This window comes from Mesoplodon bidens (assembly GCF_964165515.1).
Source record: "Mesoplodon bidens genome assembly, contig: HAP1_SCAFFOLD_451, whole genome shotgun sequence".
Lineage (NCBI taxonomy): Eukaryota > Metazoa > Chordata > Mammalia > Artiodactyla > Ziphiidae > Mesoplodon > Mesoplodon bidens.
Genome location: NW_027671878.1, coordinates 122,164 through 266,342, shown reverse-complemented (window position 1 = coordinate 266,342; position 144,179 = coordinate 122,164). Strand labels below are relative to the sequence as shown.

The following is a 144,179-nucleotide window of genomic DNA, read 5'->3' as shown; positions in this document are numbered from 1 at the left end:
ACTGCTATGGTTGACACTATTGCAGGAGAAGCTCTTTCCCCCGCTGATTGGAAGTCTATTGCACGAGCTTGTTTAAATGGTGGAGATTATTTAATATGGAAGTTTGATTTTTATGAATGGGCTGCTGAACAAGCAGAAAAGAATGCTACCCATGATATTCCAGTGGATTATCATATGCTGATTGGGGAAGGACCATATATTTCTTTACAACATCAACTAACTTATACCTTTGTTGCTTATCCTCAAATAAATCATTTGGCATTACAAGCCTGGAGGAAATTACCTTCTACACACAAAACTGAGGATCTTTCAAAAATGAGACAGGGACCTGATGAACCATATGCTGATTTTGTAGATAGATTGTTACAGGCTGTGGGGAGACTCATTGTGGATGGACTCACTGGTACAATTGTAGTTAAGCAACTTGCTTTTGAAAACGCTAATAATGCAGGTCAGGCTGCGATTCGACCTTGGAGAAAACGGGGAACACTGGAGGATTATATTCGCCTTTGTGCAGACATTGGGCCTGCTTATATACAGGGTGCTGCTATGGCTGCAGCATTAACTAAAGTGGGGTTTAAAAACAATCAAAAGAGAACAAAGACTAGTTTTCAATGCGGAAAGGCAGGTCATTTTGCTGGAGAATGTGGATCTTTTCATTGTAACCCTGCTCCTTCCTTCCCTACTCAAAAACCTCCAGATGGTCCGAAAATCCCTGGTTTATGCCCTAAATGCAACAGGGGAAAACGTTGGGCACGAGATTGTCGCTCAGTGGCCCACAGGGATGGGACACCACTGTCGCGAAACTCCTCCCGGGGCCTTCCCCGGCCCCAACAAATAATAGGGGCAACGTCTGCGTATCCTCCTCAAACTATCAATCAGACATTAACCAAAAACAAAAACATACAATATCTTCGCTCTCCAGAGCAACAGCAGGAAGCACAGGACTGGACCTCAGTACCTCCGCTCGATATGTATTAACTCCTGCAATGGGTCCTCAGGCCCTCTCTATGGGCATCTATGGACCTTTACCCAAGGGTTTGATTGGACTGTTATTGGGAAGAAGTAGTGTCGCCATGAAAGGTTTAACTATTATGCCAGGACTCATAGACTCTGAGTACGAAGGAGAAATAAAAATCATGGCACAAACTATTAAAAATATAATAACGATTTCTCCTGGTGATAAAATTCCACAGTTGCTACTTTTGCCCTTTGTACCTCATGGACAAATTTTACAACATCAAAAGAGAGAAACAAAGGCTTTTGGATCATCTAGTGCTGCCTACTGGATTCAGAAGATAGGGAAAGAACGTCCAGAAATGAAATGAACCATGAATGGAAAGGTTTTTTCAGGTTTTTTAGACACTGGAGCTGATGTCTCTGTTATGACGCAGATGCACTGGCCTAAACATTGGCCCGTTAGTCCTATTATTACAGAACTTCAAGGAATAGGACAGAGTTCTCCTATGCAAAGTAGTCAGTTATTATTATGGCAAGATAGTGAGGGCCATTCAGGATACTTCCAGCCTTATGTTTTGCCTGGGCTGCCTTTAAACCTCTTGGGCCAAGATATATGAAAAGAAATGGGAGTATTACTTTATAGTCCAAATTCTCACGTCTCTAATATGGTGTTGGATCCAGGATTTCTTCCCACAAAAGGGCTGGGAACAAATCAAAAAGGAACTGTCTATCCTATTGATGTGAAAATAAAAAGTGATAGACAAGGTTTGGGTTTTTCTTAGGGGCCTTGGATTCTCCTCCACTCACTGCTGGTCCAATTACTTGGCTGAGTGATGACCCTGTATGGGTGGACCAATGACCCCTCACAAAGGAGAAATTAGAAGCTGCAGAACAATTAGTACTGGAACAATTCGGGCATTTAGAAATTTCCAGTAGTCCTTGGAATACTCCTATTTTTATTATCAAGAAAAAGTCTGGAAAATAGAGGTTATTACAGGGTCTAAGAGCTGTTAATAAAACTATGCTAATAATGGGAGCTCTTCAACTAGGCCTACCCTCTCCAACAGCCATACCACACAGTTATCATCTTTTAGTTATAGATTTAAAGATTGTTTTTTCACTATTCCTTTGCTTCCTGAAGATAGAAAACATTTTGCTTTTAGCTTGCCTTCCTTAAATTTTAAGGAGCCCATGAGGAGATGTCAATGGAAAGTATTGCCTCAGGGCATGGCAAATAGTCCTACATTATGCCAAATATATGTGGCTCAGGCCTTAACTCCTGTGAGAAAAAGGTTTCCAACGTTATATCTCATACATTATATGGATGATATACTTTTAGCCACTGACAATATTTCTTGATTAGAGACTGCTTCTCAATTTTTACAACAATCCTTACAATCATTTGGCTTGGTCATTGCCTCAGAAAAAATTCAAAGACAATCTCCATTTTTCTATTTGGGAAAATATATTGATAACTCTACCATTAGGCCTCAAAAACTGCAAATTCGAGTTGATAATTTAAAAACATGAAATGATTTTCAAAAATTACTTGGAGATATTAATTGGCTAAGGCCTTCCTTAGAACTTCCTACTGCTCAGTTAGAGCCTTTACTTGATATTCGTAAAGGTGACTCAGATCCTTCTACTTCACGCTCTATGACTCCAGAGGATTCCAAGCTTCCCAAATAGTTAATAGAGCTATCAGCTCTGCACAGTTAACTCGAATACATACTCACCTGCCCATGTCTTTAGTTGTTTGTCCAACACCTCATGTGCCTACTGCCATCTTATGGCAAACTGGTGGAATTATTGAATGGATTCATATGAAAACTCCATCCTCTAAAGTTATTAACCCTTATTATGAACTTATTATTAAGTTAATAATGCAAGGTAGAACTAGATGCTTACAACTTATAGGTCTAGAACCTTCTCAAATTATTATCCCTTATTCAGTTAGTCAACAAAATTGGCTTTTTCAACATAGTAATGAATGGGGTCTTGTTCTTGCAGGATTTTCAGGTACCTTGGAATGCCATTAGCCTGCTGATAAATTGATCCAATTCAGCAAACTTAACTCTTATATCTTTCCTTCTATAATTAGGCAACAGCCCATTCCCATGTCCCTTTGGTTTTTACAGACAGTTCTTCTTCAGGAGTGGCTACTGTAATCATTGACGACGGAACAAAACTCATTAAACAAACTTCCTTGACTTCAGCTCAACGTGTTGAACTGTATGCTGTCATTATGGCTTTTAAACATTTGCCTTCTATATCTTTTCATTTGTTTTCTGATAGTAAATATCTTATTAGCTTATTATTTCTTCTGGAGACTGCGACCAGAGGATATACTAATGACCCTGAATTATCATCGTCTTTTCGTTTGCTTCAACAGCTTATTCGTTCCCACGATGGTCCTGTTGCAGCTCTGCATATCCGTGCTCATTCTAACTTGTCTGGTCCATTGTCTAAAATGAATGGGACTGCAGATGTTTTAACTCGATCTAAACGTGATCTTTATCCTGTGCATTTTCCTCCCAAAAATAAAGTTAAAGTTACTCTTCCTCCTCAATCTCTTTTCCCTAAAGCAGGACATATCCCAATTTACCGTCCTCCTCCTTTCCGTTCGTCATGCTGTCAAGAATGGCTAAGGTATTGCATTCATTATCTTCATACTGTTGATACTCATGGTCCATGTCCTGGACACCCTCATATTATGGTAAGTTATGATCAAACTGCTTCACAAGCAGCACAACAATCGCATGCTTTACACCATCAGTCGGCAGCTACATTACGCAAACAATTTTCCCTTACTCGTGAAGCTGCCCTGACAAATTGTTAAGCAATGCCCACAGTGCTTACCTCACCTTCCTGTTCCACATTATGGTGTTAATCCTCGTGGATTATTACCTAGTCATTTATGGCAAATGGATGTTACTCATATCCCGTCTTTTGGGAAATTACAGTTTGTTCATGTCACTATTGATACTTATTCTGGTTTCCTCTGTGCTACAGCACAGACCCGAGAAGCTACTAAACATGTCATCACTCATTTATTACACTGTTTTGCTTTCATGAACCTTCCCAAAATTATTAAAACAGACAATGGGCGCACTTACACTAGTGTTGCTTTGCAACATTTTGTAATTCATTACAAATTACCAATATTACAGGCATTCCATGTAACCCTCAAGGACAAGGTATTATACAACGTGCAAATAGATCTTTAAAGCTAACTATTGAAAAAATAAAAATGGGGGAATTATATAGAACAACACTACATAACCTTATAAATCATGCTCTGTTTATTTTAAATTTTCTCACTGTTGACAGGGGAAAGGTTGGTGGCTGAGCCAAGATTGGCCTTTCAGTCTCTGGAGGTCCTCGGGAAAGATCCGCTAACCAGCACTTGGCGTGGTCCTGATCCTGTGTTGATTTGGGGACGTGGTCACGTGTGTATATTTCCCAGATCAGCTCCTGGACCTCTCTGGCTTCCTGAGCGCTTGCTTAGTCAAGCAAATAGATGGCTCGCCACAGCTCACAACTAGTTCAGAAGATGAAGAAGCTCTGCATCTCTCCCGAAAATTTGACAGTGTTGATTCAGCAAAAGAAGAAGAAGAGGAGACCACTTGCCAGGACGACTCAAAGGAGTGATGTTCCAACTTGGGGACAAATTAAACAATTGGTTTCACGAGCTCTAGAGTTAGTGAAACAACAGAATAATCCTGTTACACCTGTGACTTTATTTTTGGCTATGTTGGCAACCATTTCATGTGTTCCCTCTGTTAATGCAGCAACTTACTGGGCCTATGTACCTGATCCTCCACTATTAAAACCCATATCTTGGTCTGAAGCAGAGTTTCCTGTATTTTACAATGATACTGTTTATGGGCCTCTTATTGGGAATATAAAACAAATCAATATGTCTGTAAATTATACTAACTGGTTTAGTACCTATCCTGTCTGTCTTAGCCCATTGAATCTGGAAACTGGATGTGTAAAGGCTATTAGTTATGAGCATACAGATGTTTATGAGGGAACGGATCAATCAATTAGTTTGTCAGGCTCTCCAGGCATCCTTCGTTTTACAGGAACCAACATTACTCTTACATGCCCGGCTACCAGCCGACGAGAGGATCTTAAGGATACCATCATTTGCTATAAAAATGGGCAACCTGTTAATATTAGAGGTCAAATCTCATACGCCTCACCACTTAGGGATTCCGCTATTACTATAGCCAAGGTTACAGGTGAAGATTCAGGAAATTATTTGTGTATGAAGCGTTTACTTGGAGGACAAGGGATACTTATGGCTGGACATATGGTTACTATTCTTAAGAGAAAATCAAAAAATCAATTTCCTCCTTTTATGACCATTAACTTTCCTGGATCCAATTTTGAATGTTGCAATGCATCTTGGAATAATAACCAAATATGGTGTACTATAGATTATACCAAGGGGTAAATTCTTATCTCTTGTATTCCCGTCATAGATAGGTTTATCGCATTTCAAAAGAACTGGGGTATATGGAAACTAGCTCTAACTTATTCCAATACACCTGTTATAACTTGTGTTGCTCCTCCATATACACTTTTGATTGGTTCTATTAGCATTGGTAATTCTTCCAAAGGAGGATATAATATTAGCTGTGTTCATTGTATTTTTACAGTTGTATGTTCCCTTCTGCAGGAACACAATCTGTGCTTATACTAAAGTAACCCATATATGTTATGGTGCCTGTACATCTGAGAGAACCTTGGTAGGAAGATACTGGAGTACAGGCATGGGTGGAACTCTCTAAAGCCTTGCAGAGAAGGAGACGCTTTATTGGGTGGCTAATAGTAAGTTTACTTGCCTTGGCTGCTCTGTCTGCTACCGCGGCTACTGCCTGTCTTGCTCTTTCACAGAGTATTAATCATGCTCACTTTGCTAATCAATTATCTCAAAATACCAGTCTTGCTTTATCTTTACAAAGTCACATAGATTTACAGATGAATAACAAGTTAGATGAATTTAAAAACGCAATTTGGGGGATTGGAGATCAGATGGCAGCATTAAAATTGAGGATGCGTTTAGCTTGTCATGAAAAGTATACATGGATTTGTGTTACTCCTTACAAGTACAATGACTGTATTTGGGAATGGGAAAAAGTAAAAATGCATCTGCTGAGTGTTTGGTCAGATAATAATATTAGTCTTGACCTTAAGAAATTAAATGCTGAAATTCAGGATATGCAAAATGCACATCTTGATGATATTTGGCAAGAAGATGTAATTAAAACTTTACTGGACCATTTAAAGTGGTTAAACCCTCAGTCGTGGATTACTGGAGGGTTGTCAGGATTTATTACCCTGGCCATAATTTGCCTATTTTTGATAATAATCTTCTCATGTCTGTTTCGTATCCTCATGCACTACGCTTCATGGAATTATTTTGCAGCAAAAATTAAAAAATAAAAAAGGGGGAACTGAGGGAAACAGTCAGCCTTGAGATCAGGCTATGGACATGCCAGGCATGCCGCCGCTGCTCGAAGGGACTGTCCCTACTTGTTCCCTTCCTTGTTCCATTCCATGGGAGATAAATCACCAGGGCCCAGAAATCAGAAAGAATGTAAAATGAGACAAGCAAAGCTGTCTCCCCCTTGCACATGCAGGTTATTTTGGATGATTCTGGGCTTATGGGTTTTCTCCCAGGGAAGTTAACCTTGAGCCAAGACAGTCTATAGATAATGTAAACCACCATCTGGCAACCTTCCATTTCTAGTCTATATAATCTGCAACCGTAGCATAATAAAACTTGCCTTGCAACCATCAGTTGTCTTGGTCCTTCTGACCCCATTCGTCGGTGCTACTTCAGTTCCTTACCCCGTCCCTTCTGACCCTGGGCGGTGAAATCCTCTTTCTCCGGCTGGTCCGCGGCACATATGAATATATGTTTTTGTCTTGCTGTACTGCACATATGCTGTCTAGTAACAGATATTTTGTCTGCTAGTAGTGTTGTAGATTATGTCTTTCCAAAGCGCTGAGGCAGTGCACCTATTCTGTAGTTGCAGCTGATGCCTGAATGTATCCTAGCTGACAAATTATTGATTAATAAGAACTTGAATTTCTTTTTTTTTTTTTTAATAAATTATTTATTTATTTATTTATTTATTTATGGCTGTGTTGGGTCTTCGTTTCTGTGCGAGGGCTTTCTCTAGTTGCGGCGAGCGGGGGCCACTCTTCATCGCGGTGCGCAGGCCTCTCACTGTCGCGGCCTCTCCTGTTGCGGAGCGCAGGCTCCAGATGCGCAGGCTCAGTAGTTGTGGCGCACGGGCTTAGTTGCTCCGCGGCATGTGGGATCTTCCCAGACCAGGGCTCGAACCCGTGTCCCCTGCATTGGCAGGCAGATTCTTAACCACTGCGCCACCAGGGAAGCCCCAGAACTTGAATTTCTAAAGATTAGTACTGTTAACCAAAATCTGAGCAAGGAGTCTCAAATGTAATTCTTAGCCAGAATTACATGTTAATGAACCATTTAACAGTGTAAATCGAGGAACATCAGTGTAAGGATTTCTTTTCATTTATTTTTTACCTGTTTGAAATATCAGTTAAAGGTTGGCAGCTTGGTTGCAGACGAACGGTCGTTTGAAGTTCACCAAACTACTTAATGTGGAATAGGATAACAGACTTCCAACGCCCTCAAGGCTGTGACCTTGCAGCCATTTTACACAGCACATCATCATCCTATAGGGATGAACCTTTCCCTGGCCCGAAAAGTAGCCGCTCTGTTGAAGCTTTGCTTATTGGAACAGGCTTTTGTTTCCAGGTTACATGTCTGTGGAAGACTTAATTCTGAATAGAAATATAGATATTACTGGAAACTAATTGTTTTTCTATTATACTCTGCTTTATCAAAAAAGTAAAACATTTAAATTGTGCTACAAAAATTCAGATGTTGTCTTGCAATCTTTAAACAATAAATGAATGATTTGCCCTTAAAAAAAAGAATTAAGCAGTTAAGCTGTTGGTCCCACATCAGACAAATCATCCTTATACCTCCTGTCAATATTGTTAACAGAGACTGTTACTTTATGAATCCTTATGATCCCGTGATTCTTTCTTTCACGTTTCAGGGCACAGCAGGTGAGAGAGTGGATTTGTTAAACTGGGTGGGTTTATCCTTCTTTTATGCGTTCATTCAATTTTATGTTCATTTACTTACTATACACATATGGCAATAGAAGCTGCTAAAGCAATCATTGCTATTCTGCAAAACAACAAGGCACAGAAGCAGATGTCTTATTTCCGAGATTTCTCCCCCCAGGATTATTGTGATTAAAGATACCTTCCCGCAGTTTCCTGGAGAGGACAAGGGGCTACTCGCTGGAGGTTTTTTAATGACTTGGAGAAAGGCTCAAATATGCCCCCATTATGGTAATCCACCCCAGGGGCAAACCACACAAGAATATTATGAATTTATTTTATTTTTCTATCCTTGCAAAGGTAATACTCAGCTCATTAGAATATGAAAACTATACTGTCAAATTTCAGAATTACATGGATGAAGAAAATCACCAAAGTGGCATCATATCATGTGTGTTATAGTTGTATTGACTATATTAACTATGTTGTGTTAACAATGTATTGTATAACTATATATTGAAAAGGCAAAATGCTGTACCTTATTTCAGAGAAAATAATTATGTTGGCAAACCCCAAACTGTACATTGTAGACGGGTCCTAGGAAAAGAAGATTTAATTCATAGTGGACAAGAGGTTAGCTTCTGTTTTCAGCCATGTGCTATTTCAAGAATTAAACATCATGAATAATACAGGATATAAGAGGAATAGTCTAAAGACGGAAAAGCACATTTTGATTAGGAAAGAGAATTTAAGGCTTAAGTCTTTATTTTTTTTTAAGGAAAACTGCCTTATTACTATGAGATAAGAAAATTGTTTCCTTCTTTTCTTCCTTGCTTTCTTCTTCTTCTTCTTTTCTTTAACCTTTTTTACTTTGGATATTTGGATATTTGACCTCTAAGCTGAGATGACTGGAAATGCCTCCTCTGGGCACTAAATGCTGACACCTCCTGATAAGAGGGAAGCTGCAAAGTAGAAGAATTGACGGTCAGTATGTTGATGTTGGTCTCAAGCACACTGATGTACATTTGTGTATTGGGGAAGGGGAGTGAAGCTTGAGAGTGGGCCAGTGGGGAGGGGTAAATATTTTGTGATGCTGTCTACCTATGGGCTTATAAAGTTTACAGCTGCATTAGGAGGACAAGCACTACCATTCGCATGAAAAGTAGGGCAGACGTCAGTTGCAAAAGCTTCTAGCCATACACATAGGGAAATACATAAATGATACACCTTATTGCATTCACCCATTCACCCTCCCCTGTTCACGCTAATTGGAAATTTCTATCCATTTCAGAGAAGTAACACAACTATCAATCATTTTCCCTGGCACGAATCTTCCAGGAGGAAGAAAATGGAACACGCCTAGCAGCAGAGCTCACACACTAGCCCATGTGTCTTAGATTTAATATCTGATCACTAGCTGGATTGAAGCCAAGAGGTGGTTCACAAAGTTGCTGCATATTAGAATCACCTGGGGAACTCTGAGACCTCCCCGTGCCCAGGCTCCTCCCTAGACCTACTGAATCAAAATCTCTGGGGCTGGGACCCAGACACCAAAGTTTCTCTTAAAAGCTCTTTAGGGAAAGGGATATGGGAACAGATGTATATGTATAACTGATTCAGTTTGTTATAAAGCAGAAACTAATTAAAAAATATTTAATACTAAAAAAAAAAAGAGCTCTTTAGGTAATTCATACGAGCAGCAAAGCTTGAGAACCAGCCCAATAACGGGAACAAACGTATTTCACACAGATAAAGTGGGGCAATTCATATGTTAAAAGAACATGAATATATATATATATTTTTTTTTTCTTTTTTTCTCTTTATTCTGTTTGTGTTTCAAATAGGCTTTTTTTTTCCTTCTGCAAAAAGCGTTATTGTTTCCATTTGGTCCAAGGCTTGGGAGAGTGCTCCAGGGCGGTTACAAAGCTGCCTAGTGGCTGCAGAGCTGGGCTTCGGGCAGAAGCTCTGACGCCAGAGGGGCTCCTCAGAGGCCGCTGGACTTCAGAGACTCCTGTTTGTGCTCGAGCGTGAGCCTTTCGAAAAGATACTCGCCCAGCACAGCCTGCGGACCAGCCAGCCTGCGGAGGTTGGTCAGGTGGTTGCCCATCTTCTTGATGAGTTTCAGCTGCTCCTCCAGGAAGCGGCTCTCCACGAAAAGATACTCGCCCAGCACAGCCTGCGGACCAGCCAGCCTGCGGAGGTTGGTCAGGTGGTTGCCCATCTTCTTGATGAGTTTCAGCTGCTCCTCCAGGAAGCGGCTCTCCAGGAAGTCACAGAGGTGAGAGTCTGCGCGGGCAGGACCCAGGGCACGCAGATCCGATAGTGCCTGGTTCAGGTTCTTCTCCCTAAGAATGGCGGCTTGCACAGTGTCCTGGGTTTTACCCCACTCATCTTGAGAAGGCTTCCGCGCATCCTGGAAGAGGGCGCGGCCGCAGCACTTGTTTTGCATTTTCAAGAGTCGCTGGGCGCCCTCACACTTCTCTTCAGCCAGTTGGCGAAAAATGTGGCCCCCATTGTCCAGAGTCCCACTGTTGCTGTGGAAATAGAAGCTTAGAGAGAGGTAAGTGTCCACAGATGCATGTTGAACAGGCGGTGGATGGCGGCCTCCACCTCGATGGAATAATTCTGACGAACCTGGGAACTCGTGGTTGATCAGTGATAAGGAGCTAAGCTCCAAAAACGGTGTTGGCCTGTCCTGGAGGCTGAGGATAGCTGAGTGGCTGATTCCAAAGGTTGCGACAGGAAGAAATGTTGGAGTGTGGTCGGGGGCTGGAGCAAGGAGCGTCCCTGGGTCTGTTCATTCCAAACACTGTTGAAGCCAAAGACAGATCTGCAGGACTGCCGAGTGCACTGCCTCAAATAGGCTTTGATATAAATGAACAAGAAGTCCAAGCAAGGACAAAACTTACCCTTCCCCCCACCAAAATAGCTGGTGATACTAGAATCTAGATCTGGGAAGGGCTTCTTCCATTACTTTAACATTCCAAGCCACTAGAGCAGTGGTTCTCAAAGTATGGTCACCTTGTAACCAAGCAGTACCCTATGGGGCCTTCCTAGGACAGACCCATCCTCCATAGCCTCTGCTGTAGTTCCTCTCTGAAGTCCTCAGATAATAGTATCTCAGGCATATTTCTTGAGTTTTCAGATGCTAAAAACCACCACCCAGTGGAAGAAGTTAACTCTTCGATGATCATGAGCACACAGCCCCCAGACCTTCTGGCACCTAAGGATGGATAATGTTACCTGCCCTGTGGCCTCAACATCAGCCAGTCAGATGATTGTGCACGAGCTGATCACATTCCCTGGGACGTCCCTCCCTCACGTGGCCTTTAAAAATGCTTTGCTGAAATCCTTTGGAGATTTCAGGGTTTTTGGAACACGGGCCACCCCTCTCCTTGCTCGATCCTGCAATAAACCTTTCTCTGCCCCAGACTCCAACCTTTCGGTTTGTTTGGCCTCACTGTGCTTCAGACACACGAACGTGCATTCGGTAACAACCTGACCAGCTTTACCAGCGTCCCCTGATAATGTGTCAGATATTCAAGTTTTAGGGCCCTGTCCCAGCCCTATGGAATGAGCAACTCTAGTGGGGCTCAGTGATCTCTGTTATAACTGGCCCTCCAGATGATTTTTTTTTTCTTTTTTTTTTTGCGGTACGCGGGCCTCTCACCGTTGTGTCCTCTCCCGCTGCGGAGCACAGGCTCGGGACGCGCAGGCCCAGCCGCTCCGCGGCATATGGGATCCTCCCAGACCGGGGCACGAACCCGTATCCCCTGCATCGGCAGGCGGACTCCCAACCACTGCGCCACCAGGGAGGCCCCAGATGATTTTTATTCACCTTAAAGTTTGAAAATATCTGCATTGTCAGCTGCCAAAGCGTCCACCAGCGGGTGAAGGGGAGAGACGCCTGGAAAAGATAGGGAGTAGCCAAGGCAAGTAGAGCAGCATTTGCCGTGGTAGTAATGGAGAATGCCTTTTCTCCACTGGTTGGCACAGACAAGTATCTGGGGGCAGTGGCAGGGTTATTTAGGATGCTTTACATTTCAATGTAGAGTGACCTCTGTCCTGGTTTGCCAGGGACTTCCCCTGTGTGAGCGCTTAAAATCTCATCCTGGCAAACCCCTTAGCCCTGGATTTGAAGAACTTAGGAAATCACATGAAATTTAGGGGAAACATGATCTAGGTTTTGGGCAAGTCACAAGTGCTAATTAAAGCTAAGCAAGTATGGACAACATCTAGCCTTCTTTACCCCTTTGCAGGAAGGTAAATCTGATTGGGTGAAAGAACTTATTGTTAAGAAATCTTTGTAGAAACATCCCCTTCTGCTTAGTCCGCTGGTTCTCACTTCTGGCTAGACAATGGCATCGTCTGAGGAGATTTAAAATGATTTTATTGGTTTAGGATGACCAACTGTTGGTGTGAGGGTTTTTAAAAAGTGCTTCAGATGATTCTAATGTGCAGCCAAATTTAGGTGCCACTGCTTAAGCTTTTGAACCGCTGCTACATATTTTCACCTCATCTTCCTATGAGACTATCCAACTGTAGTTGGTTTGTTTTTTTTTTCTTTTTCTTTTTTTAACTGTCTTATTATAAGATTTACTGTCTAAAATAAGATTGAATGTACAGAAAATCCTGCTAGTCCATCTGGTATAGCTGGATCCTTAGAATAATATCGTTAAGATATATACCATTTAAGTGTTGTGATTGGCCTTTTAAAAATGAACATATGCATTGAATTATTACCATCTGTTTTGAAGCTGTCATGTTGGGTAGCTATACCTCTAATCTGCTGCCATTGCTAAATATCTGGACACCTCTTATTAGGAATTGCTTTTAAACATCTTTCGGGGTTAAAACCAAGATTGCTGTATTATTTGTACTGGGACCACAAAAACCTCACAAAGATCCCCCGCTGTACTTTCTACCCCCATGTCTAACCCTTGGCAACTTCTAATCTGTTCTCCATCTCCACAGTTTTGTTATTTTAAGAATAATATGTAAATATCATCATGAATTACTTCATCTTCGGAGATTGGCTTTTAAAAATTTTTCCCTCGGCATCATTCCCTTGAAGTTCATTTCAATTTTTGCATATATTAATAATTTGTTCCTTTTTGTTGCTTGGTAGTATTCTATCATAAGATTTTATCACAATTTGTTTCAACATTCATCCATTGAAAGACATTTGGGTAGTGGCCAGTTTTGGGCTGTTATAAATAAAACTGCTATGAACATTTATGTGTAAGTTTCTGTGGGAACTTAATGAAGTTTTTGTTTCTTTTGGATAAATGCTCAAGAGTACAATTACTGTGTTGTAGGGTGAATCTACTTTTAGGATTAAAAGAGACTGTCAAGCTGTTTCTCCGAGTGGCTAAACCATTTTATTTTCCCACCAGTGATGTGAGATCCTTTTTCTATGTACTCACCAGCATTTGATGTTGTCACTATACTTTAATTTTCGTTATTCTCTGATATCTCATTATGGTCTGAATTTGCATTTCCCTAATGGCTAATGATGTTGAGCATCTTTTCATGTGCTTCTTTGCCATGTGTATATTCTCTTCCATGAAATGTCTGTTCCTGTCTTCTGCCTATTTTCTAGTTGGGTTTTTTTAAGTTGTTTGGAGAGTTCTTTGTATATTATAGATACAAGTCATTTGTCTCATGTGGGATTTTCAAATATGTTTTCCCACTGTGTAATTTGAGTTTTCATCCACTTAAAATGATCTTCTATGAAGCATTTTTAACTCATTTGGATGAGATCCAATTTATCAATGTTTGCTTTTATTGATCATACTTTCCGTGTCAAGTCTAAGAATTATTCACGTAGTTCTAGATGCCAAAGATTTTCTCCTATTTTTTTTTCTCAAAGTGTCCTGCTTTTACATTGAAGATTATGATCCACTTTGATTTAATTTTTGTGTAAGGTGTGGAGGTTTAGGTTAAGGTTCATTTTTTGTTTGTTTGTTTTTGTCGAGGGATGTCCAACTGTTTCAGTACCATTTTTTGAAAAGTCTATTCTTCCTTGATAGCTTTCACACTGCTGTCAAGAACAAGTTAAATGTATTTATGTCAGTCTATTTCTGAGTTCTCTATTCCATTCCATTGATCTGTGTATCTAACCTCCATCATTACTGCAAAATCTTGAAATTGGGTAGATGAATTCCTCCCATTTTAATCTTCCTTTACAAATTGTTTTAGCTATTCTTCAGCCTCTTCTTACTATATAAATCTTAGAATAAGCTTGTCTATATACACAAAAACCTTGAGGGCATTTTAAGAGTAACTCTGTTAAGCCTCTTAACTTGGGGAGAATTGACATCTTTATTATGTTGTGTTTTCTAATCCATGAACAAGGTATGTCTCACTATTTGTTTGGGACTTTTACATTTTTCTTCATCAGCATTTTGTAATTTTCAGTATAGAGGACCTATAAATGTCTTATTGGGCTTATATTTAAGTATTTATTTAGGTCAGTTGTAAATGGCATCACATATTTTTATTTAAGCTTCTACACATTTGTTATTAATATATAATTTGATAAAACTGTGTTGATTTGTACTCTAAAACATTTACAAACTAATATTATTTCTCAAGCTTTTTGTGGATTCCTTGGTATTTTCTCCATTTAGATTATCATCTCCTCTTCAGATACCGTTTTACTTTTCCTTATTTAATATAATAGTATATATTACTATTCAACATTCAGTAGGATATATTCCTTCCTATTCAACGTAGTAGGAATAGTCCTTTTATCTTTTAAATAAATGTTTAAAAATTTTAACTTTTAAATTTATGTATTTATTTATTTTTGCTTTACTTTCTTACTAGAACCTCCATTAATATATTTAATAAAAGTGGTGAGGGCAGATATCGGTGCCTTGTTTCTGATCTTACAGAGAAAGCATTCAGTCTTTCACAGTTAAATATAATGTCGGTATAGGTTGTTTGTAGACCCTCTTGATGAGTTTCAGTATGTTCCTTTTCTATTCCTAGTTTGCTTGGGGGTTTTATTCTTCTTTTTTAAAAATTTTTAACTTCATTATTATTTTTTACAACTTTATTGGAGTATAATTTCTTCACAATGGTGTGTTAGTTTCTGTTTTATAACAAAGTGAATCAGTTATACATATACATATGTTCCCATATCTCTTCCCTCTTGCGTCTCCTTCCCACCCTCCCTATCCCACCCCTCCAGGCGGTCACAAAGCACCGATCTGATCTCCCTGTGCTATGCGGCTGCTTCCCACTAGCTATCTACCTTACGTTTGGTAGTGTATATATGTCCATGCCGCTCTTTCACTTTGTCACAGCTTACGCTTCCACCTCCCCATATCTTCAAGTCCATTCTCTAGTAGGTCTGTGTCTTTATTCCTGTCTTACCCCTATGTTCTTCATGACATTTTTTTTTCTTAAATTCCATATATATGTGTCAGCATACAGTATTTGTCTTTCTCTTTCTGACTTACTTCACTCTGTATGACAGGCTCTAGGTCCATCCACCTCATTACAAATAGCTCAATTTCGTTTCTTTTTATGGCTGAGTAATATTCCATTGTATATATGTGCCACATCTTCTTTACCCATTCATCCGATGATGGACACTTAGGTTGTTTCCATCTCCGGGCTATTGTAAATAGGGCTGCTATGAACATTTCAGTACATGTCTCTTTTTGAATTATGGTTTTCTCAGGGTATATGCCCAGTAGTGGGATTGCTGGGTCATATGGTAGTTCTATTTGTAGTTTTTTAACGAACCTCCATACCGTTCTCCATAGTGGCTGTACCAATTCACATTCCCACCAGCAGTGCAAGAGTGTTCCCTTTATTCCACACCCTCTCCAGCATTTATTGTTTCTAGATTTTTTGATGATGGCCATTCTGACTGGTGTGAGATGATATCTCATTGTAGTTTTGATTTGCATTTCTCTACTGAGTAAAGATGTTGAGCATCCTTTCATGTGTTTGTTGGCAGTCTGTATATCTTCTGTGGAGAAATGTCTATTTAGGTCTTCTGCCCATTTTTGGATTGGGTTATTTGTTTTTTTGTTATTGAGCTGCATGAGCTGCTTATAAATTTTGGAGATTAATCCTTTGTCAGTTGCTTCATTTACAAATATTTTCTCCCATTCTGAGGGTTGTCTTTTGGTCTTGTTTATGGTTTCCTTTGCTGTGCAAAAGCTTTTAAGTTTCATTAGGTCCCATTTGTTTATTTTTGTTTTTATTTCCATTTCTCTAGGAGGTGGGTCAAAAAGGATCTTGCTGTGATTTATGTCATAGAGTGTTCTGCCTATGTTTTCCTCTAGGAATTTGATAGTTTCTGGCCTTACATTTAGGTCTTTAATCCATTTTGAGCTTATTTTTGTGTATGGTGTTAGGGAGTGATCGAATCTCATACTTTTACATGTCCCTATCCAGTTTTCCCAGCACCACTTATTGAAGAGACTGTCCTTTCTCCACTGTACATTCCTGCCTCCTTTATCAAAGATAAGGTGACCATATGTGCGTGGGTTTATCTCTGGGCTTTCTATCCTGTTCCATTGATCTATCTTTCTGTTTTTGTGCCAGTACCATGCTGTCTTGATTACTGTAGCTTTGTAGTATAGTCTGAAGTCAGGGAGCCTGATTCCTCCAGCTCCATTTTTCGTCCTCAAGATTGCTTTGGCTATTCGGGGTCTTTTGTGTTTCCATACAAATTGTGAAATTTTTTGTTCTAGTTCTGTGAAAAATGTCAGTGGTAGTTTGATAGGGATTGCATTGAATCTGTAGATTGCTTTGGGTAGTAGAGTCATTTTCACAATGTTGATTCTTCCAATCCAAGAACATGGTACATCTCTCCATCTATTTGTATCATCTTTAATTTCTTTCATCAGTGTCTTATAATTTTCTGCATACAGGTCTTTTGTCTCCTTAGGTAGGTTTATTCCTAGATATTTTATTCTTTTTGTTGCAATGGTAAATGGGAGTGTTTCCTTGATTTCACTTTCAGATTTTTCATCATTAGTATATGGGGATGCCAGAGATTTCTGTGCATTAATTTTGTATCCTGCTACTTTACCAAATTCATTGATTAGCTCTAGTAGTTTTCTGGTAGCATCTTTAGGATTCTCTATGTATAGTATCATGTCATCTGCAAACAGTGACAGCTTTACTTCTTCTTTTCCGATTTGGATTCCTTTTATTTCCTTTTCTTCTCTGATTGCTGTGGCTAAAACTTCCAAAACTATGTTGAATAAGAGTGGTGAGAGTGGGCAACCTTGTCTTGTTCCTGATCTTAGTGGAAATGGTTTCAGTTTTTCACCATTGAGGACGATGCTGGCTGTGGGTTTGTCATATATGGCCTTTATGATGTTGAGGAAAGTTCCCTCTATGCCTACTTTCTGCAGGGTTTTTATCATAAATGGGTGTTGAATTTTGTCGAAAGCTTTCTCTGCATCTATTGAGATGATCATATGGTTTTTCTCCTTCAATTTGTTAATATGGTGTATCACGTTGATTGATTTGCGTATATTGAAGAATCCTTGCATTCCTGGAATAAACCCCACTTGATCATGGTGTAAGATCCTTTTAATGTGCTGTTGGATTCTGTTTGCTAGTATTTTGTTGAGGATTTTTGCATCTATGTTCATCAGTGATATTGGCCTGTAGTTTTCTTTCTTTGTGACATCCTTGTCTGGTTTTGGTATCAAGGTGATGGTGGCCTCGTAGAATGAGTTTGGGAGTGTTCCTCCCTCTGCTATATTTTGGAAGAGTTTCAGAAGGATAGGTGTTAGCTCTTCTCTAAATGCTTGATAGAATTCGCCTGTGAAGCCATCTGGTCCTGGGCTTTTGTTTGTTGGAAGATTTTTTATCACAGTTTCAATTTCAGTGCTTGTGATTGGTCTGTTCATATTTTCTATTTCTTCCTGATTCAGTCTTGGCAGGTTGTGCATTTCTAAGAATTTGTCCATTTCTTCCAGGTTGTCCATTTTATTGGCATAGAGTTGCTTGTAGTAATCTCTCCTGATCTTTTGTATTTCTGCAGTGTCAGTTGTTACTTCTCCTTTTTCATTTCTAATTCTATTGATTTGAGTCTTCTCCCTTTTTTTCTTGATGAGTCTGGCTAATGGTTTATCAATTTTGTTTATCTTCTCAAAGAACCAGCTTTTAGTTTTATTGATCTTTGCTATCATTTCCTTCATTTCTTTTTCATTTATTTCTGATCTGATTTTTATGATTTCTTTCCTTCTGTTAACTTTGGGATGTTTTTGTTCTTCTTTCTCTAATTGCTTGAGGTGCAAGATTAGGTTATTTATTCGAGATGTTTCCTGTTTCTTAAGGTGGGATTGTATTGCTATAAACTTCCCTCTTAGAACTGCTTTTGCTGCATCCCATAGGTTTTGGGTCGTCGTGTCTCCATTGTCATTTGTTTCTAGGTATTTTTTAATTTCCTCTTTGATTTCTTCAGTGATCACTTCGTTATTGAGTAGTGTATTCTTTAGCCTCCATGTGTTTGTATTTTTTTACAGCTCTTTTCCTGTAATTGATGTCTAGTCTCATAGCATTGTGGTCGGAAAAGATACTTGATACAATTTCAATTCAAACAAAATTTTTTTTTAGCTAAGTAGTATTCCATTGTATATATATATATATATATCACATCTTCCTTACCCATTCATCTCTTAATAAACACTTAGCTTGCTTCCATATGTTGTCAATTGTAAATAATGCTGCCATGAACATTAGGGTGCATATATCTTTTCAAATTAATGTTTTTTGGTTTTATTTTTTTCGATATATATCCAGGAATGAAAATGCTGTGTCATATGGTAGTTCTAATTTTTTTTACAAGTTTATTGGAGTACAGTTGATTCACAATGGCGTATTAGTTTCTGCTTTATAACAAAGCGAATCAGTTATACATATACACCTGTTCCCATATCCCCTCCCTCTTGTGTCTCCCTCCCTCCCACCCTGGACCCCTCTTTACCGCTTCCCAGCAGGTGTACTGTCCTCTCCCTGCTGGACTCTCCCTCTCCCTCCCATTCCTCTTCCACGGCCTGGTGGGAGAGTGGGGAGAGGGACAAGGAAACTTAGGGGAAGCAGCAACGTTTCAGCCTTATAAGAGTGAGATAATGGCTTCCGTGGTGGTGCAGTGGTTGAGAGTCCACCTGCCGATGCAGGGGACACGGGTTGGTACCCCAGTTCAGGAAGATCCCACATGCTGCGGAGTGGCTGGGCCCATGAGCCATGGCCGCTGAGCCTGCGCGTCCGGAGCCTGTGCTCCGCAACGGGAGAAGCCACAACCGTGAGAGGCCCGCGTACCCACCCCAAAAAAAATAAATAAAGAGTGAGATAAGTATGTAAAAAAAGATCCCAGGTACATCGACTCAGTGGATTAAAAAGTTACGTTAAAACACGCAATTTGGCAAAGCTCTTTGGCTGAATGTTTACTGACACTGCGTTCAGAATTCTGTACTGGGGGAGTACACGTCCGCTCCCCTCAGGCACCTTTGAGTCCAAGAGCCATTTGGAGAAGCTAAAATCATAGAAAACTACAGGTGCTCACGCACCCTTCAAAGGGTGTCTACAAACACATACACACACACACACACACACAAAAAGGGTACCTTTGGATGTCACAAAGTCCATGGATTGTCCAAAGCCTGCCCCTTGATTCCAGTTAAGAAGTTCTAGTCTACTTATCAAAATCTTGAGAATGTGGTATCACTGTTGACCCAGAGATTTCACTACCTGAATAAAAATGTCACATGTACAAAATACTAAATGGAAAAAACTCCAGTTCAACACAGATTATTTTTCTGAATAAAAATGTCACATGCACAAAAAGACTAAATGGAAAAATTTCCAATTCCAGACAGGTTATTTTTCTATGAGGGTAGGAAGTATATGGTAGCCGAGATGCAGAGAAGAAAATAGCCAACTCAGGGTCATGCAGTGTCACTGGAAGCTTCTTCTGAACCTCCCAACTCGTACTTCCACTCCTCCCCTTGGGGTCTGAGTCTTGCTTTTTTTCTTGGGTTTCCCTGGTGGCACAGTGGTCAAGAATCCGCCTGCCGATGCAGGGGACACAGGTTCGAGCCCTGGTCCGGGAAGATCCCACATACCGCGGAGCACCTAACGCCCGTGCGCCACAACTACTGAGCCTGCAAGCCATAACTCCTCAGCCCGCGAGCCACAACTACTGAGCCCACGCGCCTAGGGCCCATGCTCTGCCGCAAAGAGAAGCCACCTCAACGAGAAGCCTGCGCACACTGCACCGAAGAGTAGCCCCCGCTCGCCGCGACTAGAGAAAGCCTGCGCCCAGCAACGAAGACCCAACGCAGCCAAAAATAAGTAAAACAAAAATCTTAAGGAAGGAAAACAAGAATTCTCATTGTTGTGCAACCATCCCGACCATCCATCTCCAGAATGTTTTCATCCTGTCCAAGTGAAACTCTGTCCCCATTAAACACTGACTCCCCACCCCCCTCCCAGCCCCTGACACCCACCACTCCACTTTCTGTCTCTATGAATTTGACCCATCTGGGGACCTCACAGAAGTGGAATCATGTAACATTTGTCCATTTGTATCTGACTTATCCACTTAGCTTAATGTCTTCGCGTGTCATCTGTGTGGTAGCCTGTGTCAAAATTTCCTTCCTAGACCCCAAAGCCAGTGTGGACAGTACACAGTGAGTGAGAAGGAAATAAAACCGTGGGTCTGAAGAAGTTCAGATGTTTGCCAAGTGCAGTGGGAAAGCAGTGAATGAGAGGTGTCCTGATCCAGTTTGCACTGAAAGAGGAACAATTGATTTTGGCTGCTGCATAAATGGATGGGGTGGGGATTCAGTAAGAGTGGAAGTCGGGAGACCCAGATAAGGTTAGGAATTTGGCGTGGTAGTCCAGGAAGACGATGTCTGAGAAGATGGAGAGAAGTAAACAGGTTCTCTATATTTGGAGGGAGAATCAGCAGGGCTCATCGGGGGATCAGATTGTGGGGAGGTAGCGGGGCGCTATTCTGTTTACTCTGTGTGCACGTGTGTGCTTATGCCTCTACTGCTGAGACTTAATTGTTTCTACAAAGAAACACTAACCTTTCCTCTTAAAAGTGGAATTGTTAAATTTTCACTGTTCATACAAAGAAATGTCAATCTTTGAAAAATACATAAATGGTCTTTGTATCAATTAGAAACTTTCCTTCCTGTTTGTGGGTGAATAATATCTGTTGTGTGAATATACACACTACATTTTCTTGATCCATTCATCTGTCAGTGAACACTTGGTTTGTTTCCACATTTTGGCTCTGAATCTTGCTTTTGAATTATTGTTTGGACTTTGATGAGAAGTATCTCTGTTGTTCAGGATGTGCCCAGAGGTTTATTCTGTCTTCTGATCACTTCCATATTTCTAATTAGCCCAAGCAATGCATACGTAGAGTCAAATCAGTTCATCCAAGGTGCAGGGACTGAGTGTCTCTTTGGTTTGCACTCGTGGACTTTCTGAGATGTTCTAGGTCTCAGAGGCCGTGCAAAGAGTGTCTGAGGTCCTCCAGAGCTGCCACAGCCTGGCTCTCCTCAGGGTCTGCAGTGCTGGGAAAAGCACTGCTGCTTGAGGACCTGTGTCCCTCTGCTGTAGACGTTGCATTGTTAGGAGGCAAATGAATTCAGATTTGCGTTCATCATGCTTTCAACCATCACAGCTGATTGGGTCCTTGTATAACAAAACAGAAGTTCACTCTCCCTCTTGGCTAACAGGCTTTCAAATATTAGAAGGTTGGTATTCTGTCCCCATGAAAATTTCTCTTGTATACTGTGAAATACCGTGGTTGCTTTATCTAGTCTTCAGATCTGGATTTGCATAATCCCACCCCACCGCACCTTGTCCAAATGTGCAACAGTCGGGTGGGACCCATCTTAAGATGTGTTGGTATGTTGTCCAAAAATGGCGTAAGCAGCCCAGATTGAATGTGATGTTGTAAGTGAGCAGGACCTTGTGGGGCCTTCCTGGGACGGATTCTCCCCATGTCTTCTGCCTGCTTCTTGTCTTTAGAAAATTTTAGCCTCCTAGCCTTCCGTGAGTTGGAAACAAACAATTTAATCAGAGAAGGGAGAAAGTGCCAAAAGAAAGGACAAGAGTCCCCAAAGACCAAATAATACTAGTGTAGCCGTTAAACAAAGTCAAGGACCTTTAGTTCCTCCTCAAGGGCTGTAGATACTGTTCTGAGCCACGTCCTTGGAGCTGTTTTGCAGAGACTGAAGCCCCCAGCAGGGGGGAGGAAGGTAACTGCATGCTGCCCACAAGCACGTAGACCCCAGACCAGCTGGAACCAGCCGGTTGATGATGTTGACCTCAGATTACCTCACCACCAACCAATCGGAAGAATGTCCACAAGCTGACCACACACCCCTCAACCTCCTCTCCCTCACCCCACTCGTTTGTAATTCACTTTAAACGTTTTTTAAATTTTATATTGGGAGTATAGTTGATTTACAGTGTTGTGTTAGTTTCCGGTGTACAGCAAAGTGATTCAGTTATATGGACACAGATATCTATTCTTTTTCAGATTGTTTTCCCATTTAGGTTATTACCGAATTTTGCTTTTTTTTCGTGGTGCTGTGTGGCTTGTAGGATCTCAGTTCCCTGACCAGGGATTGAACCCGGGCCACGGCCGTGAAAGACCAGAATCCTAACCTCTGGGCCACCAGGGAACTCCCTAGGTTACTACAGAATATTGAGTAGAGATCCCTGTGCTCTACAGGAGGTCCTTGTTGATTTCCTGTTTTATATATAGTTGTGTGCATATGTTAGCCCCAACCTCCTGATCTATCCCTCTCCCCCACCTTTTCCCTTTGGTAAACATAAGTTTTTTTTCTATGTCTGTGAGTCTGTTTCCGTTTTGTTCAGAAGTTCATCCGTATCACTGTTTTAGATTCCACATAGGAGTGGTAGCATATGGTATTTGTCTTTGTCTGACATCCTTCACTTAGTCTGATAATCTCTAGGTCCATCCATGTTGCCGCACATGGCATAATCTCATTCTTTTTTATGGCTGAGTAGTATTCCATCACACATATGTACCACATCTTCCCTATCCATTCCTCTGTCGATGGACATTTAAGTTGCTTCCATGTCTTGGCTATTGTAAATCGTACTGCTATACATATTGGGGTGCGTGTGTCTTCTTGAATTATGGTTTTCTCTGGGTATATGCCCAGGAGTGGGATTGCTGGGTCCTACGGTAGCTCTAGCTTTAGTGTTTTGAGGAACCTCCACACTGTTCTGCATAGCGGCAGCACCAGTGTACATTCCCACCAACAGCCTCACCCCATCTGTAAACACCTTTCCCTGAAAGCCACGGGGGAGTGGGGGCCTTTTGAGCCCTAGATACCTGGACCCCTTGCTTGTTGCCCTGCCATAAACGCGGCACTTTCCTTCACCGTGACCCGTGTCCGTAGATGGGCTTTAGTGCGTGCGGGCGAGTGGACCCAAGTGTGGTTCCGTAACAGCGTGTTTGGAGATCAGCAGAACTGTCGCCTCTCCTCCTCTCTCTTCCTCCTGCGGATGCAGTTTAATATAACAACGGCTGTAGCTCTAGTGCAGAAATACCAGTGGGGTGAAGCAGAAGGGCTTTGTCAATACAGTCCTTTGGGCATGAGAGTCCCGTGGAGAAAATATTCCAACACAGATGCCTGGACCCAGCCTCACAGATTCTAATTCCACAGCACTGAGCCAGGGCCTAATTTTAACCTTCTCAATGGACATGCTTCTGATGTGGAAATGACTGGGTGGGATGTGCCACCCAGGCTGGTGCAGTAGGGGGTCTTCAAGGCATCGTTGAATGCAATAAGCAGGAGGGAGGTGAACCGTGACCTGGATTTCAACCAGGCAGCCTCTGGCAGGGCTGTGGCCGGGCCATGGGTCCACAGCTGAGCAGACGTCTGTGTCAGCCTGCAGTCCTCCTGCCAACGGGTCCGTGACAAGCCCTCCAGCGGCCTGGTGCTGCTGCGGATGAGCAGCCCTGGGATCGGAGTTCAGCCCAGGCACCTACCTGCTACATACATAGTGCATGTGCTTGTGAGGAAACCGCCCTCTCCACCAGGAAGCCTGGAGCACATCCTCCCGTACAGCCCTCAGAGGGGACCAACCCTGCTGACACCTTGATCTCAGACTTGCAGCCTGCGTAAATGTCGGACAGTGCATTTGTTTTGCTTAAGCCCACCAGTGTGTCGTATTTTGTGACGCAGCCCAAGTAAACTGCTACGACCTGTATTTTGAATAAGAAGGAATTCACATGAGACGGTCACTTTCCTGCTTCCCCTGCCTTTATTTTTTTTATTTTTATTTGTAAAAAATTATTTATCTCTCTTAGGCTGCATCGTGTCTAATTGCAGCACGCGGGCTTAATTGCCCCGTGGCGTGTGGGATCTTAGCTCCCGGACCAGCGTTCCCAGGCTTTGAACCCACGTACCCTGTATTAGAAGGCGGATTCTTTACCACTGGAACACCAGGGAAGTCCCTCCCCTGCCTTTAAATTAAGACGTGTCGCTGAGCTTCAAAGAAGAGCCTGTCCTTTTCTGTTAGATTACAAACTTGAGTTTTCTTCTTAAACAGTGCGTTTCCTGGTTGTGGTAGATGAAAAAAATGGTTGAGAGACTTTAAGAGGAAAATGATTTTACAAATCCTGAAGATGGGTGCCAGATATCTTGATAAAATTGGTATGTTAAGAGACCCAAAATAAACAGGAGAAAACACAGGCAACTACTTAGGAAATGCAGGATGGGAAAGGCTTCTTCAAGTACAGTGTCCAAGCTGATGAAAAGTATGAAGTGAAAGTGAAAGATTTGAACACAAAATATCTTTTTAAGTGTCTGTATAACAGAATGTGAGAGTAAAAAATTAAGTTAAAAAGATAAAGAACAGGGATTAACAGATACACACTTTTATATGTAAAATAGATAAACAGTAAGGACCTACTGTATAGCCCAGGGAACTATGTTCAATATCTTGTAATAACCCATAATGGAAAAAAGAACCTGAAAAAGAATACATATATTCTTACATAAATACATGTAACTGAGTCACTTTGCTGTACACCTGAAATATTGCAAACGAAGTATACTTCAATAAAAATAGATAAGTGACAAAGTAGGGAAAATATCTGTATTTAATAGAAATGCAGATACAAAAAGAGAAAGCTTTATATTGTAAATCTCCATATATATGAAGAGATCTTAATGAAAGCAAACTAAAAGGTGGCCATTGCTGCTTCTGGTCAAGGTGAAATCGCAGGGTCCAGGTTTACCCTCCTAGCTTCAACAACTTTAAAAAGGGGGAAATGTATGAAATGACAGTTTTTCGCCTTTTGGAGAGAGGGGTGAGTCGTGAGAGACATCAGCTCACTGCTGGACATCCTGTTCATTGGGATGACTCCGTACTTCTTATTCCCTTTTTTAGAGCATTTCCTCAAGACAGCTTGTAATAGAAAGACTTCCAGAGAGTGTCCAGGGCAGGGGGCTGGGGAGCCCAGCATGTCTCTGGGCTGGAGGGATAGAGTGAGGTGTGGAGGTGGGCACAGCAGCTGGGGTTCACAGGCCACCCCAGTCTTCTGCTGAGACACGGTCAGTGCACGTGGGTGAGGTGAGAACTGGAGGCCTGGTGGCGTGCTCATGGGCGCACTGCCCTTCCAAGGCGCTTCCCAGCAAGGTACTCCGTGTAGCTGATGTCCTTACGTGGTGAACTTGGAAAATGCGAGAAATGCGCCCTGGAGGTTTGCCAGGCTCAGGCTCAGAGGAGGTGTGGTCGCTGTCATTCCCACACAAGCAGCATTTCATCGGTGAGAATTCAGGCAGAGGCCAGAGTCAGCAGCAGCAAGAACTGGAAAAGACCATTCGTGGCTCTAAGCAGCCACTTCCAAGAGCAGTTTTGGAGAAGCACACATTTTGTGCAGGATTCATTTAATGTGGCAGTTCAGCTGGGGAAATCAGGAATGGGTTAGGTGCTTATTCATTTGCATGAATCATCACTTCTTATTTCCGTTTTTAGAGGATTTCCTCAAGACGCTTGTAATAGAAATACTTCCTCTGTCCCTTTCGTAAGTATCTAAATCTTTTTAAAAGCTAAATCAGTCTCTTGCCAGCATTACAACCCAGGAATGTTTATGTTAAGGACCTGAGAGCTATCTTCTTTATCTCTCTGTCACCAGGGGAGTTTAGGCTAGGTGTTAGGCACTTTCCTCTGAGCTATAAGTACGTGCTTGTCCTAGAGATAGGAGAAGTTGTCTTTCTCCTTTGGATAAAGGGTATTAACTAGCATGGACAACCACCGAGATGACCAGGTGAATTTAGGATGTACTCTGAAAGAATGTATGCCATTTTTATGGTGGTGTCAAGTCTATTCCCATGAGGCAAGTTCCCGTTTATCTTGAGAACCTGTATGCAACAGATTTTATCTGCTGAGCTATAAAAAAAAAAGGTGAGGTTGATTTCATTTGCACAAACATTAGTGGTTCACCTGTGGGTGCACAGCACAGTCTGGTTTAATGGTTATTCAACAGTAAAACCGTTTTCTTTCTCTCTACATTTGTGGAGAGGATTTTCTCGGTTGGCGAGAGATTTTTTATTTTTATTTTGTGTGTTCGTTAATTAATTAATTAATGAGACTGTGCTGCACAGCGTGCGGGATCTTAGTTCCCCAACCAGGAATCAAACACGTGCCCCCTGCAGTGGAAACTAGGAGTCTTCACCACTGGACCACCAGGGAAGTCCCTGGAGATTTTATTTTTAACTTTTCCCCTAGCAGCTTTTAAGGAACAGTTGGCCAAGAACACAGTTATATTATTTCACCCCCAGTGATAAATAGTGATAAATCATTACCCTTCTGATTCCATTTTTGAAAAATGACATTTTTACCTAACATAAACAGCATCCTGTATAAGAGGTAAGATCCCAGGTATCTGTTTTCTGTTTTCGGTTTGTGTGTACGTTCTGATTTTCGTACAGTTTTTAATGCGTTGGTTGTGTAATCTAAACAGCTACAGTTTCTATTTTCTTTTCCTTCCGTGGGCAATATTAGTTTGTGTCATGGCTGGGCATTTATTGTATTCTAGGATTTGAATGAAAGTTGTAGCGTTTCAGTTAAGCGAACATGATACCCTCCTTCCCCTCTCCTGGTGGTGGGGGAATCTCAGATGTAACCCGAAATGTCCCAGGGCCGGGAAAGGACCAGGGACCCTGGAGACCATCACACAGCCCCCACTTGAGGCCACACCTTTCCTTGATCCCTAACAGGAGTGAAGACAAATGGGCAATGGAGTCCCTGGTCCAGGCGGCACAGCCTCGCAGCACAGCAGCACTTGAGCGCCAGATGAGAAGGAGACATTTCATACGTTCACTATCTTGACGGCACGGAGACTTCTGGGAGGCTTCTGGAGTCCGGGTACTTGTCCCGTGCTCCTGGCGGGCTTTGGCAGGCGGACTTCGGGCGTCCGCCTGCGCAGGTGCGCCTCATGATTTGTGCGTGTTGGCGCACGCGCACCGTCGCCGCCCCGCCCTCGCTTCCTGTGCGGGCCCAGGTCGTCGCTGGCCGTCGTTCCCCCGTCTTGGCCTCTTGCGGGCGAGCATTTCGGGGGCCTGCGGGGCGGTACGCTGTCCGGGCCGGCCGGCAGCCCGCGGGAGCGGGCTGTGCGGGCGAGGGTTCGCGTGGGCCGGGTGGAGGCTGGAACTGTGACCTCCGAGCTCGAACCGCGGAGCCCGCGTTTGGGCCGGAGTGGCCGGGCGGCCGGCAGCGGTGCAGTGCCCGACCATGTGCAGCGCGGGGCCAAGCGAGGTCCCGGGAGGGACGTGGGCCCAGAGCCGGCTCCTCAGGCCCAGTGGTCTCGGGAGGCGGAGCGGAGGGACCCCGAGAGAGGAGTGCGCCCGAGGAGCAGCCCCCGGACCGGAGCCTCGGGAGCCCGGGGCCGGTGAGCGAGTCCCGACGGGGTAGGTGTTGCGTCTGCAGGCCTGTAGTTGGTTGTGGAGCCTGCGGCCCTTGAAGAGCAGGGCTTGGGGTAGCCCGCCCCGGGCCCCGCGGTAGAGCCACCTGGAGGGTTTGACCGCTTCCCGGAGGTGGAGGGGCCGGGCTGGAGGACAGGGCTGGCTGCTCCGGATGGGGCTCCCCTGGGACTTGTGAGCTCTGGGTGTCCTGGGGGAGCAGGGTCCACAGGCTCGGCCGGGACGTGCCGCGTCCTCCCCTCCGTCCAACCCCGATCCTCCTCCTCGTCCTCCCCCTCCTGTCGCCGTCTCGGCATCTCGCACGTGTGTCTCAAGGCGCGTCAGCACCTTGGTTGTGTAATGTAAGCGTCCGCCGCCCCCCTGGGTTGTGCCCTGTGGAGTCGCACAGTGTAATCGGTGCAGGATGAGTCTGCAGGGCTTCTGTCCTGCTGCCTCGGGTGAGGAAGGAAGCGATGGGGCCTGAGAAGGGAGATGACTTGTCCTAGACCCTCACCGGGTGTGCACGTGGGGTCGCTCACAGGACTCCAAACTCCTAGGGCAGGTGTTCTGTCCACTTAAAGTCAGCTTTAATAAAAGATGTTTTCGAGCGTCGCACTTAAGTTTGTAAAGTTTGTACAAATCATTGCAAGACTGAAACGCACCTGAGTGTGTCCCTTTATTCTGGGTATCCTGTGGATGTTGTGATCTAAGTTGTTAACAGACTGAGAAGAGATAAACTATAAGCGTTTTTTAATTTCATATTTAATGACGGAGGTTTATTTTAATAGGATTCAATGTACACTCGCTATGGAAAAATAAAGTATCCCCTCAGGTACCAGAGTCACGTGGGAGTTACAGACCTGAGGGTGGTTGCTCCCTCCTTATTCTCACAGGCCCTTCTGAAGGTGAAAGGACGGGTCTCCCACAGGTGTCTCTTGTGGAGCGCAGGGCGGGTGCTCGTGCACCCCGAGCCGCTTCAGTCGTAGCTTCACTGCCTGCGTTTTCCTTCTCCAGGTCCGCCTCCACTGTCACAGTCCTGCACGTTGTTCCAAGAGCAGCGGAAAATGAGTCAGCCTCTGGTGAGTTTTGCTGTTTACGTATTTACCTGCTGCTGTTCTTTTGTGATAACACCTTGGGAGGCGCATAGTTCAAAAGTTAAAATGGGAAAGTAGGAGTAGGTAAAAGATGTGGTTAGACAAAGTGTAGAGGAGCAGGTCAGCACCAAGTGTTTCTGGCAAGTTCTACGTGTAGATCCCAGGATCCTCTTAGAGCCACAGTACAAGGCTCGTGTTCTTGACATTTGTGGCAGAACACCATCCCTTGCTTGACTTATATGGTCCTGCCAAATCACTTTTGTTCTCGAGCGTTAAAAGGTTTCCCTGAGGATCCCGCTGTAGGCCGCGAGCCTTCCTGAGAGACAGCCCCTAACGTGTTGACGTTGGTGCCTTCCTTGTGCTTCCTGTAAGCCGAGAGCGTGCTGTCCAGGGAGCACTGAGTGCATATAAGTTGTCTGTTCAGTAGAACACCGTTGTCACATAGGTACATTGTTTTCAGTGCTCAGTCGAGGGATGCAATGAGGATCATCTGGAAGAACAGCCTTGTCACCCTTCCAGTAAACTGCGCTCTTTGTCTCTTACAATCTCAGAGGGTCGCGCTACACACCATGCAGTGAGGTCTCTGGCAAAGATTCTTGTTTCCCAGCTGAATTGTATCGTGCAGCCTGCGGTCTTGGTTCTGCCCCTCCACGGAACCTGATCCGGTTGAGGTGACCTGGCATCCAGCATACAAAGCAGTGGAGATTTGCCAGTCGTCACCTCGGACCACTGTCGCCTTGCCACCTGCAGAGTCTGCTCTGTGGGTTTCTGTGACAGATCTCTCCTTGCTGTCTTCCTGACTGACTCTGTCTTCCGCCCTCTGTGTGTGTTGTCGTTCCACCCTTGGTCCATGACTCTCCACCCCGTCTGATCTCACCCTCTGGTGCTTTTCACCTCCAGCTCTGTCAGTTCTCCCACCTGGACCAGACAGAGGCCTCTGTCCAGCCACTTGCCAGCATCTCTATGGAGTTTGTCCAAAGGGCACCTCGGATGACTAGATCCAGTAGATCCAGAAATGATTATTTACAGCTCCCCTGCCCCTTGCCTTGTCCTGTTGTCTCTGGCGGCTCATCGTTGCATCATCCAGCCTGTCGCCTGCCCAGAAAAATGAGTTCATTCTAAAGGCCTTCTCCATCCTCTGTTACCACGTTGTAGTGTGAGGCTTGTTAATGTCGTCTTCTGAATGGTTTTTATTCGTTCTCCTTCATCCCATACTTGCTACCATTAAAACAGCTTATCTGTTCATTTCTGTAGTTACAGAAACTTCTTTTCTGTGCCGCTACCTCTTTCCTCCAGCAGCTCAAGTGTATTCTCCACGCTGAGTATTTCTCCTAAAATATTAATCACAGCGTTTTGTCTGCATGTGGGAAGCACTTTAGAGGTTCCCTGGGTGACTGGACAAACGAGGTTGCCGTTCCGCGGAGCCAATAACCATCGAGCCCAGCACTGGGGGGAGGTCCTAACTCGCCGATGATGCGTTTGGATGGATCTGTGGGGTAAAATCCTGATCGGAGAGGCTTAGGAGAGAGGAGTGGGAGAACTGGGTTTGTTCTGGTCCCAACTTTTTCAAGACATTTTGCTGTGACGGGGAAAATAGCAACTGGACAGTAGCTGGGGTAGGAGCTGAGGTCCGGGGAGGATGTTGTGTTGTGTTGTGTTGTGTTGTGATGGGAGAAATAACAGTGGGAATGATCCAGTAGATGCGTGTGTGGGAGGGGAGAGCTGCTGCCCGTGGTCCTGGAGTGGGGAGGGGATGGCTGAGCAGGGTTGCAGGTGGGGAAGCCCTCCGATGGCTTCTGTGTTCTCAGGGAAGCAGCTCCTCAGCTGAGGGTGAGGGTGAGGTTGGGGGTTTGAGGGGAGAGCAGAGCTCTGGGGCCCAGCTCCATCGTGACCATCAGCACACACAGTGCATCCAGCTGGGAAGACTGTACTTGCCTTCCCTGCCTGAAAAGCCATCTCCTTTCTTAAATGTGGGAGTAATTACTCTTTGGGGAGCCTATGTAACTACATGGGTGCTTCTCAGCTCAAAACGAATTGAGTGCCAGTTCTGGCCACAGACATTTTCTGCTCTGCTGATGGAAGGGTCCCCAGAGGAAGTGTCCTGCTTGCCTGGCTCTTGGCCTCGAGGACCCTTCACACCATCTAGTGTTGTGTCTTTTATCTTTGACATAAGCATCAAATGTCTTCAGGTTGTGCATGTGATCTTAAGAAGCAATTCCCTGCTTCCAGGAGCTTCTGTTCTCCTCGGGAAAGGCACTTCACAGACGTAATTACGGGAGAGGACGGGAATCCTGCCCGTCGATACGTAGGGAACTCCAGAGTGCTGACAAAGCAGAGCCTGCTTTTATTTATTTATTTATTTATTCATTCATTTAAATTTTTTATTTGTTTACTATTTAACTTATTCAGTTTTGGCTGCGTTGGGTCTCTGTTGCTGCGCGCGGGCTTTGTTCTCTAGTTGCGGCGAGCGGGCGCTACTCCTTGTGGCGGTGCGCGGGCTTCTCATTGCGGTGGCTTCTCTTATTGCGGAGCATGGCTTCTAGGCATGCGGGCTTCAGTAGTTGCGGGTCCCGGGCTCAGTAGTTGTGGTGCGCAGGCTCTAGAGTGCAGGCTCAGTAGTTGTGGCGCACGAGCTTAGTTGCTCCGCAGCACGTGGGATCTTCCCGGACCAGGGTTCCAACCCATGTGCCCACCATTGGCAGGTGGATTCTTAACCAGTGTGCGACCAGGGAAGTCCGAGAGCCTGGTTTTAAATGCATTGTCAGAGCACGTGGCTCAGTGACTCGGGGAAGGGGGACGGCCCTGAAGTGACCAGGACTTGGGTAGCTGCAGAGGTTGGCGAGGCTCTCAGAGCAGCGTGAGGTGGACTGGATGAGGCTCCTGAGGTGCTGGTAAGGACCTCCCTCCTTAGGATGTGGGTCTCCCGTCAGGAAGAGCGGGACGTGAAGGCAGGCAGACCCTGAGTTTGACTGAAGAGCCTCCCCTCTGTGCTGGTTTTGGTTTCTTCCTGTGCAGAAACTGAAACCTTGTAATTGGGACAGTGAGTCATCTGATCAAAAGATGTCATGTGTAGAGACTGTGGACGGCATGAAACGCGGGGTGGGGTGCGGTGGGTCAAGTCAGGGGGACTCTGGGCTCCAGCGCGATGCCCGACAGGAAGGGGCGAGGCCGCGGCGTGTTCCCGCTCATCCTAGGCCCCGGTAAGCAGTATGTACGTTCCCTTGGGGTTTTTCTGAATCGTGAATGAGGTTGAGAGTATTTTCACGTGCTTAGAAGCCGTTTCTTCTTTTTAATTGGTAGACAGTCTTTAGAGCAGTTTTAGGGTTATAGGAGAATCAGAATCAAGCAGACAGCACTTTCCTATACCCGTTCCTCTGGGTTCCCTCCCTTGGTAACGTCTCTGGCCTGTGTGGTGCGTCCTCTCAGTGATGGATCGGCATTGACACCTAATTCTCCCCTGGAGTCTGTAGTTTATATTAAGGCTCACTCTCTGTGTCCTACTGTTCAGGTTTGGACAGGTGTGATGACCTGCAGCCACCACTGCAGTGCCACCCAGAACCATTTCACTGCCCGAAACATCCCTGGGGGCCACCTTCCCTACCAGTGCCCTACCAGAACATCCTACCAGTGCCCCCAAGCCCCTGACAGCTGCTGGTCTTGTTACTGTCTGTGTTTTTTTGCCCTTTCGAGAATGTCACGTAGTTGGAGTCCTTCATTCTGTGGTCTTTTCAGACTGGTGTCTTTCTGTTTTTATATGAAGGGCCTGTTCATGTCCACTGCCTGTCTTCCTGCCCCAATACTGTCTTGTTTTGTTTTGTTTTGTTCTGTTTTGTTTTCCTTGTCTTACTGCCTTTCAGAGTCGTCTTAAATGTTTCTAAATTTTTCCAGTTGGGGTCCTGTTAGTAAACATTGTTTTCCAAGGTTTATTGTCATTTTCCTGTATTTTCCCGCATTGCTATATAATTCATTACTTTTTTTTACTTTGAGAGGTTGAATACCATGCATTTCAAAAGTTTCTCAAAATCAGCACATTTGTGTGGATAAGATTCCTAGTTGAAGAGCACCCTCCTTGGTCAGTACTGGGGTGCAGCTTCTTTGCGGGGGGAGGAATGCATTGGTCTCCTGGTTCCCTTTCTGTTGGGTCTCAGTTCCCCTTGCTGGTTCTGGGCACTGCATCAGCCACTCTCCTGGGATAGGCCAGGCAGGTGGGGTCCTCACTTCCTGGCTCCAGAAGTTGTGTGTGTCTGAGAACACCTTTGTTTTTCCCTGAGGAGCAAGAGGACTCTTTTGGTTGGGGAGCGGCATCCTAGGACTGCGGCCCTTGGGCCCCCACTGTTCTGTGTCATTTGGGCCCCAGCCATGCGTGGGAGATCTCTGACACAGGGACGCAGCTGTTAAAGTCCTCTTGGGGTTGTGTCATTTACAGTCCTCTGAGGAATACTCCTTTTCTTTAATGAAATTCCAGTGCTTAAGCTTTCTAGTCACTCATGAAAGGAATCTCAGAAAGGAAAGGAGACCGGTCCTCTCTGCCCCCAAGCAGGGGAGTGAGCCGACACTGTTAACCTAACAGTGAGAAAGTGGCTTGTGGGAAATGTGTAACCAGTTCTGAGTTCTGTGATTACAAGGCTGTCTGTGGAATCTTACTGTACCAAGGGGTCTTTTAAGACACATACATCATGGGTTGTTCCCTTGTGTTTTGAAACTAACCTAAAACCCCTAAATATTTGCAGTTCTGATTGCTTTCTTAATTTGTTATCCAGGTTTCCCGAAATCCATTTTCTTAAAGTTGAAAGTGCGAGAAGAGTGCAATTTTCTCATCTTCCCTTTACATAAAAGTGAATGTGGTCAAGCCGCTTAACCCATCACCAAATAGAAAATCATCTGGAACGTTCACATTAATGCTCTTTTCAAGCAGGAACAGTGCATATATTTTTATGCCCATTACCAGTGAAAACTATAATGTTTTCTTATTGTGCTGTTTTTTTCGCATCAGGCAAAATGACAAGCAATTAGAAAAGCCCCACAAATCACACATTTTGTGAAATTACAAATGCAAAACCGGAAAGTAGAATAAGGTGCGCGTGATTCTACTTAGGCATTAAAATTAGAGTAGTTCATGGTCTGATCCCTCACTCTCTTGCATTTGGTAGTAACTTCCAGTGTGTGAACGAGTGGGCCCCCAGTCTTCATCCGGGCAGCCACAGATGTGACCAGCGACACCTGAATGGAATATGCGCAGAGCTTCTGGAAGACTTGCTGTCGATTTCTGAGCCAGGCTTCTCGAGGCTGAGCCGAGGCAGTTCTGCACAGACGCTTGTCTGCCTTGGGCGGCAACCAACTCTTTCCCCCGGCCCCCCTCATCCCCCCACCTCGTGTGTCCTATCAGCAGCTGGGCACCCTCAGCCTAACCAGGCCAGCAAAGCCTGGGTCCCAGACATCTCTGCATCTGGAGCTGGGGGTCAGGTGACCTGGCATCTCAGGGGACCTTGCTAACAGGACCCATCCTGCCTCTTCGATTGTTCCACATAAAGAACTTTGATTTGCAGTCAATGTCAGGAGTTTGTTGCCATCTGAAACGGCCTCTGAGCTTGGCATGGTCTTTTCCTTAACCTCCTCCACACCATTCCTTAGTTACACTGTGGCACGTGGGGTCTCAGTGTCCTGACCAGGGATTGAACCCAAGTACCCTGCATTGTAAGGCAGATTCTTTAACCCTGGACCACCAGGGAAGTCCCTACCCTTATGTTTTAACAGTTTTGGAGGTCTTCACAGAGATCTTGGATGGATTCACCTAACATCACCAGGTAAACTTCGTTTCAAAAGTAGTGCACCTCATTCCTCAAAACTTTTAAAGTAGAACTAATTATAAGATCCAGAAATTCCACTTCTGTGTATTTTTTCGGAAGAAAACAAAAACACTAGTTCAAAAAGACACATGCACCCCTATGTTCATTGAGCATTATTTATAATAGCCAGTGTATAGCAGCAACCTAAGTGTCCATCCATAGATGAATGGATAAAGAAGATGTGTCATATATACATATATATTTATATGTATACGTATATATATATATATATACACATATATATGTATATGTATATATATATAACTGTACACACACACACAATGGACTATTAGCCAGAAAAAAAGAAAAGAAGAAGAAGAATGAGGGGCTTCCCTGTGGATGCAGTGGTTAAGAATCCGCCTGCCAGTGCAGGGGAAATGGGTTCAAGCCCTGGTCCGGGAAGATCCCACATGCCACGGAGCAGCTAAGCCCGTGTGCCACAACTATTGAGCCACGCTCTAGAGCCTGTGAGCCACAACTACTGAACCCACGTACCACAGCTACTGAAGCCCGCTCACCTAGAGCCCATGCTCTGCAACAAGCTAAGCAACCGCAATTAGAAGCCCATGCACCGCAAGGAAGAGAAATCCCCGCTCGCTGCAACTAGAAAAGAGGCTGCATGCAGCAACAAAAACCCAATGCAGCCAAAAGTAAAATAAATAAATTTTTAAAAATTAAAAAAAAATGAAATCTTGCCATTTTGTGGCAACATGGATGGAGCTAGAGTGTATTATGCTAAGTGCAATATGTCAGACAGAGAAAGACAAATACCATATGATCTCATTTGTATGTGTACTCTAAAAAACAAAACAAATGAACTAATGTCACTAAACAGAAACAGACTCATAGATACAGAGAACAAACAGGTGGTTGCCAGAAGAGGGTAGGTGGATGAGTGAAATAGGTGAGGGAGATTAAGAGGAACAGATAAGCAGTTAGAAAATAAATGAGTCATGGGAATGAACTATACAGCATGGGCAATACAGTCAATAGCATTATAACTTTGTACGGTGACGGATGGTAACTAGACCATAACTAGAGTTAATCTTGGTGATCATTTTCTAATGTACAGAAATATTGATATTATGCACCTGGAACTAACATAGTGTAGTAGGTCAGTTACACTTGAATTAAACTTTTTTAATTCAAACGAAAACAATAGTGTGCCTCGTTAACTAGAGATGCTTAGTCATACAGCAGTTCTCTAGAACATATTCATCCTGTGTAACTGTAACTTTATACCCGTTGAACAACTCCCCATTCTCTCCTCCCCCACCCCTGACAATTTATGGGTGACTCTTTTAGATACCTCACCTCATATAAGTGGAAACACACAGTTTTGTCCTTCTGTGACTGACTTATTTCACCTATCATAATGTGTTCTGTTTATATCCCCGTTGTCACAACTGGTAGGATTTCCTTCTAATAGGAAAGTCTGAATAATATCCTATGTATATACCCCATTTTCTTTATCCATTTCTCTGTGGATGAAAATTTGCATTTTTTTCCTACCTTGGCTCTGGTGAATAATGCTGTAATGACTATAGAGGTGCATGTATCTCTTCTAGATATTGATTTCCTTTTCTTTGAATATACAGGCTATATTATATTGTATTATATTCTATTACATTATATTCTATTATAGTTATTGTGCTTCCCGGATCTTGTGTTTTTCACAAATTGAAGGTTTGCAGCAACTCTTTGTTGAGCAAGTCTGTTGGCACTGTATTTCCAACAGTAGTTGCTCACTTCTTGCCTTTGGGTCATATTTTAGTAATTCTCACACTATTTCAAACCCTCCATCAGCAAAAAGGTTACTACTCGCCGAAGGCTCAGATGATGGTTAGCATTTTTTAGCAGTAAAGTATTTTTAATTTTCTTTTTGTTTCGGCTGTGCTGCACACCACATCACGTGGGATCTCAGTTCCCTGACCAGGGATCAAACCTGCGCCCCCTGTAGGAAGGCGGATTCTTAACCACTGGACCACCAGGGAAGTCCCTAAAGTATGTTTTTTAACATCTTTATTGGAGTATAATTGCTTTACAGCGTTGTGTTACTTTCTGCTGTATAACAAAGTGAATCAGTTGTATGTATACCTATATCCCCATATCCCCTCCATCTTGCGTCTCCCTCCCACCCTCCCTTTCCCACCCCTCTAGGTGGACACAAAGCACTGAGCTGATCTCCCTGTGCTATGCGGCTGCTTCCCACTAGCTATCGGTTTTACATTTGGTAGTGTACATGTGTCCATGCCACTGTCTCGCTTCATCCCAGCTTACCCTTCCCCCTCCCCGTGTCCTCAAGTGAATTCCCTATGTCTGCGTCTTTATTCCTGTCCTGCCACTAGGTTCATCAGAACCACTTTTTTTTCCCTTTGGTTTCCATCTCGCTTCGTCCCAGCTTACCCTTCCCCCTCCCCATGTCCTCAAGTGCATTCTCTACGTCTGCATCTTTATTCCTGTCCTGCCACTAGGTTCATCAGAACCACTTTTTTTCCTTTGGATTCCATAAATATGTGTTAGCATACGGTATTTGTTTATCTCTTTCTGAGTTACTTCACTCTGTTTCACAGACTCTAGGTCCATCCACCTCACTACAAATAGTTCAATTTCGTTTGTTTTTATGGCTCAGTCAAATTCCATGGTATATATGTGCCCCATCTTCCTTATCCATTCATCTGTCAGTGGACGCTTAAGTTGCTTCCATGTCCTGGCTATTGTAAATAGTGCTGCAGTGAACATTGTGGTACGTGTCTCTTTTTGAATTATGGACTTCTCAGCGTATATGCCCAGGAGTGGCATTGCTGGATCATATGGTAGTTCTATTGTTAGTTGGTTTTTTTTTGTATAAATTTATGTATTTTTATCTATTCATTATTTTTGGCTGTGTTGGGTCTTTGTTGCTGTACGCGGGCTTTCTCTAATTGCAGCGAGCAGGTGCTTCAGTGTTGTGGTGCGCGGGCTTCTCATTGCGGTGGCTTCTCTTGTTGTGGAGCGCGGGCTCTAGGCATGCGGGCTTCAGTAGTTGTGGCATGCGGGCTCAGTGGGTGTGTCTCGCGGGCTCTAGAGTGCAGACTCAGTAGTTGTGGCACACGGGCTTAGTTGCCCTGCGGCATGTGGGATCTTCCCGGACCAGGACTTGAACCCATGTCCCATGCATTGGGAGGAGGATTGTTAAACACTGTACCACCAGGGAAGCCCTATTTTCAGTTTTTTAAGGAACCTCCATACTGTTCTCCGTAGTGGCTGTATCAATGTACATTCCCACCAACAGTGCAGGGGGAGGGTTCCCTTTTCTCCACACCCTCTCCAGCATTTATTGTTTGTAGATTTTTTGGTGATGGCCATGCTGAGTGGTGTGAGCTGATACCTCACCGTAGTTGTGATTTGCCTTTCTCTAATGGTTAGTGTCATTGAGCATCCTTTCATGTGTTTGTTGGCAATCTTATATCTTCTTTGGAGAAATGTCCATTTAGGTCTTGTGTCCACTTTTGGATTGAGTTGTTTGTTTTTTTGATATTGAGCTGCGTGAGCCGCTTGTATATTTTGGAGATTAATCCTTTGTCAGTTGCTTCATTTACAACTATTTTCTCCCACTCTGAGAGTTGTTTTTTTGTCTTATTTATGGTTTCCTTTCCTGTGGAAAAGCTTTTAAGTTTGAATAGGTCCCATTTGTTTATTTTTGTTTTTATTTCCATTTCTCTAGGAGGTGGGTCAAAAAGGATCTTGCTGTGATTTATGTCATAGAGTGTTCTGCCTGTGTTTTCCTCTATGAGTTAGACAGTGTCTGGCCTTACCTTTAGGTCTTCAATCCATTTTGAGTTTATTTTTGTGTTATGGTGTTAGTAGTGTTCTCATTTCATTCTTTTACAGGTAGCTGTCCAGTTTTCCCAGCGCCACTTATTGAAGAGGCTGTCTTTTCTCCATTGTATATTCTTGCCTCCTTCATCAAAGCTAAGGTGACCATATGTGCGTGGGCTTATCTCTGGGCTTTCTATCCTGTTCCATTGATCTATATTTCTCTTCCCCAAAGTATATTTCAATAAAGGTATGTACATTGTTTGTTTAGACACAAGGCTGTCACACACTTAACAGACTACAGTATAGTGTAAACAGAAGCTTTTCATGCACGGGTACACCAGAAATTTCATGTGACTCGCTTTATGGCGGTATTGGCTTCATTGCAGTGTTCTGGAACTGAAGCTGCAGTGTCTCTGAGCTGGGCCTGTACACCCAGAAGTGGGATTGCTGGATCATATGGAAATTTTATTTAAAAGATTTTGAGAAAACTCCATACTGTTTTCCACAGTGCCTGCACAATGTTACATTCCTGCGTACAATATGCAAGGGTTACGATTTCTCTACCACCTTGACAACTCTTATCTTTAAAAAAAAATAAAAAATTGTAGGCATTCTAAGAGATGTGAGGTAGTATCTCATGATGATTTTGATTTGCATTTCCCAGATGATTAGTGACGTTGAGCACCTTTTCATGTACCTGGTGCTGTGTTACGTCTTTCTAACACACATACACACACACAGAGGGATAGAAGGAATCTTTTGGAAGTGATGAGTATATTATCGTGATGGTGGTGATGGTATCACAGGTGTGTGCATATGTCCAAACTCATCAAGTTATATACATTAAACATGGGCTAGATTTTGTATATCAGTTCTACGTAAATAAAGCCGTAAAAGCCCAGCAACAAGTGGTGTATTTCATGAGCCAGTGAAGCCCAGGTACATCTTGTCTCCTCTCCCAGGGGTGAACCCAAGCAGCCTTTGAACTTGGCTCACTTTCTGTTTCTTTAGTTTCCCCTTCTATTACTTTTGTGTTTCTCCTTTGTTCTCAGATTCCAGCTAAGTGGTTCCCCATTGGTGGCAGCAGTGGTTCTGAGTTTGGCTCTGTCGTTTGAAGACTTGATGGTCTCTAAAGGGATTAAGTTTCTACAGAACTGATCTCAGTTAGGTGAGAGGTAACAGAGGATCTAGTTTGTTAGTCTTTTCTTAGTCTTTTCTGTTTGTCTATTTGTCTACTTTGACAAGCTCAAATCAATTAAGAATCTCTTGCCCAATGGGATGAGAATGGCTCTTTAGTATCTAGACTGGTGAGTGTTTATTCCTGACCCAAGTCTAAGACTTAAAGCTGCAGGTAAAAGTTCCATTTCTCTGTATGTCTGTGTGTCTATAATTCAAAAAGGTCTTTACCTCTGACAGTGCGAATATGTAATGTTTTCCTACTTCTGGATCTATTAAAGTAGATTGTAGAGTCTGTTAAATTAAAGGGTTTCTGTCCTGATTGGCTTACAAAGATACAAATGTGCTTATAAAAATTATATATCCCTAAAATTCTCAGAGAGAAAGGAATTAGAACTTCTAATACTTTAAATGTGCTAGAAAAATATTCTTATTGAAATCAAGTCAGGGAATTCCCCAGCGGTCCAGTGGTTAGGACTCGGTGCTTTCACTGCCAGGGTCCAGGTTCAGTCCCTGGTCAGGAACCTAAGATCCAGCAAGCCCCTCGGTGCAGCCAAAAAAAAAAATCAACTCAGAAATTTAAAGACTTCAAGTTTACATAATTTAGGTAAATCTTTGACACATGAAGCTAGTTTAATATTTTTGGTTTAATAAAAAGTTATTCGTATCTTATTTATCAGTATTAGGCATACATTTAAAACAATTCTACTTGGGTGTGTTCTTCCTAAATTTATATAGGTGTGCCCATCAACTAAGCTCATATTACTTCTACTTAATGTTTAAGGTTATGAAAAATGTAAGTTTGTGTTTAACCACATTTAGTTTTTATTCTGACAAACTTTCTTTCAACAGTAACTATGTTTTCTACTGTGTTAGCTTGTCGATAAATTCCCAGATCTTCAGTTTACGTAAACCCTTGAACTGGTACTAAGTTGTGTTACTTACTGGATAATCATTGGATACCGAGGTCATTTGTAAGCAAGACAGAAACCTGAGGCATTGATTACTAAGCATAATCTCAAGTTATATGCTCTTGCTGCATATGTTTACTTGTTACCTAGAGGCTCTGTCTGTGGGTGTGTTAATGAATGTGTTTGTCTCTGCCACTTGAATAAGTTGTGTAAGGGATGTTTGTGGCTGTGTAAAGTTGTGTTATGTGTGTTCATGAGCTCTGCTAGCCTGAAATGCTGATGTGTGATGGGCAGTTGTCAATCATTCACTCCTAGTTTTCTTTGTGAAATGGAAGTAACTTTGGTTCAAAGTTAGTATTAATATACTATGAATGAGACTTGACCCATAGTGATGTTATCGGCTGGAACAGAACTCAGGTTCAGCTGCTCATCGCTCAGAAGTCAGTGTTCCAGAGACAAGGGTTGGTGGAAGAAGAAAGATGCTTTATTCAGGAAGCTGGCAACCTGGGAAGATGGTGGGCTAGTGTCCCCAATACCATCTCCCAGTTGCCAATGAGAGGGAAAAGGGGTTGATAGGGAAAAGACGGGAAGTCTCTGGGCTGTGCCGGTGGGGGCTCCATGCAGAGTAGCACAGTCAGCTCTGACCATCCTCTTGAAATTGGTCATGCAGCGGTGTGGTCAGTGTCATGTTGATTGTTTCAGGCACAGTTAATCTTCAATTCCAGTGTTGGTTTGTTCCCATTTCCTTGAGGCCAGTTCCTGGAATTGTGTAAGCCATTGGTTCAGGTCTGCTCAAGATGGAGCAGCTTGTGTCATAGCTCCAGTCTGGTCATCATACAGTTAGCTTTCTCCTCTTGTAGTGGTTTTAGTATCTGCAAAACAAGTTAGGAGTGTGTGTCTGACACTGTTACTTACGTCCTTCGGGAGGAACTAAAGATTCTGTGACTGCTGTTGTCCTAATCAGTAACTGCTTGAACCTGTTCTTTGGTGACTCAGGGGAGGCCTGGGAGACTGCAGCTATTTTACAAACAAGAGGCAGGGGACATGGAAGGGCCCTGCATGGTCCTCCTTGGTTCCAGCAACCGAGAGGTACAACTTTGTATGCAAGATAATGCGATGTAGTTTTGTTTATTAACAGGAACAAAAATAGTTTGGTCCTAAAGTAAAATGACTGATTGTTCCAGCACCAGAAAGAGGATAGTGAAGGACACAACCTGAATGAGTATAGAAAGTTGTAGGAGACGGGTAGAAAGGGAATTTTATTTGTCTGAGCCGAAGGCAGCTCAGTTTTGATGTTTATTCCAGAGATTTTCAAAAAAGAGCTTATGGTTCTCTTAGTAGCAAATATTATATTGATGCAAAGCTGGAGTTTGGTTTTCTCTCTGTACAAATGATAAATTTTTTTCATGGAGTATTGGTCTCTTTAATAAGTGGTTGGAAAAGTTGTTCTCTAAATCTGCCTAAACAGCAGAGATTCTGTATCTCACTGGAAGAGGTTTCTGCACCTAGTTCTGAATTCATCCGGCCTTATTATTTTTTTGAAAATAAATGCACAGGGACTTCCCTGGTGGCTCCTTGGTGAAGAATCCGCCCGCCAGTGCAGGGCACACTGGTTCAAGCCCTGGTCCGGGAAGATCCCACGTGCTTTTAGAAACTAGAGCACGGAAAGACTAAGGTCATGTGAAATTTGAAACGCTAAATATTGTCATAGTGTTAAGCAGTTTGAAGATTGTTGGAAGAAATTATTTGTCATTCATTCAAGCAATAAACATTTGATGAATACTTGCAAAACATAAAAAACCTCTAGAGCCCGTGAGCCACAACTACTGGAATCGATGTGCCTAGATCCCATGCTCCGGAAGAAGAGAAGCCACCGCATGGAGACGCCGACACACCGCAATGAAGAGTCGCCCCCGCTCCACTGCAACTAGAGAAAGCCCACGTGCAACAACGAAGACCCAACGCAGACAAAAATAAATAAATATATAAATAAATGTATTGGGGGAAAAAAAGAAAGAAAATAAATGCACAACAAAATTTCTGCATTTCTGAGAAAGTTAAGCTTCCTTAAAACTGTGTTCCTTTTGGTCTGTTTTTTTTTTTTTTTTTAAAGTCTACTGTCAGGAACTCCCTGGCACTTCAGCGGTTAGGATTCTGCGCTTCCACTGCTAGAGGCCTGTTTTCGATCCCTGATCAGGGAACTAAGATCCTGCAAGCTGCGTGGCGAGGCCGAAGAAACAGCCAAGACAAAATAATCATCTCTTGGCTGTTAAACAAAGTCAAGGACCTTTAGTTCCTCCTCAAGGGCTATTGGGTAATATTCTGAGCCACGTCCTTAGAGCTGTTTGGCAGAGACTGAAACCCCCAGCAGGTGGAAGAAGTTAACTGCATGTTGCCCACAAGCACGTAGACCCCAGACCAGTTGGAACCAGAAGGCTGATGATGTTGAGTCCCCGTTACCTCACCACTGACCAATCAGAAGAATGACCGTGAGCTGATCACGCACCCTGTAACCCTCTCTTCAACATGTAGCCCCTTTCTCTTTTCCCTGTATAGTCCTCAAGCAAAACTTCAGGAGGGGAGAGTTGGTTCTTCGGGACATGAGTCCACCTCTCTTCTGGACTGCCGGCTTCCTCAATAAAGCTATCTTTCCTTTTACCCAAAAGTTGTCTCTCAGTGTTGGAGTCCTGAATGATGCAAGACCTGCCTCATCTTCTGTAGTTTTCTCTACATGAAAAATAATTGAGGACTATTTTTCAGAGTTAAGAAATGTGGTTGGATAATCACAACGCCATTAAGCAACACCTCGTTGGACAGCAAAGAGGCGAAGCCGACTGGTAATGACCACACACATCCTGACTGTGAGAAGACTTTCATCTTTATTGTAGTTCCCCAAAAGCTGCATCGCACGGTACTCTTGAACAATCTAAAATAACATACAAACATGCTGAGGCAAGTTAAAAAATTAGGACTGAATTCCCACAATTCAATAATGAGAACTAAAAAAATACAAATTTATGCTTACAAGAATTGGGAGGAAATACCCACTATGCTATAAGTAGAATGGAAATATTATGTAATAGATAAAATCAACAATCTCTCTTGAAAATGTGAGTAAAATTGTATATATGTGTAAATATACAACAGCTACAGTTCTCATCACAAAAGTTTGTAGTAATAAGATGTTTCAAAATGAAGACTATTTCAAAACTATTTAAAATAAATATATAAATATAAAATATAAAAATACAATAATTTTATAGGTGACATTTTCAAAATAAGCCAGTGAAACTTAAGTCATGAGTCATGACCCTGTGGCTGTAATTATATATATATATATATTTTTCTAATTATATATTTTAATGTTGTTCCCTCCTATTCTGAGCCGCTACACTCCACCTTCAAATGCTTCTAGACTGGGGCAAACAAGTGTATAAAAAATGGGACCTCCAATGTTCGTCTCAGGGGAGATGGAAATGAAATGATCTGAAAATTGAGGTGGTGCCTTCCAAAAGGGTGGAATCTGAATCAACCCTGTTTTCTTATTGTCCTGCCACAGACTCCTAGAAGCACGCCCCGCTCCTAGGAGTATAACACGAAAACTGGCCTCCGCTCATTCTAGAAGATGCTGGCTTCTTCTCGATGATCTGCATAAGAGGCTTCTCCCTTCCTTCTTCACGGCTGTCGTCAGTGTCTGGATTGACCTCTTGTTGAACATCCTCATCTCTCCTGGGCTCTGTGATCTGGAAGTAAGAGAAGGAGCAAGGATGTCAGATTTCAAAGTGGCAACTGTCCAGATATAAAGGTTTTCACATTCTTAGTCAATTCTAACCAGAATTGAGACTCATTTATGATTGGAGTTTTATCTCAAATTCTCCATTCTGAACCCCAGTCCTGAACCATTCATTGTTTTCAAGTGTGATTCTTGGACTTTGGTGACCCTGACTCCAAAAACTACTGAATACACCCAAGGTCAGGCCCAGTAATCTGCTTTATAGCCCAGACTCCAGGTGATTCTGCTCAGGGAGCTGGCATTTGGAGAATGCTGCTTTAGTCTTAACTCACCTTGGTCCTTTGGCACCACTTAAATTCTGAACTTGGAAGCACACTACAGACATCACTGACAAGTCAACATCGTGGACCAGGAGACCTGAGGCCGGATCCCTAACCCTAACCCTGCATCCTAATGTCTATGTTATTATTAAGTTTTCATTTATTTACTTATTTTCTTTCTTTTATTTTTGGCTGCATTGGGTCTCTGTTGCTGTGTGTGGGCTTTCTCTAGTTGTGGTGAGCGAGGACTACTCTCCGTTGCTTCTCCTGACGGCTTCTCTTGTTGCGGAGCACGGGCTCTAGGCGCACAGGCTGAGTAGTTGCGACTTGCGGGCTCTAGAACGCAGGCTCAGTAGTTGTGGCTCGTGGGCTCTAGAGCGCAGGCGCAGTAGTTGTGGCGCACGGGCTTAGTTGCTCCGCGGCATGTGGGGTCTTCCCAGACCAGCGCTCAAACCTGTGTGCCCTGCATTGGCAGGCGGTTTCTTAACCACTGTGCCAACAGGGAAGTCCCTGGATCCTAATGTTTAAATAATACTCAGCCCTAAACTTGGTTAGTGTTATGTGCCGAATGTTTGTGTCCCCCAAAATTCTTATGTTGAAATCTTAAAATCTTAACCCCTAGGGTGCTGGTCTTAGGAGGTGGGGTCTTTGGGAGGTTATTAGGTCATGGGGTAGAGCCCTCATGAATGAGATTATTGCCCTTGTAAAAGAGACCGTGCTGTGTTGTTTCTAAGCGACGCGGTCTGTAGTAGGGCAGGTTGAATGGACTAAGACAGCTAGCTTGCAAGATTTAAACCAAATGTTTGCTCAATCCTCTGCTCACATCTAGAACTCTAATGTGTCAATTGTAATAAGCCATGCTGAAGATGGCATTCCTTAACCTTCAGTCGTTGTGATAAACCCCCTTGACCATAAACGTGAGGGGGAAAAGGTGAATTGTACTAGAGGAATCATTGGTCCAGAAGTGGTGAGTCAGGGGGAATAAAGAGTCACAGGTGATCTGGCCATAGGCAATTTGAAAGTAAATTTGGATGAATATAAAGCTAGTCATAATTCATCTTTTCTTATTGAACGTGTGGGCTGTTCTATCTAATATCCTGTTTGTGGACATTTTCTTTGTTGTAGATAAATGCTAGAACCCATAACCCTGAGGGATGTAAGGCCAAAAATGAATGAAAAAGAGAAACTGGAAACACAGTATATGGAAAAGAATCACCATCTCGTCAAAGCTGTTATTTGGACCCAATTGCTTTGGGTGAAATAACTTCAGTGAGACCCATGCGTCTGGGACAAACTGGTTTCCCCGAGGTCTGGTGCCCACGGGCCTCGCGGTGCTGGTGTCTGTGTGTGGCTGTCAGTCCGTGGCTGGCGCAGAGTCGGCACGTGGCTGTGTGCCTGGCTGGCCCCCTTCACAGCGTGAGAGGTGATGTGGGTCCAGCAGTGGGATTCCTCCGATTTCCTCAGTAGACAACACGTCATTCCACCTGCACCTTTGCGCACGCAGACCTACCTTTGCGCAGGCCGATGACCTCAGGCCTGCGTGGTCCTGGGGCCTCTGGGGCAAGAGGGCGCGATCTCTTCCCCACACCCAGAGCTCTGGATCAAAAGCCTGGATCTGGAAAGACAAACAGCCCCTGGCAATGAGGATGCCGCTGCCTCCCATTGCCCCGCCTCCGGTTCTTTCTCGTCTGTCCCCAAGTCCCAAACCGAGTCCCCCATGATCCCCACCTCCTCTCCGTCCCTCCCCCTCCCCGAGACCGCCACAGCCCACCCACCTGCTCGCACTCTTCCCGAGTGACCCATGTCTTCCAGCCCATGGAACGGATGAACTGGGAACGCAGTTTGTGGAACAAGGCATGCTGGGAGCTGTTCTTTCCATAGAGGAACGAAACGATGGCCTGCTTGGGGGCCTGGTTGTTCTCTTCCATGTCGCTGGCCACATAGCTGGGGAAAGACATCAGGTCGCTGTCATCAGGACAGGAAGGGCCTCCACTTGAGATCAGCTTCCCAGAAAAGAGGCAGGCTGAGCATCCTCACACGACCCACCCAGCCCTGCCCAGCGTCACCGGGAGCTGCCCAGTCATCAAGGAGCCACTGCCAGGCAGGACCTTCAGAAGGGTGCCTCTCACACCTTGATGATGAGGACACGATCCAAACCCCCCGTTCCCTTCAACTTGTTTTATGTGCACACACCTCTCTTCCTATGTTGTAGGTACATGTACAGTTCCTGAGGGCAGGAGCTGATCTGATCTGTTTCTGCATTCATCCCTCTCCTAGCAAATGACACATTTAGGGCTTGGTTCATATTGATGCATGAATTCAACAGCCTTTTGTGAATCTCTGTTCCCACCACCTCCTATTCCCCAGCATGTAGGGTGTACTTTATAAGGTTTGTTAGATGAATGAATGAATGAATGAATGAACATTTTATCTCATGGCCAAATGCAATACTGATTACCTAGAAGTCTCACAATAACAAACATTTGCCCAATGAAAAGAATTGTGCTGAGTGTTTTGGGAATGCATTGACATTTTGACGAGACCTGCCTTCCACGTGGTGTCTAGTCTAGTGGGACCGGGGAAGGGGAAAGGGGGAGATAAGAAATGACTATAATGCAAAGCATCACATTATAATACAATTTGAACTAAAGTGCCTCTGGGATGCAGAAGTTAGGGAGATCGGGCATCGTGAAGGTTTTGGTGTTTGAACCCACTTTAAGGATAGGGTCGTTTTCTTCAGATAAATGTATGGCAAAGATACCTGGATAGAAAGCTCAATAGAAACTTAGAGGGCAGGGTATTTGGAAGGAGCAGTGAAACACAGGAGTAAAGTATCAGGACGGTGTGCTGGAGATTGCAGAGAGAGTTAAATCCCAACGCAGAACTCTGGCCTTGATTTGGCATGTCATTAGCCAATGAAATTGTGTGAAGCGGTCAGACCTGTGTTTTGGAAGGATGTTCAGGCAAATAGAGCCAACTGGCTTGGGAGACTTGGAAGAAACATCAGTGGGGAGCATTTGACACCAAATCCGCGCTATGTGATACGGGCCCCGATTGTGGCATTTGTTGTGGGAATGCAGAAACGGAAGATAATCACACTTGGTGCTGATGTCGGAAGACCTGAGACCGGAGAATTCGAACCGGAAACGTCTCAAGTCTGTTACTCGGGGGCAGGATGGTGTCAGTTCTTTCTTCCTCTCCTCTTAGGAAAGTTTCGCGTTTTGCTTTGTTTCTTTCAGTGTTTTAATTGACATTAGGGTAGTTTGTTTTGACAATGAATGCTATAAAAAACAACATGGTTTGAAAAAGAAACCACGGTACCGTAATCCTGTCATTTTCACACCTAGAGTCAGTACAAAGGGGTTTAAAAAAATAGATGAAAGGTCAGAGCCCCACATCTCTCCCTCTGCCCTCCCAGGGTGTTGAATATTGATGGCGGGGATGGAGCAAGGTACTCACAGAGCTATGAAGAAATGGATTATCTGGAATTGCCAGGAGAAGAGGCCGGCCCGGCTGACATACGCTATCACCATCGACAGGAGATACTGATGGAAAGAGGGGAAAAAACGTAGGAGAGAGGTCACATCCTGGAAGAGGAGAAAGAGTGGGAGGGAGAAGGGAGCAGGGGACGAGGAATGGGTGGTGCCACTTGGAGGAGAGACCCCCGTGTGGGGTGAGCCTGATTATTTGGGGAAGGGGAGAGGACAGAAGGTCAGAGTTGGCGGCGCTCCAAGGATGGGAGGCTGTGGGATTGAGGGCGTGGACTTAGGGCCGCGGGCACAGGACGGTGTTCGATGAACCGGAGCCAAGGCGAGTCCCCAGGATCTGAGAGGAGAGGGGACTTAGGCAGCAACCACCAAAGGGGCACTCCTGGGGCTCAGATCCCAGAGGGGACCTCGAGGCCCCTGGAGGGAAGTGTTGACAAGGCATGAGGTTAGGAGGGGAGTGGAAACGTGGGTGTAGAAAGCACCCAGCGCGCCCACCTAGAACAGGCGCTGGAGCAGGAATCCATCTCAGTGGGTGACTTACCTTGTCAGATACTTCCAGGTTTTTGTCCCAGGCGAGGAATTTCTTAACGACGGGATCCTCTGTGAAAAAAGGGCAGATGTTGCCAGTGGGAACAGGGCTGTCGTGGGAGCATTCCAGAGCCAAGAGGGTGAACCGCGCCCCCCTGGGGAAATGCCAAGATGTGGCCCAGGGTGAAGCTGACGGAAAGAGGGGAGGGAAGACCATTCACTGTGGGAGGAAAGGGGGTGACTCCCCTTCTGGGGGGGCCGAGTGACAGGGAGTGATGCCCCTTCATCATGCATTCACGTACCTGCAGAGGGCATCAAGATACTCTCAGCCAATGTCTCAATTGACAGTCATGTCAGGGGGTGAAGATGGCTTGTCAGCCCCTCCTCCCTCCACCCCGAACATGCCAGTAAGATTCAAAAGGCCAGTAAGAGCTAGAGTCTCGGGTACAGTTGAAACCAAGGGAACCTAATCCTGTATCATTTCTAAATCTAACCTAGTCTTGTATCATTTCTAAGTCTAACCTCATCCTGTATCTTTTATGTGCCCCCCATATCCTTTATCCGTAGACAGTCCGCCAGGGACGGAGAGCGCACCAAGTAGCAGGGAATTCTTTTCCACTGGGAAAGTGTAGTCATGGGAAGTTTTGGTTTGTTTGTTTTTCAAGTATAGGATTGGAGGTTGCTGGGCAGGGCGGTGGGTCCTTACCAAGCATCTACTTGAAGACCTCGTGGTGCTCAGGCAGCACTGAAGACACCCGCTGTCGCTTGAGCTTCATCTTGAGCTCACTGAACGACTCCACGACCCAGGTGTCGGCCTCGTGGTGCTCAGGCAGCACTGAAGACACCCGTTGTCGCTTGAGCTTCATCTTGAGCCCACTGAACGACTCCACGACCCAGGTGTCGGCCTCGTGGTGCTCAGGCAGCACTGAAGACACCCGCTGTCGCTTGAGCTTCATCTTGAGCCCACTCAGCGACTCCACGACCCAGGTGTCCTGGGCCTCAGCGGCCGTGTTGCCCTCCACCTCCGCTCCGAACGCCACTGACCTCTTCCTCTTACAGCCGGGGCGCTGAGGCGGGGGGCTGCAACCAGCCCAGGGAGCTGACGAAGGAGAAGAGACTGCAGTATGATGCTCTCGTCTTGGGAATCCAGCCACTGGTGACCACCCAACCCCACCCCGACTCCGCCTCCCCCCGCGAAGCACCCCCGTGCTTTCCAGTCTCACAGACCGCTGACCTTGCCCCAAGTCATCTTTCCATCTTTCTCTGTCCATATCTACCTATCCCTCCCCTGACTCTTTTTGTCATTTGTCCAGCTTCCCGTTCTCGAAACTCTTTCTCATGGTAGATAATTTCTCCCACCAGGAATAAAAAAAAAGAACCCTCCCCTTGTTTCCTCTCTCCTCTTCTCTCATCCTTGGATCTCATCTCCTAACCCTGTTTCTTGCTCCCCAGGTGTTCCGTGTCCCCAGCTCCTGTGCTCTCCTCCCTCAATCCCTGGCTCTCTGAATGTCTCCTTTCTTTCATAGGCACCTTATGCAGGTGCTCCTTCCCGACCTCTGTACCCTTTCCTCCTTACTGGTCAAATCTCTGAAATTCCTTCTCATGCCAGTTCCCTCACCTGATGGTCCTGGGCTTTCTTCATAGACAGTCAACTCCATGGGGTACCCTGAAGAGCTGGACTGGGAGTTCAGCTCCTCAGCCTGGGAAGTCGGTTGACGATTGTCCATGATGTCTCCCAGACTCTTCCCTTCCTCGAAGCCTAGACTCTGCTTTGTCCCAACTCTTCTTCTGGACTTGGGCTAAACACAAGTGGTCGTCCCTTCTCCAAGCTGCGGGGCAACTGTCAGTGGAGAGAAGCTCTGGCAAGATTCTGTTGTCTACTACTGCTGCCAAGCACCAAGGAGTCTGGTCCATCCAATCGGGAAGGTCGGAAGCCTCTGATGTCATCATCGGAGTTTGAAGGAAACCAGTTTGAAGGAAAACACAAGTAACTGTCAGACCTATGCGTGCACTTGTCCCAGAGATCAGGGGTAAATGGTATCTCCTGCCACTGACCCAACCTCTGCCCGTCCTCCAAAACCCCCCTCAAGGTATCCGGACCCCTCTTTTTTTTTGTCATAAATGGCAAAATTTTATTTTTTTTTCTTCATCTTTATTTTTTTTTTGCTTTATAACAAATTTAATCAGTTATACATATACATATGTTCCCATATCCCCTCCCTTTTGCGTCTCCCTCCCACCCTCCCTATCCCACCCCTCCAGGCGGTCACAAAGCACCGAGCTGATCTCCCTGTGCTATGCGGCTGCTTCCCACTAGCTATCTACCTTACGTTTGGTAGTGTATATATGTCCATGCCGCTCTTTCACTTTGTCACAGCTTACCCTTCCGCCTCCCCATATCTTCAAGTCCATTCTCTAGTAGGTCTGTGTCTTTATTCCTGTCTTACCCCTATGTTCTTCATGACATTTTTTTTCTTAAATTCCATATATATGTGTCTGCATACAGTATTTGTCTTTCTCTTTCTGACTTACTTCGCTCTGTATGACAGGCTCTAGGTCCATCCACCTCATTACAAATAGCTCAATTTCGTTTCTTTTTATGGCTGAGTAATATTCCATTGTATATATGTGCCACATCTTCTTTACCCATTCATCCGATGATGGACACTTAGGTTGTTTCCATCTCCGGGCTATTGTAAATAGGGCTGCTATGAACATTTTGGTACATGTCTCTTTTTGAATTATGGTTTTCTCAGGGTATATGCCCAGTAGTGGGATTGCTGGGTCATATGGTAGTTCTACTTGTAGTTTTTTAACGAACCTCCATACCGTTCTCCATAGTGGCTGTACCAATTCACATTCCCACCAGCAGTGCAAGAGTGTTCCCTTTTTTCCACACCCTCTCCAGCATTTATTGTTTCTAGATTTTTTGATGATGGCCATTCTGACTGGTGTGAGATGATATCTCATTGTAGTTTTGATTTGCATTTCTCTACTGAGTAAAGATGTTGAGCATCCTTTCATGTGTTTGTTGGCAGTCTGTATATCTTCTGTGGAGAAATGTCTATTTAGGTCTTCTGCCCATTTTTGGATTGGGTTATTTGTTTTTTTATTATTGAGCTGCATGAGCTGCTTATACATTTGGGAGATTAATCCTTTGTCAGTTGCTTCATTTGCAAATATTTTCTCCCATTCTGAGGGTCGTCTTTTGGTCTTGTTTATGGTTTCCTTTGCTGTGCAAAAGCTTTGAAGTTTCATTAGGTCCCATTTGTTTATTTTTGTTTTGATTTCCATTTCTCTAGGAGGTGGGTCAAAAAGGATCTTGCTGTGATTTATGTCATAGAGTGTTCTGCCTATGTTTTCCTCTAAGAGTTTGATAGTTTCTGGCCTTAGGTCTTTAATCCATTTTGAGCTTATTTTTGTGTATGGTGTTAGGGAGTGATCAAATCTCATACTTTTACATGTCCCTATCCAGTTTTCCCAGCACCACTTATTGAAGAGACTGTCCTTTCTCCACTGTACATTCCTGCCTCCTTTATCAAAGATAAGGTGACCATATGTGCATGGGTTTATCTCTGGGCTTTCTATCCTGTTCCATTGATCTATCTTTCTGTTTTTGTGCCAGTACCATGCTGTCTTGATTACTGTAGCTTTGTAGTATAGTCTGAAGTCAGGGAGCCTGATTCCTCCAGCTCCATTTTTCATTCTCAAGATTGCTTTGGCTATTCGGGGTCTTTTGTGTTTCCATACAAATTGTGAAATTTTTTGTTCTAGTTCTGTGAAAAATGCCAGTGGTAGTTTGATAGGGATTGCATTGAATCTGTAGATTGCTTTGGGTAGTAGAGTCATTTTCACAATGTTGATTCTTCCAATCCAAGAACATGGTACATCTCTCCATCTATTTGTATCATCTTTAATTTCTTTCATCAATGTCTTATAATTTTCTGCATACAGGTCTTTTGTCTCCTTAGGTAGGTTTATTCCTAGATATTTTATTCTTTTTGTTGCAATGGTAAATGGGAGTGTTTCCTTGATTTCACTTTCAGATTTTTCATCATTAGTATATAGGAATGCCAGAGATTTCTTTGCATTAATTTTGTATCCTGCAACTTTACCAAATTCATTGATTAGCTCTAGTAGTTTTCTGGTAGCATCTTTAGGATTCTCTATGTATAGTATCATGTCATCTGCAAACAGTGACAGCTTTACTTCTTCTTTTCCGATCTGGATTCCTTTTATTTCCTTTTCTTCTCTGATTGCTGTGGCTAAAACTTCCAAAACTTTGTTGAATAAGAGTGGTGAGAGTGGGCAACCTTGTCTTGTTCCTGATCTTAGTGGAAATGGTTTCAGTTTTTCACCATTGAGGACGATGCTGGCTGTGGGTTTGTCATATATGGCCTTTATTATGTTGAGGAAAGTTCCCTCTATGCCTACTTTATGCAGGGTTTTTATCATAAATGGGTGTTGAATTTTGTCGAAAGCTTTCTCTGCATCTATTGAGATGATCATATGGTTTTTCTCCTTCAGTTTGTTAATATGGTGTATCACGTTGATTGATTTGCGTATATTGAAGAATCCTTGCATTCCTGGAATAAACCCCACTTGATCATGGTGTATGATCCTTTTAATGTGCTGTTGGATTCTGTTTGCTAGTATTTTGTTGAGGATTTTTGCATCTATGTTCATCAGTGATATTGGCCTGTAGTTTTCTTTCTTTTTGACATCCTTGTCTGGTTTTGGTATCAAGGTGATGGTGGCCTCGTAGAATGAGTTTGGGAGTGTTCCTCCCTCTGCTATATTTTGGAAGAGTTTCAGAAGGATAGGTGTTAGCTCTTCTCTAAATGCTTGATAGAATTCGCCTGTGAAGCCATCTGGTCCTGGGCTTTTGTTTGTTGGAAGATTTTTTATCACAGTTTCAATTTCAGTGCTTGTGATTGGTCTGTTCATATTTTCTATTTCTTCCTGATTCAGTCTTGGCAGGTTGTGCATTTCTAAGAATTTGTCCATTTCTTCCAGGTTGTCCATTTTATTGGCATAGAGTTGCTTGTAGTAATCTCTCCTGATCTTTTGTATTTCTGCAGTGTCAGTTGTTACTTCTCCTTTTTCATTTCTAGTTCTATTGATTTGAGTCTTCTCCCTTTTTTTCTTGATGAGTCTGGCTAATGGTTTATCAATTTTGTTTATCTTCTCAAAGAACCAGCTTTTAGTTTTATTGATCTTTGCTATCGTTTCCTTCATTTCTTTTTCATTTATTTCTGATCTGATTTTTATGATTTCTTTCCTTCTGCTAACTTTGGGATGTTTTTGTTCTTCTTTCTCTAATTGCTTTAGGTGCAAGGTTAGGTTGTTTATTCGAGATGTTTCCTGTTTCTTAAGGTGGGATTGTATTGCCATAAACTTCCCTCTTAGAACTGCTTTTGCTGCATCCCATAGGTTTTGGGTCGTCGTGTCTCCATTGTCATTTGTTTCTAGGTATTTTTTAATTTCCTCTTTGATTTCTTCAGTGATCACTTCGTTATTGAGTAGTGTATTCTTTAGCCTCCATGTGTTTGTATTTTTTTACAGCTCTTTTCCTGTAATTGGTGTCTAGTCTCATAGCATTGTGGTCGGAAAAGATACTTGATACAATTTCAATTCAAACAAAATTTTTTTTTAGCTAAGTAGTATTCCATTATATATATATATATTTCACATCTTCCTTATCCATTCATCTCATAATAAACACTTAGCTTGCTTCCATATGTTGTCAATTGTAAATAATGCTGCCATGAACATTAGGGTGCATATATCTTTTCAAATTAATGTTTTTTGGTTTTATTTTTTTCGATATATATCCAGGAATGAAAATGCTGTGTCATATGGTAGTTCTAATTTTTTTTACAAGTTTATTGGAGTACAATTGATTCACAATGGCGTATTAGTTTCTGCTTTATAACAAAACGAATCAGTTATACATATACACCTGTTCCCATATCCCCTCCCTCTTGTGTCTCCCTCCCTCCCACCCTGGACCCCTCTTTACCGCTTCCCAGCAGGTGTACTGTCCTCTCCCTGCTGGACTCTCCCTCTCCCTCCCATTCCTCTTCCACGGCCTGGTGGGAGAGTGGGGAGAGGGACAAGGAAACTTAGGGGAAGCAGCAACGTTTCAGCCTTATAAGAGTGAGATAATGGCTTCCGTGGTGGTGCAGTGGTTGAGAGTCCACCTGCCGATGCAGGGGACACGGGTTGGTACCCCGGTTCGGGAAGATCCCACAAGCCGCGGAGTGGCTGGGCCCATGAGCCATGGCCGCTGAGCCTGCGCGTCCGGAGCCTGTGCTCCGCAACGGGAGAGGCCACAACCGTGAGAGGCCCGCGTACCCCTCCCAAAAAAAATAAATAAAGAGTGAGATAAGTATGTAAAAAAAGATCCCAGGTACATCGACTCAGTGGATTAAAAAGTTACGTTAAAACACGCAATTTGGCAAAGCTCTTTGGCTGAATGTTTACTGACACTGCGTTCAGAATTCTGTACTGGGGGAGTACACGTCCGCTTCCCTCAGGCACCTTTGAGTCCAAGAGCCATTTGGAGAAGCTAAAATCATAGAAAACTACAGGTGCTCACGCACCCTTCAAAGGGTGTCTACAAACACACACTCACACACACACACACACACACACACACACAAAGGGCACCTTTGGATGTCACAAAGTCCATGGATTATCCAAAGCCTGCCCCTTGATTCCAGTTAAGAAGTTCTAGTCTACTTATCAAAATCTTGAGAATGTGGTATCACTGTTGACCCAGAGATTTCACTACCTGAATAAAAATGTCACATGTACAAAATACTAAATGGAAAAAACTCCAGTTCAACACAGATTATTTTTCTGAATAAAAATGTCACATGCACAAAAAGACTAAATGGAAAAATTTCCAATTCCAGACAGGTTATTTTTCTATGAGGGTAGGAAGTATATGGTAGCCGAGATGCAGAGAAGAAAATAGCCAACTCAGGGTCATGCAGTGTCACTGGAAGCTTCTTCTGAACCTCCCAACTCGTACTTCCACTCCTCCCCTTGGGGTCTGAGTCTTGCTTTTTTTCTTGGGTTTCCCTGGTGGCACAGTGGTCAAGAATCCGCCTGCCGATGCAGGGGACACAGGTTCGAGCCCTGGTCCGGGAAGATCCCACATACCGCGGAGCACCTAACGCCCGTGCGCCACAACTACTGAGCCTGCAAGCCATAACTCCTCAGCCCGCGAGCCACAACTACTGAGCCCACGCGCCTAGGGCCCATGCTCTGCCGCAAAGAGAAGCCACCTCAATGAGAAGCCTGCACACTGCACCGAAGAGTAGCCCCCGCTCGCCGCGACTAGAGAAAGCCTGCGCCCAGCAACGAAGACCCAACGCAGCCGAAAATAAGTAAAACAAAAATCTTAAGGAAGGAAAACAAGAATTCTCATTGTTGTGCAACCATCCCGACCATCCATCTCCAGAATGTTTTCATCCTGTCCAAGTGAAACTCTGTCCCCATTAAACACTGACTCCCCACCCCCCTCCCAGCCCCTGACACCCACCACTCCACTTTCTGTCTCTATGAATTTGACCCATCTGGGGACCTCACAGAAGTGGAATCATGTAACATTTGTCCATTTGTATCTGACTTATCCACTTAGCTTAATGTCTTCGCGTGTCATCTGTGTGGTAGCCTGTGTCAAAATTTCCTTCCTAGACCCCAAAGCCAGTGTGGACAGTACACAGTGAGTGAGAAGGAAATAAAACCGTGGGTCTGAAGAAGTTCAGATGTTTGCCAAGTGCAGTGGGAAAGCAGTGAATGAGAGGTGTCCTGATCCAGTTTGCACTGAAAGAGGAACAATTGATTTTGGCTGCTGCATAAATGGATGGGGTGGGGATTCAGTAAGAGTGGAAGTCGGGAGACCCAGATAAGGTTAGGAATTTGGCGTGGTAGTCCAGGAAGACGATGTCTGAGAAGATGGAGAGAAGTAAACAGGTTCTCTATATTTGGAGGGAGAATCAGCAGGGCTCATCGGGGGATCAGATTGTGGGGAGGTAGCGGGGCGCTATTCTGTTTACTCTGTGTGCACGTGTGTGCTTATGCCTCTACTGCTGAGACTTAATTGTTTCTACAAAGAAACACTAACCTTTCCTCTTAAAAGTGGAATTGTTAAATTTTCACTGTTCATACAAAGAAATGTCAATCTTTGAAAAATACATAAATGGTCTTTGTATCAATTAGAAACTTTCCTTCCTGTTTGTGGGTGAATAATATCTGTTGTGTGAATATACACACTACATTTTCTTGATCCATTCATCTGTCAGTGAACACTTGGTTTGTTTCCACATTTTGGCTCTGAATCTTGCTTTTGAATTATTGTTTGGACTTTGATGAGAAGTATCTCTGTTGTTCAGGATGTGCCCAGAGGTTTATTCTGTCTTCTGATCACTTCCATATTTCTAATTAGCCCAAGCAATGCATACGTAGAGTCAAATCAGTTCATCCAAGGTGCAGGGACTGAGTGTCTCTTTGGTTTGCACTCGTGGACTTTCTGAGATGTTCTAGGTCTCAGAGGCCGTGCAAAGAGTGTCTGAGGTCCTCCAGAGCTGCCACAGCCTGGCTCTCCTCAGGGTCTGCACTGCTGGGAAAAGCACTTCTGCTTGAGGACCTGTGTCCCTCTGCTGTAGACGTTGCATTGTTAGGAGGCAAATGAATTCAGATTTGCGTTCATCATGCTTTCAACCATCACAGCTGATTGGGTCCTTGTATAACAAAACAGAAGTTCACTCTCCCTCTTGGCTAACAGGCTTTCAAATATTAGAAGGTTGGTATTCTGTCCCCATGAAAATTTCTCTTGTATACTGTGAAATACCCTGATTGCTTTATCTAGTCTTCAGATCTGGATTTGCATAATCCCACCCCACCGCACCTTGTCCAAATGTGCAACAGTCGGGTGGGACCCATCTTAAGATGTGTTGGTATGTTGTCCAAAAATGGCGTAAACAGCCCAGATTGAATGTGATGTTGTAAGTGAGCAGGACCTTGTGGGGCCTTCCTGGGACGGATTCTCCCCATGTCTTCTGCCTGCTTCTTGTCTTTAGAAAATTTTAGCCTCCTAGCCTTCCGTGAGTTGGAAACAAACAATTTAATCAGAGAAGGGAGAAAGTGCCAAAAGAAAGGAAAAGAGTCCCAAAAGACCAAATAATACTAGCCGTTAAACAAAGTCAAGGACCTTTAGTTCCTCCTCAAGGGCTGTAGATACTGTTCTGAGCCACGTCCTTGGAGCTGTTTTGCAGAGACTGAAGCCCCCAGTAGGGGGGAGGAAGGTAACTGCATGCTGCCCACAAGCACGTAGACCCCAGACCAGCTGGAACCAGCCGGTTGATGATGTTGACCTCAGATTACCTCACCACCAACCAATCGGAAGAATGTCCACAAGCTGACCACACACCCCTCAACCTCCTCTCCCTCACCCCACTCGTTTGTAATTCACTTTAAACATTTTTTAAATTTTATATTGGGAGTATAGTTGATTTACAGTGTTGTGTTAGTTTCCGGTGTACAGCAAAGTGATTCAGTTATATGGACACAGATATCTATTCTTTTTCAGATTGTTTTCCCATTTAGGTTATTACCGAATTTTGCTTTTTTTTCGTGGTGCTGTGTGGCTTGTAGGATCTCAGTTCCCTGACCAGGGATTGAACCCGGGCCACGGCCGTGAAAGACCAGAATCCTAACCTCTGGGCCACCAGGGAACTCCCTAGGTTACTACAGAATATTGAGTAGAGATCCCTGTGCTCTACAGGAGGTCCTTGTTGATTTCCTGTTTTATATATAGTTGTGTGCATATGTTAGCCCCAACCTCCTGATCTATCCCTCTCCCCCACCTTTTCCCTTTGGTAAACATAAGTTTTTTTTCTATGTCTGTGAGTCTGTTTCCGTTTTGTTCAGAAGTTCATCCGTATCACTGTTTTAGATTCCACACAGGAGTGGTAGCATATGGTATTTGTCTTTGTCTGACGTCCTTCACTTAGTCTGATAATCTCTAGGTCCATCCATGTTGCTGCACATGGCATAATCTCATTCTTTTTTATGGCTGAGTAGTATTCCATCACACATATGTACCACATCTTCCCTATCCATTCCTCTGTCGATGGACATTTAAGTTGCTTCCATGTCTTGGCTATTGTAAATCGTACTGCTATACATATTGGGGTGCATGTGTCTTCTTGAATTATGGTTTTCTCTGGGTATATGCCCAGGAGTGGGATTGCTGGGTCCTACGGTAGCTCTAGCTTTAGTGTTTTGAGGAACCTCCACACTGTTCTGCATAGCGGCAGCACCAGTGTACATTCCCACCAACAGCCTCACCCCATCTGTAAACACCTTTCCCTGAAAGCCACGGGGGAGTGGGGGCCTTCTGAGCCCTAGATACCTGGACCCCTTGCTTGTTGCCCCGCCATAAACGCGGCACTTTCCTTCACCGTGACCCGTGTCCGTAGATGGGCTTTAGTGCGTGCGGGCGAGTGGACCCAAGTGTGGTTCCGTAACAGCGTGTTTGGAGATCAGCAGAACTGTCACCTCTCCTCCTCTCTCTTCCTCCTGCGGATGCAGTTTAATATAACAACGGCTGTAGCTCTAGTGCAGAAATATCAGTGGGGTGAAGCAGAAGGGCTTTGTCAATACAGTCCTCTGGGCATGAGAGTCCCGTGGAGAAAATATTCCAACACAGATGCCTGGACCCAGCCTCACAGATTCTAATTCCACAGCACTGAGCCAGGGCCTAATTTTAACCTTCTCAATGGACATGCTTCTGATGTGGAAATGACTGGGTGGGATGTGCCACCCAGGCTGGTGCAGTAGGGGGTCTTCAAGGCATCGTTGAATGCAATAAGCAGGAGGGAGGTGAACCGTGACCTGGATTTCAACCAGGCAGCCTCTGGCAGGGCTGTGGCCGGGCCATAGGTCCACAGCTGAGCAGACGTCTGTGTCAGCCTGCAGTCCTCCTGCCAACGGGTCCGTGACAAGCCCTCCAGCGGCCTGGTGCTGCTCCAGATGAGCAGCCCTGGGATCGGAGTTCAGCCCAGGCACCTACCTGCTACATACATAGTGCATGTGCTTGTGAGGAAACCGCCCTCTCCACCAGGAAGCCTAGAGCACATCCTCCCGTACAGCCCTCAGAGGGGACCAACCCTGCTGACACCTTGATCTCAGACTTGCAGCCTGCGTAAATGTCGGACAGTGCATTTGTGTTGCTTAAGCCCGCCAGTGTGTCGTATTTTGTGACGCAGCCCAAGTAAACTGCTACAACCTGTATTTTGGATAAGAAGGAATTCACATGAGGCGGTCACTTTCCTGCTTCCCCTGCCTTTATTTTTTTATTTTTATTTGTAAAAAATTATTTATGTCTCTTAGGCTGCATCGTGTCTAATTGCAGCACGCGGGCTTAATTGCCCCGTGGCGTGTGGGATCTTAGCTCCCGGACCAGCGTTCCCAGGCTTTGAACCCACGTACCCTGTATTAGAAGGCAGATTCTTTACCACTGGAACACCAGGGAAGTCCCTCCCCTGCCTTTAAATTAAGACGTGTCGCTGAGCTTCAAAGAAGAGCCTGTCCTTTTCTGTTAGATTACAAACTTGAGTTTTCTTCTTAAACAGTGCGTTTCCTGGTTGTGCTAGATGAAAAAAATGGTTGAGAGACTTTAAGAGGAAAATGATTTTACAAATCCTGAAGATGGGTGCCAGATATCTTGATAAAATTGGTATGTTAAGAGACCCAAAATAAACAGGAGAAAACACAGGCAACTACTTAGGAAATGCAGGATGGGAAAGGCTTCTTCAAGTACAGTGTCCAAGCTGATGAAAAGTATGAAGTGAAAGTGAAAGATTTGAACACAAAATATCTTTTTAAGTGTCTGTATAACAGAATGTGAGAGTAAAAAATTAAGTTAAAAAGATAAAGAACAGGGATTGACAGATACACACTTTTATATGTAAAATAGATAAACAGTAAGGACCTACTGTATAGCCCAGGGAACTATGTTCAATATCTTGTAATAACCCATAATGGAAAAAAGAACCTGAAAAAGAATACATATATTCTTACATAAATACATGTAACTGAGTCACTTTGCTGTACACCTGAAATATTGCAAACGAAGTATACTTCAATAAAAATAGATAAGTGACAAAGTAGGGAAAATATCTGTATTTAATAGAAATGCAGATACAAAAAGAGAAAGCTTTATATTGTAAATCTCCATATATATGAAGAGATCTTAATGAAAGCAAACTAAAAGGTGGCCATTGCTGCTTCTGGTCAAGGTGAAATCGCAGGGTCCAGGTTTACCCTCCTAGCTTCAACAACTTTAAAAAGGGGGAAATGTATGAAATGACAGTTTTTCGCCTTTTGGAGAGAGGGGAGAGTCGTGAGAGACATCAGCTCACTGCTGGACATCCTGTTCATTGGGATGACTCCGTACTTATTATTCCCTTTTTTAGAGCATTTCCTCAAGACAGCTTGTAATAGAAAGACTTCCAGAGAGTGTCCAGGGCAGGGGGCTGGGGAGCCCAGCATGTCTCTGGGCTGGAGGGATAGAGTGAGGTGTGGAGGTGGGCACAGCAGCTGGGGTTCACAGGCCACCCCAGTCTTCTGCTGAGACACGGTCAGTGCACGTGGGTGAGGTGAGAACTGGAGGCCTGGTGGCGTGCTCATGGGCGCACTGCCCTTCCAAGGCGCTTCCCAGCAAGGTACTCCGTGTAGCTGATGTCCTTACGTGGTGAACTTGGAAAATGCGAGAAATGCGCCCTGGAGGTTTGCCAGGCTCAGGCTCAGAGGAGGTGTGGTCGCTGTCATTCCCACACAAGCAGCATTTCATCGGTGAGAATTCAGGCAGAGGCCAGAGTCAGCAGCAGCAAGAACTGGAAAAGACCATTCGTGGCTCTAAGCAGCCACTTCCAAGAGCAGTTTTGGAGAAGCACACATTTTGTGCAGGATTCATTTAATGTGGCAGTTCAGCTGGGGAAATCAGGAATGGGTTAGGTGCTTATTCATTTGCATGAATCATCACTTCTTATTTCCGTTTTTAGAGGATTTCCTCAAGACGCTTGTAATAGAAATACTTCCTCTGTCCCTTTCGTAAGTATCTAAATCTTTTTAAAAGCTAAATCAGTCTCTTGCCAGCATTACAACCCAGGAATGTTTATGTTAAGGACCTGAGAGCTATCTTCTTTATCTCTCTGTCACCAGGGGAGTTTAGGCTAGGTGTTAGGCACTTTCCTCTGAGCTATAAGTACGTGCTTGTCCTAGAGATAGGAGAAGTTGTCTTTCTCCTTTGGATAAAGGGTATTAACTAGCATGGACAACCACCGAGATGACCAGGTGAATTTAGGATGTACTCTGAAAGAATGTATGCCATTTTTATGGTGGTGTCAAGTCTATTCCCATGAGGCAAGTTCCCGTTTATCTTGAGAACCTGTATGCAACAGATTTTATCTGCTGAGCTATAAAAAAAAAAGGTGAGGTTGATTTCATTTGCACAAACATTAGTGGTTCACCTGTGGGTGCACAGCACAGTCTGGTTTAATGGTTATTCAACAGTAAAACCGTTTTCTTTCTCTCTACATTTGTGGAGAGGATTTTCTCGGTTGGCGAGAGATTTTTTATTTTTATTTTGTGTGTTCGTTAATTAATTAATTAATGAGACTGTGCTGCACAGCGTGCGGGATCTTAGTTCCCCAACCAGGAGTCAAACACGTGCCCCCTGCAGTGGAAACTAGGAGTCTTCACCACTGGACCACCAGGGAAGTCCATGGAGATTTTATTTTTACCTTTTCCCCTAGCAGCTTTTAAGGAACAGTTGGCCAAGAACACAGTTATATTATTTCACCCCCAGTGATAAATAGTGATAAATCATTACCCTTCTGATTCCATTTTTGAAAAATGATATTTTTACCTAACATAAACAGTATCCTCTTTAAGAGGTAAGATCCCAGGTATCTGTTTTCTGTTTTCGGTTTGTGTGTACGTTCTGATTTTCGTACAGTTTTTAATGCGTTGGTTGTGTAATCTAAACAGCTACAGTTTCTATTTTCTTTTCCTTCCGTGGGCAATATTAGTTTGTGTCATGGCTGGGCATTTATTGTATTCTAGGATTTGAATGAAAGTTGTAGCGTTTCAGTTAAGCGAACATGATACCCTCCTTCCCCTCTCCTGGTGGTGGGGGAATCTCAGATGTAACCCGAAATGTCCCAGGGCCGGGAAAGGACCAGGGAGCCTGGAGACCATCACACAGCCCCCACTTGAGGCCACACCTTTCCTTGATCCCTAACAGGAGTGAAGACAAATGGGCAATGGAGTCCCTGGTCCAGGCGGCACAGCCTCGCAGCACAGCAGCACTTGAGCGCCAGATGAGAAGGAGACATTTCATACGCTCACTATCTTGACGGCACGGAGACTTCTGGGAGGCTTCTGGAGTCCGGGTACTTGTCTCGTGCTCCTGGCGGGCTTTGGCAGGCGGACTTCGGGCGTCCGCCTGCGCAGGTGCGCCTCATGATTTGTGCGTGTTGGCGCACGCGCACCGTCGCCGCCCCGCCCTCGCTTCCTGTGCGTGCCCAGGTCGTCGCTGGCCGTCGTTCCCCCGTCTTGGCCTCTTGCGGGCGAGCATTTCGGGGGCCTGCGGGGCGGTACGCTGTCCGGGACGGCCGGCAGCCCGCGGGAGCGGGCTGTGTGGGCGAGGGTTCGCGTGGGCCGGGCGGAGGCTGGAACTGTGACCTCCGAGCTCGACCGCGGAGCCCGCGTTTGGGCCGGAGTGGCCGGGCGGCCGGCAGCGGTGCAGTGCCCGACCATGTGCAGCGCGGGGCCAAGCGAGGTCCCGGGAGGGACGTGGGCCCAGAGCCGGCTTCTCTGGCCCAGTGGTCTCGGGAGGCGGAGCGGAGGGACCCCGAGAGAGGAGCGCGCCCGAGGAGCAGCCCCCGGACCGGAGCCTCGGGAGCCCGGGGCCGGTGAGCGAGTCCCGACGGGGTAGGTGTTGCGTCTGCAGGCCTGTAGTTGGTTGTGGAGCCTGCGGCCCTTGAAGAGCAGGGCTTGGGGTAGTCCGCCCCGGGCCCCGCGGTAGAGCCACCTGGAGGGTTTGACCGCTTCCCGGAGGTGGAGGGGCCGGGCTGGAGGACAGGGCTGGCTGCTCCGGATGGGGCTCCCCTGGGACTTGTGAGCTCCGGGTGTCCTGGGGGAGCAGGGTCCACAGGCTCGGCCGGGACGTGCCGCGTCTTCCCCTCCGTCCAACCCCGATCCTCCTCCTCCTCCTCCCCCTCCTGTCGCCGTCTCGGCATCTCGCACGTGTGTCTCAAGGCGCGTCAGCACCTTGGTTGTCTACTGTAAGCGTCCGCCGCCCCCCTGGGTTGTGCCCTGTGGAGTCGCCCAGTGTAATCGGTGCAGGATGAGTCTGCAGGGCTTCTGTCCTGCTGCCTCGGGTGAGGAAGGAAGCGATGGGGCCTGAGAAGGGAGATGACTTGTCCTAGACCCTCACCGGGTGTGCACGTGGGGTCGCTCACAGGACTCCAAACTCCTAGGGCAGGTGTTCTGTCCACTTAAAGTCAGCTTTAATAAAAGATGTTTTCGAGCGTCGCACTTAAGTTTGTAAAGTTTGTACAAATCATTGCAAGACTGAAACGCACCTGAGTGTGTCCCTTTATTCTGGGTATCCTGTGGATGTTCTGACCTAAGTTGTTAACAGACTGAGAAGAGATAAACTATAAGCGTTTTTTAATTTCATATTTAATGACGGAGGTTTATTTTAATAGGATTCAATGTACATTCGCTACGGAAAAATAAAGTATCCCCTCAGGTACCAGAGTCACGTGGGAGTTACAGACCTGAGGGTGGTTGCTCCCTCCTTATTCTCACAGGCCCTTCTGAAGGTGACAGGACGGGTCTCCCACAGGTGTCTCTTGTGGAGCGCGGGGCGGGTGCTCGTGCACCCCGAGCCGCTTCAGTCGTAGCTTCACTGCCTGCGTTTTCCTTCTCCAGGTCCGCCTCCACTGTCACAGTCCTGCACGTTGTTCCAAGAGCAGCGGAAAATGAGTCAGCCTCTGGTGAGTTTGCTGTTTACGTATTTACCTGCTGCTGTTCTTTTGTGATAACACCTTGGGAGGCGCATAGTTCAAAAGTTAAAATGGGAAAGTAGGAGTAGGTAAAAGATGTGGTTAGACAAAGCGTAGAGGAGCAGGTCAGCACCAAGTGTTTCTGGCAAGTTCTACGTGTAGATCCCAGGATCCTCTTAGAGCCACAGTACAAGGCTCGTGTTCTTGACATTTGTGGCAGAACACCATCCCTTGCTTGACTTATATGGTCCTGCCAAATCACTTTTGTTCTCGAGCGTTAAAAGGTTTCCCTGAGGATCCCGCTGTAGGCCACGAGCCTTCCTGAGAGACAGCCCCTAACGTGTTGACGTTGGTGCCTTCCTTGTGCTTCCTGTAAGCCGAGAGCGTGCTGTCCAGGGAGCACTGAGTGCATATAAGTTGTCTGTTCAGTAGAACACCGTTGTCACATAGGTACATTGTTTTCAGTGCTCAGTCGAGGGATGCAATGAGGATCATCTGGAAGAACAGCCTTGTCACCCTTCCAGTAAACTGCGCTCTTTGTCTCTTACAATCTCAGAGGGTCGCGCTACACACCATGCAGTGAGGTCTCTGGCAAAGATTCTTGTTTCCCAGCTGAATTGTATCGTGCAGCCTGCGGTCTTGGTTCTGCCCCTCCACGGAACCTGATCCGGTTGAGGTGACTTGGCATCCAGCATACAAAGCAGTGGAGATTTGCCAGTCGTCACCTCAGACCACTGTCGCCTTGCCACCTGCAGAGTCTGCGCTGTTGGTTTCTGTGACAGATCACCTCTTGCTGTCTTCCTGACTGACTCTGTCTTCCGCCCTCTGTGTGTGTTGTCGTTTCTCCCTTGGTCCATGACTCTCCACCCCGTCTGATCTCACCCTCTGGTGCTTTTCACCTCCAGCTCTGTCAGTTCTCCCACCTGGACCAGACAGATGCCTCTGTCCAGCCACTTGCCAGCATCTCTATGGAGTTTGTCCAAAGGGCACCTCGGATGACTAGATCCAGTAGATCCAGAAATGATTATTTACAGCTCCCCTGCCCCTTGCCTTGTCCTGTTGTCTCTGGCGGCTCATCGTTGCATCATCCAGCCTGTCACCTGCCCAGAAAAATGAGTTCATTCTAAAGTCCTTCTCCATCCTCTGTTACCACGTTGTAGTGTGAGGCTTGTTAATGTCGTATTCTGAATGGTTTTTATTCGTTCTCCTTCATCCCATACTTGCTACCATTAAAAACAGCTTATCTGTTCATTTCTGTAGTTACAGAAACTTCTTTTCTGTGCCGCTACCTCTTTCCTCCAGCAGCTCAAGTGTATTCTCCACGCTGAGTATTTCTCCTAAAATATTAATCACAGCGTTTTGTCTGCATGTGGGAAGCACTTTAGAGGTTCCCTGGGTGACTGGACAAACGAGGTTGCCGTTCCGCGGAGCCAATAACCATCTAGCCCAGCACTGGGGGGAGGTCCTAACTCGCCGATGATGTGTTTGGATGGATCTGTGGGGTAAAATCCTGATCGGAGAGGCTTAAGGGAGAGGAGTGGGAGAACTGGGTTTGTTCTGGTCCCAACTTTTTCAAGACATTTTGCTGTGACGGGGAAAATAGCAACTGGACAGTAGCTGGGGTAGGAGCTGAGGTCCGGGGAGGATGTTGTGTTGTGTTGTGTTGTGTTGTGATGGGAGAAATAACAGTGGGAATGATCCAGTAGATGCGTGTGGGGGAGGGGAGAGCTGCTCCCGTGGTCCTGGAGTGGGGAGGGGATGGCTGAGCAGGGTTGCAGGTGGGGAAGCCCTCCGATGGCTTCTGTGTTCTCAGAGAAGCAGCTCCTCAGCTGAGGGTGAGGGTGAGGTTGGGGGGTTGAGGGGAGAGCAGAGCTCTGGGGCCCAGCTCCATCGTGACCATCAGCACACACAGTGCATCCAGCTGGGAAGACTGTACTTGCCTTCCCTGCCTGAAAAGCCATCTCCTTTCTTAAATGTGGGAGTAATTACTCTTTGGGGAGCCTGTGTAATTACACGGGTGCTGCTCAGCTCAAAGCGAATTGAGTGCCAGTTCTGGCCACGGACATTTTCTTCTCTGCTGATGGAAGGGTCCCCAGAGGAAGTGTCCTGCTTGCCTGGCTCTTGGCCTCGAGGACCCTTCACACCATCTAGTGTTGTGTCTTTTATCTTTGACATAAGCATCAAATGTCTTCAGTTTCTGCATGTGATCTTAAGAAGCAATTCTCTGCTTCCAGGAGCTTCTGTGCTCCTCGGGAAAGGCACTTCACAGACATAATTACAGGAGAGCTCGGGAATCCTGCCCGTCGATACATAGGGAACTCCAGAGTGCTGACAAAGCAGAGCCTGCTTTTATTTATTTATTTATTCATTCATTTTAATTTTTTATTTGTTTAGTATTTAACTTATTCAGTTTCGGCTGCGTTGGGTCTCTGTTGTTGCGCGCGGGCTTTGTTCTCTAGTTGCGGCGAGCGGGGGCTACTCTTCGTGGCAGTGCGCGGGCTTCTCATTGCGGTGGCTTCTCTTATTGTGGAGCACAGCTTCTAGGCATGCGGGCCTCAGTAGTTGCGGGTCGTGGGCTCAGTAGTTGTGGCACGCAGGCTCTAGAGCGCGGGCTCAGTAGTTGTGGTGCACGGGCTTAGTTGCTCCGCAGCATGTGGCATCTTACCGGACCAGTGTTCGAACCCGTGTGCCCACCATTGGCAGGCGGATTGTTAACCAGTGTGCGACCAGGGAAGTCCGAGAGCCTGGTTTTAAATGCATTGTCAGAGCACGTGGCTCAGTGACTCGGGGAAGGGGGACGGCCCTCAAGTGCCCAGGACTTGGGTAGCTGCAGAGGTTGGCGAGGCTCTCAGAGCAGCGTGAGGTGGACTGGATGAGGCTCCTGAGGTGCTGGTAAGGACCTCCTTCCTTAGGATGTGGGCCTCCCGTCAGGAAGAGCGGGACGTGAAGGCAGGCAGACCCTGAGTTTGACTGAAGAGCCTCCCCTCTGTGCTGGTTTTGGTTTCTTCCTGTGCAGAAACTGAAACCTTGTAATTGGGACAGTGAGTCATCTGATCAAAAGATGTCATGTGTAGAGACTGTGGACGGCATGAAACGCGGGGTGGGGTGCGGTGGGTCAAGTCAGGGGGACTCTGGGCTCCAGCGCGATGCCCGACAGGAAGGGGCGAGGCCGCGGCGTGTTCCCGCTCATCCTAGGCCCCGGTAAGCAGTATGGATGTTCCCTTGGGGTTTTTCTGAATCGTGAATGAGGTTGAGAGTATTGTCACGTGCTTAGAGCCGTTTCTTCTTTTTAATTGGTGGACAGTCTTTAGCGCAGCTTTAGGGTTACAGGAGACTCAGAATCGAGCAGACAGCGCTTTCCTATACCCGTCCCTCTGGGTTCCCTCCCTTGGTAACGTCTGTGGCCTGTGTGGCGCGTCATCTCAGTGATGGATCGGCATTGACACCTAATTCTCCCCTGGAGTCTGTAGTTTATATCAAGGCTCACTCTCTGTGTCCTACTGTTCAGGTTTGGACAGGTGTGATGACCTGCAGCCACCACTGCAGTGCCACCCAGAACCATTTCACTGCCTGAAACATCCCTGGGGGCCACCTTCCCTACCAGTGCCCTACCAGAACATCCTACCAGTGCCCCCAAGCCCCCGACAGCTGCTGGTCTTGTTACTGTCTGTGTATTTTTGCCCTTTCGAGAATGTCACGTAGTTGGAGTCCTTCATTCTGTGGTCTTTTCAGACTGGTGTCTTTCTGTTTTTGTATGAAGGGCCTGTTCATGTCCACTGCCCGTCTTACTGCCCCAATGCTTTCCTGTGTTTTTTTTTTTTTTTCTGTGTGCGCGCCTCTCACTGTTGTCTCCTCTCCTGCTTCGGAGCTCAGGCTCCGGACGTGCAGGCTCAGCAGCCATGGCTCAAGGGCCCAGCCGATCCGCGGCATGTGGGATCCTCCCGGTCCGGGGCACGAACCCATGTCCCCTGCATCGTTTGGCACTGGAAGGCTTCCAGAAGCCTCCCCCTTCCATTGCAGCTGAGGAAGCAGCTCCTCAGCTGAAGGTGTGGGTGAGGTTGGGGGTTTGAGAATAGGCAGTTGGAAGAACTCCTCAGTCTGGAAGACACGATGTGGGAGGGAATCTGAGTAGCTCATGTAACGTGTGTATAGATTATTCACTAAATCTTGAGTTAGCTCTTAAGATTGAGAAGAAGCAGCATTAGGGAATAATAAGCGAGCTGTCCTCCACATCCTAAGACACGGTACCAACTGAGACTATAAATCTGCAGGTCCAGATTCATTCACAGATGGTAGGCTGCTGGGAAGCTGTTAGCCAGAGTTGGGGGTTAGGGAGCAAATCCCCAACTTAGATTCTGTAGAGGGTAACAACCTGCCTCTCTCATGCAGGGGGAGATGGAATTCTCAGCTCCATGCCTCAGGACTCTGGTCCATTATCATGGCTGTTGTAATCTGTTTCTGAAGTGGTCTTTTCTACAACACTTAAAAAGTGACTGCATTATCCTGAACATTTTTATCAAGTAACAAATCAGCTGATATAAATGCATAAAGTTGGCTGAAAGCAGGCCAGGATTTCAAAGCCCCTTCGGCATGTCTAGGTTGGGCACACGTCATGGAGCCTAAGAGTTTATTTAGATGGGGAATCTTAAAAAGCTGCGACTAAAAGTGACCATGAAATCATCAAACTTTTAAGTTTGAAAAAGGCTCATTCTTTTTCATATGTAAAAAAACATTAAGTGAGTCATTACAAGAGCTTTTTAAAAAGCCTCCTGTCAAGAGAGTGACAGATACAGAACTTTAAACCCATGCCTCTGGGGCCAGTGCTCTTTCTGTCATAAAATGTTTCTCCCTAACATTTGATGAATCAAAACACACACACACACACACACACACACACACACACACACACACACACACACACACACACACACACACACACACACACACACACACACACACACACACACACACACACACACACACACACACACACACACACACACACACACACACACACACTTAAGACCCAGTGTTCACTCTTCAACTTGCTTTCAACCATATGGAAACTTTATGGATTGAGTCTTTCAGATATTATTTCAGAGCAGATAAGCCAAACGCTATTTCTCTCACCTGGCTCCAAGCACTGTTTAGTCTTCTCCAACTGGGTGTAATTATTCACTAGGGATCTCACCTATTGTTCAACACTCAAACTTGTGATGGCCATGCTGTGGACTCCATTGTCTTGAGAGGAAAGTTTAGACACCAAAACATTTGGGTGGGTGAAAGGAACACAGGAGAGGAGACTAGAGGAAAGGTATCGGTAAATATGTAGTGAGTTGTTGCTCTTCTACCTTGATTATGCCTGACTGGCTATTTTTATTAACATGAGCTTGTGCTACATGCTTGATGCATGACACACGCAGACTCCCTTAACTTAGAACATAATTGTGGCACATGTATCTCCAGCTACAAATATAGATACCAAAGAGCCTAAGGAGCTCTGAGAGTCACATACCTTCATTTATTTTTTTTGACTTTTTCTTTTTTTGTGAGAATTGAATAGAAATAAAAGCTAAAAAGTATCCCTTATTCACCTAGCAATTTCTTCTCATCTTCCTTTTCTCAGGTAACATCTCTAGGAATCCTCCCATACCCAGGAAAAGATAGTTTCTCCTGCTCTTTACAATCAAAACCCCCTGGGCAACCCTTTCTCATACCTTTTATAGTAGGGTGTTGAATTGTGGATTTACTTGTCTGAATCTTCTTGAACCTGTGAGAAATTGAGTGCAGGGGCTGAATCTTCCAACAGTGTATCTTCCAGTGCCAAGCACGAAAGAGTCAACTAACATGTAGCTTTAAAAAAAAGTACCTTGTACATATTGTAAGTGTTCAATACATTTGTACATCAAATACGTGAAATAATCAAGGCTGAGAAATATGATAGGAAAAAATTAATATTAAGGAGGATTTATAAATGAGTAGAAAGGGGATTTTAGGGAAGAAATCATGATTTAAGATTATTGGTATTTTTGAACCTGGTATATGTTGCGGATTGCTATAGAAGAAAAGGCAGTTCAGTACTTTGAAAATGTGTGAAGTCTATATTCATTAGTTCATCAGCTAAAATAAGGTGGTATGCCCATAGCTGCTCATCTTTCAAAAATTTTCATAAATGTCAACTTGTTGAAAATATTTTTGAAACTAATTTTTCTTTACCTTTTAAATTCTCTTGGAATTAAACATGGTGATTTACCACTAAGACCTTCAAGATGTATTAATTTATTTAGGCCACCATAATAAATTTGAGAGAGTCTTTGTACAGAGATGCATTTTAAAAAACACAGTTAATCACCCAAAAGTAATTTATAAAGGAATTCAAATTTTAACCATTACTCATAAAAAAAGGTGAAAAAAGGAATTAAATTCATAAAAAGTTGAACATTCTTAAATCTTCATCCCCCTACTCAATTTTCTTGTAGTTCACAGTGCTGCAGAATTCCTAATGCAGAAATCCTCAATTATATGCAGCACTTTTTGGCTTTTCCCTTTTCTTTACAAACCCTCCATTATTTTCTTTTTCTTTTTTTTAAATATCTTTTTCGGAGTATAATTGCTTTACAATGGTGTGTTAGTTTCTGCTGTATAACAGAGTGAATCAGCTGTATGTATACATATATCCCCATATCCCCTCCCTCTTGCGTCTCCCTCCCACCCTCCCTATCCCAGCCCTCCAGGCGGTCACCAAGCACCGAGCTGATCTCCCTGTGCTATGCGGCCGCTTCCCACTAGCTCTCTATTATTCTGTATTTGGTAGTGTATATATGTCCATGCTACTCTCTCACAGCGTCCCAGCCTAACCTTCCCCCTTCCTTGTGTCCTCAAGTCCATTCTCCACATCTGTGTGTTTATTCCTGTCCTGCTCCTTGGTTTATCGGAACCTTTCTCTTTTTTTTTAGATTCCATATATATGTGTTAGCATACAGTATTTGTTTTTCTCTTTCTGACTTCCTTCACTCTGTATGACAGACTCTAGGTCCATCCACCTCACTACAAATAACTCAATTTCGTTTCTTTCTATGGCTGAGTAATATTCCATTGTATATATGTGCCACATCTTCTTTATCCATTCATCTGTTGATGGACACTTAGGTTGCTTCCATGTCGTGGCTATTGTAAATACAGCTGCAATGAACATTGTGGTCCATGACTCTTTTTGAATTATGGCTTTCTCAGTGTATATGCCCAGTAGTGAGATTGCTGGGTGGTATGGTAGTTCTCTTTTTTAGTTTTTTAAGGAACCTCCATACTGTTCTCCATAGTGGCTATACCAATTTACAGTCCCACCAACAGTGTAGGAGGGTTCCCTTTTCTCCACACCCTCTCCAGCATTTATTGTCTGTAGATTTTTTGATGATGGCCATTCTGACCGGTGTGAGGTGATACCTCATTGTAGCTTTGATTTGCATTTCTCTAATGATTAGTGATGCTGAGCATCGTTTCATGTGTTTGTTGGCAATCTGTATGTCTTCTTTGGAGAAATGTCTATTTAGGCCTTACGCCCATTTTTGGATTGGTTTGTTTGTTTTTTTGATATTGAGCTGTGTGAGCTGCTTGCAAATTTTAGAGATTAATCCTTTGTCAGTTGCTTCATTTGCACATATTTTCTCCCATTCTGAGGGTTGTTTTTTCATCTTGTTTATGGTTTCCATTGCTGTGCAAAAGCCCCATAGCAGTATTGTGAGTGTCACTGAAGCAGACTTGGGTCCACTTATCCACGTGCAATAAACCCAATCTACTGACACTGGGTTGTGGTGAAATAAAGTGCCGTGTTTTATTGTAAGGCACCATACAAAGAGTCCGGGACAGCTAGTACTCAAAAAGCCTCATTTTCCTGATGGGTTTCAGCAAAGTGTTTTTAAAGGCAAGGTGAGGGAGGGGAGTCCCAGGGTATGTGATCAGCTTGTGCACAGTTCTCTGTTTGGTTGATGGTGAGGTTTCAGGACAGTGTCACAGGGGTTAACGTCATCAATTCTTTGGCTCCAGTAGGCCTGGGGGCTATGTGCTCATGGTCATTAAGTAGTTAACCTTCCATTTGGTGGGAGTTTTAGCATCTGTAAAGCAGGAAATGTGCATAAAATACTGTTATCTCTGTACTTCAGAGAGGAGCTAAAGTAGAGGATATGGGGGAGGGGTCTATCCTAGGAAGGCCCCATAGGGTCCTCCTCTGTTATATGAGCCCTGATGTTCTTTCCAAAATCCTCTTAAAGTTGAAGACAGACAGATTGGGTTTCCATTTTTTTGCTACCAAAAGCATCCTAACTTATACACTTGGCATAAAAATACTCTACTAATTTGGTACCTGCTCAGAGGTCTTGCTCAGGGCTGTACACAACTCCAGCTTGTGTCATTCACATTGACATTATTATGAATGGTACCCACTGGAGTTGTGCAGTCCCCAACTTTCATAGTTGTAAAAGGCTGTGCTGCTTTGTATCTGCTCATCTTTCCAGCTCCCCTTCAGTTGTCTTACATATGTGAGCTACAGTTGAGTCAGTTCCAACTACTTTTGCTCTCCAGAGGAACCATGGTATTACTTGGGGTTTTTGTGATCACTTTGTTCCCAATGCCAAATACAGATTCTTCACAGTTTGTTCATCTGACAGAGTCGTGTTTATTCTTTGATGGTCTTCTCAGATATCACCTTTACTCTAAAACTTTTCTGGTCACATCATTTTCCTGCCATAGACCCTAGGCACTCATAGTAAATGACTTTATCAAATGTAAACATAGCACTTTGTGTACATTTCTATCAATGCATCTCATGATGTTTTTTTATGTTAGTCTTCTGTACTGACCTATGTGCTTTTTGAGCAAACAGATTTTTCTAATTGTGGCCTAGTAGAGGAAACCCTAGCACACAGCAGATGCTTAAAGGACTCTCTCTTTGTGGACTGTTTAATGTATTCATTAACACTCATAATTCACTGAATGAACCAAATCATTTAATATTTACAGTTTTCCACAGCAAGATCTTTTTCGACCCACCGCCTAGAGTAATGAAAATAAAAACAAAAATAAATAAATGGGACCTAATGAAACTTAGAAGCTTTTGCACAGCAAAGGAAACCATAAACAAAATGAAAAGACAACCCTCAGAATGGGAGAAAATATTTTCAAACAAAGCAACTGACAAGGGATTAATCTCCAAAATACACAAACAGCTCATTCAGCTCAATATCAAAAAGACAAACAACCCAATCAAAAAATGGGTGGAAGACCTAAATAGACATTTCTCCAAAGAAGACATACAGGTGGCCAAGAAACACATGAAAAGATGCTCAACATCACTAATCATTAGAGAAATGCAAATCAAAATGACAGTGAAGTATCACCTCATACCAGTCAGAATGGCCATCATCAAAAAATCTACAGACAATAAATGCTGGAGAGGGTGTGGAGAAAAGGGTACCCTCCAACACTGTTGGTGAAACTGTAAATTGGTACAGCCACTATGGAGAACAGTATGGAGATTCCTTAAAAAACTAAAGATAGAGCTACCATATGACCTAGCAATCCCACTCCTAGGCATATATCCAAAGAAAACCATAATTCGAAAGGATGAATGCACCCCAATGTTCACTGCAGCACTATTTATAATAGCCAGCACGTGGAAGGAACCTAAATGTCCATCAACAGAAGAATGGATAAAGAAGATGTGGTACATATATACAATGGAATATTCCTCAGCCATAAAAAGGAATGAAATAGTGCCATTTGCAGAGATGTGGTTGGAGCTAGAGATTGTCATACAGAGTGAAGTAAGTCAGACAGAGAAAGACAAATATTGTACAGTACCATTTATGTGTGGAATCTAGAAAAATGGTAGAGATGAACTTACTTGCAAAGCAGAAATAGAGTCACAGATGTAGAGAACAACCTTACGGTTACCAAGGGGGGAAGGGGTGGGTGGGATGAATTGGGAGATTGGGACTGACATATATAACTACTATGTATAAAATAGGTAACTAATGAGAACCTACTGTATATCACAGGGAACTCTACTCAGTGCTCTGTGGTGACCTAAATGGGAAGGAAATCTAAAAAAGAGCAGATATATGTATATGTATGACTGATTCACTTTGCTGTACAGCAAGAAATTAACACAACATTGTAAAAGAACTATACTCCAATAAAAATCAAATAAAAATTTTAGAGTTTTCAATCTCCCATTACCACATATATCCATCCAGCTGCAGCAATATTTACTTCTTCTATCAGTTGCCAATGTCAACTAAAAAAACCCAAACAATAGCAGCGTAGTAAGGAGAAACTTTACTCAAAAGGGTAAGTGCGAGGAGGGGCCTATTGCAATTGGGGGAGGAGAACTATCGTATTAGGGAGAATGCTGTGACCCTAAGATCTGCAAGCCTCTCAGTGGTTAATCAAAAGGGGTTTTTCTTCTCTTGAGAGGAAGTAACAAGGGTATTAAGGGTAGGGTGTGGGCAAATGGGATAAAAGAGTAGCTTGAGTGGATGGTAGATCAGAGAATATTTTACCCTGAGGTCAGCCTGTTCTTAGGAGAGATTATCTGTTGACTCAGTCTGACAGTGAGTCCGAGTTCTGGAGCCTGGAGGAAGGAGTGAAACTTTACAGTTTGATTAATAAGCAGTTTGTTCCAATTGATTAGTAGGAATAAACACTTCAGATGATAATTTATGAGACAAAAAAATGGCAATTTGGAATATCTTTGTCTGGCATTGCCATAGGTAAACAAGAGGAGGCATCTGTGGTGGTTCTTAGGAATAAGCTGTTTTCCACAACACAAAGGGCAGAGGGATATCTTAACTTTTGCTGTTTTCCAGGATTCGAGGGCTCAGGTAAAATTCCACATTGTCACTAATAATAGTTTTCAGTATCGAAGGACACAATTAGACTATATAAAACTTTATTTTCTTTTCCAGTGGTCGTCACACAGCCAAGCAAATGTATCCACTTGTTAAATTTAATTACCTTTTATCTTAGAGAGTTCCCCCAAATTAAATAGGTCGGAAATTTTTATAAAGAATCAAATATTGCTTTCCTGTCTGAAAAGTGTGGACTGAGTATCAGAGACTTATCAGATTCCTTTCAAGCTAAAGTCACCTTCATTCACTTGATAAGACTGTAGAGGGCACAGTTGGACTGAAACAAAGCTTGAGTGAAAGAGTGTGAGAACTTCATTACACCCAGCTAATACCCACCTGTGTGCTGTCAGTGATTCATATCTGCCTTTCAGAGCAAAGGTCTTTTAAAAAATCTTTTTGAAAGAGGGTTTTCTTATTTGTCACTTTACTTTCTTTTTAATTAATCCTGACAACATTTCATGTGAGAAAGTGTGTTTGAAGAGATAGAATTATAAATGAGTCCAGCATTATTGTTATAGTCCCTGTATTAAAATGTTACTGTAAGCTAAGGCAAGGAAGTCAAAGATAGTAGATTAAGAGAAAACTGCTGGGGAAATGAGCAAGCATTATTAAAAACAAGTGACAGGTTTGTATTACTCTATTGGAAGGAGCATATAGTAGTGGAAAGACTAAGGAATTAGTTGGGCTATCCGTAAGCTATTTGAAGCACAGCTTTTCCAAAGCTAAGTAAAGTTTTCTCTAGTCATCAGCTAATTTGTGGTTTCAAAATCCTGTAGTGTTCTTGATGCAGTTACCACCAAAATGAAGCATGCCCTTCTTCCTAATGGTCTACTCCTCCCCTTCCTTGTACTATATGTGCAAAACAAATGACATATACGAACTCTTTATGTTCTCTTTTCACCCTGCTTTCATTCCACATTGCACCAAGATTTCATTTTCCACATCAGTAATGGCTTTATAATTTCCAAATTCAAAGGTTTTTCTTCTGTCTCATTTACCTTAAAATCTCAATTGCCTTTGATTTTTTGCTCCTCACAGATGACTCTTATCTTTTTGCTGGAATTGTGTTGACTATGTACTACCTGTTACTCTTTTCACATATTTAGCAAATCAGTTTGTTAGTTTGAGTGCTTCTTTTTGATTTTTCCCATTCCATTATTTTGGGAATTCACCATACTTCTGTATTTTGTGTGCTGGTTCTCCTCTATCAGACTATTGATTGAATTTTATGTCTCCAGCTAAAACCTGCCATTGGATTGGCTATTACCTCAGTGGGAAATGGCTATGGTATCCATGTAATGTACTCTCACTAAAGCCCCAACTTTGTATTGCTAATTGCCTTCTAAATATTCATAAATGGATGTCTTGCTGTTCCTTGAAAGATAGCTATTCAAAATCATTTTTCTCTCCAAACCTAGTCCCTCTTTCTGATTTTCTCATTCTTCTATCTCTGCCATAGCCTTTAGATAGAAAAAAATTTGACTGTTTTTTGAACTAACACTCTGTAGGCTCCTTGCTATCCTCCTAGGCCAGGTCTTTGGGCCAAGGTAACTAGTGTCTGGATCCATTAGAAAGTCCAAGGGGGCAGAATTTTCTTTATGCTTTGTTCATTAATGTAGCCTAATCACAAAGGATGATAACTAGCTCAATTAATATTCATTAATAAATGAATGAGCCCAAATACCCAAAGTTAGGTTCTCCTATTATTTATTTTACATTAATTACCACATGAATATTTTTAATACCACTTTTGTATTGCTGCTTTTCTGATCAGAAACTTCATTGAGTCTATTTTGTCTCTTTTTTTCTGACTTTTAAGATTGTCCATTTTTCTATTCTAAGGAGGTCCTAAGAAAGTGAATTAATGTTGTGGGTAAGAGTGAACGTACTGGAGTTAAACAGCCTGAGTTTGATTATTGTTGTTTCATTTACTAACTGGGACAGGTATTTAATTTTTCTGTGCCTCGGTTTCTACGTCTTTAAAATTGAGATAATGATCAGTGGATTGATGTTAGGATGAAATAAGTTAGTGTGTCTTAAGCACTCAAACAGTGCCTGGTATTTAATGAATGCTCAATATGCATTATTATTATTATTATTATTATAAACCTCTACATTTGAAAAGCGTCTGTACAGTCAGTGACATCCAGATGTTTAATAGAACATATCCCATCTTTCAAAGAAAATTTTACATGTAATCCCAATAACTTTATGAAATACAAAATAAGTGTGGCTTTGATTATTTGTACCCTCCGCTCTTTCATAAACTCATAAATGTCCTTGACAAAATCCCCAAACTCCAAGAACTACAATTTAAAAACCCCTGGTCTCAGTAACTTTTTTTCTTTTTTTTTAATATTTATTTTTTTGGCTGCACTGGGTCTTAGTTGTGGCATGCAGACTTCTTAGTTGTGGCATGCGGAATCTTAGTTGCAGAATGTGGACTCTTAGTTGCAGCATGCATGCGGGATCTAGTTCCCTGACCAGGGATCAAACCCGGGCCCCCTGCATTGGGAGCACAGGGTCTTACCCAGTGGACCACCAGAGAAGTCCCTGGTCTCAGTAACTTTTGATGTAAGTATTTACTGATTGACTAAGTCATGTTGAAAACCATTAGATTGTAGAAAGAGCAGGCATTTTAATAATACATCTATTATATTGCCTGTCTCAAGTGAGGGTATTGTAAGACAAGGAAGTTACATTTGAAAATATTATGTAACACAGACAATTTATATCTATTTTAGTAAATTTAGATCAAAGGAATAAACTTTTTTTTTATAATAAATGAGGGGTAAGTTTGAATTACAAATCATACTTAAGGAATCAAAGTGTTGTGTTATTATAATTGTCATATATAGAATAAATTATTTGCCCTTTGAGCATTTGGAGATGACTTAAAACATTATTTGTTTCTGAACTAAACCTAAAAGATGTAAAAAGCATTTTCTAAATGATAGTATTGATATTAACAGTACTTATCCTTTTACTTTCAACTCTGTAAGCTTAGTAAAACTTCAGTCTTTATTGATATCCCCATATCTAAAAGATATTTATCTCTACTGCTTAACTGGAAATTTTTGAGAAAAAATTAATTGATGTTATTAAAAGAAAGGTGTCATCTAAAATTATACTGTCTTATTTTTAGAAAGAATTTGCTGAGTGATCCAATGAACATCTGACTAAGAGTCATGTACTCTTAAAGGGGTTGAGAACAGGTTCATGAGATATTTGAGTCCCTTCATTTTACAAATGAGAAAAATATGAGCCTGCTTAGCTAAGGAATTTACCAAAGATAGATGATTGCATATTAAATATTAAGAAGTATTAAAATCTCTGTTCTCAATCCAGTACTCTTTCCACCATTTGGAAAATTAATCATACAGTCTCAAACATCAAAATATTTTTTCCTGTATCCAAAAGAGAACAGAATGTCATGTTTTAGAATCCAGATGTCATATCAACTTAAAAAGCAACATAAAAAACAATTGTAAAGTAAAACTTTGGATTAAGCAGATGATGACTGCTTGATTGGTAGTGGCTTATACTGGAATATAAAGTAAATCAGTAAGCAGAAATACTGCAGTCATCTGTTTTTCTGAATGTCAATCAACAGAGCTGTTCTAAGAAGGATTGAGAAATAGCAAAAGGCTGGTCTTTCTCCAATCTGTGGTTGTCTTTATTGAACTCATTTTCTTTTTTCCTTGCCCTTTTTGGTGCCTCTTATCTCTGTTCTCTCCTTCTCCTACCAAAACTTCTAGGAAACTTGTATCAAACTTGTACTGAAATGTAAATGGCTTACAAGCCTTAAGGTGCTGCCTCTCCCAGGGAAGTGTGAGGAGTGAGATTGAAGAGGGGCAAAGAAAGGTAAAGTTATAGAATGTATATCTAAATATGAAATTTTAAGCATCAATGAGGAAGAGAATAGCAGTTTTAAATTGTAGGAGGACACACTTCCCAGTGATTTTAAAACCATTGTTAATCTCCCCAAAGAAATAAAAACCAAACAGACAAACAAATATGCAACAAATATAACAGCCAAACACAAAAACAAAAATAAAAAACCCCAAATTAATGGGACTTGACTATGTTGAAACTGAGATTAATATGTGGAGTATTGATTTCTCTAATAAGTTGAGTCCCTCAGTCCATGAACATGGTATATCCCTTTATCTAGGTATTCTTTAATTTTTCTCAGTACTGCTTCATAATTTTGCATATAGAAGTCTTCGTATCTCTCATTAGATTTATTTTTATGTGTTTCACTTTTTAGATATTACCATCAAGAGCATCGTTTTCTGAATATCCTATTTGCTGTTGGTCTGTACAAATACAATTGATTTTTTAAACTATTGACCTTGGATTCAGCAACCTTGTTAAATTATCTTATTCAAATGGCTTACCTGTAGAATTTGTTTCAAATACCATAAGGATTAAAAGATCAATTCTCTAAAACAATGTAATAAATCTAAGATTTCATACAAACGGTAATGTTTTTAAAAATTCATACAGCAAAACTTGACAGGAAAAGAAGAATAAATATGTAAATCCACAATCATCGTGGGAGATTTTAACACAACTCCCTCAGTAGTAGGTAGAACAACCAGCCAAAAGTCCATGGAAGATTTTTAACACAAATATCAAACTTGATCAATTTGAAATATATAAAACGCTCTATGCAACAATGATGGAAATCACACTTTTCACAAGTATATATAGACTATATTACAAAATTACTTATATGGTTGTACATAAAGCAAGTCTCAACATATTTCAAAGACTGAAATACAATAAAATATGCTTTCTGACCATTGAGATGTTGAGTTAGAAATCAGTAACAAAAATTATTTTAAAATAGATCCAAATGTTCAGGAATTAAGCATTTTACTTTAATAATCCACAAAGAAGAAATCACAATTAGCATAAGAAAAGCAAAATTTTAGCTATACTCCCATGGTTTATTACATATGTGTGTACTCTAACACCATCACAGTTTCCCCCACAAGCATATGCACTAACAGAGTTTGTATCCTATCTATCTAGTTTCCTTTAGGGTCTGATAAGGCCAGTTGAAGATGCTTACTAAATGCTAATTGGGTGTATCGGCAGAACTCTTGGTTTTAAGCAACATGATATGACTTAGATAACTTTAAGAAAATGAATTTATTACAGTGATACAGAGTAGCTCACAGAATGGTTTGGAGAGTCAGAGAACCGTGGGTCTAAACGATCAGCCAGGAGAAATGTCTAAACTTATTTCATGGTCTGATGTGGTGAAGACGAGATTGCCGCTACTGCTGGATTACTTGATTACTCTGCAGATTGTAATGCTGAGCTCACAAACACAGAATTTAGATGCTGCTGGAAAGAGGGTATTGCTTCCACTAGGGTTCTTTTGTGTGACCAGTATAGACTCTACAATTACTGTTTTCCACTCACTCACTGGCAGCTTTTAATTGCAAATCTGGGGCATATGCATCCAACTGATAGAATTCCGTTTTTGTGCTAATGCCCTAGTTTCAAAGGAGGCTGAGAAAACAAGTACTTGAGATGTTTAGCTTCTATGGTGAAAGGTGGATTTGCCTCATAAAGTGGGAGATTCCTAAATCATAGGGAATGGACAAGGTTCATGCAATTTATCTATGACTTTCAGGCAGACATGGGTCTTGCCAAGACACTTTGGATAGTCTATTTACTGATCTGTAGGTTCTCTGAGCATGATGTCATTAAAATAGAGGATAAGTGTGATGTCAGAAGGTCAAGGTCTCTATGAACTAAGCTGTGATGTAGAATGAAAAAGTTGAGACAATACAGTGAAATTAATACTGCTGCCTTGTGATTTGCAAGCAAATTGTTCTGATGTTCTCAGCTTTTTAGAGTAAAGGAATAAAAGCATGTGCCTAATCAATAACTACTGATTACTTAGAAAGCAAAGCAGGTCCCTTAGAACCTTACTGATTTGTTCTAGTGAAGAGACCACATATAGAACAATGGTCTCAATTTGCTGTCTCTAGCTGATCAAATTTATAACAATCTTCTGTTTTACTCCTGAATACTCTGACTTCTACACTAGACAAATTGAAATTTTAAAAGGGAATATGATAGAAATCACCAACCCTGAATTTGTAAAATCTTCAGTAGTGAAACTAATCACTGTGATTCTCTTAGGGATTTAATCATGCTTTTGACATATTATTATAATAAATAGAGGAAGCTCTTGGGGCTTTTATTGAGCTCTTCCTAATAAAAATATTATTCCCTGAGACATGCAGCCAAGATGGTGATTCTGCTTGTGGCTGAGTGTACTACTTTAATGATATACTAAGAAACTAGTGAAATATTTATGGAATTTTGGGGCATCCTAGTAGTCCTACTGGGAGGCAGACTTAAGTCAAACTGCCACTTATCATTTCATCTTCATGTCTCCACCCTGACTAGTGGAGAATAGTGGTATCGAAGGTACCAAGAATCAATACAGGGAAGGGTAAAGAGGTTGGGATGGGAAAAATTGACTTCCATTTTCTAGGTAACTCTTCTTGGCTAAGTCATTACATGTCTCCAATCATGGCGAAAAAAATGTTACTATATGTCGTAAAATTGACTTCTCTTTAGAAAGATGGCAAGTGAGGGTTGGAGAGTCCTTTCTTTATTGGAATCTACCATTATATCCTCATCCCACTACAAAGAAGTCCAGTTCTTTTTCAGTCAGTGCCCCATTCCAAGATGCCAATTAAACTCTCATAATAAAGCAGTCATCAGAATTAAATGTTTAGTGTTATTCTATCTCAACCTGTGGATGCAAGAAGTAAGACTTTTATCACATTCACAGAAAGTTAATGATATTTGGCATTATCTTGAGCTGGGAATTTAAGACTGGAATATTACTTTCTTATTACATTGATTTATCCTGTTGTCTTTATTTTTAATTTATTTTATTAATTTATGAAAAGAAATTTTATTGTGGTAAGAAAACAATATGTGATCTACTCTCACATTTTTAAGTGTATAATACAGCCCCTGGCAACTATCATTCTATTCTTTGTTTCTGCGAGTTTGACTATTTTAGATATCTCATGTAAGTGGAATCATGCAGTATTTGTTCTTCTGTGACTGGCATATTTCACTTAGCATAACATCTTCAGATATATCTATGTTACTGCACATGGCAGATTTTCCTTCATTTTTAAGGCTGGACAATATTCTATTGTATGTATATATCACATTTTAAAAATGTATTCATCCATCAATGGATATTTACGTTTTGTCCATATCTTGGCTATCATGAATAATGCTACAGTGAGCATGGTAGTGCAGAAATATCTTTTAGATCTTGATTTCAAATCTTTAGACTATCTACAGAGAAGTGGCATTGCTGGGTCACGTGATAATTCTATTTTTAAGGTTTTTAAGACCCTCCATACTATTTCATAGCAACTGTACCATTTTACATTCTTACCAACAGTACCCAGTAGTTCCAATTTCTCCACATCCTTACCAATACTTTACTTTATTTATTTTTATAATAGGCATCCTAACAGGTTCAGGATGATACCTCATTGTGTGTTTTCTTTTGTTGTTTTTTGGGGGTTGTTTTGGTCTGTGCTGTGTGGCATGTGGGATCTTAGTTCCCTGACCAGGGATTGAACCTGCACCCTCAGCAGTGAAAGCACAGAGTCTTAACCACTGGACCACCAGGGAATTCCCTCATTGTGGTTTTGATTTACATTTTCCTGATGGTTAGTGATGTTGAGCACCTTTTCATATATCTGTTGACCATTTATATATCTTCTTTGGCAAAATGTCTGTTCAAGCCCATCATTGCCCATTTTTAAATTGGGTTATTTGGGGGGTTTTTTGCTATTAAGTCATAGGAGTTTCTTATAAATTTTGAATATTAAGCCCTTATCTGATACAGGGTTTGCAAGTATTTTCTTCTCTTCCATAGGCTGCCTTTTCATTTTGTTGATTGTTTCCTTTGCTGTTCAGAAGGTTTTTAGTTTGATGTAGTTCTACTTGCCCATTTTTGCTTTGTTGCCTGTGCTTTTGGTGTCATATAGTTAGGACATCATTGCCAAAATTAGTGTCAAGGATCTTTTCCCCTATGTTTTCTTCTAGGAGTTTTACAGTTTCAGATCTTATGTTTAAGTCTTTAATCCATTTAGAGTTGATTTTTGTGTATGATACAAGAGTCCAGTTTCATTCTTTTGCATGTGGATATCCAATTTCACCAACACCATTTGTCAGTTCTGAGAAAGAACAAAGTTGGAGGCATAAGAGTTTCTGATTTCAAAAAATATATTACAAACCTACAGTACTCAAAACAGCATGGTACTGGCAAAAAGACAGACGAATGGAACAGAATAGAGAGACTAGAAATAAACATATGCATATACAGCCAACTGATCTTTGACAAAGGAGCTAAGAATACAATTGGGAAAGGATGCTCTCCCAGTGCCCTTAGAAGTAACCATGACACCCTACAGATTTGGAATATTCAGGGCCTCCATACTTTTTTAAAAGATAAATTTATTTATTTATTTTTGGCTCCATGGGGTCTTCGTTGCTGTGCACGGACGGGCTTTCTCTAGTTGTGGCGAGTGAGGGCTACTCTTCATTGCAGTGTGCGGGCTTCTCATTGCGGTGGCTTCTCTTGTTGCAGAGCACAGGCTCTAGGCTCATAGGCTTCAGTAGTTGTGGCACACAGGCTCAGTAGTTGTGGCTCGTGGGCTTAGTTGCTTCCCGGACCAGGGCTCAAACCCGTGTCCCTTGCACTGTCAGGTGGATTCCTAATGACTGCACCACCAGGGAAGTCCCAGGACCTTCATCCTTTTACATGTGAGTTACTACTTGATTTTCCCTAGTCAGGTCACTAGTAGGCTTTAAGTTCCAGGAGACTCTAAGGTTAATTTTTCTCAATTTGTTTCTTATTGCCAACTAGGGATTTACTGTCTTCAGTGCCAACCAGGCTAGATAACTGATGGCAGTTTCCCCTATATCCTCAATGATCTGTTGTCTCTGATCTCTCCTGGTATCAATTTTTATGTTAGAGCAATAGATGACTTACTCTGGGTTAATTAAGTAGAAAATAAACTACTAAAAAGATATTGGACAGTTTATGGAATCTCTAAATAAAAGATTCAAGAACCAGCATTGGTGTTTGGAAGTTTAAACTTATGCCTAGGAATCATGCTGTAGAATTGGTCCAGGGAACAACCTAGTGCAAGAGTCACTGGGCAGAGACACTTCAGCTAGAACTACAAATATCAATGATAGGGGATGCTAAATACAGTAATATGAATCACTGATACATTTGTTCTGGATACTGAAAACTGTGTGTGCTTTCCACTTCCAGAATATATTCTAAGCAGTCTTTTCTTCTTGTCAGTAGCTTCTAGTCCAGTCTCCAGAATGGATATAACTGATTGTCAGAGCTAAGGTCATATGCTAGCCTATGGCCCTAAAGGTTACTCAGAGATTAAGTAGCTGGCATTTTCAATCTCAATAACGAGAGACAGATTCTTCCTCATAAGATGGGGATTTCCATAACTTATATATGGGTTCATACACTGGACAAAAACGAAGAGTAGAACTCTCCATTAGAGTTTATTCATGAATAAATACCACATAAGTCATAATTTTCTTTACAATAATATTTTGGAAACAAGAATAAGGAAGTTTTATATATATATATATATATATATATATATACACACACACACACACACACACATATATATACACAGACACACACACACACACATACACACATATGTATATATGGGTGTGTGTGTTTATAAATTCTGACTTTATATAAAGTAGGCCTTTGTTTTTTACTGTTACTGTTCTGAATGCAGAATGGGGATTCTTTTAGTTACAAAGAGGAAAATGAAAACTTTTTTCTGAACTAAACTACATGAAGTGTGAACATGAAGATTAACATCGTCTCTGAGGCAGGAACCTCAAAATTATACTCCTTCTCAATCAATGTTATTGTCAGTTCTTAGTTTTATTAATTATTAAAGGAAAATATATATCCAAGACATTACTGCAAATAAATATTTTAGAATATGTCTGGCTTTTCCTGTACAGTGAAAACATTTTTATAATATGAAATGTAAGAACAGATATTTTTCCAACGTAAGTTCTCGTTGCACATTCTCACATATTATAACCATATGTAATTACTGTTAAGTGAAAAGCCTGAATTAGATGAGTAAATTGTTAGAGCCAGTGGTAAGAAAATTATTATATATATTTTTAGCACAGTATTTAAATTTTATATTTAAGAAACTTTTGAGGGACTTTTCATCTAGCTAGTAAGTGAGTTAATTAAAAACAGAGGAACGTTGTGAAGAGTGACACCATGGTGTTTTTAGAATCAGAGGGGTATGAATTCCAATTATTCAATGATAATTTTTGAGATCCTACCACAGCCAGGTACATGGCTTTTACATTTTCTCTAGGAATTTCATTTTCATCATCTAAACAATAGATATAAAACATTTAACTAATGAAGTTTTTGAGAGCAGAACAAATCTTCAAGGCAAGACACAAAAAGGTGAAAACCTTTCCAAGTAACTTGACTATGTTCCAGAGCAAAACTCAATAATATTTATAGAAATACAAAAATATTCATCACTACTACAAGGCAAAATTAATAAGTTATGGCATCCAACCAAAGATTACCAGGCATACAAAGGGTCAGGGAAAGATGAACTATAATAAGAATAATCACTTGAGAGTGACCCAAAACTGGCACAGATGTTAGAATGAGAAGATAAGGAAGTCAAAATAGCTTTTATAATTGTACCACCCATGTTAAAAAAAGTTATGTCGAAATATAGAAGATATAAAAAAGAACCCAATTTAACTTCTAGAGATGAAAGCTACAGTTATTGAGATCAAAACAAAGCAAACAAATCATTTGATAGGTTTTGTGTGTTTGAAACTTTGTTGTTTGAAAATTTGTTTCATTTGTTCTACCAGTTAGACCTGGTAGAAGAAACAGTGTTTCTGGGTAAGAGATGATAAAAATACCAGTCCTCCAGTTAGTTCACTGTCACTCTCAGAGAGCTTAAAAGAGAACTCAGTGTGGTTGAACAGTAGCCCAGAGAATAAGTTGGAGGGGGTTATTGCTGGAAGTGACAAAAGTAAGACACGGCTTCCACTTTGGGGTGTCTTCTGTTGTAAAAGAGGCAAGAATGAGGATGAACCATAAACTCTTCCCATGCTGAAGCCACAGAGTGAACCCATCCCATGTTATTAGAGGCCACTGATAGCAGAGGCAGAAGACCAGGATCATAACTGCTAATGGGCAGCTAATTGTGCTTGTAGTCAGAGGAGGGTCTCCCTCTTTTCCCCTTTTTCTTTTTAATTCTAAACTCAGGGTTATAATTAAACAAAACAGGAATTTAGAGAAGAGCATGTGGGAAGCTTTTTGGCTATTTGGAGTTGTTGCTTTGAACAAATATCCCCCCAATAAAAATAATAACATAATAATAGTAGTACATGAAATGTCCATATATTGACTTAAATGAATTCTTTAAAATTAGATGTAGTTTTTGGTCTAGACTGCAAAAGCATTAAATTTCCCTTGTAGCAGTTACTGAAAAAAAAATAAACATTTAAATTTCTTTACTTCATCAAGATTGAATTTCTCAATCAAACCACATATGATTAACCTGGTTTTCCAATGTATCTTTTATAACAGACACATAATCTGATAATAAACATGGCATTGCTTTCTAAATTATTTTTAATGACATACATGATAGAACATGAGAGGATCTTGGCCCATTTAGCAACCCCCATACTTTTATTTTAATGGAACATATAGTTTAGGTAGAAAATATAGCCTAGTGGATTTAAAAAAAATTATCTTTGGAAATGAAAAATAATGGGACTGAAAGATTAAGTATAAATTAGAGACTATAAGGATTTGATTTATTTGAAGTACAGAGTCCTTAAATTGTGCTTCTGGTTAATAAACTGGCTTTAGACATTGGACAAAGGTCTGTAATTTCTTCTACTACAGTCTGGTATTTCAAGAGCTACCAAGAAAACACTGCTGAATGGCTTTAGGTCTCAGAAGTTAAGACACAAGAGAAGTCAGATATCACCACTATGGTGGTAAATTCCCTCTATGCAAAACAATTTAAAAAAATTCCACTTCTCTCATTAGAATACCACAGTGCAGAACTTGCGTGGTGGCGCAGTGGTTAAGAATCCGCCTGCCAAGGCAGGGGACATGGGTGCGAGCCCTGGTCCAGGAAGATCCCACATGCCCAGAGCAACTAAGCCAGTGTGCCATAACTACTGAGCCTGCATGGCACAACTACTGAAGCCCACGTGTCTAGAGCCCGTGCTCCACAACAAGCGAAGACACCGCAATGAAGAGTAACCCCCACTCGCCGCCACTAGAGAAAGCCCACGCGCAGCAATGAAGACCCAACGCAGCCAAAAATAAATAAAAATTAATTAATTAAAGAAGAAAAAAGAATACCACAGTGCAATGTCATCATCTCCTCAAGAAAAAGTGCCATATAATTCTGTTCTCTGTCTTCAGTGTTATGCAGTAAGACAAGATTTGTTTTCTCCAAGTCCCCCCTCCCTTTTTTTGGTCATTTCCCCCTCCTAGAAGAGAGCATTAGCTTAGATGAGAAAATAAAGTTTCCATTATCATAACACCAAATAAAGGCTATCAACATTTGCAAGGGAAATTTTGATTGTAGATGTTTAACTGAAAGATTAAAACATATTTCCGTAGGACCTTCAAGGTACCTGACCTCTCCCACAGCGTATCTTGCTGAGAAGATGAAAGGAGCCTATTGACTGCTAATCAAGCCTTGCAGAGTAAGAAGAAAGCTGAAAAAACCAAGGTCATGGTGAAGAGGAGAAAAGTTAGGGAGAACCTACAGAGATGCAGCTTTAAGCTGAAACCGGTATAGACTTTAAATGGAAAAGAGGAAAACACTATCCGTGCTCTCCACTGTTCTCTATGTGTTTTGTATTGTAAAGTAGGCTTTTCTTCTAGTAACAGACCCACTTTCATGCTCTTCCAGATATTCAAGTCTACATAAATAAGGATTTATATACTTGTGGTCTTGTCTGAGATTACTGTACTGTGACATAACATATGGCTGTGCCTCCATCTAAGACTACCATAGAAATGAGCCAAGAAATACTCCACCGTTTATCTAAACTACCAGATTGTTGCTGAGGAAGGGGAGTGCTCACAGCTTTTGTAAATTGATGTAATGAATACTCTTTCAGCAGGGGAATAACTTGAGAAAAGTAGTAATCTTGGCCTGGAAGCACTGGCGGAGAGAATGCATGGTTTAACATGAATGCCTAGGTTAATGCTTTCTTGTGAGTTTATTAGTTTCCCATAGGAAAATTTCACAAGCTGTTATCAGGCTATGAAGAGAGGGAAGAAGTCTGGGGAAGGTCATATGTGTGTCTGCATCATCCAAAATGGCTGATAGAAGGGAAATTAGATTGTTTATGAAGGCGGAGGAAAAGTCCGTGAATGATATGGCAATATTGATGGGGGCAATGCAGTTGATAGAGTATTTGGCTCCAGCTACATTTGAAAGAGGGCTTGAAACTAGTGAAAAGACAGCCAGTAGGTACGTGAGAAGAAGAATGCATTATTTAGGAATTCATGATTCTCTGCCATTCTCAAATAATTCATTGAATAATTAATTGAGAGGATGGGTAAGGGAAATTGATTAAGCTTTAGAGAAACTGATAAAAATTATTTAGTGGACAGTGTATGTTATGGTTGATTTAAGAGATTTTCAAGGGTAATTTTGACTTTACTCCCTTAAACAATATTTTCCACTGATTTTAGCACCTAATCAAATATCAGAGTAATATTTGACTCCAATTTATGGACAGATTTGAATATACAAAATCTTAAGTAACCTAAGAATGGAAGGCAAGTTTAAAGAGAAGTTATAAGGTATGAATACAAATTTTTCCTCTCAATAAGCAGTGCAAAAGGAGAACTACAGCTGTAGAACCCTAGAGTTTGTAGAGCTTTTCAGTGTGATTGAGCCATCAGAGATCAATGTTTTATGGTACCATAGTAGGAAATCCTATATTATGATATCGTAGTATCGAAGTTAGTGATCTTATTCAATTGTGATGGTATTTTAAAAGACTAAGAAAATTAGGATGTGTGTGTGTTTGTACTAAAGGAAGTTGAAGAAGAAACTATTAATCATTAATTTACTGTATCCCAAATTCAGAATTCAGAAGTTGGCATGGTATAGATTCAGGAATTTTTTTGTCTGTGTTAGATTTAAGGAAGGAGTGAATATTATTTGATACCCATAGGAAGACTAAACCTAAAGAGAATATAAATACTTTTTTCTAGGGAGATTTTTTTTCCTTTGAAAAAATGCTTCAGGGTAACACTAGAGTCTAAACTCTTTGGGGACAGTGGCTATTGGTGAGAGTATTTGGAAGTGTAGGTCTAGTTAAATAATAAACTTGATTCTTGGAGTTAAGGACTCTGAAAAAGCAAGAAAAGTTACTTCTCTAAGGGCAGGATCACCTTAAGGAAGTTAATTTGAAAATGTCATTTAACAGGTGTGAGTTTTGACACACTTCAGTGAATATGTGCACCATGTTGTTCATTGACAAGGGGAAAAAGAATTACTATGTCATTAACAAGACCACTTCTTACCAATCTGAAAGAACTAAAGATATTTGGAGAGTTCAGATGGTATTATAATTGATTCATCCAAGATTACTCCTAGAGTGAAATAAGTGGATTGGCATTCAGCATCTATTTGATCTATAGTCATTTCCCTTTATTCGAGGTTTCATTTTCTACTGTTTCAGTTACCCACGGTCAACCGAAGTCCAAAAATATTAAGTAGAAACTTCCAGAAATAAACAATTCATAAATTTCTGAGTAGCGTGATGAAATCTTGTATCATCCATCCACCCACCGGGATATGGACCATCCCTTTGTCTGGCATATCTCACCCCTTAGTCACTTAGTAGCCATCTTGGTTATAGAACTGACTCTCAGTATCACAGTGCTTGTGTCCAAGTCACCCTTATTTTACTTAATAATGGCCCCAAAGCAAAAGAGGAGTGATGCTGGCAATTTGGATATGCCAAAGAGAAGCTGTAAAGTAGTGTCTTTAGGTGAAAAGGTGAAAGTTCTTGGTTTAATAAGGAAAGAAAAAATCATTTGCTGAGGTTGCTAAGATCTATGGTAAGAATGAATCTTCTGTATGTGAAATTGTGAAGAAGGAAAAATAAATTCATGCTAGTTTTGCGGTCACACCTCAAATTGCAAAAGTTATGGCCACAGTGCATGATAAGTGCTTAGTTAAGATGGAAAAGGCATGAAATTTGTACAATAAGATATTTTGAGAGAGGAAGGGACCACATTCAGATAACTTTTATTATAGTATATTGCTATAATTTTTACATTTTATTATTAGTTATTGTTAACCTCTTACTGTGCCTATCTTATAAATTTTATCATAGGTATGTAAGTATAGGAAAAAAACACAGTATATATAGGATTCGGTGCTATCTGCTGTTTCATGCAACCACTGGGGTCTTGGAATGTATACCCTGAGGATAAGGGGGCTACTGCATTTTCTAGTATACCTTCCTAAGGCAGAGGTTAGAAGTTAAGAAAAAAAAATCCCAAACCCTCTTTCAGCTTGGGATCTTTATGTAAAAGAAATTCCACAAACTCAGTGCATTTACGTGAGACTTGGAATTTGAAAATAAGGAAAGGCAGTTATCCTGGTGCTTTAGCTTTTGTGGCCAGCAAGCATCGCTGTGGAGACATAAGTATTCATCTGTAGCATCATTCCTGTGTACTTAACTCCCTAGGTAGTAAGCACAATAGCTGTTTCTCTTTGTGAGTTTAGATGGAAAATCTATAGACTCTATGTACATTTAATGAAAATTATGAAGCAGTAACAATTGTTCCAATCACACGGGTCAAGAAATGGAACATTGGCAACAACCAAGAATCCCCTCCATGCCTTGCATCATCACAAAACCCTCCCATAGCACAAACAATAACCACTTACCTAACTTTTATGTTAACCCATTCATTGTTTTTCTTTGTAGATTTATTACTTATGTGCACATTCCTCTAATACTGTTGATAGATATTTGTGTTGTTTTCTATTTATGGCTGTCATGAACAATGCTGAACAAGATACATGTTTATATATGTATCCTAGTAGACAGGAGAACACGTTTCTCTAGGGAGTGAACTACTGGGTTACAGGGAAGTTTCAGGAATGAGATGCTGAGTCACAGAGAAAATATGTCCTTAAACCACAAGATAATGACAAGTGGTCCAATCAACTTACACTTCCAACAGTGGTGGTGACTCATATTTAAATTCCTTGACATTAGTTGTTATCATTTATTTTAATATTTCCTATCTAATCTGTGTGTAGTGGTACCTCATTATGGCGTGAATTTTAGTTTTCATGATTACTATTGAAAATATAAATATTTTACAGTTTTAAATATAGTTATTGGCTTTTGGGATTTGCTGTTTTTTGAAGGGTCTATTGAATTTTTGGCCTACTTTTCTGTTGGGTTATTTGCCTTTTTATTCTTGCTTTTAAGAGTTTATTTCATTTTTTAGTTGAAGTATAGTTGATTTACAATATTATATTACTTTCAGATGTAGAACATAGTGATTCAATATTTTTATAGATTATACTCCATTTAAAGTTATTATAAAATATTGGCCATATTTCCTGAACTGTAAATATATCTTTGTAGCTGATTTATTTTACACATTTTATACCTCTTTATCCCCTACCCCTATCTTGCCCCTTCCTCCTTCTCTTTCCCCACTGGTAACCACTAGTCTGTTCTCTATAACTGTGAGTCTATTTCAGTTTTGTTATAGTCATTCATTTTATTTTTTAGATTCCACATATAAATGATAACATACAGTATTTGTCTTTCTCTGTCTGACTTATTTCACTAATCATAATACCCTCCATGTCCATCCATGTTGTTGCAAATGGCAGGATTTCTTTCTTTTTCATGGCTCAGTAATATTTCTCTCTGTGTGTGTGTGTGTGTGTGTGTGTGCGTGCGTGTGTGTGTATCATACCACATGTTATTTATTCATTTGGCTGTTAGCAGGCACTTAGGTTTCTTCCATATCTTGGCTATTGTAAATAATGTACATAATGCTGCTGTGAACATTGGGTGCATTCATCTTTTTGGATTAGTATTTTCGTTTTCTTTGGATATATACCCAGGAGTGGAATTGCTGGATCTTGTGGTAGTTCTGATTTTAGTTTTTGAGAAACCTTCATACTGTTTTCCATAGTGGCTGCACCAATTCATATTCCTACCAACAGTGTACTAGGGTTCCCTTTTCTCCACATCTTTGCCAACATTTGTTATTTGTAGTCTTTTTGATGATAGCCATTCTGACAGGTATGAAGTGATACCTCATTGTGGTTTTGATTTGTATTTCTTTGTTGATTAGTGATGTGCATCTTTTCATGTGCCTATTGGCCACCTGTATGTATTCTTTGGAAACATGTCTATTCAGGTCTTCTGCCCATTTTTAATTGTTTTTTTAATATTGAGTTTTATGCGATGTTCATGTATTTTAGATATTAACCTCTTATAGGTCATATCATTTGCAAATATTTTCTGCCCTTTAGTAGGTTGTCTTTTCATGTTGTCAGTGGTTTCCTTTTCAGTGCAAAAGCTTTAAAGTTGATTTAGGTCCCATTTGTTTATTTTTTCTTTGGTTTCCTTTGTCTTAGGAGACAGATCCAAAATAATATTGCTATTATTTATGTCAGAGTGTTTTGCCTATGTTTTCTTCAAGGAGTTTTATGGTTTCTGATCTTGTATTTAGGTCTTTAATCCATTTTGAATTTATTTTTGTATATGATGTGAGAAAGTGTTCTAATTTAATTGTTTCACAAGTAGCTGTCCAGTTTTCCCAGCACCACTTATTGAAGAGACCTTTTTCCTATTGAACATTCTTGCCTCCTTTGTCTTAGATTAATTGACCATAAGTGTATATAGGTTTATTTCTGGTCTCTCTATTCTGTTCCATATGTCTGTTTTGGTGTCAGTACCATACTGTTTTGTTTACTGTAGGTCTGTACTAGAGTCTGAAGTCAGGGCGTGAGATACCTCCAGCTTTATTCTTTTTAAGTTCTTTTCATATTTTGAATAGTAGTCTCTCTATTGGTTTTATATGTTGCAATGATCTTTTCAGGTCTGTGGCATGAGCTCTCTTTTAACTATCTTTGTGTTTTCTTTTGTTGGAAAATATTTCTTAATTTAATGTGGGTAAATACATCAATCTTTTCCTTTAAAGCTTATACTTTTTTCCATCTTTCTACTTTGTGGCTTAAAGATAGCCTCCTATATTGTCTTTTAAAATATATTTGGTACCATTTCACATGTAGGTCATTAATCCATCTGGAAATAATTTTGTTTACAATATGATACAATTTTAATTATTTTTTCTTTATGGATACCCTAGTGCTCAGCATTTTTTAATCGAAAAGTTTGTTATGTCTTTGTTGAGGTGCTGTGATACCTCTGTTATACAGAGGTGCCATATGTATGTGTGTGTGTGTGTGTGTGTACATATATATACATATGATTTTGTTTTAACAATATATGTTTTGGTTTGTTTTTCTGTGTCTCTATTAAGTCTTCTTTTGGTTCATTTGTTTGTCTCTATATCAAAACTGCACCCTCTTTGTTACTAGAGCTTTATAAGAACACTAAATATTCAGTAGAACAAGTTTTCCCACATTTATATTATTCTTCAAGTGTGTGGTGGGCTTTTGTAATCCGTATAAATTTTTAAAGAAGTTTTTCAGGTCCAAAACAAAATCTTTGGCATTTTCACTTAGATTTTTCTTACCCTATAACTTAATTTTTAGAGACTTAACATCTTTTCACTATTAAGATATCCAACTTATAAACACAAAATATATCTCTATTCATTTCTGATTTCTTCAAGGTCTTTGAAAAACTATTATAATGTTGTCTGTAAAGGCTTTGTATATCTTATTGGATTTATTGCTACTTCAGCTTTTTGGTGCTATGTAAAAGGATTTCTTTCTTTTTACTATCACTTTCTGTTTGATGCTATTATATAAAAACACAATTTATTTTTATTGATTTTTATCTAGAAATCTTAAGAAGCTCTCTTACAAATCCTAGCAATTTCCTGTACATTATTTTGTATTTTCTCTGTACACAACAATATCATATCTAAATAGAACAAGTTGTGTGTTTTCTTTTCTAATCCTTAGACATTTTAGTTCTTTTTCTTGACTTTCTCCACTGGCTAAACTCTCAAGTACAATACTGAATAGAGTGGTGACAGGGGGCATCCTTGTCTTCTTCCTGATCTTTAAATCTTTAATCATCTCACCTGTATCTATAATGTTACTCTATGGTAGATAGCTAATTTTCATTTAAGAAAGTTTCTGTTTCTAGTTTGATAAGATTAGCTGCAGGTTTTTGTAAAATCATACATGACTGCTGAAATTATAAGAAACTTTGGATTTAATTTTTTGTATCTTTAATTTTATTAATTTTGTTATGTAAAATAATTTTGGTTGTCTGTCATGAAATTAGCTTTTTATGTTGGACTCAGTTTGCTTATATTATATTTACCATCTGTTTTCCTGGGTAAGGTCACCTCTAATTATCCTTTCTTATACTGTCCTTTCCTGTCTTGAAATGAAGAAAATATTAAAAAGTAGTTGAATAGTGTTCCCTCTTTCTATTCTCAAAGAGTTTGTGTACTACTGGAATTCTTCCTTTCTTTAGAACACACTAGTGAAAAATCTTGGATTTCAGCTTTCTTCATGGTGAGAATAGTGAGTGCTGATTCAGTGTCTGTAATGTATAAATGTATGTATAAATGTCTATTTCTGTTTGAATCTATTTTGATATTATATTTTTCTAGAGGACTGTGATTTTTATAAAATTTAAAATTTATTTGAAAACACTTTGTTCATTTTTTCCTTTGTAAAGTCTGTAACATGTATGTGATATATGACCCTTTTACCTTTCTGATATTGGCTTCTTTTTCTTTTTTGGTCTTGAGAAGACTCTCAAGTAGATAGCCATTTTTATTAGTATTTTCAAAGAGCCAAATGTTAGCTTTTGAATTTGTATTGTTTATTTTCTATGTCATTAATTTCTGCTCTTGCATTTATTATTTACTTCTTCCACTTTCTTTGGGTATGTCTCTTGAAGATAGCACATAGTTACATGTAATTTTATACAATCTGACACGTATTTTCTTTTCATTTGGAGCAGCCAATCCATTTGCATTAAATGTAGTTACTAATTTGGTTTAAATCTTCCTTTTTTTCCTACTTGTCTAAATTCTTTCATATTTTTCTTCTGGAATCGTGAAATATTTATAGCAGTCTACTTTGACTCTATTAAGTTTGAAACTGTAAGCTCTATTTTATTATTTAATGACAATTTCTGTCAGAATTTACTAAATATTTAGAGCTGAAAAAAAAAACCCTTGCTGGGAACCTGTAAATCAGTACTTGTAATCTGTGTCACACACACACACACACACACACACACACATTTGAAAGGAAACTTATTAGAAATTAATTAGCTAAGTTTGCAACATAAGAATTAAATAGATTGTGCCATAGAAGAAGAGATAATTAATAAAACAAGTAGGACAAACAGAAAACAAACTATAGAGGGTATCAATAATCTCCAACTTGTAGGAGGACTCACACTTCACACTATTTAAAACAATAGTGGTAGGACAGTAAAATGGCGTCACTCAATTGAAAACCATCTAAGCAGTTCCTCCAACAATTAAACATGAAATTACCATATGACCCAGCAATTCTACTCCTAGATGTATACCCAAGAGAAATGAAAACATATGTTCACACCAATTGAACAAGATTGTTTATAGCAACATTTTTCATAGTAGCAAACAAGTGGAAACAGCCAAAATGTCCATCAGCTGATAAATGGATGAACAGAATTGGTATGTCCATACAATGAAATATTACTTGGTTATAAAAAGGAATGAAATACTGATGCATGCTATCACCTAGATGAACCTTCAAAATATTATGCTAAGTAAAAAAGTCAGTCACAAAAGACCTTATATTGTATGATTCTCTTTCTATGAAATGTCCAGAATAGTGAAATCTACAGGGACAGAAGATAGATTAGTGGTTGCTTAGAGCTTGTGGGAAGTAGGGTGGGAATATAGGGAGGTGATGCCTAAAGAATATTAGATTTGTTTTTTGAAGTGATAAAAATGTTCGAAATTGACTGTAATGATGGTTGCACTTATATGTGAATATACTCAAAATCACTGAAATATATAAATAGGTGAATTCTATGGTATGTGAATTATATGTCAGTAAAAAATGGGATCTAAATTGACAATAGAGAGGATCAGTAAACTTCAATTTTGTTTCTTTGAAAATATAAAGAATGGTATTTTTTTATGTTCATAGAAGAGGAAGGCACAAACAAAACTATGAAAGAATAAGGGTTTTACTTACATATATTTGGAGTTTTACTAATTATAGGAATAAAGTAAAGAGTATCATGCCATTAATATGAAAATTTATAAAAACTTGAATTAAAAAATAAAATTAGCAAAATTGTCTTAAGAGGAAATAGAGAAACATAGTATACTAACAACTTTTACATGAATAGGCTAGTCTGGTCAAATGTCTAGAAATCAGCAAACAAAAACACCAGGACCAGACATTTTAAAAGTGCTTTGCAAATCCTTCAGGGATCAAATTAACTTTTATCTTATATAAAATTTTTCAGAGAGTGAAACAAGAGGGTATACTCACTTTTTCAATATACAATAGCCAAACCAAAATAAATAAATAAATAAAATATACAACACATCCATTTATAGAGATCAATAAAACTATTCCAAATAAAATATTAACACAAGATTAATTTATATGTACAGAAGCACAAGCCAGTGGAAAATATATTTGAAAACAAAAAAAGAGGTGGAAAATGTCTGCATACAAAATACAAGAAAATCTGTAATCTCTGAACTTGCTGGATACAAGACTGACATACAAAAACCAATAAGAATTTAAAATATTAGCAACAACCAGTAAGAAAATGTACTACTATTAGTAAATACTATTCCATTAATACTTTTACTATTAAGTAAAAATATCATTCACAATAAAATAATAAATATCAGGTATTTGAGAATAAATATCATAACGTGAGTCAAATATTCATGGAGAAAATGATGCTTTCTTAAAGGATGTAAAAAATTAAATGGAACACTTTATAATATTCTTTGTAAAAATGAATCAATATTTTATAATTGACCATGCCACTAACTTGTGTATGCATTGCTATCACAATGAAAATTGCAATAGATATTTTCATAAGCCATGACAAGCTAAATCTAAAGTTTATATGGGAGAGAAGTGTATTAGGCAGAGTTCTCCAGAGAACCAGAAGCAGAGCCAATAGGAGATGTGTATGTGCAAAAAATCTGCAGGGCAGGGCAACAGGCTGGAGACCCAGGGAAGAGCTGATATTGCAGTGTGAGTCCAAAGGCAGTCTGCTGGCAGAATTCCCTCTTTTTGAGGGGACGTCAGTCTTTTTTCTATTAAGACTTTCAACTGATTGGGTGAAATGTTAATCTCATCTAAAAAAATGCTTCACACAAATATCATGAATAATGTTTGACCAAATGTCTGGTTACCGTGTCTTAGCCAAGGTGACCATTACGTATAAGTAGGGAGTTGAAAGTAGCCAAAAAATTCTGAAGAAGATATGAAAACATTAAGAAACATGAAGAAAGGGCAACCTATGCTACCTGATATAAACATTGAAAGTCATATTAATTAAAACAGTGTGGTACTGGCACAGCAAAGGTATAGACAAACAAAATTGAACAGAATATAGGGCCCAGGAACATAGATAGATTAAAAAAGAGACTAATGTGGTAACATTACAGATTTGTGGAGAAAGGATGAACCTTTTAATAAATGGTGTTGCGATGATTGGAAATTCATATGGACAAAGGATTAGACCCCTATCTTAAAGAAATGAGAAAATAAATTCCAGTTCAAATCAAAAATTAAATGTGAAAGAAAAAACATGAATACTTTAGGAGCAAAATATGGATATAGCTTTATGAAATCAGGTTAGGGAAAGGTTTCTTAAACACAACATTTAAAGAATCACAAAGTATGAAGAAAAGCTGAACAGATTATATGACATTCATATTGAAACATTTCCACAGCAGTATAGACAAATGGACAAATAAAAACAGAAAAGAATAAATCTGGGTGGCCACGAAACTTATAAAAGAAAGGTCAGCCTCTCTATCATTAAGGAAATTCTTATTTATCTACATTAGAAGCTAGGTGCATTGGAATCTTAATGTAGTGCTGTTTATAATAAGGTGGATGTTACCTAAATTCCCTTCTTAAAGGTAATTGATAAATAAATTATGGTTTGTTCTCAAAAGTAATATTATACAATAGGTAAATTGAATGAAATGTTTTTGTGTGTATTAACATGGGTGGATCATAATAACATAATGTGAATTTAAAAAATAAATTGCAGTTACAAAAAGAGTATGTAGGTTTACAAATATATGAACTGAAGGGATGGGTGTGTGTGTGTGTTTGTGTGTGTATGTGAGAGAGAGAGCAAGAGACAGTGTGTACATGAGTTTTTGTGTGTGTTAAATAAGAATATATATGTAGTCAGATATGGCAACATGAACATAGAAGATTCACATACCTTTTGGATAGAGATCTCTCTAATGATTGGGGATGATCTGAAGCGAAATGCAGGAATCAGATCTTTGGAAATACCCGTCAGGCTCCACATGAAGTTTTGAAAAATTTACCACTTTAAGTAAACATTTTCTTCTCTGAGTCTGTTAAGATTTATTGCAAGTTCGATCTAATGAGCTGTATAGTAGAATGAACTTTTCAAAGTATGCTTGGTGAGGGATAGATTTCAGATCATTGATTGTTCCCCTAAAGACTAAGGCTATTTGGTGAGGAGGCTCCAAAACAAGGATTTTGTCGATATATAAATCTGTTTTCTTGAAGAGCTAATTATTTGTAGTTACGGCAGTATAATTTATTGAAGCTTTAATTTGTGTTTGTTTTCCCCAATAACTCTATGACCACCACTTCAAGATGGTAGTCAACATTTGCTGTTAATTACTTCAGGGGAGATTTGTGTTAGGGTGAAAAGCTGGTGTTTCCTGGAATTGACCGATTTTCCTTTGTTCTTTGAAAAGCACAAATACTTTGAAAGAATAATGTTAGGTGAGAGAGAGAGAGAGGAAACAGAGGAGAGCCATTGAGACTCCAAAGGAAGAGGGATAGATGTCCCCGAGGCTGGAGAGAGGGACATATCTTCATGTAGCAGAAAACTTCAACATTCACTATGGCAATGTGAAAATAGGGCATGTCTCCAGAGGTACGGAAAGATTTCAGAAACAGTGGTTATGCACTTCATGCAAGTAATATGGGTTCAGGCACCAACTTTCCTGTTATTCCAGTTTATCAGTGAAGCAGTAGAGTCAGCAGATTTAAAGCCACCATGAAAGTTCAACAAGATGTATCTTTTGTTTAAGGCCCAAATACAGAGCCTCTACCACACTTTCTAGGGTTATTTTAAGCCTCTAGAATGTTCATGTGACCTAACGAAAGAAATGGATTCTTGAATGATGACAAATGGTAGTTTCTTCTTTGCCTGATGGGATGAGGGCTTACATTATTATTAAATTTGACATAAAAGAAGTGAATGAGCCTCTTCTTTTTTTTTTTTTAAGATGTTGTGGGTAGGAGTTTAGTAATTTATTTATTTATTTTTGCTGTGTTAGGTCTTCGTTTCTGTGCAAGGGCTTTCTCTAGTTGTGGCAAGCGGGGGCCACTCTTCATCGCGGTGCGCGGGCCTCTCACTATCGCAGCCTCTCGTTGCGGAGCACAGGCTCCAGATGCGCAGGCTCAGTAGATGTGGCTCACGGGCCTAGTTGCTCCGTGGCATGTGGGATCCTCCCAGACCAGGGCTCGAACCCGTGTCCCCTGCATTAGTAGGCAGATTCTCAACCACTGCACCACCAGGGAAGCCCGAGCCTCTTCTTGACCAAACACTTGAAATTCACTTTAATGAGAATACCAATATGGTGTTGTAGAATAACAAAATCTCATGCAAGAAGGGAGCCTAGTGATCACTCCATCCAGCCTACCATTTTGTAAATAAGGAACCTGAAATTGATCAAATGTGGACAACTTGCCCGAACTTAATATTCTGTTAATTAATCAAGCTGCGATTCAAACTCAGGTCTTTTGATTCCAGGTCTAGTTTATTTTTCCCATTACATTAGGCTTTGTTTAAATAGATACAATTTTAAAAGTACATGATACCTTTACTCACTGTGGGACAGTATTCCAACATGAAGGTTTTATTTCTATTTGCCTTTCCTTGAACCTAGGACAGTTGAGGAACACACACACACACACACACACACACACACACTCAGTAAATCTTCATTGCTTGGACTATCAATCCATTGGTATTTTAGCGTTTTCTTCAGAGATATGATGCATCCTAAGAAGCTATATTTTCAAATAGCATATTTCAGATGAATTATCTAAATGTGTGGGGGTTAGTTCCTGAAAATCTATTTCTCAGTTAATTGCTAGTTAATGTTTTTCTATTTTTACCACCTTAATCTGCTGTCCGTTACCTGGACTCTTAAAAAGGGCCTTCTAAAGTTTCTTCTTGAATTCTTGTTTACTTGTCTATAGGAAACTCCCCATAGATAATCTTTTTTTTTTTTTTTTTTTTTTTGTGGTACATGGGCCTCTCACTGCTGTGGCCTCTCCCGTTGCGGAGCACAGGCTCCGGATGCGCAGGCTCAGCGGCCATGGCTCGCGGGCCCAGCCGCTCCGCGGCATGTGGGATCTTCCCGGACCAGGACACGAACCTGTGTCCCCTGCATCGGCAGGCGGACTCTCAACCACTGTGCCACCAGGGAAGCCCTCCCCCCATAGATAATCTTTAAAAATTAAATTAGATCATTTTTCTCCCATGTTTAAGCCTCCAAACCCAACTCTGCATTGCACTATCCTATTGTAATTGAATAAAATCAATATTTCTCACCATTGACTAAAAAGCTTACATGATATGGCATCTCCCAAATACTCCTTTGTTTGGTCTGCTATGACAAAAATACCATAGACGGTCTTTTTCTGTCTTATATCACTTATATATGGAATCTAAAAAAGCCGAAGTCATAAAAGCAAAGAGTAGAATGGTGGTTTCCAGGGGCTGGGGGTGGGGAAATTGGAAAAATGTTGGTCAAATGATATAAACTTGCAACTGGTATTGATAGATAAATAAGCCCTGGAGATTTAATGCACAACATAGTGATTACAGTCAACAATACTGTACTATAAACTTCAAAGTTGCTAAGAGACTAGATCATAATTATTCTCACCACAAAAAAAGAAATGATAATTGTGTGACATGATAGAGGTGTTAGCTAATGGTACTGGTGGTAATCATACTGCAATATACAAATGTACCAAACCAACAAGTGTACACCTTGCACTTACATAATGTTATATTTCAACTATATCTCAATAAAAAATACTATAGGCTGGGTGGCTTAAACACAAATATTTGTTTCTTATAATTCTGAAGTAGTATTTCCCCCAAATACTACTTCACTATTGAGTTGTAAGGTCATCTTACATATCCTGGATGCCAGTCTATGTTATGTATATATCTATATCTATATCTATATCTATATCTCATGAATATTTTCTCCAATCTGTGGCTTGCCCTTTCATTTTCTAATGGTGTCTTTAAAAGTGCAGAAATTTAAAATTTTAATGTAGTTATAATTTTTTTTATAATTATCAAAATGCTATTTTTAAAATTCTGAGGTAACATGGTTTTAATTATAAATTGAAAAGCAGATAGTATAGGTATGTGATTTTGTATCTCATGCAGAATTTGGCAGTCTGGTAGCTTGTGAATATTTTCTATTTGTACTATTATTGCATGTATGAATTTATTTACAATAAATATACTTATGTGATACATAGAGAATATTTAAATTGTCAGGATTTGCTATTTCCCCATAACCTTTCTCCTGTCAATACTCTGAAGACTTGAAATGTTTACTTTCTTAATTGGTACAAGGCCTTTGTTGAGGGGGGGGGTGGACGGGAGAGAGATATAAAGAATGTAAAGAATACAAATAATAGCCCAGGCTATTCTCTATGAGGAAGAATGAAAGAGGGCAAAGGGGTAAGAAGGATAGGGAACAATAAAGGAAGGGTGAGGACAGGAGAGAAGAGGTAAAAGGAAAGAGCAGTCACTATCAGGAATGGGATTTAGGAAAGGGAGTGTGTAACAAATCTTTCGGAATCCTAGCTGTGTGCTGCCTGCATCTTTAAAACAAATCAACATGATCTTCAGTGCTTTCTGGAGGTTGGTTTCTGTTTGTGTGCATTATCATACTTAGGCTGTGATATATTTGACATCCTAAATTTTCATGGAGTTTATTTCCCACTCTTTGACATCTATGTATCTTACTGACACAACTTGAGTACCTCCTACTTTTTCTCATGTCCAATCACCATAAACTCATCAATACAAGGGACTATCATAATGCTTTTGTGATATCCAGATGACTAATCTCCCTGTGGACTATAATGTTATAGACATCGGGAGACTTGGCATAGCACTCAAGTAAGACAAAGTTTGAGTGTACTTCTGTCTCTGTCAGATAGAAGTGAACTGCTCCGTTACCTTTGCTGTTTGATGTGGAGACAACTATTCGCCAGATCAATAGCTGTGTATCAGGAGTTAGAGATGTTTTGATTTGTTCCAGAAAAAAGAGGCCCATAAAATCCAGCAGCTTTGATTAGAATTAGTACCTCATTATCTTATGATAATCAACAATCATTGTCCATGACTTATTTGCCTTTTTTACAGGCCAAACAGATTATTTAAATGGGGCAGGTGATGGAGATTCCCATCTGCATGGTTATTTTAGTCTCTGCAAATTCCCCAGATATGTGCTATTGCTATTTTTTGGTATCGTTTTCATGTAGGGACAGTTCCAGGAGTTTCCACTTGGCCCTTCCTATGTATTTTTTCCAGTTGTGGCAAAATATGCATGACATAAAAGTGACCATCTTAACCATGTGTAGGTGTACCATTTAGTGGCATTAAGTACATTCACGTTGTTGTGCAACCATCATTACCATTCATCTCCAGGACTTTTTTCATCTTCCCAAACTGAAACTCTGTACCCATGAAACAACACCTCTCCATTCATCACTGCACCCAGACCCTGGCAATCACCATTCTATTATCTGTCTATATAAATTTGACTACTGTAGTACCTCATATGACTGGAATCACAGTATTTGTGTTTTCGGTTCTGGCTTATTTCATTTAGCATAATGTCTTCAAAGTTCATCCGTATCGTAGTGTGTGTCAGAATTTTTTACCTTTTTAGGGTCATTAATATTCCATTGTATGTATATACTACATTTTGTTTATCCATTCCTCTGTTGATGGACATTTAGGTTGTTTCCATCTTTTGGCTATTGTGAATAATGCTGCTAAGAAGGTGAAATTACAAACATCTGTTCAAGTCCCTGCTTTTAATTCCTTTGGATATATACTCTGAAGTCGAATAGCTAGATCGTATGGTAGTTCTGTTTAATTTTTTGAGGAACTGCAATGTAGAAGGGTTCAGATTTCTACACATCCATGCGAATACTTGTTCTTTATTATTGTTTTTAATAATAGCTATCCTAATGGATGTCAGGCAGTAGCCGTTCTTAATAGCACTCACTGACCTTGGTTGAGAGTTCTGTCATTTTCCAAGTATGTGTACTCCAAAAATACATTCAGATATGGGGAAATATAGTGTAGGTCACTGCACAAGATTTCTAGTGAGGTGAACTTGTGTCAAAATTCCAATTATCACATGGCTTCCATAAGCCCTATTATGACCTGAAGACCACAGTGATGTTTTGGAACCTCAGGTGTGTAAATTTATCTTAATAATCTCTGAAAAATTCTGAGTTTTCCACTTTTCTTTCTAAACATTCCCCCTGGAAAATTGTAAACCCCTTTGAGGTAGACCTGGAGGAAGAAAATAATCACACTCTATACTTTTGACAGTGTTGCAGCAAAGTTCCTGAAGCTATTGTAGCCACCTGATCTCTGGTTTAGGTCTGGGCGAGGCTGTAATTTTCATTGCTGGAAAATCAATGCAGGTTTCTGCTCATTGTGCTTGAATTTTATTTTCATTTATACAGTTCAAGCCTGCTCATCAATGTAATTCCCAGTGTAAATGTGATTAATCTGTTACTGCTGGAAGTCACTTTGGGTCAAAATACTGCCACTCTGCCCTGCTGACCTTTATGATAATTGCACTCACCTTGTTTCTCATGTTAAATGCTACCACTTAACCTCTGCTACTTTGTAACCCAATGTTCCTGTTAAAAAGCACGGGGGCCATTTCATTGGTGCTATCCCGCATTGTCATCTTTAGCCCACAGAAGACAGATGCCACAGAGGTTTAAAAGGATGCTTGTATTTCTCTCATCAAAGAATGTCTTAATGTCTTGAAGAAGAATGTTATCGGTGACCTCTGAGGGGGCATAACTATGGGATAGTTGAGTGGGTTTTACATAATTAATCCACTCCAACTTCTCATTTTAAGTACATGGATTCCTTTGTCTACATTCTGTCAGATAAATTATGGCATCTTGCCCTCTTTGAATGTTGCTGACTATTGAATCTATGTTTCAGTCAGCCAAACAAGCCAACGATTAGAGCCAATTCCATCAGCTAGAGCTAATACTTTGAATCTCAGGTAACGTCTTTATAATAAATTCAACCCCTTGCAACTTTATATTCGATCTTTCTCAGTCTAACACTTATAAAATATATGCCAGGGCTTCCCTGGTGGCACAGTGGTTGAGAGTCCACCTGCCAATGCAGGGGACACGGGTTCGTGCCCCGGTCCAGGAGGATCCCACATGCCGCGGAGCGGCTGGGCCCGTGAGCCACGGCCACTGAGCCTGCGCGTCCGGAGCCTGTGCTCCACAACGGGAGAGGCCACAACAGTGAGAGGCCCGCGTACCGCAAAAAAACAAACAAAAAAACCCCCCAAAAAAATATGCCACACACACATTCTACAGGTTTCTGCTGATACACGTTAACAGGATATAGCATTTCTTTTGATGTATATGCTAACTCCTACCAGGGTGGACATTATACTTGCCTACTGGGGCCTGGTAGAATCTGACTGTAGTTATTAGGATGCAATAAGTGCTGATGTGGGTGGGTCTTGAGAAAAGTAGAAATTTCCTTGAAAACTAACCTATTTAGATGAGGTCTTTAGAGATATGTTAAGTAAGGGAAGGTTAGTTTCCTCAAATGGGGAGGAAGAAGGGTGGCTTCCTTTGGCAAGGAAACCACAGGAAGATTTGGGTTAAAAATTTTCATATTAATCTGAGTCTGCCTACCTGCACTTATCCTAAATACTCAATATATCCTTATCTTAATACCCAACTCTTCCTGATCAATGTCCTGATATTAATCTGTGAGGCTTAGCACAGATGTACGTTGAACTTGCATTTTAATTCTGCAACCCACACTTTTAGATTTGAAACTTGATCCTCAGCCATGTCTGCTGTGTGGCTCTAAGACATGAGAAAATTTTAAGGCCCTCAGTGTGGCTCTCTGTGTCTTCCCATGCCTCGATCTGAGAGCTTAAACACCTAACACCTTTTAACATTAAGTGTAAACATTTTCATTTTGTAAGCTCTCTGGTGCTATAAGAAGCAGCTAATGGTCCCCATGGTGCTTGTAGGTATTACTGCTGTAATAGACAAAATCCACTGCCGCTTGAGATGTAAAAGTATTGTCTTCAACTGGCAATATGTTCAAAGCAAATATTGCTGGTAATTTATTTATTGCTTCCACTACCCGGAAGAAGCACTTGTCTTTGCATTGGCAATGGAGTCACTATTACATTCAAGCTCAAAACCTTATTCCAGAGCCCCATCTTGAGCATCTTTTTCCTGGGATTACTCATGCAGGACAGGAAATCTGCTTCAGGAAGTTTAGAAAGTAGATTTTAATAAAAGGAGCTTGTTTCAAAAGTTATAAAAGCTGGAGTCAAATGAAATAGGAAGGCAACCTAGAGTTTGGAAAGACTGAATCCCCTAAGCAGAACTGGAATGAATGTAGAGACTGCTAGTGGGTGCTGGGAACATGGAGGGAGAAGCCCTTGAGCAGGAATTGGACGCATGAGGGAGACGAAGCCTCAGTTGTATGTACAACTCAAAGAAAGAGGGCATTCTGGGTTCTCCCCTATCCCCTTCCTCCAAACTCTCACCAGTCCTTCCTTTACTCAAAATTAATTGGAAGCTAGTTGTCAGTGAATCCTGGGAAACCGAGTTTTCAGGAGTCAGTCCTCTAAAATAAAAATCAGAGCTGGAAAAAGAGAAATAGTCTTTAAAAATTATTCACACAAATATGCCATCCCTTTACAATAACTTCTCACATTCCAGTTCACTTGTTCAAATACCCCACCACTATGATAGTACTTTGACGCAAGTCTGTTTACTCCCTTGCTTTCTCCTGATACTGCCTTTGTATCTCCCCTTACTCTCTTACATTCCAATGTCCATTATCTACTAGTGTGTTTGTCCCTAGCCCTGTTCCAGTGTCTTTTAATTATGCTGGATCAACCCAAACCATTGCTTTCTCTTTTCTTGATCTCCAGCTTTCAAAGTCTTCCCAAGTAAAGTGTATAATAGTTTAGATTGTTTCCTTTATAAATTCATGGTCACTAACCTAAAAGGTCCTTTAATATTGCCCTTTAATTCTGCTACATTAATCTGGACCCATCATTTCCCACTCTTTACACTTTGTTCTCTCTTTCTGCACTATTCTTTTTTTTTTTAAATCTTTATTGGAGTATAATTGCGTTACAATGTTGTGTTAGTTTCTGCTGTATAACAAAGTGATTCAGCTATTGCACTATTCTTAAATGGCATGTCCCCACCATTTGCTATAATATCAGGAGATAATCTCTTTTAATTCACAGAAAAGAAAAGAAAAAACATTAGGAGAACTTTCCTGTTAATTAACATAATAGAGTTACTACATCTGCTGCCATCTTTATCTCCTTTGGTAATTTAACAGAACAGAAGCTCTATTCCTACTAAACCCAATTCCCTTACTCCTGATTTGGATTGCATCACCTTGCACTCTCTAAGGATCCTTATTTTGTTCAATACCTTCTCTAATCTGGATCTTTTCCACTATCTTTTTTAAACATTCTAAAATCTTCCAAATTGGGAAAAATAATAAAGAAGAGTAAAGCAAAAAAGGAAAGCAAAACCAAACTCACCTTTCTCCACCTGACTTCTGTTACTAATTACCACACTATCTCTTCTTCAAAGGCACAGTTTTTAAAATAATTCTTGAAAATGTTTTTCTATATCTTGGCAATTGTGAATAATGCTTCAATGAACATGAGAGTGCAATCTTTTTGAGATCCTGATTTCAGTTCTCTTATACATATATATACACACACACACACATATATATATACATATATATATACATATATCCATTCAGAAGTGGGATTGCTAAATCATATGATAGTTCTATTTTTAATTTTTCGAGAAGCCTCCATACTGTTTTCCATAGTGACTATATACCATTTTGTATTCCCACCAACAGTGTACAAGAGATCCAATTTCTCCATATTCTCCCCAGTACTTGTTACCTTTATATTTTTGAAACTAAGCATCCTAACAGGTGTGAGGTGATATCTCTTTGTGATTTTGATTTGCATTGCCCTGATGATTAGCGATGCTGAGTACCTTTTCATATACATTTTGGCCGTTCATATGTGTCCTTTGGAAAATGTATATTCAAGTTCTTTGCCCATTTCTTGATGGAGTTATTTGGTTTATTTGCTACTTAGTTGTGGGAATTCCTTATAAATTTTGGATATTTACCCCTTACCAGATATATGATTTGCAAATATTTTCTCCCATTCCATTGGTTACCTTTCCATTCTGTTGGTTGTTTCCTTTGCTGTGCAGGAGCTTTTTATTTTGATGTAGTTCTACTTGTCTATTTTTGCTTCTGTGGTCTGTGCTTTTGGTGTCATAGCCAATAAATCATTGCCAAGATCAGTGTCAAGAAGCTTTTCCCAAAATGTTCATCAACAGATGAATGGTTCAAAGCATGTAGTATATATTTACAATGGAATATTTTCAACTTTAAAAGAAGAAGGGGGTTCTACCATTGTGGCAACAGGGATGAACCTGGAGGACAATACGCTAAGTAAATAAGCCAGTCACAGAAGGACAAATACTGCATAATTCCATTTATATGAGGTATCTAAAATAATCAGACTCATGGAAGCAGAGAATAGAATGTTGGTTGCCAGGGGCTGGGGAAAGGGAGAAATGGGGAGCTGTTGTTCAACAGGTATGAATTTTCAGTTATACAAGATGAATAAATTTGAGAAATCTGCTGTACAAATAGTGTCTATAGTTAACAATAGTGTTAAGCACTTAAAATTAGTTAAGAGGGTCAATTTCATGTGAAGTGTTCTTACCACACACAGAAAAAATGGGACACAAGGAAGCTTTTGGAGGGGACAGATATGTCTATTACCTTGATTGTGTTACTTGTCTCATGGGTTTATGCATATGTCCAAACTCATCAAATAGTATACATTAAGCATGTGCCATTTTTTGTGCATCAGTTATACCTCCATAAAGCTGTTTAAAAAGGTTTATCTATATTTGATATCTTCACTTTATGACTTCCTTCTCATGCTTCAACCCACTCCCAATAGAATCCATCTTTTATTACTCCAATAAAAAGGTACTTCATAAACTATTTCCAAATCCATGGATGCGATGTGAAAATTTTATCTCCTAGTTACTTGACCTGTAAGTAGGATTTGCTTCTGTCTTTGAGACTTGATTTTCCTTGACCCAAAAACTCCTCTGGTTTTCTTCTCATCTCTGCGGCAGTTCATTCTCTATCTTCTTTGCAGGTACGTATCCTTCTCCTCAGACATTAAATGTTGAAATTCTTCAAAATTCAGTTTTAGGCCATTATGTCCTCTCACTCTGGAACTCATAATATGATTTCACAGAAACACACAGCTTCAGTTACCAACTCCATCAAGTTTGGACATTTGTGTACCTGAGACCTCTAATCTGAATTCTGTAAATCCAGTTGCCTAATTAACATCTAAATCTGTTCATTTAAAATATACATAAAGCTAAATACTCATGGTCTCCCTAAACTGCTGAATCTCTCCTCCTTCATTTTCATTTGTCTTAGTGTGTAGTGACACCATTCACCCAGTTGTATAAACCAGGCACCTAACAATAATCTTTGAGTTCAACCTCTCGCATCAGCCACTATATCCTATCCATTACCAATCTTATCCATTTTACCTCCTAGATACTTCCTTAATCTATCTAATGTCCTCTATCTACTCATCGTTGTAAGTGGTAAATTAATGCATGAATATATATTTCCCTGATTGCTTTGCTTGGTACCTATAGTTTTTATGGCAGAAAAATTTATATTAAAAAAAATCCGGGGCTTCCCTGGTGGCGCAGTGGTTGAGAGTCCGCCTGCTGATGCGGGGGACACGGGTTCGTGCCCTAGTCTGGGAAGATCCCACATGCCGCGGAGCGGCTGGGCCCGTGAGCCATGGCCGCCGATCGTGCGCGTCCGGAGCCTGTGCTCCGCAATGGGAGAGGCCACAACAGTGAGAGGCCCGCATACCGCAAAAAAAAAAAAAAAAAAAAAAAAAATCCGTTCATCTTCCGTGTATCTTCCCTTCTGTTCCTCCATCCTTCTGTCCCCATTTCAAGCAAGTATACAGGACTCCCTAGAAACCTCTTCCTCAGGAAATATGCCATTTCTAAGCCTCAAGGTGTGAAGGAGGAGATTACAAGGCAGTTGGAGGATTAAAAGCCAGTGAGTACAACAAGCACTGCCTGACACTACCTTGTTACTGGATAGAGCCTTGGAGCTGCACCAACTCATTAGAGGGATGTAGTTGAGAGAGATATAGGGAAGGCATGTAATAGGCATGAGGTATCTATCTCATCAAATATTTCAGCATCCCAAACATTATAGAGGAGCATTTATAAATGGGACATAAAGGTACAGGTGTCCCGGTCTCAGAAGACCAGAAGGACCTCCACAACACTTTCATGTTACAGGGTTTTTATACCACTTTGGTTGTATAAGGTACCTCTAATAATGGCTGAGTCTAAATTCTCTACTTGCTCAGTTATTTAAAGAATTAAATTCATTTAAATCAAGTAAAGAAACAGTAGGTTTATAGCAGCTCATAACTGCTTACTTTTTTTAAAAAAATTTATTTATTTATTATTTTTGGCTCTGTGTTGGGTCTTCGTTGCTGCACGCGAGCTTTCTCTAGTTGCGGAGAGTGGGGGCTACTCTTTGTTGCAGTGTGCGGGCTTCTCATCACGGTGGCTTCTCGTTGCGGAGCATGGGCTCCAGGTGCACGGGCTTCAGTAGTTGTGGCGCATGGGTTCTAGAGCGCAGGCTCAATAGTTGTGGCACACGGACTCTAGAGCGCAGGCTCAGTAGTTGCAGCACATGGGCTTAGTTGCTCCACGGCATGTGGGATCTTCGGGAACCAGGGCTGGAACCCGTGTCCCCTGCATTGGCAGGTGGATTCTTAACCACTGCGCCACCAGGGAAGCCCCTTAACTGCTTACTTTATGTAGAAAAGCTGTCACCAATATATGGCAAGAAGTTTGCTTGTATAATTTACACTAACTGGTATAATACACCTTCTACAAGAAAACTGAACAAGAATGAACTAGGGAGCAAAACATTTTTATCCTTTGAGCCATTCTGTTTTTAAGGGTTCTTGTAAGCTCTGATGTTTTATCTCTGAGAGAAAGAAAAAAAATTTTTTTAATTGGAAATTTAGAGATTTTTTTTTAAAACTTAAAATGGAAGATCTTGGTAGTAATTGAGTGTATAGTATTGTGTCATATGTTTTATTATTCATTTTATAGAACTAATTGCCCATGTGTTCCTATAATAGGGGAGGAAAAAATAACGGTTTTAGTCCCAGTATAGATATTGCGTGATAAAAGGAGAATGATGACCATCTCCATTTCCAAAGGGAGAACAGGAATTCAAAACATGCTATGCCATAAATCGTTTAATTCAGCATTTTAAAATATTTTGAGCATTTTGAACTCAATGTTTTGTAACTTCTAAAAAAGTATAATGTATATACATAATTTCCACACATTTAAAATGACTTGTTAAATTGTTAAGACCTGACTTCTTTCTCAAAATTAAGGTATGCTAGTCGGACCTGAGAATAGCCTCCAGAGGGCGACCGCAAGTTTCATCCCTGCAAACAACTGCATCAAAATGTAACATTGCTTCCAACAAAAGCAAGGACTTTCTAAAGTTAAAATTTGAAAAGCCAGTGATAATAGTTAATCCTTGAAAAAATACCATGACCCAAAGTCTGAATAGCTCTGCAAATATTGGTTGTTTCAGAAGGAGACCACCTCTAATTTGATGGTTTAGTAGAGCAAGGGCCTTTGAATCTAGACAAATCTCACAAAGCTGCTAGATCAGCAAAACTTGTCGTCAGTTCACGCATGCTCTGATTTTCCTGCTCACTGAAGTCTACCTCTTCTAAGCACCTTGTATTAGCAGGGTTTGGCTCTTGCCTTTCCACAGACGTAAGGCCTTAAATTCAAGGGTCAGCTCTACAAATGGTTGATATATTACTTTGTAAATAGAGTTTCATCTATGGAATGGGATAAATATCTTCCTTATGTCTCATTGTTTTGTGAGTATTAAATTAGATAAATATATGAAAACACTTGACACAATGACTGGTTGGTAAACTTACTTTCTGCCCATTTCTTTTGCCCTCCCTTTTTTTCTCCTTAAATTGAGAAAGATAGGATCTTATTATGTCATTCACTTCAATGTTTTAGTGCTATATCACTCTTCCATTACTTTTCCCCAAAGTATATTTTTAAAAATCTCACAGAAATAAAGTAGTGATTAAGTTTAAATAATTGATATTTCTCAATCCCTAGACAGAAGTATATCTAATAACAGTAGGTTTGTTAATCCTTGACTGATAATGACTAGAAAATAAAGAAGTATTTCTAATTGGGCAATCCATCCAATTGGCTCTCACCGTGTACCAATGGATTATTTTTTTTCTACTTATTTCATCTTTATTAAAGCTACAACACAGAGAACATTAGTTGAGTTTACTTTGTAACTGCCCTTTCTCATTATTCCTGACCTGTATCTAACTAGCAGACAGTTACTTTTGATTCTTCTGAGAAAGTTCCTAAAGCATTGCTTTTCTTTATAAAATAACCTTCCTGAAGGTAATGCTAATTTTAACTACTGATCAAGATGGCCTTAATGTGTCCCTCAGTTTGGCTAAACTTCAGACAGGATTTTTCTTTACCATAGGCCCCTAACCTCCCTTTTCTGAAAACATTTACTTTAAGAAGCTTGAAATTATAAATTCTTTCTCTGCCCCTTTGAGATGTAAATTTTCTCCTAGTCACTTGATAATTTTCCAACCCAGAAATGTCTTTCTCAAGGACCTGGGAGTCAGCTCTTTGAAATATAACCTTCAAGAAAGGTATTGCCCCTAGTTCCCAGTCTCTGTGGGGAGTATAGGAGCCTAACTTTGATAAGAGCCAAAGCAAACAGAGATGGTCTAATTATATTGACCAACCTCTTCCCCAGCATCCTCTACTATTTTTCCTACAGCTAAGCTCATCCTGGCATCTAAAAACTTCCATGCCTTTTGTTTCAGCAGAACGGAGTTCAGTCTCTCTCCTCTATTACAGAATCATCTTGAGTAAAGTACTCCTTGCCTGTTTAACCATCTGGTGCAATTTTTCTTTGACATCACTCCATCACATACTCCAAACTGCCTACCACTTTCAGATTAATCTTATAAAACTTTGTATATGTGCTGCTGAAGTGAGCACAATCTTTATAGAACTTTGAATCACTCCCTATTTCCTGTGGCATGAAGCCCACCATTCAAACTTCTCCACAGTCTTATACCTTCCAAACTCATTAGTGTTATCTTCCAATTCCTGAATTCTCTCCTCCAATAATATTAGTACATTTTCTTCCTACACGTGGCTAACATTTCCCCATTTTGAGATTTCATGTGTCTTCTAATTTTTTTAATATTTGGAAATTTTATTATACTGTATTTGCCCATAACAAATAAAATAGAAATTGTTTCAAGTCTTTGCAAATAAATTTAATACAGGGTATTAAGAACACCAGTGATGAAACTTCTGAGAAGTAAAGAAGGGCCACCTAGATAATGGAGTGATTAGTAGGAATAGGAATTTACTTGTACCCCTATGCTGGAAAGGCAAAGTTAAGGAGAGGGTTGTAAAGGCGTCCAGGGCCAGGTTAAATGATCATCAATGTCAGACCATACCAGTTCTGTCTCATTGGAGTTGGAGCCGTGGAAGTTACACAGTTGCTGCTGGAGAATCTTCACAAAGTAGAGGAAGAAAGGGAGAAATCTCATAGCTTATCCCTAAACTCCCATATACCATCAGTTGCTTCTCTTTGGCTGCGCCTGATCAGAAGTAAGCTGCCTGTATGAGTCTGCTATCATGTGATAGAAAACAGATTCAAGAAGGAACAATGACTAAATTCAAGAAAAAGCAGTCCCAAACTAGTATTTTTGCTTGAATGTTGTGCAACAGTCTGTTTTCTGTATTTTTTCTAACTTTATTGAGATGTAATTGACATATAGCATTGTGTAAGTTTAAGGTGTACAACCTGTTGGTATGTTACATGTTGTGAAATGATTACCACAGCGGAGCTAGTTAACACACCTCCGTTACCTCGCATAAATAGCATTTTTTTTGGTGAGAACATTTAAGATCTCTCTTAGCAACTTTCAAGTATATAATACAGTTCTGTTAACTGCAATCACCATGCTGTAGATTAGATTACCAGAAATTCATGTGCTAACTGGATATTTTACCCTTTGGTCAACATCTCCCCATTTCCCCCAACCCCAACCCCTAGCAACAACCATTCTATTGTCTGTTTCTCTGGGTTTGGCTGTTTTAGAGTCTACAATTTAGTTACATCATACAGTATTTATTTTTCTCTCTCTGACTTATTTCACTCATCATAATGCCCCAAGGATCCATAAATGTTGTTGCAAGTGGCAGGATTTTCTTCTTTTTCATGGCTGAATAATATTCCATCTATGTACATACCACATCTTCTATATCCATTTATCCATGTATGGACACTTTGGTTGTTTCCATCTCTCGGCAATTGTGAATAATGCTGCAATGAACGTGCGAGTGCAGATATCTCTTTGAAATAGTGATTTCATTTTCTTTGGATATATATATACCCAAAGCAGGATTGCTAATGTATGGTAGTTTTCTTTTTAATTTTTTGAGGAGACTCCATATTGTTTACCATAGCGGCTGTACCAATTTACATTCCCACCAACAGTGCACACGGGTTTCCTTTTCTGCATCCTTGTCAACATTTGTTACCTCTTAGTCTCTTTGAGGTGATATCTCGTTGTAGTTTTGATTTGCATTTCCCTGGTGATTAGTGATGTAGAGCATCTTTTCATGAACCTGTTGGTGATCTGGATGTCTTCATTGGAAAATTTTTTATTCAGTTCTTCTGCCCAAGTTTTAATTGAATTGTTTGAAAATCTATATCTATCTATATCTATATATCTATATATAGATATAGATATAGCCATTGTATGAGTTCCTTATATATTTTGGATATTAACACCTTATCACGTACATGATTTGCAAATATTTTCTCCCATTCTGTAGCTTGCCCTTTCATTTTGTTGATTGTTTATTTTTCTGTGTAGAAGCTTTTTAGGTTGATGTTATATAACAAGTTGTATAACAAGTTGTATATAACAAGTTATATAACAAGTTGTATTTCTCTTGGTGATTTTAAGATTCCCTTGTTATCTTTAACGTTGACATTTTAATTTTAATATTTCTTGGTATGGATCTCTTTAGGTTGATCTGCTTTGGAGCTCTCTGGGCTTCCTGTATCTGGATGTCTGTTTCTTTCCCCAGGTTAGGAAAAGTTTTCAGATATTATTTCTACAAATGTTTTCTGCCCCCTTTTCTCTTCTCCTTCTGGAGTTTCCTATAAGGTGAATTTTATTCCATTTGATGTGCCATAAATCCCTTAAGCTATATTCATTATTTTCATTCTTTTTTCTTCCTTATTCTCTGATTGGATGAGTTCCTCTGACCTGTCTTTGAGTTCACCTATTCTTTCTTGTGCTTCATCTACTGTATTTCTAAGTTCAGTTATTGCATTCTCCAGTTCCGTGACTTCTACTTGGAACTTTCTTATATCTTCTGTTTCTTCGTTGAAGTTCTCACTGTTTTCATCCATTTTCCTTCTGAGTTCAGTGAGCATTTTTATGACCATAACTTTGAACTCTTTATCAAGTAAATTACTTATGTTCATTTCATTAAGATTTTTTTCCTGAGGTTTTATTTTGTTCTTTTTTTGGAGTATAGTCCTCCCTTTCTTCATTTTGCTTGACTCTCTGTGTTGGTTTCTATGCATTAAGTGAAATAGCCACATCTCCCAGTCTTGAAGAGCTGTGTGACAGATGAACCTTGTCATTTAACCCTGTCTACTCTTGGTTGCCTCTCAAACCTTTGTGATTGTCTAAGCAGTTTATTTTTAATAGACCTGGCACACCATCCCAGCGGTTGAGGGTGTGCCAAGACAAATGAGCAACCCAAAGTGGAGGATCTCAGGCAGCACCTAGATTCAGGTTGATAGGAAGCCAGAAAACTTGGTAACAGCTTTTAAAGAATGCAAATGTATTTAGTCTTGTGAGATTGCAAGTGGAAGCCCTGCTGTGCCCCAGAAGCAAGCAATCTGAAGGTGTTCCCTGGGGAGCAGTCACAAGAAAACAGTGCTTCAGATAAGTGTACAAGCTCCATTCTGGGAGATACCAGTGAACTGTAGTAAGGCAGAGTGAGGGTGGAGAGATGGCACCCCCAGCCTACCTTCCCCGAGAGCACATCCGTAGCCTCTAGATGTGTGCTGAACCTGAAGCCTGCTCTTAAGTCTTGTCCCTACTAGCAAATAGGCCTTTTTCATGTAAAGGCTGGGGCTGTGTCTCAGTCTGATGTGTAGTGGTACATCCTGGGGGTGGTATCCTGCCAAGAACTGTCTCTCCAATTGTTACAGTCCCATGGGACCCAGAAAAGAAATCCCTCCTGGCCTCCAGAGCCAGGTGATCAAGGAGCATCCCCTGAGTGGAGGCCACAAAAATGGGATCTCCTGTCTTGGAGATTCTGGCTCTCTGGAGCACATCAGAAGGAAAGTGTGAAGATGATGCTTACTGGCTGAGTGAGGCGGTGGGAAGAGTGCAAAGATGACACCATTTGAATAAAGGGAAAGAGGGAAAAGAAAAAAAAGAAAAGAAGAAAAAATATATATATATAGCAAGACAGAGGAAGAGCAGGGAAGAAGGAGCCAGCTGGCTGGAGCACAAAGCTGTCACCTGCAGGAAAGGAAAAAGGGGAAAAAAATGGCACCTTTCAGTTTTATCAAGGCAAAGAGAGAGCAGGAAGATGGCACCCGCCAGCCTCTGTCCCTGGGGAGTATTCCAGCAGGCCCCTGTTCCTCAGATTAATGCTTTAAAATTGGGAAGTGAGTCTCTTTCACCAAAAGTCAGAGTGCTTTTCAAAGGGCTGCTTCTACACTTGGCCCTGGGACAGGTGAGTCTGTGCACAGGCCCTTTAAGAGCTGTTCCTCAGTTCACCACAGCCCTGTGGGTCTCATGGGATGTGCCTTGTTGGTCTTCAAAGTCAGATGTTTTGAGGGTCCATCTCTCAGGTGCCAGCCTTAAAATTTGGAGTGCCCAATGTGGGGTCCATACCCTTCACCTCTCAGGAAGAAGCTCCAGGTTTTGAGTTCCTTCCTAATTGTGTGTCTCCACACCAAGGATGGGGTTTATGGCAAAATTGTGTCTCAGCCTTTCCTACCTGTTTTGATGTGGTTTCCCTCTGGTTTTCCTGATGTGAAGGGGTTGCTCCACCATCTTTTAGTTTTCTTCAGAGGAAATTTTTCCATATGTAGCTGTAGCTTTGGTGTGTTTGTGGGAGGAGGTGGGTTCGGGATCTTCCTATGTTGCCATCTTGAACTGGAACCTATTTAATATGTTTTAAATTTTGGTTTTCAGTTGTTCAGTTTGTTACTAGTATATGGAAATATGATCAATGTTGTGTATTAATGTGTATGTATTGATTTTATATTCTGAGATCCTGCTAAAGCAAGCTATTATAATTTATTATGAGTCTACTTATACCTTCCTTGGAATTTTCTATGTAGACAGTTATGTCATCTGTAAAGAATGACAGTTATATTTCTTCTTTTCTAATATGTATGCCTCTTTTTTCCTTTTCTTGCTGTACTACACTAACTAGAATCTAAAGTACTAAGTTGAAAACTAAGATAAGAGTGGACCTTCTAACCTTGTTTTGAACTCAGGGAAAAGCATTCATTCTTTCACCATTTCATGTGATGTTAGAAGTAGGTTTTCTGTAGAGGCTCTTTATTCGGTTGAGGTAGTGCCCTTCTATTCCTAGTTTCCTGAGCACTTTTAATATGAAGGGGCGTTGAATCTCGTTCAGTGCCTGTTCTGTGTTAACTGGTGTAACAGTACGTGTTTCCTCTTTAGACTCAATCTGGTAGATTACACTGGTGAGTGTTTACCATTGAACAAGGCTTGCATCCCTGGAATAAACGCCACTTGGTCATAGTCTGTTATTCATGTGGATGCTGATGGTAGGTATTCTTGTGGATTCCTTCTAGTAGGGTAAATTCTGGTTCCCCCAACACGTCCGTGTTTAACCCCTCCTATGACAATATGTGCACGTTACCTTGTATGGAAAAATGGACTTTGCAGCTGTGACTAAGTAAAAAATCTTGAGATGAAGAGATTATCCTAAATTTTCTGGGTGGGCTATATATAAACACAAAGAGCTGTGTAGGAGGGACACAGGAAGAGTCAGAGTTGGAGAGACCATGTGATGAGGGAAGCAGAGATTAAAGTGATGCACTTTGAAGATGGAAGAAGGGACTAATTCCAAGGAATGCAGGCAGCCTCTAGAAGACAGAAAGGGAGAGGAAACAGATTCTCCTGTAGGGCTTCAAAAGGAACAAGCCCTGAGACACCTTGCCTAATATCAGACTACTAAGCTGCAAAAACTTTCTTTCACAAAGGGTCAAGGAGGGCTGGGAGCACATATGTGCTGCCCACCTGGACAGAGGGGGACCTGTGAGGCTGACCTACCGATTCTGTGGAGGTGGAGAGACATGAGCCCCTTTCTTCTCCAAGCTCTTTGCAGGGTCCAGCAGAGAGTCATGCCACCTGTGGAAGCCTGCGGCCCCAGTTTTGCATGCTGGTGGTGTAGGGGTCATGTTCAGGGAATCTCTGTTGTCCTAACACCTGCCTGGGTCCTGGGGAAGGAATCAGAAGTCAGAAGCAGGAGAAGAGCCTTTGGCCAGCAGGGAAGGGGGGGTGAGGCCCAGGGCAGGTCCATAAAAGATCAGAGCATCTCAGTGCTTTAGGAGGAAGGGGCTTCAGAGGTGGGCCAGCACAGGCTGTGACAGAGGCTAAGCGGACTGGGAGGGGAGGCACTTCTGGGAGACAGCGGGGGTCTACTCCCTGCCCCTCATTGTTTGCTCATCTCACTCTAATGAGGGGGTCATTTCCCCTGCTCTGATGATTCGAAGCCTCTGCCGACACCCACAGGACGGTGACTGAGGCCTCCACACTCCTCAGCATGGATCCCAGCTCCCACTCAGATCTGGGGCCACAGACACCTCTCCCACCCCCTGCCGCCCCTGTGAGCAAGCTGTTCTTGTGAAACGTGGTCATAGTTTGTTAGGAGGACCTGTTTCCTATGGGGATACAAACCAGTGTTGATACCAGTACACACACACGTCCAGCCATGGGTGCAAAGGGAAGGGACAGTAGCTCTGGGGTGTCTCTGCAGACCCGGAGGCCCTGGACGCCAGTCCCCACGGCCACAGCCACATGGGTCCTCCTCCCTCAGTTGAACGAGATGCTGCTGCACAGACATCCCACAAGTTCCACAAAGGGGCCCGACTGTCCTTTCCCTTATACACACCTTTAACGGGTGCCCCATGAATCTCCCCACACCCATTCCCCTTGTTGCCTCCTCATTGGGATGAAGAGGTAGCTGCCTCCACCACTCTCCACATTGCAATAATCCCAGTGGAACTAGAGGATGCTCCCGCTACGATGAGGCAGACAGTCCCGTCCCCATGGCCAAGACTTTTCGTCTCTGGTCAGGCCACCCACACAGGAAACCCTGGATGAGCGGAGGGTCATCCCAGCGCCGTCGTCTGGCCACATGAGGAAAGCAGAGAGAAGCTCCATAATGACAAGGGCTGTCTCCAGGCTCCATCCTAGAAACTGGTGAGTGTCCAGAGGGCTGAAAGGCACAAGAGCAGCTCTGCCTCCCCAGAAGGTTCAGGGATGCAGAAGACGGTACAGATGCCCCAGAAGGGCCCTAGCCTAGCAGGCGTTAGAGAAGGGGCTGATGAGGGGGTCCCTGGGGAAAGTGAGAGCTGTGCGTTCCCAGGGGCAGCCTGAGGAGTCCTTGTCTATGTGGAGGAAAGGTGTGGCCACCTGTAGACCCAGAGCTCCTGTGACCTCCCTCATCCTTCCTTCCTCTCAGGATCGCTCTCTGTGGAGCAGCTCAACACCAACAAGATGACAGTGGCCTGAGAGCATTTCCCACGAAAACGATCTTTGTTCACAATTTACATACATCACTCCAAAGGTCCTGCTCCCACCCACACCTGGCCACACCCACCTCCCCCACCTCCCTAACCCCCCACAATCCCGCTCCCCCTCCCCACCCTGGTGGTCCTGCCCCGCTCCCTTCCCCCCACATCATCCAGGATCAGCACTGGGAGGAGGAGGAGGAGCCCCTAGGCTCCCCAGGGGGCTGCCCTGGGGCCTCGCCCTGGAGGGCCGGCCCAGCTGTTCCCTACTGGCTGCAGTGCTTCTTCCTCCTCTTCCCACGCTTCTTTGTGTCAAACGGGTGACGCTTTCTCTTTTCTCAGCTGTGAGGGGCGAGCCAGCCCCAGAGCCAAGGCTGGCCTCCCAGAGACGCCGAGGCCAGCCCCGGGGATGGGCAGCTTCTCAGCAGCGGCTGGGTGTCCACACAGAGCCCGCTTCCTCGACTTGGGAGCGGCTGGTGGAGCTGGGCTGAGGCCTCTTCTCTGAGAGGAGGGGGACTGGGGAACACTCTGGGCCCCCCAACCTCCAGAGGAAGCCAGGGCTGAGACATGCGCAGGACTGAGGGACATCCCGAAAGGCACCAGTATATGCTGAGAGTCTATGATGAAGATGCTTTGGAGCACCTCCTCGTTCTCACTGGACCCTTCCCTGGGCACTCGGGCCTCCCGAAGAGGAGAGGCCTTTCTGAGAACAGACGCATCCCTGGATCTCAGTAGAGGGCCGGTGCGCCTTTGACCCTGGGGAGGGGAGAGCCGTACGGGCCGGAATATAGAGAACTCCTGACGTCCTCCAGAGGGAACAAAGACTTTGGGCCTGCACAGGGCAGTGTCTGTTTGCATGAGCCTATGAAGAGCCTGAGAATCAATCTCTGGTGGGCAGGCTTCATCACTGACCCCTAGATGGGGGTCTTGGTCGTGCCTCTGGGCACCTTGGCCGGCGTCAGACTCAGAAGGACTTGAGGCCATTCCGGGTGCACTGTGACTCAGGGCTGCCCGCACACCGTCGTCCTCTTTCAAGGCCAGGAGTCGTTTCTGCACCAGCTGGTAGGAGGGAGGAGGACAGTGACGGCTCCACACACACGTGTGAGAGGAGGAGCACTGGGCAGTGGGACAATGGCCCTGGTGGGGAGGAGGGGACGGACGACCCCAGGACTCGAATCCAAATACAGACACTGTGGCAGTCCGGCCATTCTCCTGCAACTGATTCCCAGCTTTGTGACCTTCCCTCCCCTCCCGGCTCCCTATCCTCTCCTTCCTTTCACCCTGCACTGCACCCACCCCAGAACGGGCCCTTCCCCATGCCAGGTGTCCCAGGCAGGGGAGGGATGGACAGCGCTATGTGGCCCTCCTGTTCTGGGGCCCTACCTCTCCCCTGTTCACTGGGGTCCCTCTGTGCCCTGGTCTTCCTGAGTGTCCCTTGTGTCCCCTGTTCTACCGGGGATCCCTCCCTCCTCTGGCTCCCCTGGGTCATCTGGGTTCCCCTGTCCCCTGGATCACCTGGGGTCCCCCTCCCGTGGGGTCCCCTGGCTCCCTGAGTGTCCCTCTCCCTCCCCTGTCTCACTTCTTCGGGGGTGAGCCCTTCCTCCTGCTCCAGCTCCTTCTCTAGGGCCAAGAGATCCAGCTGTGGGTCTGGGGAAAGCAAATCTGCCAGGAATCCAGGGTGAATGACTGCCTCCACCTAGAACAGAAAGAAGAGGCTGTGAGCATCCTCGGCCAGGAGTGGCCTGTGAGACAAGAAGGCCAGGAGGGAAAGTGAAAAGCAGAGACCCACCCCACTCTCCTCCACAAGGCGGGGATGGTCAGCGCGCACACGCACACACACACACACACGCAAACATGCACATACACAGTCACACACAAAAGAGCACATATACAGAGGCACAAACACAGACACAAAGGCATACACACAGATAGACACAAACATATACACACAAACATCTGCGTAAACCTCCCCTAACACCAGGCTCAGGAACAAGGAGCTGAGCTTAAGTCCCAACGGCCTGAGCAGAACCCAGATCTTGGGTGCTGAGAGTTCCATGCCCTGGCATCTTGCAGACCCCAGTCTCCAGGCCTAGCCTACTTTGGTGACAAAGTCCTCCTGGGAACACAGCTTGTCGATATAGCTTAAGAGATCGGGGTCCGAGTAGGTGCCGTCCTCTTCCTGCTGCAGCTCATTTCCGTCCTCTCCCCATTCTGCATCTGAGTCGCCTGTGGCTGAGTGGACGGGCCCCACCAGCGCCTCCATGATGTCCATATACTCCCTCACAGCCTCAGGTGGAATCTCCTCGGGTGCCTTGGGCTCCGGGGGTCGCTGGGACCCGTGTGGCTTCGGGCGGGAGGGCTGGGCCCTGGGGCCGGACATCCTGGGAGCACAGGCTGCGGCAGAGCAGGAGGAAGGGAAGGAAGGTGAGGGGCTCCCGGTCCACCTCCTGACCACCGAGCGCACGCTGGTGAGGGCACTGTTGGGGGACATTGATGTGGGTGTGGGGGGGTCAGGACCACCTGAAGCTTCATGCACAGTTGGAGGGGGGAGGTAAGGGGGCATCTAAGAGAGTCACATATAAGGAAGTGGGGAACCTCCAATTTTCTAGGGGTGTCCCCATCAAGCCCACTTCTTAGGCAGACTTTGTGTGCAGTCCTTTGACAGGGAGGCGTGAGAGAAGTTACAAGATTGACCAAGTCAATACCCCGTAGTAACAAAGGGCATCTGAGACCCCACCCCCCACCCCCCGCCTCGGTGGCTGTTTTGCTTGAAAGACCAATGCCCCTGTCTTGAAGGAAAATGATCCACATGGGAAGAGTGGCCAACCCTGGGCCCCTGTTACCTGTGCGTTCAACTCCAGTGGGAACCTGGGTGGCCGGCTGAAGGCCCACTTTCGGGGCTGGGGGCCCCGGAGGATCCAGCTTCGGTGGGGCTGGAGGAGGCAGGCCCTGCGCGCACTGCATCCACCGCAACTGCTGGATCTGCATCTCCTCCTCTGCCTCAAATTGCATGAACCTGGGGTGTGACGGAGGCACAGGCCATCCTGAGAAAATGGCCTGGGTTCTGGAGCCCAACAAAGGCAGCCAAGAATGAGGGATTGGGAGAGGATGTGCCTTGGGGCTGTCAAGGCCCTGTGAGGTGCTGTCCACAGCAGAGAGCTGCTCCTGGAACTGATACAAGATCTGGGACCCTTCCTGCCTCACCAGCACTGGAGAGCATTCAACAGCATAGAGCCAGGTCGCTGCATTGAACCAGGTCAACGGGACACGTGGCTGACCCAGGGGGCACCCTCCCCATGCCCCCCATCCAGAGCCACATGAAGGGCTGACAGCCAGAGGCTGGAACAGGCATGTGTTCCCCACAGGGGTCCTTGCCCAAATCCAGGACCCTGGGTTGGGACTGAGAGTTCTGGAACGTAGACCTGGAGACAGGGCTCAGGAGAGGCTGGACGATGTGGATGCTGAGCTTAGAGGACAGGCCTTTCTTTCCTCTGAGAGGTGCTTGTTTGTTTGGTTTTGTTTCTTAAACCAAGGGGATTACCGTGGAGCAAACACTGGAAGGGCCAGAGACCCTTGGGCTGATGACAGCTGGCTTCCCCAGCCTCATGAGGGATGCCAGGGTACCCACTCAGGCCACTTTTCGTGAGGAGAGGGGGTCCCAAATCTATGTCAGTGGCCGCCAGCCAGCCACCACTAAGGAAGCAGCAGGCTGGCGGGTGGAGCTCTTTCCCCAGCCCAGCCCATATGGCCGGAGTTGGACCCCTACTGGACTCACAGCTTCACCCTGCCCCGTCCTGAGACCTTCATGTGAGGGCAAGGGTAGGTCAAACTCAGGGGAGGGCAGAGCTTGTGGTGGAGGAAGGACAGAAGACCCAAACTCTCAAGGGAGGGGAGGGGTTTCTGGAGGACTGTAGGGCCTCTGGGCTGCGGGCCCCCCGTTCCGAGCGACAGTCCTTCTCCTTTGTCCTCTCTGATGAGCCCTGCCACGGCCAGACCCTGCCCTCACCCACTCGCCTCACCCTCCACGCAGCCCCTGGGCCCAGGACGCTGACTCACTTTTGCGCCATCTCGTAGTAGATCATCCGGTCAGAGTTGCTAATGTGCTGCCATTCCTGCACGGCCCTGCACAGTCCCTCCTCCAGTGTCATGGTGGGCTTCAGGCGGGCCAGGGATCGAAGCGCTGGGCTGTAAGCACTCGGGGTCAGTCTCTGTGCCCAGCCCAGCCCCCACCTGCCTGACCCCACCCACCAATGTGGACCACACATCACTCAACACAGCATGACTGAGCAACAGGAGGGTGAGAGGCAGGTGTCTGGGAGAGCAGAGACAAGCCTTCCCGGCTACGGCTGTCACCGCCTCACACTCACTCGAGGATGACCATCCACTCCCAGGCTAGAGCTGGGACACTGTGCCTTGGGGAGCTCTTTTCCTCTTCAAGGCTGCCTTTTCATAATAAAAATCACCATCATCACTGAGGCGTGGCATGTGCCAGGCAATCTGCTCACACTTCATAGATTAGCCCAAGGAGTCTTTTTTTTTTTTTTTTTTAATATAAATACATGTATTTATTAAATAAATAAAAATAAGTAAAGGAAAATAACTCATTGAGAATAAAAAAAGCAAAAGATTTTCTTTTACCATCACTTATTCCTTCTCTTCCTCATGTTCTTCCTTTCTTTCATTTTTTTTTTTTTTTAATTTTTTAATTAGTTTCTGCTTTATAACAAAGTGAATCAGTCATACATATACATCTGTTCCCACATCCCTTCCCTCATGCATCTCCCTTCCTCCCACCCTCCCCATCCCACCCCTCCAGGCGGTCACAAAGCACCGAGCTGATCTCCCTGTGCTCTGTGGCTGCTTCTCACTATCTATCTACCTTACGTTTGGTAGTGTATATATGTCCATGCCTCTCTTTCGCTTTGTCACAGCTTACCCTTCCCCCTCCCCATATCCTCAAGTCCATTCTCAAGTAGGTCTGTGTCTTTATTCCCGTTTTGCCCCTAGGTCCTTCATGACTTTTTTTTTTTTTTTTTAAATTCCGTATATATGTGTTAGCATACGGTATTTGTCTTTCTCTTTCTGACTTACTTCACTCTGTATGACAGACTCTAGGTCTATCCACCTCATTACAAATAGCTCAGTTTCGTTTCTTTTTATGGCTGAGTAATATTCCATTGTATATATGTGCCACATCTTCTTTATCCATTCATCCGATGATGGACACTTAGGTTGTTTCCAGCTCCGGGCTATTGTGAATAGAGCTGCAATGAACATTTTGGTACATGTCTCTTTTGGAATTATGGTTTTCTCAGGGTATATGCCTAGTAGTGGGATTGCTGGGTCATATGGTAGTTCTATTTTTAGTTTTTTAAGGAACCTCCATACTGTTCTCCATAGTGGCTGTACCAATTCACATTCCCACCAGCAGTGCAAGAGGGTTCCCTTTTTTCCACACCCTCTCCAGCATTTATTGTTTCTAGATTTCTTGATGATGGCCATTCTGACTGGTGTGAGATGATATCTCATTGTAGTTTTGATTTGCATTTCTCTAATGATTAATGATGTTGAGCATTCCTTCATGTGTTTGTTGGCAGTCTGTATATCTTCTTTGGAGAAATGCCTATTTAAGTCTTCTGCCCATTTTTGGATTGGGTTGTTTGTTTTTTTGCTATTGAGCTGCATGAGCTGTTTATAAATTTTGGAGATTAATCCTTTGTCAGTTGCTTCATTTGCAAATATTTTCTCCCATTCTGAGGGTTGTCTTTTGGTCTTGTTTATGGTTTCCTTTGCTGTGCAAAAGCTTTTAAGTTTCATTAGGTCCCATTTGTTTATCTTTGTTTTTATTTCCATTTCTCTAGGAGGTGGGTCCAAAAGGATCTTGCTGTGATTTATGTCATAGAGTGTTCTACCTATGTTTTCCTCTAAGAGTTTGATAGTTTCTGGCCTTACATTTAAGTCTTTAATCCATTTTGAGCTTATTTTTGTGTATGGTGTTAGGGAATGATCTAATCTCAAACTTTTACATGTTGCTGTCCAGTTTTCCCAGCACCACTTATTGAAGAGGCTGTCCTTTCTCCACTGTACATTCCTGCCTCCTTTATCAAATATAAGTTGGCCATATGTGCGTGGGTTTATCTCTGGGCTTTCTATCCTGATCCACTGATCTATCTTTCTGTTTTTATGCCAGTACCACACTGTCTTGATTACTGTAGCTTTGTAGTATAGTCTGAAGTCAGGGAGCCTGATTCCTCCAGCTCCATTTTTCGTTCTCAAGATTGCTTTGGCTATTCGGGGTCTTTTGTTTTTCCAAACAAATTTTGAAATTTTTTGTTCTAGTTCTGTGAAAAATGCCAGTGGTAGTTTGATAGGGATTGCATTGAATCTGTAGATTGCTTTGGGTAGTAGAGTCATTTTCACAATATTGATTCTTCCAATCCAGGAGCATGGTATATCTCTCCATCTATTTGTATCATCTTTAATTTCTTTCATCAGTGTCTTATAATTTTCTGCATACAGGTCTTTTGTCTCCTTAGGTAGGTTTATTCCTAGATATTTTATTCTTTTTGTTGCAATGGTAAATGGGAGTGTTTTCTTGATTTCATTTTCAGATTTTTCATCATTAGTGTACAGGAATGCCAGAGATTTCTGTACATTAACTTTGTATCCTGCTACTTTACCAAATTCATTGATTAGTTCTAGTAGTTTTTCGGTAGCATCTTTAGGATTCTCTATGTATAGTATCATGTCATCTGCAAACAGTGACAGCTTTACTTCTTCTTTCCCAATTTGGATTCCTTTTATTTCCTTTTCTTCTCTGATTGCTGTGGCTAAAACTTCCAAAACTATGTTGAATAAGAGTGGTGAGAGTGGGCAGCCTTGTCTTGTTCCTGATCTTAGTGGAAATGGTTTCAGTTTTTCACCATTGAGGAAAATGTTGGCTGTGGGTTTGTCATATATGGCCTTTATGATGTTGAGGAAAGTTCCCTCTATGCCTACTTTCTGCAGGGTTTTTATCATAAATGGGTGTTGAATTTTGTCGAAAGCTTTCTCTGCATCTATTGAGATGATCATATGGTTTTTCTCCTTCAACTTGTTAATATGGTGTATCACATTGATTGATTTGCGTATATTGAAGAATCCTTGCATTCCTGGAATAAACCCCACTTGATCATGGTGTATGATCCTTTTAATGTGCTCTTGGATTCTGTTTGCTAGTATTTTGTTGAGGATTTTTGCATCTATGTTCATCAGTGATATTGGCCTGTAGTTTTCTTTCTTTGTGACATCCTTGCCTGGTTTTGGTATCAAGGTGATGGTGGCCTCGTAGAATGAGTTTGGGAGTGTTCCTTCCTCTGATATTGTTTGGAAGAGTTTGAGAAGTATGGGTGTTAGCTCTTCTCTAAATGTTTGATAGAATTCGCCTGTGAAGCCATCTGGTCCTGGGCTTTTGTTTGATGGAAGATTTTTAATCACAGTTTCAATTTCAGTGCTTGTGATTGGTCTATTCATATTTTCTATTTCTTCCTGAGTCAGTCTTGGCAGGTTGTGCATTTCTAAGAATTTGTCCATCTCTTCCAGGTTGTCCATTTTATGGGCATAGAGTTGCTTGTAGTAATCTCTCATGATCTTTTGTATTTCTGCAGTGTCAGTTGTTACTTCTCCTTTTTCATTTCTAATTCTATTGATTTGAGTCTTCTCCCTTCTTTTCTTGATGAGTCTGGCTAATGGTTTATCAATTTTGTTTATCTTCTCAAAGAACCAGCTTTTAGTTTTATTGATCTTTGCTATCGTTTCCTTCATTTCTTTTTCATTTATTTCTGATCTGATTTTTATGATTTCTTTCCTTCTGCTAACTTTGGGGTGTTTTTGTTCTTCTTTCTCTAATTGCTTTAGGTGCAAGGTTAGGTTGTTTATTCAAGATGTTTCCTGTTTCTTAAGGTGGGATTGTATTGCTATAAACTTCCCTCTTAGAACTGCTTTTGCTGCATCCCATAGGTTTTGGGTCGTCGTGTCTCCATTGTCATTTGTTTCTAGGTATTTTTTAATTTCCTCTTTGATTTCTTCAGTGATCACTTCGTTATTAAGTAGTGTATTGTTTAGCCTCCATGTGTTTGTATTTTTTACAGCTCTTTTCCTGTAATTGATATCTAGTCTCATAGCATTGTGGTCAGAAAAGACACTTGATACAATTTCAATTTTCTTAAATTTACCAAGGCTTGATTTGTGACCCAAGATATGATCTATCCTGGAGAATGTTCCATGAGCACTTGAGAAAAATGTGTATTCTGTTGTTTTTGGATGGAATGTCCTATAAATATCAATTAAGTCCATCTTGTTTAATGTATCATTTAACGCTTGTGTTTCCTTATTTATTTTCATTTTGGAAGATCTGTCCATTGGTGAAAGTGGGGTGTTAAAGTCCCCTACTATGATTGTGTTACTGTCGATTTCTCCTTTTACGGCTGTTAGTATTTGCCTTATGTATTGAGGTGCTCCTATGTTTGGTGCATAAATATTTACAATTGTTATATCTTCTTCTTGGATCGATCCCTTGATCATTATGTAGTGTCCTTCTTTGTCTCTTCTAGTAGTCTTTATTTTAAAGTCTATTTTGTCTGATATGAGAATTGCTACTCCAGCTTTCTTTTGGTTTCCATTTGCATGGAATATCTTTTTCCATCCCCTTACTTTCAGTCTGTATGTGTCTCTAGGTCTGAAGTGGGTCTCTTGTAGACAGCATATATATGGGTCTTGTTTTTGTATCCATTCAGCCAATCTGTGTCTTTTGGTGGGAGCATTTAGTCCATTTACATTTAAGGTAATTATCGATATGTATGTTCCTATTCCCATTTTCTTAATTGTTTTGGGTTCGTTATTATAGGTCTTTTCCTTCTGTTGTGTTTCTTGCCTAGAGAAGTTCCTTTAGCATTTGTTGTAAAGCTGGTTTGGTGGTGCTGAACTCTCTCAGCTTTTGCTTGTCTGTAAACGTTTTAATTTCTCCATCAAATCTGAATGAGATCCTTGCTGGGTAGAGTAATCTTGGTTGCAGGTTTCTCTCCTTCATCACTTTAATTATGTCCTGCCACTCCCTTCTGGCTTGTAGAGTTTCTGCTGAGAGATCAGCTGTTATCCTGATGGGGATTCCCTTGTGTGTTATTTGTTGTTTTTGCCTTGCTGCTTTTAATATGATTTCTTTGTGTTTAATTTTTGACAGTTTGATTAATATGTGTCTTGGCGTATTTCTCCTTGGATTTATTCTGTATGGGACTCTCTGTGCTTCCTGGACTTGATTAACTATTTCCTTTCCCATATTAGGGAAGTTTTCAACTATAATCTCTTCAAATATTTTCTCAGTCCCTTTCTTTTTCTCTTCTTCTTCTGGAACCCCTATAATTCGAATGTTGGTGCGTTTAATGTTGTCCCAGAGGTCTCTGAGACTCTCCTCTGTTCTTTTCAGTCTTTTTTCTTTATTTTGCTCTGCAGCAGTTATTTCCACTATTTTATCTTCCACCTCACTTATCCGTTCTTCTGCCTCAGTTATTCTGCTATTGATCCCATCTAGAGTATTTTTTATTTCATGTATTGTGTTTTTAATCGATGCTTGATTCATCTTTAGTTCTTCTAGGTCCTTGTTAACTGTTTCTTGCATTTTGTCTATTCTATTTCCAAGATTTTGGATCTGGGAAATAGAATCTTGGATCATCTTTACCATCATTATTCTGAATTCTTTTTCAGGTAGACTGCCTATTACGTCTTCATTTGTTAGGTCTGGTGGGTTTTTATCTTGTTCCTTCTCCTGCTGTGTGTTTTTCTGTCTTCTCATTTTGCTTATGTTACTGTGTTTGGGGTCTCCTTTTTGCAGGCTACAGGTTCGTAGTTCCCGTTGTTTTTGGTGTCTGTCCCCAGTGGCTAAGGTTGGTTTAGTGGGTTGTGTAGGCTTCCTGGTGGAAGGTACTAGTGCCTGTGTTCTGGTGAATGAGGCTGGATCTTGTCTTTCTGGTGGGCAGGTCCACGTCTGGTGGTGTGTTTTGGGGTGTCTGCGGACTTTTTATGATTTTAGGCCACCTCTCTGCTAATGGGTGGCGTTGTGTTTCTGTCTTGCTAGTTGTTTGGCATAGGGTGTCCAGCACTGTAGCTTGCTGGTCGTTGAGTGAAGCTGGGTGCTGGTGTTGAGATGGAGATCTCTGGAAGATTTTTGCCGTTTGATATTATGTGGAGCTGGGAGGTCTCTTGTGGACCAGTGTCCTGAAGTTGGCTCTCCCACCTCAGAGGCACAGCACTGACTCCTGGCTCCTCAATTTGGGATGATTTGTTGTCTATTCATGTATTCCACAGATGCAGGGTACATCAAGTTGATTGTGGAGCTTTAATCCGCTGCTTCTGAGGCTGCTGGGAGAGGTTTCCCTTTCTCTTCTTTGTTCTCACAGCTCCTGGGTCTCAGCTTTGGATTTGGCCCCGCCTCTGCGTGTAGGTCGCCGGAGGGCGTCTGTTCTTCGCTCAGACAGGACAGGGTTAAAGGAGCAGCCTCTTCGGGGACTCTGGCTCACTCAGGCCGGGCGGGAGGGAGGGGCACGGAGTGCGGGGCGAGCCTGCAGTGGCAGAGTTCGGCGTGACGTTGCACCAGCCCGAGGCGCGCCGTGCGTTCTCCCAGGGAAGCCGCCCCTGGATCCCGGGACCCCGGCAGTGGCGGGCTGCACAGGCTCCCGGAAGGGCGGTGTGGACAGTGACCTGCGCTCGCACACAGGCTTCTTGGCGGCGGCAGCAGCAGCCCCAGCGTCCCACGCCCGTCACTGGGCTCCGCGCTCTCAGTCGTGACTCGCGCCCGTCTGTGGAGCCCCTTTAAGCAGCGCTCTTAATCCCCTCTCCTCGCGCACCAGGAAACCAAGAGGGAAGAAAAAGTCTCTTGCCTCTTCGGCAGCTCCAGAGTTTTCCCGGACTCCCTGCCGGCTAGCTGTGGCACATTAGCCCCCTTCAGGCTGAGTTCTCGCCGCCAGCCCCAGTCCTTTCCCTGCGCTCTGACCGAAGCCCGAGCCTCAGCTTCCAGCGCCGCCCGCCCTGGCGGGCGAGCAGAGAAGCCTCTCGGGCGGGTGAGTGCCGCTCGGCACCGATCCTCTGTGCGGGAATCTCTCCGCTTTGCCCTACCCAGGTATGTGGGGAGTTTCTTGCCTTTTGGGAGGTCTGGGGTCTTCTGCCAGCATTCAGTAGGTGTTCTGTAGGAGTTGTTCCACGTGTAGCTGTATTTCTGGTGTATCCGTGGGGAGGAAGGTGATCTCCGCGTCTTACTCTTCCGCCATCTTACCCGGAAGTCCCCCAAGGAGTCTTCTGCACGGTCCTCTGAAGGTGAAGTGTGATTGTCCCCTTTTTACGAGGGACCGCAGGTTTAGGATGGAAATGCCTGCCAGGCTCACAACTCTAGTGGGAGAGAGCCCATGCCCTTAGGAGAGCTCTACCATCACCCTGTTCCTAGTAGAATTCTCCACATCAACAAAGTCGAGGCGTGCATGAAGCGCTCTCCTGGGCCCCGCGCTCCTCCCCCTTCTCCGAAGTGACCTCCCCCGGCCACGTACACTCAAGTGCTGTATGAAAGGAGACGTCAGCACAGGAGAGTGTGGCATCCACTCCTTGGCTCCTCAACTTACACCACGACCCTCTCTGACTGCAAGTCTTGAGGCCATATTACCAGGAGAATCATGGAAGAGCAAGCTGGCTAGACTCACAGAGGGGTGGGGTCAGTTGAGATAAGGCACATTTCAGTCATGATGTCGTGGACTAGCAGGCTCGCCCGTATGACTGACAGTGTGCCTTTTCGTGGCGTGGACATCGCCTTCACACCTTGCTTCCAGTATCCCTAGAAACCTAACCTGCGAGTCCATCCCCAGTTCCTCTTTATCTAAGAGCTCCGATAAGCTCATGACCCCCTGAGCGTTCACTCACATGAGAAAGCAGGAAAGAGCTTCTGCATCAGGACTCTGGGGAAGGTGTCTCCGGGCCAGTGGCTTGAGGCGCTGCCACCGTCGGAAGTTACTGTACACGCTCTGGTGGTTAGAGCAGTCCTCCTGCGAGGCATAGGGCTGGTTGGTGTCCAGGCTGCCCTCCCTGGAAGTGCCACGTGGCCATGGCCCAGAGTTCACTGGGCGAATGTTAGGGGCCATCTGGGCAGCTGGTGGTGGAGCTTGAGGAGGAAAGCCTGGGGTCCAGCCTCCCTTGCCAGCCTGAGTAACTCCAACAGCTGGAGCAGTCACAATGGTCTCCATCGCAGGGGTTGCTAAGAATATGGGTGCAGGACATGCAGCACTCCCGCTGAGGGCCCCTGGAGCGCTCCAGTTGAGGGGGCCCTGAGGAACGATAAAGGTCTGAGCCGGGGGGGCCTGCACTGGCCTCCCTTGTGACCTGACTTGTACAGTGAAGTTGCAAGCCCCAGGGGCACTGGGGCCACAGCCACCATTAGCCACCAAAGGCATCCTGGGGAAAGCTGGCAGCCACAGGCTGCTGCCAGGAGGGAATGCGGGGGTGATGAGAGGTGGCAGGTGCTGCTCCCAGGGTGGCCAGTGCTGGGCGCCAGGAATGGGTGGAGGAAAGGACACTGCCATGAAAGTAGACAAGGAGGCACCGGGGTTCATGGTGACATCCGTTCCCAGCACTGCAGATGCTGTTGAGGCAAAGGAAAGGAGTGAATGGAGGAGGAGAATGGGCAAGTGGGACTGAGGCTTTCTGCGGCATCAGAGTGTAAATCTCCATAGATGAGAGACTCTTGGACAAGGGAAACTGCAGCGTGCAAATGTCTTCAAGTGATTTTCATGCCCTGACCTCCAGTTGAGAATTATTCCACTGGTGACCCCACGCCCATCCACCAAGCTCCCTGACCCCTGCCTGCCGAGAAGAAATTGCCTCAGCAAGCACTCACTTGGAGAGCCTCCCTAAGGCACACCCTGGCACCTAAGCCTCACAGGCTGTCTCCCAAGACCTGGAGCTGTGTGGACATCTGCTCTGTGAGAAATGCCCCTCAGCCGGCGTACTAGCAGGTGGGGCCTTCTGCAAGGTAAGTTCTAGGCCCCCAAAGGCCCTTTGTGGACAGGCACTGTGTAAAATATTAGGGCCCCACCTCCTCCTCAGTCCTCCTTTTCCTGATGCTCAGTATAAATCCCCTCTTTCTTTCCTAGCCTCACAAAACAAAACAAAATGCTGGAAAATATCTCTAATGGAATCCTGATACAAACCCATGACACTGGCCCAGAAAGCACCTGCATCTCCGAACAACCCACAGCAGATACGTAACATGGGCCAGGTCCTGCCACCCCTTCCCCAGTGCCCAGAGTCACTGTCATCAGTCAGGAGTTCTGTTCCTAGGGGCTTGGCGTGGTCTGAGAAGTAGGCGCATGTCCCTTAGATTCTGTCATTTCACAGCCAGTGATGGCTGCAGAGGATTAAACAAGGGCCAGGGAATTGTCATGTTACATTGGTCGTGGGAGTATAGACTGCCTGTGGTCCTTCCCCTTCCAGCTCCCAATAACGGAGAGACAATCTGAGATGCAGGCATAAGCCAGATGCCATGGCGATCAAGTTGTCTGAAACACATCCCTGTTCAGGAGAACAAGGTACACACCACGGTGCACCTAACTCACCAGAACAGATGTCATAGGACGTTTAATAGTAACACAGAAGATCATCTTCCTGATCCTGGGCTACACTCCTTCCCCCTTTAAAAGAGGAAGCAGGCTTCATAGACATTCCACCCGAAACAACCCCACTCCACATCTGTTCCCTGTCCATGAAGGAGTGACCTGAAATAGGAACAAACTCTTCCTCTCAAGGCAGCCTGAGGGTCCACCATGAGATACTGGACAAGATGAAGTAGGTCTGAAGTACTGCCATTCCACAAAAGGAAGAACAATTCAGAGCAACTCAGGAACCTGAGCCCTCTCTTGGCTGAAGTTACTCGTAATGGTTGCCCATCCCCTGTTGAATCCAAGGCAACAGTTACCTGAACTGACAAGTGAGCTCTGGGCTGGGAGGAGTGGACGAGGTGTGGGCTGCGGCAGTTAGAGTAACCCCCTGCCTAGCTCTCGGAGAGGACACTTCACTGCAGGTGTGGCCACACACAGCCCCATTGAATAGTTTTCTCACCAAGACCATCTCTCCCCACGGCCCCCTGAGATACAGTATGCTCCTGTTCAAACCCCTTTGAAAGATATGGTGAGGCAAGCTTCAGGTGCCTGAGGAACACAATACAGCTCTAGGCTTTCCTCATGACCCTCCCTGTGTCACCACCAGGATATCACACACATCCTTACACACACGTTTCAAAGTGGCTTGTCTCCCTTCTAGAAAGAATCAGACTGTCTGCTGCCATCCTTTCTCCATAGCCAGGGCAATTCCTCTGGATCCACCTCCAACGACCCCTCCTCCCCAGGGCAGTCTCAGGTTTCTTCAGGCTCCCCAGTCTCCCCAGGTGAAATGTCCTTGTGCGTCCAGTGCTCTCTTCTCCCTCTACTTCAGTCCAACTAGGTGCCCACAGTTAAGTGTAACATGTGAACCTGAAGGATGTGAGGATGGCAGGGTCTCTGAGAACACACCCCCAGCCTATAGGCTTACCTCCTATTGAAGCCATCCTGCAGGCTTGGGCACGGACTACTGCTGCCTGGTAGCCTCAATGAGAAAAGTCAAGACCAGGAGCCAGAGAGCGACCTGCTTCAGCAAACGCTCGGGATCCAAGTCAACGAGGGACACGTTTGAAAGTAAACCGGAAAATGCGGGCTGAACCGTTCTGTGGTGGGGGAGGGGCAGAGGGCACGTGGGTCGGGGTGGGGTGGCGTGCGCTGGGGGGACATTCCACGAGGGCTCTGGCAGGTAGGCAAGAACCGGAAGTTCCTTCCACCTCCCACAGTGGCAACACAATTGGCGTGTGCCTCTTTAGGCAGTTTATAAACTGTTGTTTTGATTCACGGCACCGAGGTTGAGCATGACAGTCCCTTCCTTTCACGTCTTTATCCATCAACCTAGGTTTTTTTTTTTTTTTTTTTTTTTGCGGTACGCGGGCCTCTCACTGTTGTGGCCTCTCCCGTTGCGGAGCACAGGCTCCGGGCGCGCAGGCTCAGCGGCCATGGCTCACGGTCCCAGCTGCTCCGCGGCATGGGGGATCTTCCCAGACCGGGGCACGAACCCGTGTCCCCTGCATCAGCAGGCGGACTCTCAACCACTGCGCCACCAGGGAAGCCCTGGAGCTTTTATAATGAAGGAAAACTTGTATGATTTGCAACCAATAACTTCATACTAGAGGAATGGTGAGGCAAAATATTGTACCCAGGCACTCGAGAAAGGCAGGCTTCCTTGTTGCTTCCTCCCTTTGTTCAGTCATTCAACCAATTATTTACAAGATTCTCACTCATAATTCTGATACAGTATTTGAAGGACTCTTCTCAAGGCCACTGATACAAAAATTGCACTGTGCAAAAATTAGCCAGTCCCAATACTGCAATCACTTTTGTAATACTTCAAAATCCTACACCCCACAGACAGAGATAATCAAATTAGCCCAAATGTAACTTGGGAAGACCAGTCACAGAAGGGAGTATCTAAAAGTCCTTTGGATCATGATCTCTGACTATTCCTGCACAGAAGGTGGGGGCGGGCATTGACTACTGAGAAAAAACATCTCTGGACATGGATCACAAGCCTCAGAAGACAGTTCATCTTCCACTCAATCACGAAACATTAAAGAAACGAAGAGATACCATGTTTGTGTCTTGTGGAGTTTTCAAGTCTGCACTTGGAGGCGCTTAGTGCTGTTACATGTGAGGGGTCTTCAGAGGCATCCTGTTGAGTGAGAAATGCTCTAATCTTGCATTTGACCAGAAAGCGGATCTGATGATTGAAGTTTCTTTGGGAAGTATTACAAAGTCAGGTCAGTAAGTTGATCCCGCTACTATTTTTGTTGTTGTTGTTTTATTGTCAACTGAAATTCTGCAAGATATTATAAAAAAGGAGGGAGGGAAAATAAAATTGTTCCCATACTACCTGTTGAAATTGGCCCAGATGGTCAACTCTTTCTCAAAATTATATTTTAAAAAACCCCAAAACCGTACAAAGGAAACACCTGTGAACACGGAGAAAAAATATTCTAGTAGAATAAATGCGTTGGAAAAACTCTAGGAACGGAGTCAGGAGACAGTATCTTAAGAGTGTTTCCCAGGTCTGAAATTCTTTGCTAGCATTGTTCTTTAACGGAAACTTCAGGTGTGCTAGGAAAAAGGACCTACTGTTTTTTGAAAGGCATTAACAAGAACCAAGGAACGGCAGTCCAAAGGGCATGAAAGTACTTGCCCCAATTTGAGGCTACTGTGCTTACAGCGGAGCTCTCCAGAACTCTTTGTAGCTAAGTGCATGGGTTTCACGAGTGCAATATAAAACTCACGAGTGCACATTTCCCAAGAGCTGGTTTTAAGAAGAGACCGGGGCCTCCCTGGTGGCGCAGTGGTTGAGAGTCCGCCTGCCGATGCAGGGGATACGGGTTCGTGCCCCGGTCTGGGAGGATCCCATATGCCGCGGAGCGGCTGGGCCCGTGAGCCATGGCCGCTGGGCCTGCGCATCCGGAGCCTGTGCTCCGCAACGGGAGAGGCCACAACAGTGAGAGGCCCGCATACCGCAAAAAGAAAAAAAAAAAAAAAAAGAAGAGACCGTCACGAAGGTTCCCAGCGAGGAGCGTCGCCAGAGAAGTTCCGCAGCTTGCCCGACCCTCCATTTCTGTCCTCTCCTGCAGAGACCTCCTAGGCCCGCGCACCCCGCGCCTGCACGCCCGCGCACGCCTGTGCACGCCCACTGGGGCGGGGCTCTCGGGCACGGCGGACCGCCGTCCTCCAACAGCTCCCGGCGTCTGCTGGGGCAGTTTGCTCCGGAAGACAGGAGCGCATGCGGGAGCGCGGAGGGTGGAGCCCCAATGGCTGTCCGGCGGGGGAGGGGCCTGTCATGGCGGCCTGTAGAGTCAATTCTAGGAATCCTGAGGTAAGGGGTACGGGGACTTTTCACCCCTCAGGTGTCACCGCTCTGCACTGTTGTTCACCCTGTGGGTTATTTGTGCCCTTGTCCATGTAAGGAGACTCCCCACAATGTGGATTCACGCCCCCATAGAGCTCGATTCCCTTGAGATGTTTACCCCAGGATTATCGGCACCACTGGGGAGCCGGCTGCATGAAGGGTTCAGTGATTGCGGGGCCTACAGTGGGGGCTAAATAGTGTGTGCGAGCTATTAAACAGGTGCCGTTCTAGTCTGCGCGTTGTGAAGAGTACAAAAGCTAGAGGGAAGTTCTTGCGAGTTGAAAACCCTCATCTGGTTCCGAAGGTGTAGCTCAGGTGATTGGAAAATGAGTGAAAATGCAAGGAACACACTCATCGTTTCACTAGTGTCTTCCTTCTTATCATAAAAACATCAGTCAACACTTAGGTTCAAACTGCATTCTTTTGTCAGTGATGCGAGCAACTTTGCTGAATGTGGTAATAAACATGTATTTGTAGTCTGGTGTCAAATCATGATTGATTTGCAAGCATAGATGGGGTCTGTACATACTTAATTGGTTGGTGGGAATCTGATAGGTAGTCAAATGTGTGGGTTGGTTTTGTCTGTGGATATTTGTGTTTGAAGGGAGGTCATGCCTGTGTTTTTGTGAGAGTGTGTAAGAGTGAGCGTTGTATTTGGAGGGTGTTGAGATGTGACGCAGGCATACTCAAGGAGTTGGTGGTTAGGTGTTTGTAATTTGGTGTTTGGGGAATATGTTTACATGTGTTTTTTTCACCCATGAATTTGGGGATTTGTGTGTGTGTAATGGTGGATTTGGAAGGATTATCTGCATATGCGTAAGGGCAATGTCAGGAAAAGTAGTGGTGTATATTACTTTGGGTGTCCAGTCTGTTAATTTTGTATATTTGGGGAATGTAGGCTGATCATTTGTGTATTCAGGGCATGTTGTATGGTTATGGGGTGTTTGTGGGTGTGCATTTTCAGGAGCTGTGTATGTATATTTGGATGTGTAGAGGGCAAGTCTGTGACTATTTTATGGGGCTGGTGGATGTTGAATGTGTAGGTATGTTGTGTTTGTATGATCCTGTATTCTGCAAGATGGCAGAGTTCATTCTGTGTGAGAGGTTGGGAATATGGGGTTATGTATACGCCAGTAGCGTGGTACTGTATGTGTATTTGGAACAAAGGGCGTATAGGGTGACATTATTGTCTATTTGTAGTGTACTGGGTAATCGTGGTTCTATTTGGGACTTGTGGAGAGTTGTGTGTTAAATGAGTTTGTGTGTGTATTCAAGGGGCATGGCCACTTGGAGGAATATTTGCTGAGGCTGTGCATTTGTAATTTTCAGTAGGAGCCTCTTAGGCTTATGTATTTTGGGAAGTGAGTATATGTGTATCTGATAGAGAGGTGGGGTTCTATGTTTCTACAGGGAAGATGGACAATTGCATTTGTATGTATTAGAAATATGTGATACGGGTATTTGTTAGTACTTGCATATGTGTGAGCTGGCTCCTGATAGCTAGGGATAATTTGATATATGGAAGTTGTTTCATAAATGGTTTGCTGGAGATATTTCCATGTATCTTACTTGTGTATTCTAATCCGTGTGCGTGTCCATCATCAGGTGCATGCATTATCAGAGTTTGTTCATAAGGTATGGAGTTGTTAGGAGTATTCAAAGTGTATTTCTTTGGAGAACGCTAGGGTGTTTATCCATGTGTTTGGTAGGAGTAAGAGGTGGTCTGTCTATATATTCAGGGTGAGGGTAGAAACATATATATATACACACACACACATATACAGTTTGTATGTTGGAGTAGTGGTGGGGAGCTTGTATTCTGGAGAGGTAGCATAATGTATAGTGTTTGGGAGGGGATCCATATGTTCAGGGGTTAGGAATATTTGCATGTGTGTGTCCATAGGTGTGTGAGAATTGTGTATGTATCTTAGTAAGACTGCAGAGGTTGTCGGTGTTTTTCTGTTTTGAGTGTGTCTGAGCATTTGGGGTGTATACTCATGAGTAGTTTGTGGATGTGTGTATTTGTGATTTGTGAGTGTAGCAGGAGGCTTCGAGTCCTCTATGTGTCTATTTCAAAATGTAATGCCTGAAGAATTTAGTGGTGTTGCTTGTATGTGTGTTCTCAGTATTAGTGAGGTGGACTTATATGGACAGTTGACCCTTGAACAACATGGGTTTGAACCACACGGGTCCACTTATAGTGGATTTCTTTTTCAGTAACTACTACAGGACTACTACAGGATCCATGGATGCAGAGCCACTGCATGGAGGGTTGGCGCCCTAACCCCCAAGCTGTTCAAGGGTCAGCTGTATTTGATAAGTATAGATTATTTGTGTCTGTGTGTGTGTTTGAGTTCCTGGGGCTTCTGGGGTATGTATTCTGTGGGACGTGAGAGTTTAGTTTGTGTGTTTGGAAACCAGTAGGCTGTGTGGGTTCTGTGTGTGTGCAGGAGTCCTGCAGTCTATGTATTTTAGGGCTGTGGGATTGCATATGGGTCTTTTTTTGGGTTGCACATGAGACAGTTGTGTACTTGGTGACCCTGTGTGCTTAGGTACTCAGTGTGTACATCTGGATGGCATATTGGTTGCACATGTTTGTTTTCAGGCCCATGTTGTGTGTGTATATATAGTTGTGAGAGTGGAATGTGAATATTCAGGGTGAGTAAGGTTTCATCTGTAAAAATTTAGGTAGTAAGAGGTGGTCTGTTTGTGTATTTATTCAGGGTGAGGGTGTGTGTTCAGGAGATATATATATATATGTATATGTACAAACACAAATGTGTATGTGGTGTCCTTTTGGTTATATATCTGTGGTGGGAGTTGAGAGTTCTCCTTGGGGTGTAAGTGGATTCTGTGCACATATTCACAGGAAAAGTTATGGGATGTGCTGGAACGGGTTCATACTGTCTTGGGAGAGTCAATGGTGCATATCTCTTCCCAGCTGTGTGTTTAGTGATGTCAGGTGGGTAGCTTGAAATTGGTCCTGCTGGGAATATTTATACCATGTAGATACCATAAGTGAAGTCTTTCCCGCCTTTCTCGGAGAGCTTTTTATCAAGCACTTAGCAGCGTACCACTGATGTGCGTGTTTGGATTGTGTATGTATGAAGCAAGAATATTTGGGCATCGGTGGGTACGTATGGGACCCTCATGTGAATTGTGAGTGGGGCATCTGGGGCTATGGGCCCTTGTATATGTGCATTGACCCTGGTAATTGTGAATCATTGCATTGCTCCTATCAGGTTGGTCTGTTCTTTAGGGCCAGAGAATCCCCACAAATGTTGTTGATTCCCAGTAGAAATCATGCAGATGGATACAGGGGTGTCTGTACCTTAGGCAGGTGGACACTCCTTCAGCATTTGTGTGGTCCTAGCATCTGGGTCCCTAGAAGGGGGCGCCTGGCAGACAGATGGCCATGCAGAGCAGAACCTTCACAGGTGTGTTGTTGGCATGACAGGCAGCAATCAGAAAGTCATGGGGCTTCCTGGATAGGAGGTCAGATGACCAAGGGCTCTCCCAGGAAAACCCCCTGAGAATCAGTTGGACAGCTACAGGCGTTCCTGGCTCTTCTGTGGCACAGCGGACGTGCAAGGACACCCTCCACATGGGGTCCAGAGCCATGTGTCCCTGAGCCCAACTGCCCCAGGGTGGTGGGAACTGTTGCATATCAGGCTGGTCAACTGTATCACTAGGTCTCAACCAACCTGTCTCATGGAAACCTAAGTCCTCACGGATAGGCAGGACCTCTAGGGATCACTGAGCTGACAAGGACAGAGGTAGGGAGGCTTTGTCACTGAGGGAGAGTTGGGGACTGAGACCTGGAGAGCCTGGGGAGTCCCACTCTGAGGAGATGTGGCTCTGATGTTCCCAAACCCTTTAGACATGTTCTCTGTTCTTTTCTGAAGGCTCAAGATGCTTCTAGCAGTGGGAAGCTTATCTCAGTTTCATGTTTCTCTGATAGGATGAACTGACCCTTTTATTCACTCTTCCACATCGAGCTGCAAACCCATCAGAGGGAACCATGTGATCGTTGTAGCCACCAGCTGACCCCACAGCCACCTTGTGCCTGCCTTGGACCCACCCAAGCATTTCTGAGCCTTCTTTATGGTGAGTCTTGTGGCCTTTTCTCCCTCATTGTGACTCCTCCTGCCAATAAAACATGCTGTGAATGTTAACAAAAGGAAACCTGCACTAGAATTGGAGTCTGGAAGGCCCGTAGAGGGAGCTCTCATGCCGTGCCACTCATCATCAATTACCCCAACAGGAAGAGGTCATTTACTGACCCCAAAGAGGAAGTGCAACCACTTTACTACCCCAGCTGGAGGAGGGAAGACTTCCTTCCTGGCCAGCAACAAGAAATAGAAAATAGAAATAGCTAATAGAAAATTCCGCAGTTTAGCCAATGAGACGCCGTTGTCACCTGAAGTTTTACTTTCCTCCAGTGAACTTTCATTTTTTCCCTTGATGATGACTTTCTTTCCTTGTCCCACCCTCCTTACTATACAAGTCTTCTGGGACTTCCCTGGTGGTCCAGCAGCCAAGACTCCGCGCTTCCAATGCACGGGGCATGGGTTCGATCCCTGGTCGGGGAACTAAAATTTCCACATGCCATGTGGCATGGCCAAAAAAAAAGAAAGCCTTCCATGTTGTGTAACCCGTTGGAGTATCTCCCTTTCTATCAGATGAGATGCTGCCTGATTCATGAATCGTTTAATAAGGCCAATTTATTCAAAATTCAAAGTAAATCTTCCAATTTACTCCGTTAAATTTTGTTTTTTAATACATTGGGGGCATGCAGAGGTGGCCACTAACAGTTTAATATGTATCCGTCCAGAAATGTTCTGTATAAAAATATGTATGTGCACTTTTCTAAAATCCACTCTTATGATTGCTACTGCTAACAAGATGATTTTATGATTAAATGCTTATCTTTTTAAAAAGAAAAAGGTAAATATATTGGTGGCAGTGATGGGATCTGAAGCAAATTTCTGATAACATTTGGGACAAGGAGGAACAGGTGTGGTGCCCACAACTCCTTTGAGTTCACTTTCTTTCTTGCCATTCCTGAAGGTTGTTGGTAAGCTCCTCTTGGTTTGAGCTCCATTCTCTTTGCGTTTGTGCTCCCAATCTAACTGGCTTTCCTTTACAGGGCAGGTCAGTTTGGCTGGTAGAGGATTCTCCTTGAGGCCAAACCCCTAGCCTTTCAGATGGAAATTCCCAGGACACAGTAACATCTCTTGGTTATTGCCAGTATATTTTTTGAGTGGTCAACCATAGCCCCTAATTTTGTTCCCTGGATTCCACACTGGGCACTGCTGACAGTGTAGTCTGCACTTGCCCATCTGTTTGGAATCAGCCCCCAGTTTCCATGCTTGGAGCTGTTGGTGGTGGCTATAGTTCTCCATTTTGTTTGGAATCAGTTTGCAGTCCCCCTTCCTTGGGATTTGCCGTTTGGATCTTTTTCCTCAGTCCAAGGATCCCTGGGAATCGGTGGTGGTGCATACCAGGCCTTCTTTTGTCCAGGACATAGTAACATCTCTTTGTTACTGCTGATATATTAAGGCGCAGGTTTTTTGTGTGTTCTTTTGGGTTGACAAAGGCTAGCTAAGGAAATGAGATCCTTTATCGCCCAAGAGTTGAGAATGCCAGCTTCTGGCACACCTGCTTATTTTATATTTAAGAACTATGGTCCTGGAGGTTGTAGATATTTAGAAAGATGGAAAAATTATACTAATATTGATCTAGAATTACAGTGGTCATTGTGGGGCATGTTCCAGTTAGACAAGATTGTACATTTAAGGAAACCACTAGAGAGCAAGGGTTCACAGATTGCACAGGGAGAATGAGATGCCTGCTTTACTTGGTATGTAAAAGTTTACAGACGGTTTCAAGATTCCAAAAGAGCTTCGTTTAGAGACTTAGAACAAAAAGCTAATGAAAAATTAAAGAGACAAAAGGTACCTGAGACAAAAGACCGTAGGACGGATGTGACTGCAGACGTACCTCCTACTGTCCCCCCCTTTCCGTTGTCACCCGAGGACTCTTGTGTTACTCACTTCCGGTCTGAAATACTTCTCTATTCCAAAAAGAATATTTAACAATTGCCATTTAAAGTAAAACTACCTGAGGTTGCAGGTGAGCCCCCTCAGGTGTCCTTTACCCCTTGGTCAAAGACTGAACTGAGAGCTGTAGTCAAAGAATTCTCTAAACCTTGGAGGAACCCCCAACATTTTTTAAAGAACTTAGAGTCAC

The 144,179-nt window shown here is 42.7% G+C and overlaps 2 protein-coding genes across 2 annotated transcripts; one reads left to right on the top strand and one right to left on the bottom strand.

Moving 5' to 3' along the window:
* Positions 1–27,568: 27,568 nt before the first annotated feature.
* LOC308610876 (uncharacterized protein) lies at positions 27,569–142,488 on the top strand (the record flags this gene model as incomplete). The annotated part of the gene is made up of 7 exons (XM_081259876.1): positions 27,569–27,647; positions 27,798–28,040; positions 29,046–29,110; positions 38,845–38,930; positions 39,825–39,940; positions 64,946–65,010; positions 141,889–142,488. The coding sequence occupies 5 exons, from the start codon at positions 27,569–27,571 to the stop codon at positions 39,928–39,930; spliced, it is 579 nt and encodes a 192-aa protein (XP_081116002.1). The 3' UTR covers positions 39,931–39,940; positions 64,946–65,010; positions 141,889–142,488.
* LOC308610873 (NUT family member 2F-like) lies at positions 122,730–123,795 on the bottom strand. The gene is made up of 2 exons (XM_081259874.1): positions 123,737–123,795; positions 122,730–123,287 (listed from the first exon to the last, which is right to left on the bottom strand). Exon 2 carries the CDS (start codon positions 123,271–123,273, stop codon positions 122,983–122,985), a length of 291 nt encoding a protein of 96 aa, XP_081116000.1. The 5' UTR covers positions 123,274–123,287; positions 123,737–123,795; the 3' UTR covers positions 122,730–122,982.
* Positions 142,489–144,179: the final 1,691 nt, after the last annotated feature.

Coding starts and splice junctions, on each gene's coding strand:
- LOC308610873 (XM_081259874.1), bottom strand. CDS start 123,273: ATGTCCGGCCCCAGGGCCCAGCCCTCCCGCCCGAAGCCACACGGGTCC.